This window comes from Lepisosteus oculatus, chromosome 5 (assembly GCF_040954835.1).
Source record: "Lepisosteus oculatus isolate fLepOcu1 chromosome 5, fLepOcu1.hap2, whole genome shotgun sequence".
NCBI classification, from domain to species: Eukaryota; Metazoa; Chordata; class Actinopteri; order Semionotiformes; family Lepisosteidae; genus Lepisosteus; species Lepisosteus oculatus.
The window spans coordinates 3,875,537-3,995,276 of NC_090700.1; the positions used below are offsets into that span (position 1 = coordinate 3,875,537).

The 119,740-nt window shown below is 47.7% G+C and overlaps 7 protein-coding genes and 1 long non-coding RNA gene across 24 annotated transcripts; 2 read left to right on the plus strand and 6 right to left on the minus strand.

The window, feature by feature from the left end:
- Window positions 1-2,658: 2,658 nt before the first annotated feature.
- b4galt4 (UDP-Gal:betaGlcNAc beta 1,4- galactosyltransferase, polypeptide 4) lies at window positions 2,659-12,872 on the minus strand. Of its 4 annotated transcripts, none has more exons than XM_015341743.2 (7): window positions 12,738-12,872; window positions 8,681-9,324; window positions 7,944-8,176; window positions 6,976-7,163; window positions 6,414-6,536; window positions 4,435-4,539; window positions 2,659-3,405 (listed from the first exon to the last, which is right to left on the minus strand). In XM_015341743.2, exons 2-7 carry the CDS (start codon window positions 8,994-8,996, stop codon window positions 3,264-3,266), a joined length of 1,107 nt encoding a protein of 368 aa, XP_015197229.1. In that variant the 5' UTR covers window positions 8,997-9,324; window positions 12,738-12,872; the 3' UTR covers window positions 2,659-3,263. The 4 variants fall into 4 exon arrangements, with proteins under 4 accessions (XP_015197229.1, XP_006628043.2, XP_015197228.1 ...); XM_006627980.3 differs by having other exon boundaries at window positions 12,641-12,872; XM_015341742.2 differs by lacking the exon at window positions 12,738-12,872 and adding an exon at window positions 12,468-12,630.
- Window positions 12,873-18,552: 5,680 nt separating this feature from the next.
- Window positions 18,553-22,196, minus strand: taf13 (TATA-box binding protein associated factor 13). Its single transcript, XM_006627734.3, has 4 exons — window positions 21,933-22,196; window positions 20,849-20,927; window positions 20,163-20,260; window positions 18,553-18,947 (listed from the first exon to the last, which is right to left on the minus strand). Exons 1-4 carry the CDS (start codon window positions 21,957-21,959, stop codon window positions 18,777-18,779), a joined length of 375 nt encoding a protein of 124 aa, XP_006627797.1. The 5' UTR covers window positions 21,960-22,196; the 3' UTR covers window positions 18,553-18,776.
- Window positions 22,197-23,663: 1,467 nt separating this feature from the next.
- casr (calcium-sensing receptor) lies at window positions 23,664-39,016 on the minus strand. Its single transcript, XM_006627981.3, has 7 exons — window positions 38,833-39,016; window positions 35,438-35,848; window positions 31,164-31,470; window positions 28,674-29,513; window positions 27,806-28,036; window positions 27,110-27,233; window positions 23,664-26,880 (listed from the first exon to the last, which is right to left on the minus strand). Exons 2-7 carry the CDS (start codon window positions 35,620-35,622, stop codon window positions 25,472-25,474), a joined length of 3,096 nt encoding a protein of 1,031 aa, XP_006628044.1. The 5' UTR covers window positions 35,623-35,848; window positions 38,833-39,016; the 3' UTR covers window positions 23,664-25,471.
- Window positions 39,017-41,760: 2,744 nt separating this feature from the next.
- On the minus strand, window positions 41,761-63,059 carry LOC102693406 (SID1 transmembrane family member 1). 2 transcript variants are annotated; one of them, XM_015341747.2, is made up of 26 exons: window positions 62,371-63,058; window positions 58,048-58,169; window positions 57,275-57,445; window positions 56,914-56,959; window positions 56,615-56,716; window positions 56,409-56,492; window positions 56,023-56,113; window positions 55,609-55,680; window positions 55,323-55,416; window positions 54,984-55,027; window positions 54,556-54,627; window positions 53,869-54,008; window positions 53,709-53,782; window positions 53,439-53,505; window positions 53,199-53,272; window positions 52,786-52,909; window positions 51,914-52,031; window positions 51,233-51,369; window positions 50,176-50,284; window positions 49,325-49,339; window positions 48,694-48,770; window positions 47,758-47,804; window positions 46,865-46,970; window positions 46,434-46,544; window positions 45,385-45,498; window positions 41,761-45,096 (listed from the first exon to the last, which is right to left on the minus strand). In XM_015341747.2, exons 1-26 carry the CDS (start codon window positions 62,599-62,601, stop codon window positions 45,034-45,036), a joined length of 2,505 nt encoding a protein of 834 aa, XP_015197233.2. In that variant the 5' UTR covers window positions 62,602-63,058; the 3' UTR covers window positions 41,761-45,033. The 2 variants fall into 2 exon arrangements, with proteins under 2 accessions (XP_015197233.2, XP_015197234.2); XM_015341748.2 differs by lacking the exon at window positions 49,325-49,339 and having other exon boundaries at window positions 62,371-63,059.
- Window positions 63,060-63,590: 531 nt separating this feature from the next.
- On the plus strand, window positions 63,591-74,437 carry spice1 (spindle and centriole associated protein 1). Of its 6 annotated transcripts, XM_069189857.1 has the most exons (19): window positions 63,591-63,608; window positions 63,908-63,953; window positions 64,411-64,557; window positions 65,090-65,137; window positions 65,868-66,002; window positions 66,663-66,765; window positions 67,377-67,498; window positions 68,135-68,247; window positions 68,596-68,774; window positions 69,034-69,171; window positions 69,528-69,796; window positions 70,017-70,148; window positions 70,520-70,667; window positions 71,044-71,202; window positions 71,581-72,050; window positions 72,382-72,574; window positions 73,105-73,195; window positions 73,647-73,734; window positions 74,093-74,437. In XM_069189857.1, the coding sequence occupies exons 3-19, from the start codon at window positions 64,453-64,455 to the stop codon at window positions 74,144-74,146; spliced, it is 2,547 nt and encodes an 848-aa protein (XP_069045958.1). In that variant the 5' UTR covers window positions 63,591-63,608; window positions 63,908-63,953; window positions 64,411-64,452; the 3' UTR covers window positions 74,147-74,437. The 6 variants fall into 6 exon arrangements, with proteins under 6 accessions (XP_069045958.1, XP_069045963.1, XP_069045961.1 ...); XM_069189862.1 differs by lacking the exon at window positions 63,591-63,608 and having other exon boundaries at window positions 63,873-63,953; window positions 68,620-68,774; XM_069189860.1 differs by lacking the exon at window positions 63,591-63,608 and having other exon boundaries at window positions 63,876-63,953; window positions 72,385-72,574.
- Window positions 71,389-84,038, minus strand: LOC102693602 (uncharacterized). Of its 4 annotated transcripts, none has more exons than XR_011189606.1 (11): window positions 82,588-82,920; window positions 81,583-81,670; window positions 80,008-80,304; window positions 79,251-79,274; window positions 78,800-79,051; window positions 78,411-78,464; window positions 77,720-77,806; window positions 77,308-77,373; window positions 76,982-77,218; window positions 74,744-76,604; window positions 71,389-72,598 (listed from the first exon to the last, which is right to left on the minus strand). XR_011189606.1 is itself a non-coding variant. In XM_069189864.1 (11 exons), the coding sequence occupies exons 2-11, from the start codon at window positions 81,605-81,607 to the stop codon at window positions 74,830-74,832; spliced, it is 2,298 nt and encodes a 765-aa protein (XP_069045965.1). In that variant the 5' UTR covers window positions 81,608-81,670; window positions 82,588-82,922; the 3' UTR covers window positions 74,518-74,829. The 4 variants fall into 4 exon arrangements, 3 of the variants coding, with proteins under 3 accessions (XP_069045965.1, XP_015197130.2, XP_069045964.1); XM_069189864.1 differs by lacking the exon at window positions 71,389-72,598 and having other exon boundaries at window positions 74,518-74,841; window positions 75,361-76,604; window positions 82,588-82,922; XM_015341644.2 differs by lacking the exons at window positions 71,389-72,598; window positions 82,588-82,920 and adding an exon at window positions 83,768-84,038 and having other exon boundaries at window positions 74,518-76,604.
- Window positions 83,778-102,863, plus strand: LOC102693802 (cilia- and flagella-associated protein 44). 5 transcript variants are annotated; one of them, XM_015341638.2, is made up of 36 exons: window positions 83,778-83,886; window positions 84,560-84,715; window positions 84,973-85,089; window positions 85,525-85,701; window positions 85,829-86,006; window positions 86,502-86,664; window positions 87,168-87,270; window positions 87,653-87,869; window positions 88,224-88,338; window positions 88,782-88,946; window positions 89,273-89,428; window positions 89,816-89,863; window positions 90,255-90,354; window positions 90,690-90,784; window positions 91,266-91,475; window positions 91,717-91,827; window positions 92,226-92,378; window positions 92,642-92,869; window positions 93,386-93,534; window positions 93,688-93,967; window positions 94,530-94,585; window positions 94,711-94,873; window positions 95,357-95,487; window positions 95,865-96,058; window positions 96,392-96,563; window positions 96,964-97,141; window positions 97,462-97,941; window positions 98,497-98,700; window positions 99,317-99,512; window positions 99,714-99,824; window positions 99,999-100,129; window positions 100,324-100,440; window positions 100,725-100,926; window positions 101,136-101,296; window positions 102,030-102,164; window positions 102,480-102,863. In XM_015341638.2, the coding sequence occupies exons 1-36, from the start codon at window positions 83,841-83,843 to the stop codon at window positions 102,756-102,758; spliced, it is 5,877 nt and encodes a 1,958-aa protein (XP_015197124.2). In that variant the 5' UTR covers window positions 83,778-83,840; the 3' UTR covers window positions 102,759-102,863. The 5 variants fall into 5 exon arrangements, with proteins under 5 accessions (XP_015197124.2, XP_006628047.3, XP_015197125.2 ...); XM_006627984.3 differs by having other exon boundaries at window positions 102,483-102,863; XM_015341639.2 differs by having other exon boundaries at window positions 85,525-85,659.
- On the minus strand, window positions 98,694-105,405 carry LOC138239171 (uncharacterized). The gene is made up of 3 exons (XR_011189607.1): window positions 104,919-105,405; window positions 98,880-99,011; window positions 98,694-98,779 (listed from the first exon to the last, which is right to left on the minus strand). It is a non-coding gene; the product is annotated as an uncharacterized lncRNA (long non-coding RNA).
- Window positions 105,406-119,740: the final 14,335 nt, after the last annotated feature.

Sequence of the window (119,740 nt, forward strand, 5' to 3'; positions counted from 1 at the left end):
CAATCCTGAAGGAGAATGTCTGGCCATCTGTTCGTGACCTCAAGCTGAAGCGCACTTGGGTTCTGCAGCAGGACAATGATCCAAAACACACCAGCAAGTCCACCTCTGAATGGCTTAAAAAAACAAAATGAAGACTTTGGAGTGGCCTAGTCAAAGTCCTGACCTGAATCCGATTGAGATGTTGTGGCATGACCTTAAAAAAGCGGTTAAGGCTCGAAAACCCTCCAATGTGGCTGAATTACAACAATTCTGCAAAGATGAGTGGGCCAAAATTCCTCCACAGCACTGTAAAAGACTCATTGCCAGTTATCGCAAATGCTTGATTGCAGTTGTAGCTGCTAAGGGTGGCCCAACCAGTTATTAGGTTTAGGGGGCAATCACTTTTTCACACAGGGCCATGTAGGTTTGTTTTTTTTGTTTCCCCTTAATAATAAAAACCTTCATTTAAAAACTATTTTGTGTTTACTTGTGTTATCTTTGTCTAATATTTCAATTTGTTTGATGATCTGAAACATTTCAGTGTGACAAACATGCAAAAAAATAAGAAATCACACAACTGTATACAGTATACTTTTGTATCCTAGCTGATATATTACTGTGCATCTTCGTCTCCTGAGAAAGAATAAAGCATTGTTAGTGTTTCTGGGTGCTTCCAAGTATTTCTGTGGACAATCAATGTACATGTGGTCAAGTGGCAGCAAACTGCACCCAGACACTGAGCTACCTTACACCTCAGACTCCCTGTTCCTGTTCCTGCAGTCACGTCCTGTCCAGTTCAGGTTTGCTATTTTCCAAAAGGCAGCACCAAGGCTTGAGACACCCCTTTCCTAAAGTGTTTGATTCTGCTGCAACGGTAAGACACTGGATTACAGGATTCTGTCTTGTGCTGAGAAGTGCAGGAACAGCACAAAGTCACTTCTGATCCTGGGAGCAACACTTACTAAACAAGGAATCTAGGGCAGCTGGAGAAAGTGGATTTCATTATTAAATCACCGCTGTCCTGTATTATTGCTTTTAATTCTGAACTAATATTAATGTCAAATGTATTTCTGACTTTACTGTTAGCACTGAAGGGCACAAATGTTAAACTCTATAGTAAAAGTGGAAGTAAAATGTGTATTTTTTTAGAAAGTTCTGTTATGCACATGCCTGAACAGATAAAAATCTCTAATAGAAATAATGCCTTTAAGAAAAATGTAGTTAATCATCTTAAAATGATAAGATCTAGTGAGAGAACAAACTTATCAGGCTATGAAAATCTGAAACTGGAAAAAAATGTTACTGCTCTTTTTCTCCTATAAAGTAATTCTGTGGTAATCAATATGTAAATACGCAAACTTGGTAATTTTCTTTTTAACATTCATGTGAACGTGGTTGTACACAGATAATATATATAAATGCTTTTTAAAGCCTAAAAAAAACGTAGACTTTTTTGCAGACTGTAGTTTCTTATTCTATTGTTATTGTCAAGTACCCATAAAGCCTTTTTTGCAGGACCTACCCCTACTCATTCTTGCACAGAAAACAGGAGACAGCAGCAGAAGAATGCGTTTTGTTTCAATGTATGCATTGCACTTTTTTTTTAGGATCTAAACTCACACCAGAAAAAAAGAAACCTCACCGCGAGTTCGAAAGCGCACATTTGTGGTTTAAAGTGGAATGTATACTTTGCAAGTCCCCAGGCTATAAATGCAGCTTAAAGATTAACAATTGAAGAGCCTTAAACCATCCCAACTATGCAGCGGCCCAGACCTGTAAGTAACGGAATGGCCATAGAAATACGAGAAGGCTGTTTTTTTTTTAATTAGTAGCTAATTTCTACTTGGTCCTCTTCCAGCTCGTCCTTGATTGGAGCCAGGCTATCTACCCGAGCGTGTTTCCCAAACCCCCGTGTTTGAATTTGGTGCTCGTGTCCCTTAGGGGCCAACCGGATGGGGAATCCCACTGAAGGGGGGCGGCACCAGCGCGTTATTAATTTATACTTCATGCCCCCCCCCACACCCACCTGGGCGACACCCTGCAGCCCCCACTGCACGGGGGGGAGAAACAGCTTCTCCAGCGGCACGAAAGGGGAAATTCAGACCGAACGACTCGGAATTCAGCATCAGTGCTCTGAAGGACAGCACCTGTTCCAGCACCCCCGGCCACTTCCCTGGGCTCTGGCTTGGAAACTGTGGCACCGAGGTGCAGCGCCACCTGCTGTCTCACCGCTTACACAGCAGCAGAGCTCCCCCGGCCCCCAGCGCCCACTAGAGCCAGGCCCAGCCTCGTTCTCTGCGCTCAGCTCTTGTGAGGGCAGCAGTGGCTCACCTGTGTTACTTCAAGTGAGGGACAGAAGGATAACGTTTTCTTCACTGCTGTCATTCATAACGCCGTGTTTCCTTGGTCTTTCTGTTTTCATTCCAGGGAGAAAGACATCTTGTGTAAGTTGCAAGAGCGTAAAATGTAAAATTATATATATACACACACATTTGTGGAATGCATCCGTTTGTCATTCTGAGCACCGTGCAAACGCCGTCTCGCATTTCTGTACGAGTGAAGGGCGGGGGGTGCCGTCAAAGGATTCATAGAGGGTTCTTCCGAAGAGCGAACTACCGTGTCTGTGAACAGCTACAGCCAGCCCGCTCAGGCCAGCAGTGAAACAGCCAGAGTCAGAAGAGCAAGAGACCATGGCTTTACTCGTCTTTGTGACAGACGCAGTCTGCCCCATCTTTACCCCACCGCTGCATCCAAACACCACCCACGGCATGAGATCTCTTCTGAACACTAAAACCGGAACGCCCACACATAAAACAAAAGTCACCCTCTTTGCACCCTGGAAAAAAAAACAAAACAAACTTCGACAACAGCGAAGCTCTGAAAAACCCAGATTTTCTAACCCCGGTTCAAGTAACAGTTTGCCTCCCACCCCCCCCTCCTCAAAAAAAGTACATTCTCGGAGCCTGTTACAGTGCACAAAATGAGCTATGCTACAACTACGGTAGCGTTGCGCGAAGCCGCGTGAATTAAAAAAGACAAATAAAAAATGAGATAAGGAAAAGAGTTCGAGATGCGTAGCTGAGCGGCCGGGCTCTCTTCCCAGTACACTCGCCTCTCACACCGCTCCTGCGGGCGGTCAGCAGTTCGCGGTGCCCGGGCTGCGCTCCGGGTTTGCAGCGGGAGAGACTCGGACCCCTGGCGCTCATGGTGATTGTAGTGTCTGGTGGGTCACAGCCCCTCCTGGTCCAGCAGGCACCTTCCGCTCCCCCCGCGGCAGGATGGCCTCAGGCGTGGGGGGGCGGGCGGCCGATGTCCACGGTGATGTTGACGTAGAGGGGCGCTCTCTCCACGGACAGCAGCTTGTACTCGCAGGAGCTCAGGCCGTCCAGCCTCCACATCCGCGGGGTCCGGCTGAGCAGCCGCATCCTGCGCACGACAGCACACGGGTCAGCCCGGCGTCAGCTAGCGGAGCCCCTTCCTCTGCCCGACCTACACAGCTCTGTACAGCTCTGAACCGCGCTGTACTCCTGTATTCACGACCTTCACAAGAAAAACGTGGGACTGCAGAACCTCAGTTAAAACTTGACTGGTTTTCTCTTTATCCTGCGTTCCCGTCCTTATACGTTTTTTTTAAGCGTCTCAGCTAGATTTACAGCATAAAGAGGATTACCTATTTCTCAGGACTATTTTATTCACACAGCACCTGGCTCGTTTAGGCAATGCATTGACAATGCCAGGAAAAGAGCTGCAGCGCCGCATCACTTTTTATATTACAGTGATGTAGTCGGGTCTGGCTTGATGATAGTTCTTCCTCATTCCACAAGAGGGAGCCCTACCACCACAAACAACAGGCATCAGCATGTCCACGATATCCACCAACAGATGACCAAAATCTCGATCTCCTTGGCTGGTTCCTGATTGAGACCTTGCTCAAGCGCACCCAGAGAACTGAGTCTTTCTAGCCTCGAAGCGAGAAGACCACAAGGAGACTTGATTCAAGTATCTGAAAGTGCTCAAAAGGCACTGAGGAATGCGACGTGGCATTTTCCTCAGAATAAGCAGTTAACAATGAAGCAGAAAGCCCACGGGAAACAGGAGGCACAACGACGTGAGAGCATTGATCCAGTCTCCATTCCAACAATTGCTACTAAACAGCACCTGTAATGCGCCTGAAATAAATATCTAATGTTGATTTGGAACTTCCTGGAAAGATCGCAGGACAATTCAAAGTAAGGAGCATTGTTCACAGTAAGCAAAATAATGGTTCCTTTAGCTGCAAACCAGACCCGTCTTTCCTGCCCTAAAGCACACACACCCATCTGTCCCCCCTCTGTCCTCTACAGCACACACACCCCTCTGTCCCCCCTGTGTCCTCTACAGCACACACACCCGTCTGTCCCCCCTCTGTCCTCTACAGCACACACACCTGTCCCCTGAGTCCATGTCCGTGCTCACCTGTCCTTGTTCACCTCGTTGCCACTGTCCCGGGTGTGGAAGATCATGGTGTAGCGAGCAATCTTGGGAGGTGGCCGGACAATCTTCATCTTGTGAAGCTCCACTCTGTGGGAAAGCGACATATCCGCACAGTAGAAACAGAACGACTAGTCCCTCGTGAGAGATGCGAACATTTCAATCAAGAGGAAAACGACACTGTCCTTCAGCAACAAGGCATTCAGTCCCTCCAGGCCCAGCTTTTGGGCAACGCATAAAAACAACAGACAGACTGAGTTCCATCATCCCGGGTTCGAGCCTAGACTATGTCCCTAGCCGACTGTGACTGGGATACCCCGAGCAGCACACAGAGGGCAGGATGGGATTAGCCGGCTCTCAGTGACACAGCGCCCCCTGTGGCCTCTGGGACACTGCAGGCGTGCAGTGCTATCCGTGCGGGGTGTCCCTGCAGGACAAGTTGACTGGCCTGATGGTGGCAGGTCCAGAGGAGCAGCTCGTTGCTCGTATCGTTTACCCTTTCCTGAACGGTTCAGACGCAATAACACAAAGAACGCCGACTCCTTCAGAGGTCCTCACGGAAGTAAAAATCTTTTTAAAAGGGGTTACTTCATGTACTAAAAATGTTATCTACCTGATCTCTCGTACATGTGGAAATACATTTATGAGTAAAACCAAGGGGTGACTCAATCAAATGGAATTTGACCTTACTAGTAGCTGCTGGTGTTGTTGGAGTAAAGTGTGAACTGGGTAGTGATGTTAATTATATATATTTATAAAGAGGGAAGAATCTGGGATTTTCCATTTTAGTAGTTTAATTCCCAACTGAATATAGAACACGGTATTATATTACACTATTCTGATTATTTGGTAACAATAAGGATTTTAAGGTTTAGAGAAACTTCCTCAAATTTACATATAACGCAGTAAAGAAAACAAATGAGCAATGATTATCATCAGTTTAATAGCTGTCTGTCACATCTTTTAAGTAGCGAGAGGATAGTTTATCTGTATGGATTTTTTAATTAATGTTTACATTACAATCAACATTCAATTATTCAGTGTCTCCTTTGATGTGCTGATATGTGCTTTCAAATATTTTTTTCTGTGCTGAAATATTGAGAGTTTAGTAAATTATAATTGAATTTGGTTTCCATGTCCTGATTTTTTCATCTATTCCACATTTATTTAAAAAAATTCCAATGGGAAATTAAGGAACAGAATATCTCTTTTGGGTTAGGACTCTCCTTCCTCAAAACAACCCTGGCCGAAATCTCACATCCCCTGAGGAACCTCCATTTTTTCCTCGGCTGTTAGGCTTTTTTCATGAAAGGGTGTAAAGTGCTAATTGACTCGAAACTGGGAGGAACTGGCACCACTGTGTACTGTATATAGCACAAGAACTGCTAACACAGGAAATGTTTAATTTGGAGGAGGGGATGGACATATGGCATCCATACGAAGAGCATACTATTGCAACAGCATCTATACTCTACTCCTGCACCCTGGGGTGAAGTATATACATGCAGCTGATACAAAGGGCAAGAGTCTTAAAGGAGGGGTGCGGACAATCAGTCATGTATTAACTTTTACAGCCTCTTCTTGTGTTAGTCTTCTGTTGCCAGATAAGGTGTGAATGTTTTATCATGAGTAGGCAGATATCCAGTTGCTACTGAGATTGTAAACCCTGCTATGACAAATCCAAATATTTCACAATTTTCCTTTGAGAGATAATTCAAGTTTCACAAACACTTCAGTACAGCATCTAAGTGACGCGGAGGTGAACATTTTTCTCGGCTCTCGTTCCCTTTAAAGACCCCGACGGTCTCTCAGTGAGGTGCGAGACCCCGTGTGGGGGGCTACTCGCCTTTTTACTCGCCGAGCAAGGGAACCGGGAGGAATTCGGGGCGACAGCCGGCAATGTACGGGAGCCGTTTCGAAGAAGCGTGCTCGGCGACGTCGGGGCGCAGGGCCGCAGTTCTCACCGAATGCGGAGGTCGTCGTCCTCGCCGCCCCAGCCCCAGTACGTGTTGGAAAAGCCGTTCACCGTGGAGAACTGCTGCTTCGTCAGGGCCGTCACCCCTCCGAAATAGCCCTTATAACGCAGCCTGCGAGGTTAGACAGAGAAGCCGTTGTCTTTCGGGTCGCTACTATTATGAATGTGACTTCTCAGAATCTCCCGATCGGAGCACGCAGGCATGAGGCGCCCCTGTCTGTCCAAGAAACCGCTGCATCTGACAAACCAGGTTCATAAGAAAAACGAGCCTGAAGGCCCTCTAGTCTCCTGAAATCTAGTGAAACCAGGACAAGCTGTGACGTGGCTCTGTTTGTTTATGAGAGAACATGTCAATCCTACATTCTGAGCCAGTATTACCATGTTAGCCCCCAGGCTAGCCTCCAAGGTTCGCTGTGCAAAATGGAGGGAACAGGACTTTCCCCAATGACATACACACCACCTCCAAGAAGACAGGAAAAACCCAGCAGGTGAAAGAATCACTGCCTCGCGGGCCCGGACAGGCCCACTCCAGCCTCCCACACCGCACTCACTTGTATCCAGTGGCGTTGCGGCCAACAACCAGGTGCTTGGGCTGGTCATCACACCTGTACAGGTTGTAGTCATTCTCCGGGACCAGGTCCACGTCGTGGAAGACGAAGCACTGCCAGTCGTAGTCCTTCAGGGCCTCCAGGTAGCCCACGTTCAGCAGCTTGGCCCGGTTGAACATCTCCCCGCCCGCCTGACCCAGGAGTCACAAACACAAACACGCGCTCAGACGGGAGGCACGCGGCGCTTCCACTGCAGCGGCCCTTCCTACGTCCTATCCCAGGAGGAGAGCATAGGGACGTCTTAACCCCTGCTGCCCTGTTCATAAACTGCCAACTACAAGACAAAAGAAAATGACTGAAACGGAGGAAAAGTGGCTTGAGATCTGTCTTAGCAAGATGAAAGAGACTACTTCAGACCTACATAAAAGGCCAGGACCGCAGGCAGGAGAAGCCATGACTCAGACTGATCAGCTGCACCAGCCCCAGGTGACGTGTGAGCTCTATGTCCAATTCCCATCCTAACCACGCAGTGGCAATCGGCTCACTGGTGGGGCTTGAGGAGGCTAGAGGGGTGCCTGCAGAGCAGTTTAAACAGAGTGACCATTTTAAGTGTTGTGTAGGGAACCGGTTCCACACTAATTCAAGGCGACACTTTGACACTCTGGAGTTCGGAAGGTTTTTACGGGAGTTACACGTAACGTAACGTTCTGAGAAGGATGCCCCCTAAACTGGCTTCATCACTCTGCTCTCCTCCCCACTGAGAGCTGGTGTGTGGGGAGAGTACTGGCGCGCTCTGGCTGCCGGAGCATCATCCAGGTGGGGCTGCACACTGGTGGTGGTGGAGGGGATCCCCGTGACCCGTAAAGCGCTTTGAGTGGAGTGTCCTGAATTATGATCCCCATTATTATTACCTAGCCGAAACCCTGAGCCGCACAGGGGGTGCACATGCAGGCGAATGGGGGGCGCAGTACCTGGTGGATGACATAGATGGCGTAGTGGAGCTGCTGCCGCTGCAGGAAGGGGTGCAGGTGGTGCAGCAGGTACAGCAGGTGCTTCTCGCGGTGCCGGTGGGGGATGAGGATGGCCACGCTCTGCCGCGCCACGCACGCCTCGGGCCGGTACTGCCCTGCCGCCACCTGCCCGTTCTCCCGCCGCACGGCGCCCAGCGTCAGCGAGGGCTGGAAGGACAGCGCCAGCGGGCCGCCTGCAAGCACACACCCGGATCGCGCTGACCTCGGCTCCGCCCGGCCAGGGGCCGTGCCACGAGCTCAGGGCTTGGGAAGAACAGGAGGGAGAGGAAGAGCGGAGTCTGGGCCCGCTCAGAGGGACTCGCCCTCCACCGTATTCTGACTGAGGAAGCGCCAGTACTTCTACAGCTTGACTCACACTTACAACAATGCCGGCAGACAGTCCGAGTCAACAACAACTCAGCAGAGAGGACCCCGCACAGCTGAGGAGAGCAGGCACGTGCACCCAGCCTCGATGGAGCCCCAAGAGGAATAACAACACAGCATGCAATGTGTCGGGCAGGCACACAGCGCAAGCTCAATGCCTCAGTCTCAGCTCACGTGACAACAGGGTGTCCTGTACACCCAGCACCGCCAATACAACACGCGGCACCCAGCAGACTGCACGGCCACTGCACTTCAGAGCACCAGCGGACAACCTCCCAGGCTGTGGACCCCGAAAGAACAGGACAAGCACTCACGGAGAAGCGGGGACTGCTGAGGGCAGGGCTGCAGGCGAGCCGGCGAGGGGGCGAGGGCGGAGGTCCCGGCTGGCCCCGGCCCAGGCTCCCCGGCGTCCCTCGCTGCCTCCTTGATGACCGTGTGCCCCTCCCCCCCCCCCATCCCCGCCGGCGGCCGCGCCAGCCGGGGCTCATCCTGGACGGGGTGGCTGGCACTGCTGAGAGTGCTGATCCAGGCCAGGAGCGCGACGCCGCCCACCAGCAGCACGAAGAACTTGACCTTCCGGGAGACGGAGCAGAACCGGGGGCAGGAGCCCATGATGGATGAGGAAACCATCTAAAGGAAGACCAGGAGCAGCGGGCCGGAGGGCAGGAGGCGCCCTCTTACAGCCCTGGCAATTAATGTTCCCGGCGCGACGTCCCACAAAAATGCTTCACACTCTCGAGGAAGGGGAGGAATCTGTTTTCTTTCGTTAACGAGTACAAGTGCTCCCATGAGCAGAAGGGATCTCCGAGAGGCTGAGAGTCGCAGAGGACAGGCCCTAGACACGTTTCACTCCAACACGTCCCAACAATGGTCATAGTATCCCAGGGCAAGGAACGCGTCACTCCTGGCTGGAGGTCTGGTCAAAGACCCACACAACTCATTCTTCATGACAGGTCCTCTGGAAGAAAAAAAACAGGAGAAGACCTTTAGCATCACCTGTATCACATACTTGCTCTGCTGCATTCCACTAAATATTACAGGTCACCTTGCAACCTCCACTCTCGCAGTCGGCATTTTATTTAGCGGAAATAAAATTCTGATTTTGTCATTTCACACTTCGATTCTTCCGGCTCTGTGTTTCCCCACCCTGGTTATGGGAGAGTCTGGTGTCTTCTGTGTTTTCACTCCAGCCAAGTCCTTAACTGCAGGCTAATCGACTTCGCTTTTCTGTTTGAAGCAATTTTTAAAAAAAAAATAGCTTCAGGCTCTTAAAAGGCCCAATAGGATCCGTAATTGGTATCAGCCCTGAGCCCGTTTCTGAGCGCTGGAACTGACTGAAATGCAACCAGTCAAACCTCTGCTGGAGAGGTTTAATACACTGTCGTACCCAGCTGTGTCTGCTCGTCTGAGTGCAAAAACAGTAGCAGGCAAGCTGAGGAAAGCCTGCGTACTGTTCTGTAGGGTGAACTGGCGAAAACCCTACCCTTAACGTGCAGTGATCCTGAAGCTCACAACTGAGCATGTTCACCAGTACCATCCTGCATGATCAATAAAACTCATCTAAAATCCCCGGAGAGTGAGAGTTCAGATGAAATGAAAACCATCCGACACTGGGTACCCCCAGGAACGATATTCTAAATGAACAATCAGCCATTATTTAAGCGGTCTCTCCTATCTCTTCCCGAGTGCCAACGCTCATCTGTGCATTCTGGTTAAATGCTCTCAGGCACAATGCCCAGAACGAGAGAGGAGCTGGGAAATGGGCTTGGTAAACTGAACAGGTACATTGTTAGCTTCTTCGGCTGTGGTTATTTTTCATAAACATGCTTTTCTCCTGCAGGTAATGTGGATGAACTGTATCTGCTTCTGCAAAAATTTGCATACGTTATCTCATTTCATTTGCAAACATAAAGCAAAAACAACCAGCATCAAAACAGTGACTCAGCTTCTAAAATGTTATTACTGAGGTGGCAGTCGGTGTTCTGTCTTTGGAAATTAAAACTGTGCAGTTATATATGAAGTATTGAACATGCTCAGTATAGTTGTTAATATGTGCCATAGTGTATGTTCTTAGAATTATTTATTAATTAGTCTTTAATTATTCATTAGTTAATAAGGATTAATTAATCCCCATTAATAAATTTTAAATAAAGATTTTAAAAAATGAGTTAAAAAAATGAGCAGTGGAATGGAACTACATTTTACTGTTAAGAATGAAGTGTGTTTAATATTTGTATTTTTACATGCTTTCTTCAGTTTGGGAAACTACCAATCATATAACCTCATATATCAGTAATGTTTAAAAGCAAATTATTTTAATTTGAAATTGCTAAAAGCAGGTTAATACAATTCTGATTTGTTCTCAGCTGCGATCAGTAAAATACTGTACGTACTACAAGGTCACAGCAGTTGACATTCATTTTCCCTAACAGGACTTGGCTAAATAAAGGAAGCACTAATAGGTTTATTGTATGCTGAAAAGAGAAAAAAGGAAACAATGTTTCTTTCTTCTTCTTGCCTAAATAAACTCTACTGTATGACTTACAAGAGTTCCCCGTCTATCAAAATAAAGGGTTAAAGTTACGTGCACAGTATAAGTTATACACATTATATGTATTACATAAATACACCTATAGCCGTCCCAGGATGAAAGCTGGAAACCCCTGCTGTATATGACCCTACCCTATATTTATAAATGCGACCATGCAGGAAAGTACATTTGCATCCATTTTATTAATCTTTCAAACTGTAGTACCTTCATTGTTGTTTTTCTTTAAATAAATCTGCAGCCAATGAAGGAAAGCATTTTGTGGGGTCCTAGGCAGCTCATCACACTACCTGTGATGCAGACCCCCTGGTCCGCCCCTGTACTAGCAGGCTCTCACGAGGACCGGGGTCACAAAGGCGCCTTTATCTGAGGGCGAGTGTGTGTCGTGGTAATGATCCAGCCTCTCCGCGAGGCAGAAGGCCAAGCAGTGAGATGAGAAGAAAGCCCTCAAATCAAAAGACCTCCCCCCCCCCCATCGTACAGTATGAACAAGCAGCCCTGACATTTGTAACTGAAAAGACAGAACCTGTGGCCACAGTTCTGTCCATCGTACCTGGACAAACGGTCACAAAGGGAGTCAACAACAGCCATCAAACACGCCTCTCACCATCAGGAAAGCAGTTCCTGTTTCTCCTCCACGAAAGTATCTCAATAACCTCCAAGACTTTGTCCTTCGGCCAAGGTGCAAGACAGCTGCACACCCATTTCGAAAATACCAGCGACCGACCTTTTCCAGATCCTGTCCTTCCCGCTTTCTTGCAGTGGTGTGGGAATTTGCATGTTCTGTGGGATATTTGTTTGAACAGTCAAGCCCAGTTCTCGTACCTGCACACCCAGGGCCCGATGTGTCTGTGCTGGCTCTGTGTATCATCCACAGTGTGCGTAAATGTACGCGTCTACCTGGGTGCCCTGTGTGGGGGTCAGCAGTGCTGCTTCCCAGGTTTTGGAACCTCTGGCTCGTCTGTGAGCTCTTCATCAGGCGTGACATTCAACAGGGCTTTAATCGCCTCACTGCCCACAAACTCAATGAGCTTGCGGTCCTGCCTGGACAACCGTCAAAGGCGCTCCAGCGTACCACGGACAGTCCGGGATGATTAATTATTCAAAGCGACACCAAAATCTTAATAAGTTACTATCGGAGTACTTGATTTGACTAAATGCAGCGAGCACTCATTTTATTTGGGCGATCGGTCTGCTATAGTGCGCACAATGCTTTGGTGCGTGTGCTCAAGAACTGCAGAGCATGCACGTTAACTGAACAACAAGTACAGTGCCTAAGTAAGACGACAGGAGGTAAGGCTTTCTGTCTTACACTGCTCGCTGAGCTCCAGACAAGCACACAGTCCTGACTACGTGGCTGATGTTTTTTCGTCCCTGAGTTCATAATTTGCAAACATCAAGCAATGGAGGCCGTATGCGTTACAGTCTCTATTCCAGGAACGTTTCGGTTGGACTTTTTTTCCTGGCAACAATGCAATGTGAACGCGAGCCTATAAAAGCTGCCACATGTTTACTAAAACAGCCCCGTCTCAGCGAGTTTCTTTAGAGCTCACCCCCAGCAGCAGACTTTCGGGAACCTTTGCTGACTTGAAGGTCGGATCCTCGCACCCTGGCATCGTTAAAACACCAGAGACATGACAGCTGCGTCGCACTACCTCGGCCGGAAAAGATAACGAGCTTCGCTTTTCTCCCCGACCCCCCAGACAGTTTGAGAAAGACGTCTCACCGTTACCGGGGCGGGGGAGGGAAACGTCGCCTTTCATTTCCTACGGAAGCCGGAGCGACAGCAGCGAAGGAGAAGCCGGCGCAGGTCGGAGCCTCACCTGACGGCGCCGCGCAGGTAACTTTCTCCCGGCTGCAGCTCCAGCCGCTGCAGCATCACCCTGGGCTGCCTGCGCGAGGAGCCCTTCCGCCCCCGCCGCCACGCGATTGGCCGCGCGCGCCTCCATCACTCCGGCGCCGCTTCCGGATCCCCCTGGACCCCCCCTGCAACACCCACCCCTCCGCCTGTGTCGGGGGGGGGGGTGCACACGCACACGCACACGCACTTGGATTTGAGCTCCTGGTATGGAAAAAAGCACCGTTTTAAACCCAGCGTCAGTGACACTTTCCGAGCGTGTGCTTGGGGGTGAAGGTAGCCCTCCTCTTCTCGACGTGGCACCGATGCGACGGATTAAGAACACAAACATTGTGTTTGCAAAGGAACAAGTAAGAGGTTTATTCCCTGCTGGGGGAAAAAAAAAAAGAAGAAGAAAGAGAACACAACGTTTCGGTTTGTGGAGCCTTCTTCGGGTGTGAACATTTTGTTTGGCTGTTCCAAAAATAAAAAAGAGGCCACTCATTCGGTGTCTGGATCTTGCGCTAATGCGCCACCTGGTGCTTCTTTCTGGTGGGAAAAATAAGTTCAATTTTTTTTTATTTTACGTCCGCTGGAAGTTAGTAAAACTTAAAGCAAGGAAAACATTTGGTACATGTAAAAAATACTAATTGATCGCATAATTTACTGCATTACCACTGGCAGTTAACTGTTTTTTTTTCCTCTCTTGAACCTGTTTCTGATCCTCTGGTTGTATTTGGATTTGGAAATTCTTTATACGTTTAATATATATTTTTTAAAAGTTAGTAAAATCTAAAAAGACTAAAATAATGTAAGAGGGGGGTCTTCAACACTTGCCACCGTTTAAAACAGCCAGTTCGTCGTAAGCGCAAAAGCTGTTTTTCAAAAGTGCTTAAAACCGGTGAGTTTTGTTCATTCCCCCTGAAGCCTTTTCAGAAACAAAGAAACAGGATACAGCTGTTTTATTGTGATATCCAGGTGCAGACGGCGGTATTGGTACACTGATAAGGACTGGATGAGTTCAGAGCCCGCCCTGGCAAGACTCCCCCCAGATCTGATCAAAATTTGCACAGACACTACTATTATTAGCGCCTATTATTAGTTATTATCATTAATTAATTGTCAATATATTTGTTAATCGTTCAACTAAAAGGTTTTATGAACCAGCTTTGCAGAATACATAAAAAATCAAATTAAGAAGAACACAAGGCACACAGTTTCCAAAACGGTAAAACGATGACGTATTTTCACATTGAAAATAGTAAAAAGGAGCATTTATAACAATAAATAATAATAAACAGGATCTTTGGTACTTCCCAATTCTAGCAAATCATAATTTACAAAGTACTGCACTGAAACCTTCGCAGAAGGAGATTACAGAAATAAGTATAAAATTAAGAAATAAAAAAACAAGTACACTCAATAACACAGGAGGTGAGATCAGTAAGGCGGAGCAGATGTGCAGATGGGGACGTTTTATTAAAAAGCTGCCTATAGTTGTGACCTCAGGTATGTTTTAATCAACTTGAGCTCTGAAAAACTCCTCTGCTCCTGCCGCTGTCACGGGGAGATTAGGATCCATTAGAATGATCCACAGCAGCAACCTGAAGACCAGCTATAGGGTTTTTTGGGGCATTTTGAACCTGCAGATTAAAATATGCTGTGTTAAGGGGGGGGCTTGGTTACACTTGAGAGAACTTGAAAGCTCTGAAGCATCGCAGTTTTTTTTATGCTGGTAGGGAGAAAGTTCCTGCTGCATCATCTCCTTAAGTCCTTGTTCGCGGTTGAGAAGGGTTTCCACCTCAGACGTCATGGTACCTGTTGCTGACTCACGTAACGAGTCACTGCTCCTGCTCCTGCTCACCTCAAGAGTCACGGGCATTAATTAATTAATCAATAATAATAATAATAATAACAACTAATAATTGCTTACACTTATATAGCGCTTTTCTGGACACTCCACTCAAAGCGCTTTACAGGTAATGGGGATCCCCTCCACCACCACCAGTGTGCAGCATCCACCTGGATGAATTCTTCGACCCAAGTAGAGAGACCTTTTTTTTTAAGCAGAACTGTCTATCCTTCCTCGGCAGCAGCAGCCCCTGAAATGGTAATGGTTCAAGCGCCGTGTCCCTGCGTGCTGCTGAGTGTCCGCTGTTAACCCACTAAATGACCACGGCCGTCTGATGACAACCCCGTCGAGTCAGTTCAAAGCGGCCTGGTGACTCTCCCGTGGGCAGCAGGCACAACGGGCCCCCGGGGGCTCTGCAGGTCGGGCTGCGGGGCTTCACCAGAACAGGCACTGCGGCAGGCAGCAGATCACCGGCCTGTCCGGGCTGGGGGGCTGCCGCAGGGGCTCCGGGTGGTCGGCGGCCATGTCGCCCCCCGCCGGCTGTCTTAACGAGCTGATGGACAGGAGGCAGGCGCCTGCCGGGGCCGATGCTACACTGCGACCTGCGGAACGGATCAAATCGTTATAAGGACAAATATCCGGATATACTTTTCACTATTATACTGGCACGTTATCACATGCATAAAATGAAATGGTCTGGGAGGTACCCTGTGTTTGAGCATTTTAAAATGGAAGTAAAGGGGTATTTGCAGACTATTTCGAAATGCAAAAATATGAAAGGGGTGCGGACATTATTTTTATTTAATTTGTTTCATCTTTTTTCATAACTTGAATTTTATGTAGTAGTATGTACCCCTGAGGATATTTTTGTTTTGAATTGTTATATGTACTCTTGTTTGTATTGTAATTTTTGCTCTTTTGTTAAGCATAAATAAAAAAAAAGGTTCTGGACACCACAGTCGTTCTTTAACGAATCCTCATGATTCACGTTCTAACAGAGCAGAGGCATCTGACCCACAGTATACACCGGCTTTGGGAGGGATAATGTTTTACATTTCAAGGTTATGGAAAGCTTTCTGGGGTTTAAGCCCACACTGAGAGGCTGAAGGAACCGAACCTCTCTGGCCCTGAACAGAAACGCGACAGGGGCACCTGATGCACAAGTACTCGAGATATTTCCGGTGGTGAAACACGAACCAGGCGATGTGACAGCAAACTAGGTGGACGTGCAGTTAAACCGCAGACAGGGTGGCACTCCTTCCCCGGTAGGGTAGTGGGCGTACAGAGCAAGCTACCCAGCCATGCTTATGAAAGCTCATACCCTTTCGAGAAACAGACGGATGGGATCCTGGGTTCAATGAGCTACTAACGACAACCAAACAGACTAGATGGTCTTCTGACATCACAGCCTTTTTTTTCGTCTTCCTCAATTTGTGAGCGATTGAATTGCGGCATTTAAACCTAAAGATCTGACTTCCACCCTCTTTTTAGCTTGAGAAAATAAAAGCTAATTAGTAAACCACACGTTACGCTTGACGGGCTAGTGGTGGAGATTCGCATCGGGGCTCGATATACTGGGGGCTCTCTGCAGGGCGCCTGCCCGCCTCTTTCGGGGAGAGCTGCCTGGGCAGCGGGCTGCCTTGCCTGTCGGTCCGGGCGGCTGCCGCAGCAGCTGGCTGAGCCGGGGGTAGCTGTCCTGCACTTCCCAGAGCAGGGTCCGAAACTCGCAGCAGCAGCGCTCGCCGCGGAACAGCACGGCGTCCAGCAGCTCGGTCACCCTCTCCACGGGGCAGGCCGTGCTCTTGATGTGCTGGTACTGCCAGCCCGTCAGCAGGTCCCGGGAGTGGCACACCTGCAGGATGTAGCTGGAGTCGCTCTGGAAGCAGTCGATCAGCTCACACTTCCGAGACCGGAGGAAGCAGCCAGCCGGGTTTTCCGACCTCATCCCGGTCCTTGTGGTTGGTTGGTTGGTTGGTTGGGTTTTTTTGCTCGTCCTTAAGGAAGACAGATTTGACGGGCATTGAGCACCTACTCTACTATGTCCACGCATGCATGATCGGAAAACTGAGCGCTGACAGGCAAGAGACTATCCCAGGACCACGTGGAATTATTTGGAATTTAAAATGTGTTGCTATACCATTGCACACGAACTTTGACACTAGTTAATTTTTTATAGCTCAGACCCTCTAGTAAATGCACGTCACCTTAGATAACTGCGGCTGTTGGCTAAGTCATTGCAGGACTTCATGCAATCCAAGTTTTAGTTGAATACAGGGCTACAGAATGAATCTTAATCCCTTTTTAAAGAGTTCATCACAAGGGGTGTATGCTTACAAGGTGATTTTGTTTTTCTTAACCTCAACAGAAATTCCCTTTTTTTAAAAAAACACCTACAAAATAAGAACGTCAGAATCAACCTGCATAATGTTTAGTCAACAGGTCTCCTCCGTGGGTGGTTCTTATGTCTGCTGCAGCTGTCAAGTCATGCGAAAGCAAGTGTGCTTTCATGTCTTTCCCAGCTACAGCAGAAATTCTAGTGTGCTTTATAAAGAACAGAAGAATTGACAGAGAAAATACTCGTCTCATTAACAGAAATCTGCCCCAATGATTTACTTTTCATTGAAAAAAGCCGTTTTAAACTTCACTGATTAGACCTTTTTTTTTCCTAGGTGGGCTTCAAGTTACATTAACAACTTCAAAAGATGAAAGTTTCACAATTGTCAGTCTTGGGGACAATGTGTGGCTGGAGTTTGGCACTGGCTCCTGGGTTAGAGAGAACAATCCTCTTTCTTGTTATTAAATCTGACCTACTAAGCCAAACAACAGACTGTCAGAGCCAGATTCCGGCAGATCAGGTCACTAATAAATGTGCAGCATTAAAAATACATCAAATGAGTATTGAAACCAATAGAACTTGTGTTTTTAATACCTCTCAGCATATTTTTTCCAGAAAACTGTATTTATGCTACATCATAAACCAATACTAAATCACAAAAAAATACTTTTGCTTTTACTGAAAAGGTCTGATTTTTTATTTTGACAACAATGTACATTTAATAATCTTGTTCAATCTTATAATCTATAATCTTATGGAATTATGTACAAAAAGTTAATACTGCAAACACATTCCCTACACATTCCATACCACTATTATTGTAGGAATTAAGTTTGCGCACACAACCCACAATCACAGCTACAATCACATTGTCCATTCGCAGTGGTATAGCTACAGCTGCACCTGAGACATTGAAACTTAATGACTTACCCTCGCTCACGATATGCCAAAAGAAATCTGTTGTACTTCAAATAATCTGGTTGCTCCTGGGACAAACAGTTTGTAAAGTTTGTTAAAGTAAGAGAGATGCAAATGCTTCTTCTGCATTTTAAGTAGTTGTAATTGAGAGGACAGGAAACACTCTCTTACATGTACTGCGGCATAAGGGGATTTCTTTCAAAAGCATGCTGTAATCTACCCAGTTTTCAAAGTGTTTACATTTTTTAAGAAAGGGTTTTTTTTGTTGTTAAAAAATCAGATTTAAAAAACAAACAGGCTATCGTGCTGTTTTCAATCCACTGCTTACGGATGCTCGCTAGGAAATTTCTGTGATGCTTGTCTCCGTCATGGCGGAATGTGTTTTTTTTTTTTGGTTAGAGTTCTGAACTCCGGATAAGGAAGTCAGAGGTTAAAATCCCAGGTGGGAGGGGTACCGTTGTAGCCTTGAGTAAGACTCTCCTGGTGCTCCAGTAAGATCTTGTAGAATAAATGGGAATTCTCCAAGCTTTCAGTGTAAGTAAGAACATGTTCAATTATTTTTCCATCACATACTAAGAAAGTGAGGAAATGAGACTAACATTATGAGTGACCTGCTGTAAGCTTAAGCACTGTACGAATTTGGCGAGTTCTGTTCCATTAATAAACCACGTGATAATTACTGTCGGTTGCCAAATGTAGGGAAAGTGCGAAGCAACTTTATTATCTACAGAAAAACAACATAAACATGGCTGTTGCAAAATATTTAACTTTTGAGAGAATTTAAATGTTACATTTCAGACATGTACACATTTCTACAACACACGGAACTTTCAATACAAATTCTAGTGTCAAGCACAAACAAAATCCATAAAATTTAACAGTTCAGTAAAAAATAGGCCCTAGAGATTTGGTTTTGGAAACTAAGATCCATAATTAGCCTCATCAAAGGCCTTTCGGGCTCTTTTCAACTCTTCATTCATAGTCAGCAGATCCTTGACCCTCGCAAACTTTCTAGGATCTTTCCTGATGAGAAACACAATATCTTCAACTTGAACTCGACCTTGTCGCCCAATAGACATGGCTTTGTGCGTCTGTGAATTGAATAAGGAAAAACAGAAACGTCCATAAGTCTTCCACAAGCCAAAACTCACACTGAACAACAAATAAGCAACATGATCTGTCTATTTTGAACAGAAACTTTCATGATCAACTAATTAAAACACAATGTTTCTGTTACTATTATCTACATCTGGGGTGGAGAACACACTTTAAAACACATTACATTAATTACCTGAACAAGTCTTGCTTGAACTAACTAGTTGCTTGATTAAAAAAAATCAATTTTTTTCTCATCTTGCTTGGAATTTTATTTATGAAATGCAATAGTTCAAAGACAACCTCCAACATGTACAAGAGCTGAAAACAGTCACACAGGTCAAATTAATTCTGTTATTAAGTCAATTAAGGAGTTCAATTGTGTAGCAGACATCTCAGCTGGATCAGAACTTAGCATGTGTGTGGTCCTCTAGGAGTAGGACTGGAAAACACCGAACTAAATTATTCAGAAGTGCACTATATAGCACATGCTGTGGAGTTTTAGTACTGCAGAGAACAGATGTCTTCCACATGAGTAATATGAAGAATTTATTTACCCTTACAGAGGCCCCTGCTACAAGTGCAGGTTCCTAAATAAAGCAACTTGTAGCAAGAAAGAGGAATTAATATACATGAGGAATAATGTAATTAGCTTGAGATACATTCCTAACACAATCAGTTCAGACATGTATTTACATAAAATGTACCTAAAACCCATAAAAACAACAAATCAAAACTGATGAGACAAATGTTATTATTCTTACCAGGGAAATGGAATTGATATGTTGGAAAGTGGAAGTGTGACACATTGCCTCTTGTGAATAGAACTAAACCTCACACCAACACTTTTTTTTTCCCCATCAATTCCAACAAATATATAAAGATACGATATGTACATTCGCAGTGCGTTCAGAGGGCCACATCGCAGCACACTGCAGCGCCTGCCAGCCAGCCTACATTGCTGGGTTTTGGTTCATTGAAAAAGTGCATAATCGTGCGAACAAAATGAATATAGCTCCTTAATTAACTGATGAAGTACAGCTGAAGCAATGAATATTGATGCATATTACGGTGACTAATAACAGGGACCCTCTGTACCTCCATTTGCTTCCCAGAGCTCGACTAAATGAATGTTCTCATCTGCAAAGCTCACCCTTCGAACTCAGGCTCACACTGCTAGGCAGAACAGAGCAGCTGTGCTCACAACGTACCATTTCTGTGATGAACTCTATCACAAGATCCTCCAGAATGTCCACAGACTCGGTGTAGGGGTTCTGATCGTCCCCGAATCCATACATCATGCATCGAACTGCGTGTGAGGGAGATAATACCACACAAAACTGCAATTGAGGCTACAATTGTTAATGAAATGGCACACATTATTATTATTATTATTATTACTACATGAAGACAAAAGCAAGAGAGAAGATGATAAGAAAAAACAAGAACCCCCCAAAAAATAACATCAAAGTCTTGAAGTATGTAACTATCAACAAGGTACAGCACCTTTGAAAACACATTACGACTGCTGACGACTGCAGCAGGAGGGGAATTCTGATATGAAAAAGTACACTGGTACTACTCTGCATTTCGCAGTTTTATGATAAAAAGCTGAGGAAATTTCTATAATTTTGTTAGTTGTTTTTTACGTAAAAAATAGCTGAGGTAAATACTTCACGAATATTCCCATTAAGCAGAGGCCCCCAAAAATATTCTGTTGAAGCTTTAGAATTGTCCTGTTGACTAAAGCTGACAGCAGTAAAACGAGCCCTGACTGCTTTTTGGCAGAAAAGAGAAGGATGAAGCTTTAAATCGGGACATGCGTGTCTCGCGTATAAAACAAACAAGCTCCTGTGCCACGAGGCGACGTCAGAGGGAAGCCAATGGAAAATCTCACGTTCTTTGGAGAAGAGCCTTTTCCTTCTCCCATGACCCCCCTCTGCCCCGCTGCCTCCTTCCTCGACATCCTCCTCGAACTGCAAGACAGAGCGGAGCACGGGACCAGTTCACTTCCAGGAGGAAAATCACATTTCACACTGGAATTCCTGTCACTCTTAGTAAAGCACGGACAGAGCTCATCTGAAACACACACACACCACTGTAACACCTAAACGTTCTATACTCTTCTGTGGCCACCCCAGGCTTCTGCAGAGCCCAACTCCAGCAGGTGTTAGAGAGTCACCGGTTTAGTAAGAACTTAGAACACCGGAGTTTTCTTCAGTTGAGCCAATACTGTACATTAAGTGGTTCAGGAATGAACCACTGGCATCCCCAAGAACTATGGGGTGCAGGTATTTGGATTTCAGGTGATCTCTGAACTACATCGTTTCATAAATCACCGGCGTTAAGAGGTCAACCAGCTGCTGCAGATCTGTAATAAAAGACGGTGGCCTGGAGGGTTGGTCGAAAACTCCCCTTTCTTAATAAAAATCAAGGGTAGCGCTGCTTTGGCCACATCACTGCCTTCTGACTAAACATTTAAACGGGACTTGCATTATAAATACTAATAGGCGACTCATAAACGTGCACGAAAATTAAGCTTTTTGGAACATGTACAGACAGACAAATCCTTTCTGCCATGAAGCTCGCTGGTGGACACAACTTGCAGTTTCTAATTTGAGCCCGCTGTCTTTACACAAGCAATTAATTTATGGATCTTGTTTTTAAATTGAGCTTCAACATTCAGTCCAACCTAAATACAACATTTTCTTTTGTATTAAACCAGTACTGTTCTAAAATGAGCACTGCAGGGAAACAAAACATGAAATTCCAAATGCCGGTGTCGATGTGCATGAATATTGTCATCACCCCAGGACCAAGTACAATGAAACAAGCCCGGGCGAACTTTCACCTATGTCTCCCCCCGTCACTGAAGTAAGAGAAAGGAAATGAGCACTAGGCTCTATGAGGCTGGAATGAATCGAAGACATCACAAAAGTATCACAGAGCGTGAAAAGGCGAGAAAAAAGATAAATACACACCGCGGGGTCATCGTCGTCGTCGGCCATCCTAGATCCTACTAAAGCCGCAATTGTAGCGAATTGGTGTGCAGGGAGACGCAGAAAAAAATCGGGATTTTACAGGCTAAGACTGAAGCTTGAAGAGTGTGTGTAGTCAACCGCCAAAAACTGTACCGGTACTTTACCAAGGGAACAAATTTCTGCAGCTGTCCAGGGAACTACTAAAAACAAGCGCTGGGCGCTAGCGACCATTCACTTCCTGGGTCCCAGGTCATGTGACCTTCCGGTCAGATTATACCATTACAAACCGGAGCGCTTACTGACATTACATTCTTTAACCGTCACCTATTGCCAGAACTTAAATAGGTATAAACACAATTGTAGTAAAATACTTTACAAAACAAACTCCTAATCCGTTTCTGAGACATCTTTTGCACCCACGCCGATGGTTTTATCTACGCCGGCGTGAGGCGAGTGGACGAGTCCTGGTTGCGCAGATTCCCGCAGCTCTACGCAGATACTGCGCAGATTGGAAGACAAAACTGTTCTAAATGCAAAGCAGGATCAGGAGTCTCTACCCACGACTTTCCGATTAGTGCAGTCTTTTGAGTCCATCTCACTGTAGAGATCTACGAATGACCGATTAGGGGAATCGCTTTAATTACAATAATTAAGTTGGTAGCTAGCTGCAGAGGTCAGTTTGATTGAACGAGGTGCCTATAATGTGGACTTTCTTTTCATGACTTAAAAAATGTTTTTTAAAAATCTTTTCTCTTTAGAAGGCCAGTATTAATCACATAACATTAAGCGAATTGCAGTCCACAAACACTGTACACTTTCTCTGCATGCGGATGATGGTACAAATGCCGTAAAATGTCACGCTGTATAAATGCATAACCTGGCCGGATTTGGCTGGAAAAATAAAAGGAATAATGCCGGATTAAATGTAATTCTGGGTGAGCATTGTCTATGACTGTTCCTACCTATGGTCGCTACAGTTAGGAGAAACAGTGGTTAAACTGCGTATTCTCCAAGCTAGCAATGGTTACAATAAAGTCAACCAGATAATCCGTTTGCCGCCCTGCTCGTACCATCCAACGTGAACCATCGTCATCGTGTTTATTCTGGAATCGCTGTTGGGAAATTCCACCCCCTCGGTCGGCAGGAAGAAATCAGCTTTGAAGTGCGTGTGCGTGTAGCCCTGGTCTCTTCTTGGCCTGTGCGGAATGGGCTCGGCAGCTCCCACGCTGTTGCTGGAGTTTCAGTCACACCCACCGAGCCCAGCAGGGGGCGCCCGGAGAGACGCGTGATTCCCCTCAAGGGCCGGAGCCGGCGGGCCTCTCTGCAGACTTCTGCTCGTCCAATTAGGCGGTCAATGAGACCCTTGGTGAGGTAACTGAGGGTCTGGGTGGGAGGAAAACCAGGTATCTCACGCATCCCCCCCCGAAAGCGGAGCACCGTGCGAAAAACAGATGTGGTGCTTTCAAGTACCAGTTTTTATGTTTGCTAAATGCCAACAGCTTGCCTGGACAGGCCCTGGCTACCCAGCGGCCCTGTGCTGGACACAGCTGCGAGATAATGGAGACAAAACGGACGAGTATCGACACAGACAGACATCAGTCCGGGAGAGTAGTAGCTCTATCTAAAATAAAGTTATGTGTAGCACAGGGTGGTGTTCTTTTCATGTAATTGTACTGCGAATAGAATTATTATCCAGAATAAGCTAAACCCCAAGAGAACATTTCTTTTAAAACAAAGTTGTTTAATCTTTCGTACAGGGGTTACATTTGACATCAAGCCCAAAGATTTATAGTTCACATGAAACAACAGGGCCCGCGTTGAATAAGTATTAACTGCTTTCATAATGACATGAAAATACATTTAGATCCATACAGACTATTCTAAAACGTCCCTAGCATTAACAGAAGCGCAATTTTTTCCTCAAGCAGTGAAGACTAATCTAGAACAGGAACACCTAACCCGAGAATGCACAGTACACTGCAGTGCTAGCCCCTATATATTCAATTACCCAACATTCCTGGAAAACTAAAATTATGCTTAGTGTCCCCAAAAACTTTATAGGAAAGAGATGAAAGATTCAAATGTTCTTGTAGATTCACTGACGTCACTGCATCCAAGAGAATGGTACAGGTTAAACGGGTCTGCTATTGAACAGTGTGCACAGTTTGTACTTACCGGATACATGCTAGCAGACACAGGACACCTTAGCGACCTCTCTTGGATAGCCCTGACAACAACCTGAGGACAGCAGTATCCCAGCCTTGGGCATGGTAAAGATCGTTAATGACCCAGCATTATTAATGTGCCGCTAATCTATTGCCTGGTGGGGGGGGCTATCATTGGACCTGAGACCTGTTTTTGTGTCTCTGCTGTTCCCACAGGGTCAGCCGGTGCTGTACAATATAATTCTGTAAAGCCCTCTGTGGTCAACTGTTGCAAAGGGCGCTACAGCGAATGAAGATTGATTGATTGGTGAATTGATGGGTTGATACAATGTTCGTTTTTGGAGTAATTTTGTCTGTGGTCTTTATCACGATTAAAACCAGGCACACAAATGTAAACTGCCTCAATTCGAAAAGTTTGCACTATTTCATCTGTTGTCTGTATACCATGCACTTGCAGAAAAGGAGAAAAGGACAATCCTTAACGGGTATTTTTATGTAGAAAATACTTGATAAATGTTATGAAAAAGTCCCTTCATACTTCACCCTCTGTCCTCTTTCAGTACCAATGACATTACAGTACCAAATAAAATTATAGTATGTGAGGGGCTTAATTGCTCAAAAAAGCTATTTTTGAACAATGTGTAGAACACTAGTAGAAGTGACTAATGCAAAGCAACTATCATTCTAAATTTCAGTGAATGAAAATAGATTTGAAAAACATGGATACTGATGTGCACTTTATTATAGCTAGTAATTTTTATTGTTAAATACCTTAATAACCTTAAATGCTAAATATACTTATTTATGGAGAGTATTGATTTATCATCTTAAAAAAGTGTTTTAAGCAGACCCTTGAAACCCCAGTTCAGAAAGGCTCACACAAATGACCTTCGAAAAGCACAACAGCAGTGTCGCATTAATTTAAGAATTTAAGATTCATTTGTTTTATATAAACACAAATAAGGAAAAATGTATTCTTGTAATTAGAGTGGTAACGTCTCTCTAAAACTGGGTTACCATTTCTGTGTAATCGTTTTGCATGTTTTTAATTGGGCCTTTCTCAGTAGATCTTAGTGCTTGTAGTATTTAGTACTTTTTCTCCTCAATAAAAAGCAGAGGCAGAGAGTTGCAGAACAATTGGAAGGGTCAGCTCGCAAACAGATATAGCAAAGGTCCGCGTCCCGGTAGGAGCAGGAGATAAACTCGGTCTGATGCTCACAGTGCTAGACATTCAGCTCCAGGTTACAAAAAGTGATTCTAATGTGAGCGCCGCAAAGGAGCTCCCCTCGGGCTCAGCCCAGGCGGCCTCAGCCTACTTCTGAGAGCACTGGGAAGGGGGGGGGGGGCGGGCGCGGAGGGCGTCGCGAGAGGATGTTAGGAGTTGCTGGAGTTCTCCGTGAACGCGTTGGCCCCAAAGCCGGCAGAGTTCGCGGAAGGGAAGGGCGCGGCGTCGTCAGCGGTGCTGCCCTCCTCCTGCTTCCTCCCGCCGGCGGCTTCCTGGGAGGGGTTGCTGCCGGCGGTCCTGAAGCTGGGGTCGCTCCGGGCTTCGCTGTTCTGCAGGGGCAGCAGGGCCTTGTGCCTCATCAGGCTGTCGCCGCTGTCCTTGCCCTCCAGGGAGCTCTTCCTCCGGCTGTACCTGACGGCCACGGAATTCTTCCGGGGCTCCTCGAAGCTGAGAGAGAGCATCACCTTGCCACCGCCGAAGCTCACCGTCTGCTTGCAAGCCCTCTGCGGCCCCGCTGCGGGGAGGTCCTGGTCCTCGTTGCTCTTGAAGCTGATGGAGGACGAGGGCGTGGACACCGAGGAGCCGCCGACGCTGTTGGACCTCTTGCGCGAGACGGCGCTGCGCCGCAGCGTCGCCCGGGCCGCCACCTTGAAGGCGTGGGCCGCGGTGCTGCAGCGCACCTCCTCGATCGTGTTCCTGGATGGCTTGAAGAGGATGATGTAGACCTTGTTGAAGAAGATGCAGGCCAGGAGCCCGAAGCTGGAGGCCAAGATGGCGATGACCTCCACGGCCGACACAAACTTGCCGTAGGTGCTGACGTAGGCGGGGATGAAGGAGATCCAGACGATGAAGAAGATAAGCATGCTGAAGGTGATGAACTTGGCCTCGTTGAAGTTCTCTGGCAGTTTGCGGGACTTGAAGGCAAAGAAGAAGCAGACGGCGGCCAGCAGGCAGGTGTACCCGATGAGGAACCCCAGTGCCATGAGGGAGCCCTCATTGCAGGTGATGAAAATGATCTCGTCCATGTCATGGTTGCTGTAGCTCTCGGGTGGTGCGTTGTAGAGCCAGACCACGCAGATCATGATCTGCACGAATGTGCACATGAAGACCAGGAGGAACTGCAGGTTCAGCCCCCACCACTTGCGATGAAGGCTGGTGGGGATCTTGGCTTCGAAGACCAGCAGCACCCGGTTGGTCTTGACCAGGATGCAGGAGATGCAGAGCACGAAGCTGATCCCGAAGGCCGGCTGGCGGAGCCGGCAGGTCCAGTCCTGGGGCTCCCCAATGAAGATCAGAGAGCTGGAGAAGCAGCAGATGAGTGAGAACAGCAGGAGGTAGGAGAGCTCCCTGTTGGTGGCCTTCACAATGGGAGTGTTGCGGAACTTCACAAAGACCCCCAGGACAAAGGAGGTCAGGAAAACCCCCAGCACCGCAAACAGGGTCAGCGCAATCCCAAAGGGTTCGGTCCACGAGAGAAACTCGATCTCCTTGAGAAGACAGGACGTATGGTTTTCATTGGACCACGAGTTGTTGGGGCACTTGGTGCACACACTCGCATCTGAAACACAAACAAACAGAAAGTGTATTTTCTTAATAAAAAAAAAAGCTTGCTTTGAAGGATATGTTGAATACAGAGTTTCTGAGGCTATCAAAACAATGAAAACGCTGATGCACTTGTAGCTGATGTTATTTAAATAGATTTTGCTTTGAGAACGAACACAGGCTTTTCACAATACATGGAGAGCTTGATATGCTTTATTGTCTTCCTTTCCGCGGCATCTCCTCACCTTTGTGATCGCTGAACTCCCCATCAGAGCACTGCTTACACTCAAAGCAACACGTCGGCTCGCCGTCGATGATCCCTTTTCGGGTTCCCGGCTCGCAGTCTTCACTGCAATTTGAAAATGGGACCTAAATCATGGAAGAAAACTGGAGAACATCAAAGCCTGAAAAGTAACACTCATCTTCCTCACACCCTTACACGTGAAGGAATCCTGGCGTGCAGAAAGGTAAAGAGAGGAATAAGGTCCACAGGTAGTCCTGTATCAGCTCAACATTCAAATACAGCTGCTAGTTAAATAGAATGGAAACAAGATAAGATCACTTTACTGGCCATATACAATTTCTTGTATTAGGAATTTGTCAAAGAGACAGTGCTTGCAATTTTTATCCTTGTCACAGATGTTTCAGCAATACAGAGATTTTTTAAATGACTGGTCTTCTACAGTAATTTAGATAAATCAGCCATTTCTAGATGCTTCAAGAAGAAGTATCGAGAAATGGCCTAATCCTCTATTCTCCAATCAGACAAGAATCCTCTCTGATACAATTCACTCAGAGAGCTCTTATATAACGAGCAGAACAACGCGGTAAAGCTCTGTGATATACGAATACGGGGCCAAAGCCTCTGAGGACACAATCTGACAGGGTGAGTCATTTCCCAGTTATCCAGACATTCAACAGAATGATTGAAGGGCACCTACGACTTTACTGTAGCCGTTCCACAGTATCTTGGACTTATCGATGAAGAGGCGAGAGCCTTTCTCAGCATGCATGTTGTAGTGGCCGATTTCCTCGAAGACCACAGAGCCGTCCTCCGGGGACCGGTGCCAGTTCACGATGGTGTAGTTACCCAGCAGGTCTCCGCTCTCATCGAAGTCCACCTGCTCCCCCATGCTGTTGGTGAAGTTTAAGTGTCTGAGCTGCTTCAGAACCTGTAAAGAATCAGATTGGTCCGGTCTTAGCCCTTAGCCCCTTTTCGCTTATTTGCAATGCATTTCCAGTCAAAATCAATGGAATAACATCAACTGAATATAATTCAAATCCAAATAACCACAATCTGAAAAGTGTGAAGTGTTTGAGTGAAATTACTCTTGTATTCTATGAGAGTGAAATGAAACAGGCTTGTTAACAGGGTTAGCGCTGTTTGCATATTTCTTCCTCGGCATATGTTGTTTTTTCAAATAAAGCCAATGTTCAGATAAACAAATAAAACAAGCTCAGAGCTCCTTCACCCCTCTTCTAAATTGTTTCAATACCCCTGAACAAGAGACGCAACAGAGAGGGACAGAGACACAGCAGGAGACCCCTGTGTGGGCCAGTCTGGTTCATGGGAAAATCTTAAGTTCTCAGCCTCGCGTTTCAGGCACTTGACTGCTGAGGAGGAGTATTGGATTTTTCACTAAGGTTCTAATTTTTCAAGAATCCTTAAGATTAAAGTCTTAATCTATTAAGTTATACCTCCCAGCTAAAGGCAATGCTTATAAAGGTGGCTTACAACATGCAAAACTGAGACCATGCCTTCAAAGCAGCCTGGACCAGATTTGACCCAGAGTGAACTCTATGTCTCACCTGCCACGCTTCCACTTTCTTGATGTCAGCACAAGAGCCATTGGTGAATAGCCCCTTCCCTGGAGTGCAGGTGAGAATGTCCTGGAGGGCATGGGCGATGGAGTAGACAGCAACATACACGTTGTAGGAGATGCGCAGGTGAGTGTAGTCCAGGTAGGGAGTCTCAACGCTGTTGATGTCCTCCTCCCCTGTACAAGGCGGTCTGATGTTTGCACTGCCATTTCCCCTCGAGGGGTTTCTGGGGCTGTCTTCCAGATAGCAGTTGAAGGTTTCTTGCCAGAACTCCCTGACAAACTCGTTATGGGCGGACTTCTTGGGCTGCACCTGCTGCAGGAAGTTCCTGAAGCCGGGGATCTGCCCGGCTCTGAGGGCAAAGCCGATGGTGCCCCCGACCACGTGGAAGAACTCGGGCTTTGCGATCAGGGAGGAGCTGGCCCAGGCCTCGCTGGCCAGCCAGATGCGATCGGTGATGTTCCTCTTCACAATCTCCTTGATAAGAGGCTCCATGTCTGGGCCGCTGGCGAAGACCGCAATGACCTTGGCTTTGGACTCCTGGATACGGTCCACGATTCCCTGGATGCGCTCCTCCTCGAAGTACTGAGAAATGAGCTCATTCAGGTGGATGCAGATGTCCCTGTCTTCCACCTCCTTCTCAAACTTCTCAATGCCAGGCCGGCCATAGTCATCGTCTGAGGCCACTGCTATCACCCAGTTCCACTGAAAGAAGTCAATGATATCGGCCATGGCGGTGGCCTGGTGCTCGTCTGTGGGAATGGTCCTCATGAAGGACTTGTACTGGTTCTTGTTGCTCAGCAGGCGACTGGAAGACGCGTAGCTAACCTTCAACAAGGCAGAAAACACTGCAAGGTAAGAGCCATGGGCGATTCGGACAGGTGGCATACTTTTTGTTCTGAGAGCTGTGGAGCTACAAAGCAGGTTAAAAAAAAATGATATCAAAGAAATTGAACGATATATTTTTTGTAGTAGTTCAGGTGGGCAGCTGCGTCAGCATGCGTAGGCTGCAAAGGAACAAGTAACAGGTTTATCCCATGCTGAAAAAAAGAAGAAAGTAAACACAACGTTGTGTGTTTTTTTTCTTTTTTTTTCTTTTTTTTTCAGCATGGAATAAACCTATTACTTGTTCCTATATATTATACACAACCTGGAAGTATTTGTACATTTTGCTATGCAGTATTATTTATACCGTACGAAACAAACTCTATGACATTAAACTGCAAATACTACAGGTTGGTTGCATACAATAGATTTCTGATAGACAGCTGCCCAAATTTATTTTTTACCCTGTAAATGCTCTCCCAGTGTGAAGACAGAAATGCACAGCGTCTCTCGTCACATGCGAGAGGAGACTTGCCGATAAATCAGAAGCTGGTTCTAGATGCACTAGAGTGGGCTAAGCTAGCAGCTTGCAGGCTGCTCTGGTTTTGCCTGGCTGCAGATGCCAGATCTGCTCCAGGAAAGACCTCAGTGCAAACACATAGGAACAGTTACGAACGAGAAGAGGCCATTTGGTCCAACAAGCCCATTTGGTAGAGAGTACTTAATGGATCCCAGGATTTCATCCAGTTATTTCTTGAAAGAAGCCAGGGCATCAACGACAGGGCCAGATACCTCCTTCCACACTCCCAGGAGTCACAAGAAGGCGGCTGCCTCTATGAGAGTTAACTCCTCTGGCCCCGAGGAAAAAAGACACAGCTGACTCACAAGATCTAAGTGTTCCATTTCTATATAGTTGTAAATCCATGAAGGATCAACATGCCTTCCATTCACTTATAACTTTAGGATACAGCTATTATCTCCCCACCTGCAGCTACATGTTCAAAACAAACAAGTGTAAAATACAAAATGAAATAGTATTCAAAAACGTGTGTGTTCACAAGAAAAGTAATGGCGCATTGCATTTATTAGAAGATTTCTAATGATGACTATCATATAAATGGATGGTAAAGCATATTTCATTATGCAGACCTACAGTATCTGTTAGTTGCTCTTTATTTTTCTGTATTAGAAGCCAGCTAATAGGATAAATGATTAAATTAACAGCATTTAGTGTAGTGTGCCTTCTTTAAAGGGGTCTGGAAAGCTAGCTCATAACTAATTCATTAAGTTGAACATCAACAACACAATAATAAATTGTCCAGAAAAACAACTACAGACTTGATTGTTACTTCCGTCATCTGTGTCCATCTTGTTTTCTTCAGGAGGGGGGAGTGAGGGATACATTCAGCAAGGAAGACGAGGCAGACGTGGTCTGCGGCTGACATGTCTCTGTTGGACAACTCCTCCTCAACCTCCTGCCCTTGCCACACTGCTACCTTTCTAGAGCTGTTGGCCAATAAAATAACGGCAAGTAACGTCCAGTCGGGCTTCGTTACATGCTCAGAGGGACCAATCTGCTAATGAGCACCGACATGATCACAAACCCACCAATGAGCAGCACTATTGCTGGGCGCAGCTACCCCCGCCACTCACCTGCGGGATGTAGAAGAGGCCCAGCAGGTTGGCCACAGCAGTTGACACCCCCGAGCCAGTGGCGCCCACCACCGCGATGGTGGAGGGGATGTGCTCCGAGCAGTTACAGAACTCATCCAGGTTGAGCGAGTCGATCTTGTTCTGCGCCACGAAGCTGAGGGTGGCCTCCAGGGCCTTGGACACGGTGTTGCAGGTGTCGAAGATGCGGTACCCCAGCGTGATGTTGGGCAGGAGAGTGCTGCTGTTGTTGATCTCCTCTATGGCGAAGATCATGGCCTGCAGCCAGCGAAACCCCCGGAAGTTATACCTGCGCAGGAACAGCCACAATGTGTTGCTCTGTGGGTGGGGCTCGGAGAGATAGGTATCTGGTGCTTAAGGTGGGGGGGGGCGGGGTGCTGAGGGGGTCAGTCAAGCTGGAGAGCTGGAGGAAGGGATGGGTGTTGCAAGATGTGCAAGACCCTGGGGGACAGACAGCAGCTACTATACATCTCACCTGGATTCTGTTTCCCACTTTCAAACCTGAACGACAGGCAGGACACAAGAAAGGACCTGACCCACCTTGCTCCATTGGGACAAGTCGCTAACCTGTACCAGAACCTCCCCCGTCCATCTCTGGTACAACCCCAGGGAGCTGGCCCTTTACAATACAATCCCTTTCCTCAGCTGTTGACTGCTGGAAGCACAAACGTCTGCCTCTAAACCTGGTCTTACCCTGCCTACTGCTTTCACATCAAGTTACTGATATGAGGCAATGCCATGAAAGGGTTTTCTCTTGTGTAAGGCAGATGAGGCAGGACTGGCCGACTGTTTTCCACTCGTGCCCTGCCTCTGTCTCTTGCATGGTGTACTGTAAACCGCTGCAACATCTGTTTTTCTATGGAACAGGAAATGTGCGTTTCCCACAGAGAGAAAACACCAGGAGTGAGCATGATATTGATATTCAGGTGGTGCCCGATGTTGAACCTGTTGCACTTTACAAAGATAGGGTGAGGCTGTGAGAGATTACAAGAGGAGATGGAGGGACATGTTTGTAAAAGCTTCAAGGGGAAAGTCAGAACATATTTGGTTATCTGGTTAGAAAAAGAGGGTGGTAACAGCACAGTGGTAACGGTTCAGCTCCTAACACTGGACAGAAACCTGACGAATAGGAATTCCAATGCAGTCAAACTGCCTGGACCCTCAGAGATTCAGACTACAGACCCGGACCATGCTAAACAAAAGTCTATACATGGATTCCTTATCTTACTGTTACAGATACCTTGTACGAAATACACGATCGCAAAACCACTTTGTGCTTTGTGACAGCAAAGCTGAAGAACAGAATGATCTTGTGAATTTAGGAGAGAGGCTGTTTCTGGAGGGCTGTCTATGAACTTACCACCCAGTAAGTGCATGAAACTGTTTTTTTTTTTTGTCAAGTTGAAAGCAACAGAATTGTAGTACTGTAGGTGGACTCTTGGGTGGCTGGGCTGAGCTGGGAAAGGTTTTTGCTCAAGTACAGGTTGAGCTCTATGGTTGCGGGTTCGAGCCTGGGTCATGTACACAAGTGGCCGGGCTGTGCTGGGGGTAGGATGAGATAAGCCAGCCAGGGCTGTCTCAGCCCTCAGCGATACAGCGCCCCCTGTGGCCAACCAGGCTCTTGCAGGGAGGTGGGACACACCTCTGCTCTGATTGGTGCAGGACCTCCAGTAGGGTGTGGCGAAGCCCATGATGCACTGAAAGATCAGCGGCTCTCTCTGTTCAACTACACTTCCTCACTCTCCCCTGTGTGCAGCCGCAGCGATTGTAATCGGGTGCCAGTACATGCATAACACACAACTGGCACCTCCAAATTCGGGGTGTGCCTGAAAACAAAAACTGGAAAACCTGCTAGACAACATTATCCAGAGATCTCCTCATTTGCTCATACCCTGACTGATCAGCGAATCTCCTGTAGTCACTTCCCAAGACTGAGGGCTCTGTTTTTCGGTGCTACTGTTATCAATACATAATAGATAGTAAATGTCCATCCCTGTGTTTCAGTCACGCATTTTCTGGCTAACAGAGCAAGGAGGAACACTACTCAGCAAACGGAGACATTGCTGCATACTGATGTTTGACACACAGGACACGAAGATCTGCAGGTGTTTCCTGGGAAGAGCCTCAAACAAAACCAGAACCCATGCACAAATTAGAAGAGGCTTTTTTAGATTTTTTTGTTTTCAAACAAGGAATTACTTTTGGCATCCGGAAATACACAAAATCGTACAATCCCGATTCTCTTGCTCTCCCTACCCAAAATAATTGCTTACATCAGAATCTCTGCAGTTGCAGGAAACAGTGACAATAACAAAAAAAATGAGATACTGAGCAGATCACTATGGAGATGCCTTTTTTTTCTCTGGTAAAATTTTATTGCAGATAGGCTTCTTCTGAAATCCCACAATAAAAGTATGATTCAGGGCTGCAGAGAAACAAGGAGCCAGTCTGCTAACCCTCATCCCCTGGGAACAAGACTGTAAGTTTAGACCCATCACTCACAGACTGTAGGACCACTCAATACTTCCTCCTCTCTCATCTCCGATGTTCTCAACTCATCTGCTTAACTGAATTACTCGCTCAGACTGATGATGATTTCAGATGCTCATATAAAATCTCACTTGGAAACCTCTGCGGTTTCTACTGCACCTCCTTACACTCACCATTTCCAACAAACTCTATCCGGACCATACCGCAGCGTGGAAAACACCTGGGATCTTCTGTCACCTTAGAGTGAGCTGCGCGGGGAGGTGTGAACAAGAGTTCAAAACGTGCTGCCAGTTGAAGGAGCTTTCTGAGTTTAGCATCATAAAAAGGAAGTGTAGGTTTATGAATGCAAGAAAACTGAACAGGCAGCTGAAAGTGCAGTTTCTGTCTCTTTGGGTTGTGCGGGTCTTTGAAGAAAGTGACCCTCAATACACTTAAAACCACGAGGGAAGAAAAAATACCTCACATTAGCAAAATTTTAATTCTAAAACATTCCATTACAAACCATTCCAGTGTCAAATAACACTCGAATACCCTAACGTCTCTAAATTATCTATAGTCTGTGTTTAACTTGTATCGTGTTTAAGCAGGACCTTAAATATATTTTTTATATATTTCTTAAATCTTCGATTTCACGAATGACTGTTTTGAAATCTGTGATGACTCATGCAGCCCAGTCATCCTGTGAGCTCTGATCAAAGGAGCAGATGGCCAAAAGCCCATCCTGAAGAAACTATAAAACAACGAGTGGTTTCTGAAACATCATCAGCACCACGATTGAAGACTGGACAGTTTAGAGTTACCTCAGCTTCTGCTTTTCACTGTTATTTCATCTGGTCTCACTGTTAATTTATCTAATTACTGGGGTGTGTTAGGATGGTACAGTATGCGTAGATGTGTTGGAAGGAAGCTGTTTGTTATTGGCTCTAAGATTGATATCTTTTAATTGTATGAGCTCACCAAACCAGATTTCGTGCAGCATGTTGCTGTGGCAATAAAGTATCGAATTGATTTCTCCATTGCTTAACTCTTCCCTTTCACGATCTCTGTGCTGATCCTGAATGAAGCCAGGCAGTTTCATCAGGGCTTAGGAAGAAAGCTTAGTGGCAGCGAGTTATCAGTCATGACCTTTTGACATTGCATTGATAATGGCCCGCCTCATTTCCAGTCGTTTTTGGAACTGAACTGGGACGAGAATAGAGTCCTGATCAGGGACAGTGTGTCTGCAACCTACATTTAACCACAGCTCATCTGTCCCCACCCCTGGATGGGACAATGGTCTATTGCAGAGATTAACCTCCAACCTGAGAAAGGCAGGTCCCCACTTAATTATTTTGCTAAAAAATGGAACAAATTTTGCTCTGAAGCATAACATTGACCGCTAATCCCATCCAGTGGTGCTGTTCTCCATTTGGCTTTTCCTAGTCTACAGCTGAATGATGATTTTCAGAAAGTTGTTTCATTAGCTGTCATACCAGTCCAGGAAAAGCAAAGAAAATGAACACATTAGTGGGACAACAGTGGGACTCAAACCCCCGACCTGTCGGTTCTGAGCCCAACATCATCCCCACTCTGCTGCGCCCCCAGCCGGCTAGGCCGCTGGAGAGGCAGGAACGGTTCTACCAATTCACTGCGCTTCAAAAGCACGAGGTAAAGACCATGCGGGTGCCGTCCCCGACCTTCCCGCCGCGCGGTTTCAGAGCTGGAGCGCACCGCGTGCACCGCGTGGGCAGGGGGACAGGCAGGCAGGGCAGACACCAGCGGCCTACCTCACGCACTCCGTGGACTCTGGCCTGGTGGCGAGGTCCTGATCCTTGGACGCGACGCCGAAGTGAATGGGGAAGAGCCCCCCCAGGATGATGTCTCCTTTCTTCTGCGCCCGCTGGTGGGGGCCGTAGGTGGAGATGACGCAGCTGGACCCCAGCAGGACCAGGTAGGACAGGTAGACTCTCATGGTCGGCGGCTCCGGCAGCTTCAGGCTTCTCGGGAAACTCAGAGGTTACTTGTCAGGGCTCGGGCTCCTGGGGCCCTTGTCCATACCACTCAGGCGGCCACACCAAAGACGGGTCACTCGAGGAGCGGCTGCCCATCTAGACTCGTCCCCGAAGGCCCACTCCACACCCCCGCTCCCGAACAGCACTGGCCAGGCGTCATGTTGGGACCGTCCTCATCACCGTTACCTACAGAGCAGGGGACACAATCACCGAGCGGCATCAATCGGTCTCGCACAGGAAATGACTGTCCCTGCGCTGCTCAGGGCCTTTGTCTCCAGGGCCCTTGTTAAAGTGGAGACACGTCAGAGGAGAGAACAATTACTTGCTTCATGATCAGAGTTCAGAGATTAATCCGGAAATGGTATTACTGATGTTCAGTGACCTTAATTTATACTGTATTATACTGAGATCCGCTCGCAATGTTGCTGCCTAGTGAAGTGTTTTTTTTCTACATGTTGTTCATCTTGCGGGTTTTTTTTTATCCTGTGTTATGTATATTTCTAAACATTTTTTATCACATTATGAAAAGGGACTCAGAAAATTCTCACACCTATTTACGGTATACACTGTGGAGAAGCGAGACACAATCAGGCAGCAGAGACTGAGCCCCACATGTCCCTGGAGTCCATACCAAGGGGTGGGCACCGGGCCCTGTTTTATCTGAACAGCGTCGAGAAGCCACGAGGCCTGCGAAAGCCGCTGGTGCAAGAGACGTGCCTGTCCCTTAGTGGAGCCCCACGAGGGGGCAGGGAGGGGGGCGGCGAAGGACAACGATCGGCGCTCCGAGAGGCAGTCACATCCCTGTAGCCTTATTCCACACCAGGCCTCTGCCAGCACCTGGGCGCTGGTGTGATTCGCGCCCTGCCACGTCTCATTGACCTGCAGAGAGGGACTAATTGCGTTGGAAAAATGCAGGGGCAGGAGTGTGCTAATGAACTAAGCCTTGCCACTTGTGATGCTGGAAAAAAGATTGAACACAGATTGTACAGAGGCTGATTACCGTTGCCGATTACCAATCGCACACCACATGTATGTGGCAAGAATGCGCAGAGCACAGCCAGACTGCTGCGGTCACTTCATCAATACATCCGTGGTGTTATTATAGAAGACGTCTTTCCAAAAGGGAAATTTGATCATGCAAAAACGGAGAATGTGTATTATTGATATGACACTCCTTTTGTCCTTCTCCTCTAGGTAGAACAGCAGCTTGATTTTTTAAACCAACACAGATTGTATATTCACCTGTTAATCATTTACACCTGAAACATTTATGAATTCGTTTTGAGCTCTCATTTTTCCGGTTTCTGAGTAGAAGAAACTACTGGATGTTTAGGTCATTGCAGAACATTTTAGCACCCTAATCCTGTCAGGGAACAGAGCATGCTTTGGCAGATACTTTACATGCTGACTTGTATGTTGCAAAGACAGCGGAAAACTCAGTTTACATCCGACGTATTCAATGTAGAGTTTAGAGAATATAAAAAAAACAAGCGATGTGAAGTGTTTTACATTATAAAATGAACGTTCTCAGTTGCTGTTGAATGCAGGGTGAAACCTACCGTGCACACACACGCTGTCTGGACAGTCCATGGTACACAGACACGGAGAAACAGCGCAGGACAGCTCTGGCGCAGGCAGTGTGTGTATTTTGTCATCTGTCTGAATCATGATCAAAGAAATGCTACAGAATAGGAAGAATGGACGTGCATACTTCCTTTAAACAACTTACACTTAGTATTTACAAATGTACAGTAGAGTCGGAAGAAGACTGAATAAATAATAATAATTCTTTACACTTATATAGCGCTGTTCTGGACTTGATCCAAGCCGTGTGTTTCATCTTGTTGATGGCTTGCAGAAACCGATGGCAGTATAAACTGCACTGTATTGCAAGAACTGCGCCAGCTGTCTCGTCTGGTCTTTCAGACTCTGGTGATTATACACATATCTATTCAAATATATCTTTGAAGGCAAATAGATAAACCCAGAGTCTCGATATAGGTTCATTTAATTGTCCCTATGCCTAATATTTATTGTTATTATAGCTCTGGAAAATGTATGTTCGACAAGATTAACAGATAACAGGAAAGTAGATAAGTAAAGTATTCCTATTTTTAAACGGAAATACATTTGCTTAAAAGCTCCATTTGAGGTTGTGCAAATAATTAAAGTAATAAGACGGCCGTCGCCACTGCTGGAACTGGAGAGCCCTAAACCATCAGTTTCTCAAGACTGGAACCCAACGTGTTGAAGGAAATATTTGAGAACTCCAAGATGACTTATTTTGACAAATCATTTCGAATTGATCAGAGTGAAATTGTTCCAAGGCTTTAGAAAGCGCTGGTTTAATTGCAGACCAGAGCCCCTGGTGTGTTGGGGCATATCGGGAGAGGACAGGAGCAGCCAGTGTTGAGACGGGGTGTGGGCACCGGTATACTGACAGCTGATCTGGTACCAAGCTGCGGACCAAAGTCGATGCGGTAGCAATACTTTCAGGTGCTGAAGCCCCGTCCACTACGTATTCACGAAACGGGAAAAGTCATTATACACCCCGAGTCTTACACTGTTTCCGACTAAAGACGTGAAACTCGCCAATGGCTCCACAGAGACGCAAAATATCGAAATACCCTTTAGAAAATGCGACTGTAGCTGCCAAATGCAAATTATTGAGCACTTTGTAAATAATTTCAGCGCTGTGAAAACAAAAACTGGCTGTTCATTCGACACAGAAAATATGAAGCATTATAGACTTAATTTTGAGGAAATCGATTTCAGGGTTATACTTCGTAGGTTTTGTTCATACTTTGTCTCGGACAGAGTGAGACAAAACTATATCTGGAGAACAAAATTTAAAACACACTACAGAAGTTTTTTTTTAAGTTCAAACAATTCGTTCATAAAAGTTTCCATTCTTGCCTTCAAGGTGCTGATTCATAATTGTAACCACTAGCTAAAAATCTCTGAAACTGTAGCAGTAATTAAACTCTCATTTTTCACACGACATACAAGCAATTCGGGCAAATAGCTTTAGTTCGGTCCTTCAGTAAAGACTCTTGAGAATTCCCTAGTTACCCTAGGCAACTACTTATAATAATATTTCAAGAATAATCAGGAAGTTTTAATAGGTTTTCGTGCGGTGAAAGTGGAATCCAAGTGAGAAATAACCTTACCTCAATAAAATGCTCCCAAATGACACGACACGAGTAATACTGGAGCCTTCTATGTTTATAGTGTTAGGATTGTGGCATCAATTTCGTTCACTTCCAGCATTAATTCTTCTCACGGTATCTTTCAGCAAAGGGCAGCTTAGCGGTAACCTCGGTTACACATTAACCGAAGACGATGCCCGAGCGCAGGCTGGCTCTTCAGCGCATTTCGGCGAAGTCCGCTCCGCAAGCCGAGCCAAGCCGACGCGGCGGGGCGGCCGGGGGGATGAGACGCGCTGTCTTCGCGGGCGCGGAAGGAGGGATCTTCCACCCGAGGCGCGCAGGAAAAAGGCGATCGCCTGCTGAGCTGGTCCTGGCGTGCTGTCCTGTGTCTTGTGGAAATTACAATCCATGTCTGAGTGCTGCCGTGAGGGGAGGGGGGTGGGGTGGGGGAGAGGGCTGCCCCCCTCCCTCCGCCCTGTGTGTTTAACACATTAAACTGGTGAGAACAGCCTGTTACTGGATCAGACGTTATTCCAGCACCTTGTAACAACAGCACACACGGCATTATACACACAGCCCCGGGGTGCACGGCTATTCCGCTGTGCGCTCACGGCCAGGGCTCAGTGGATCTCATAACTGCTCTGGAGCCACGCTAGTGAGGCCGAGCAGCCCACGATGTAACTTCAGCGGGGAGATCCAGTGCCCCCATCACAAAACCAAGCCGGCCACCTGAAGCACACACACGCATTCACTTCAAATGAGTCTTCTTGTCCTGCTCAGAGATGACAAATATTTATGTATCCCTCTTTCTTTTTTATTTCCCGAAAAGGACATAAAAGCTGGTTGTGTAATTAACTTACAACTTTTCAGCTCCCCCCGTGGAGTTTTACAGTGTGGTAAATAAGTAAAAAAAAAAACATTTCTTTCCTAAATACACAGGCTACCACAACAGGGGATTGGGTCCAGCTTTGCGTTACCCAAGTAACAGTATTTATTGCGACTTGCACTCCCCACTGCATTAGGTAATGATGAAACAGACAGGTGAGTATTTACTTTACCCATCATATTAGGGATAAAATCTCCGCTCGCTGCCAGAGATCGTCATGGCTACACGTGAATCTCCGGCCTCCTGCATCACACAGCCATTAGCCTCTGCTGATATCAGGGCAATGTACGAAGTGAGCCTGTCTTGGTTACATGACTTATGATATCAGTAGGTAATAATAATAATAATAATAATAATAATAATAATTGCTTACACTTATATAGCACTTTTCTGGAAACTCCACTTAAAGCGCTTTACAGGTAATGGGGATCCCCTCCACCACCAATGTGCAGCCCCACCTGGATGATGGGACGGCAGCCATAGTGCGCCAGAACACTCCCCACACACCAGCTCTCAGTGGGGAGGAGAGCAGAGTGATGAAGCCAATTCAGAGAGGGGGATTATAAGGAGGCCATGACTGGTAAGGGCCAATGGGAAATTTGGCCCGGACGCCGGGGTTACACCCCTACTCTTTTCGAGAAACGCCCTGGGATTTTTAATGACCACAGAGAGTCAGGACCTCGGTTTTACGTCTCATCCGAAAGACGGCGCCTGTTTACAGTATAGTGTCCCCGTCACAATACTGGGGCATTAGGACCCACATGGACCGCAGGGTGAGCACCCCCTGCTGTCCCCACTAACACCTCTTCCAGCAGCAATCTTAGTTTTTCCCAGGAGGTCTCCCATCCAGGTACTGACCAGGCTTACACCTGCTGAGCTTCAGTGGGCTGCCAGCTGTGAGTTGCATGGTGATATGGCTGCTGGCTTGATGACAGGAACTACAAAGCTCTCCAGATATAGGCTACACCAGTGGTTTCCAACCTGGTCCTAAAGGAGGATTGTCTCTCCCGATTTCTGTTCCAGCTGAGTTCTACATCTGCACTCCAGTGTTAATTAATTATCCACTTTGCATGTTTAGGTTTCAACTCCTTTGTATCATTGTATCAGACACGCCCATATCGAGAGTGACATTGTAACAGACACGCCCACATTGAGTGACATTGTATCAGACACGCCCATATTGAGAGTGCCACTCAGTCAGATCACTCCCACAAAGAGTGACACTGTATCAGACACACCCATATTGAGAGTGACACTGGGTCAGGTCACGCCCACACAAAGTGACACTGTAAAAGACACACTGGGAGTGACACTGCGCCAGACATGCCTATAATGAGACTTCTTTCCTTCTCCAGATGTCCAGGCTACACACCTGAATGAGGGTAGTTCAAAGGCCCAGGAACTGGGATAGGGTTATATCAATTATTGAAAGTAAATTTACAAATATACCCCAGGTAGAAAACTGAAATCCTTTAGCCTGTCATTAGGAAAACTGCTGGTGCAAAAAACAGAAGAGACAACGTTCCTCCAGGACCAGTGTTTGTCTACTCTACTGCTTCACCAATTAAAATCTGAAGAACCTAGTCTTAAGCATTATATATCAACCTATTTTTCTTCCTGTTTACCACCAAGCTCGCTTAAAGGATGACGTCAGCTGGTGAATCATTAAATTCAGGGCCTAATGACACGAGGGAATTCTGGACTGAGAGGGATAGAAGCTGAGTGATGAGCAGAATCTCCATCTCCGTCATGAAATCTGCAGACCTTGAGAGATCGTTTTGAGAATAAAATAAACTTGCACTCTGTGCAGCTCTTGACATTTCCTTGTTTCCCTCTGCTGATGTGAGGAGTGTTAAGATGTGCTTCCGGAATTAGCAGTTTGATCCTCAGTTCCCTCAGCCAGTGGTATCCCGTCCCTGGATTCCAATGGGCAGCAGTGAAGAGGTGGGGAAGATTTCACATGGCCTCATGGATGGGGATGATCCCCTTCTTGAACATTGAAGCACAGAGATAAAGGAAGGAAAAAGACGAATATGAAAAATGACTGACGTGGAACAAATAGATCAGGTATCGATACAATGATTTTTTTTTAATTTTGATTAAAACATGCCATTACAATTACAGATTTACAACACACAACCAAATAGTGAGTTTCACATAGATACTATATAGGAAAGAGTCAACCAAGGGAAGTTTATACTGTAGAAACATATAACAGGCACAGGTAGAAAATTAAGATGCCTCTTGATCACATTTTATCTAAAAAAAAAGGAACAAATGAACACATATAGTGATACATCACAAAATAAAAACATCTTGACTGGATACTTGGGAGAGAGGCCCAACAATCTATGTTTCTGCCATACAGTGCTATAATGATTTATTATATATGTATAAAAGACAAAGCCATTATTTCCCATATCAGTCCAGGAATCTTTTCGCTTAAAAAATCAATTTCAGTTTTAATCTGCTGCTTACAATGCAAGCACACTTAGTGTGCGAAACCTGACATAGTAAAAATTGTACTTTAATTCTTAAGAAGAAGCTGTGCAATACAGCATCACTAGGTAAAAACATGACAATTCTATGGAACTGAGCACATTTGCTGTTAAACCATAATTCAACCTCTTAAATAACACATTTGGAAAATCTTAACACGCTATTTTAATTTTTAAAAATACAAAGAACAACTAAAACACCAAGCTGTTATTACATTTCTCTTTTTCTATAAATTTCATTTCATTGACTGCACATTGCACATTTTATTTGATTGCTCTTCCTCTTTACAGAAGAAGAAAATGGTCTTGAATTTGATATCCAGCTAGAGATCTGATCTGTTCTTGGCTTCTGATTAAGTCACAGAAACATCAGTCATATTTCCCTCAGGCACAGTCAGGAAAAGTAAAGAAAGCTCAACATTTACAACAGCTTGGTCTGCGTTCCTACTTATGAAAAATCAATTCATTGTTGAAAATAAAAGCAATCTCAAATGACAACAACATTGACTGATCGGTTCGTCAACACTCGATGAAGCAACCCCATTGACAAGGAGACACTGAGAAAAGAGTAAGGATCTTCATTATTACAGAGAATGAGAAAGTAATTTGTTTTTCTCCATGAAGGAGAACAACAAAAACAGCAATCAATTTTGAAGCTGTATTCTTGACTAGAAATTGTACAAATGAAGACAAATAATATTACCATTCCTGCATACCTTCAATCACAAAGTGACTATGAGCTATACACTGTAGCACCAGAATAGCCCATCCCCAATGTACAACGTGCAAGGATGAATTCACTGAGTACGGGATTCAGGATTAAATACTCGTACTACATATGCAGATGTGCGCATTCAAAACGGTGCACTTCTGAAAGCAAAAGGCCTGGATCCATCAAACTGAAAATGAATGCAAAAACACTTAAAAGGTCTGGGTGCCCGCACAGCCTGCAGAGACAGAGAAGCAATTACTGCTTCATTGTATAAAACTTACTAGGAGATTAGACAAACCTTCTTTTCCTAAAATAACAAATCAGATCTACAGACCCGCCAGAATCAGAACAGCTTTCAGTCCTACTGGTGTAGGAGGGGAAGAAACTCCTTTATAAAACTCAGGATGAGAGTAAGCCTCTCAGGTAATTTTATGATGTTGCGGTTGTAAATGTCACCTTAATTGTTATTGCTTTGGCCCTGCTCATCAGTCATGACAATAAAACTCTCCGAATGTGAAAAGCAGACATGGGCACAGTTCTGCGTATTGTAGCCGTGCTTCACTCTGGATACTTTTCACAGTGAGGAAATTCAACAGCTGCAGTAAAAGAGGAAGACCGCTGCAGATGCAGATCTTGATATTTCCGAAACCAAAGAAATAACATTGAACATCAAACACCCGCAGATCTGTCACGACATGTTCGGCAGGTGGACATTTCACAGGGGAAGGAGTGAAATCTCACGAGTAGGGTGTGGGCTCAACACATAGTGAACACTTCTGGGTTTAATTTTGAAGAGTGGAGACTAGAAAATTAAGAGAATTCTCCTATGACGTTTGTTTGGCACAACTAGCTCATTGGCATGGCTGAGGAAAGACAGATACCAGCAATAACACACCTCCAGCTGAAGAGCAAGGGCCTACATACTGTCTGAAACAGTTTAGAACAGTTTAGAAAGCCAGGCCCTGGTAGGTCTTGGAAAATAAAAAGGCAACTCTCTCATATGTGCATGGCAGAGCTTCATACAGGTTGGCACCGTTCCGACGTTACCCCCAGAGAGCCACACTGATGGAAGGAATATGTTGCAAATTCGTTTAAAACCCAACACTAGTATATGGTTGACAGCAAACCAAGAAAGATACAAGAAATTGCAGCTCTTGTCTGTCTTAATAATAATCTGTATTATACATCACAAGGCATGCTAGCCACTGTGAGGTCATCACAGCAGGCTCACAGCAGAACACTCATTCTGGGCATAGTTTTGCAGAAAGCCTCTCTCCTCCACAGGGCATTTTAGCATCCTATGAATTCCCAGTAGAGCTCAGGAAATATTCTCAGTGTGGCACACAGCAGCAAGCAATTTTCACTGCAGGACTGTGTGATAAAGCACATCAACTTAACTCCTGTCCTCAGCCGATGTGCAGATCTTCATCTGGAGCAGAGCAGTGACTCAAGGCCATGGCCATCTGGGAAACTCAGAAAGGGCCGACAGGGACACATCCAGGCAGAACTGGTAGTGCTAATGCTTGTAAGAAGGTCCTCTGTTTGGTGAGTGAATTTTGTCGGTGTAGTAAAATTGACAGAATCCCAATTTTTGAAGAATAAATTCAAACCAGCCTGTGAGAAGGCCTGCGTCTGAACACACGTGTGACGAGTGCACGCTCTGCTCTGCCGCCGCAGGGATTCGGCCACAGTGGCTCGTGGGTCCAGAGCCACACGGTACCGCTCACCAGACGGAGACAAACTCTGCCGCGCCAGAAGACACGGTCAATTGGGGTAGCAGAGTTCTACTCAGTCTAGGTGTCGGGGGGGTGACGTTGCCTGTGTAGCACGCTCAGTGAAAACGAGCCCAGACACACGTGCGTCTGCTTGACAGCGACCAGGTACTCACAGGCCTGCAGCAGAGAAGGACAGCGTCTCGATCAGTTTAGGCAGCAAATCCGTTTATTTTCTGGGTGATGGTAAGAGATCGGTACCGGAGGATTCTTTACACCTCTGAGTTCCAGATGACGTTCCTCCTCGTCCTGCGGTTCTTGGCTCCTGTGCTGTAGCCCGGCAGCGTGCTGGCCCTGAGCAGACTCCAGATGTATCCTCAACCCTGGCCACCCTCTTCCCACCCTTCCTCTCGCCTAAAACACAGGGATCGTATCTCTCCTCACGTAGTCCAGGTCATCATCTAAGGTCAGGAGAACCTGAAACGGGGGAGTCAAGACACACAGAGGCAGCGCCGGTCAAAAACAAAAGCGTTTGCCTGAAAAAGACAACCGGAAACAGTAAGTATAAAACAATTTTACGTTAAGCTGGTGAGAGAACCTACACTGCTGTAAAGTGGGAGGTTGCTAAGCATGTGTCATGGGGATCTGCACCGCACACAGGGAGAGCGTCCCGCGTGTGTCACGTGTCACGTCATGCGATACGAGCGCAGCGGAGAGTTTGCTCTGGGAGGTGGTGGTGGGGGGGTAAAGAGGTCCCGCTCTCACCAGGAAGGAGAAGAACATGGCCGCCGCGGACAGGAAGTGCCAGATGTCGTGGTCGTCGAAGAAGTGCAGGAGCACGCAGGGACGGTTCTGCTCCCGCGACTGCGCTGGGGACTCCTGAGGGGTCAAACACAGCAGACACACCAGGGGCTCGAGGAGCTGCTCGCCACGATTCCCCCAAAGAGGAGGTTTGATTCTAATCGGCTACTGCCAACGCACATTAGTATTGTTTAAGGTCTCAGCCGAAGGGCAGAACCCCCTACAGAACAGTGTCCCCCGTCACCATACCGGGACACTGGCCCGGAGTTTGTGGTTCAAAGGTTAGGACGCCCCCTGCTGGTCCAGCAGCAGCATGTTTTCCTCCCATCCCAGTGCTGACCAGGCCCAGCCTGGATGAGTGTCTGAGAGCTGACCACACTCCTGATAAACTGTCAGCAAAATATATTAGCATCACAAAATGCGCTGCAAGTCATATACAGTCATATTCGTTAAAGGATAAGGTCACTTGATTAAAAAAAATAGTTTAATGTTTTAGTAAAATCGTCATTGTTTCTCAGAAAAGACCTCCAACTCTTATGGCCAGCTATTGTTTCCATTGGCCTTTAACCCAAGGTGTGCAGCTAGGCCTCAGATCCGCTCTTTCAATTGCATTCACATTGTTACTTACTGGAGAAGTGCTGGACAAACATTTTTCTATCAGCATTTATGTAGGTGGCAATATTTTGAAGATAACACAATTACTGTTTTGTGGAAGCATAATGTTCACAAGGAAGAGTGAGGCTGGCACACAGTTCTACAGTGTGAAACATTCAGCCAATACTAGCAGGGCTATGCAGAAGACATGACCAGATAAGAAAGGTTACATACTGAAGGAGGCTCTTCTGCCTAGTTAATTAATGTCATTGCATGCAGACTGCCTCTTTATAGATCGTATGGAATCTGCTTCAGGACCTGGACTAGCTGGCTTTCTCCCATGAACCCTGGTGTAACAGAGGGCTTCCTGCACAACTGCACAAGGCCGTCAGATGTGTGGCTCAGCTGCAGCTGCTCACCTCCCAGCTGGTCAGGTTCTGAAGGAAGAAGTAAAGGGCCGCCACCCACATCACTGCCGTGGCAACGATGCAGAACAGTGGGATGGGCCTCAGGCTCTCCGAGCTCCGGAGCTGTCAATCAGAAGTGCACAGGAAGTCAGGTGAGGGCGGGAGACACCGGAACCTTCCGGAACAAGAACGGCTTTCTCCGAGCGACAGGGAAAAAGAAAAATTCGCTTACAGCACTTTTAACACAGTGAACTTTTATAGCACATGGAAAACCAATCCGAAGATTTGGGTATTTTGGTGCCAAACAACAGGTCCCTGTGAGGAGGCTGTCACATCGGTGGGCACGCAGGGTTACGTTACCTCAAAGGCAGGTCCGTGACTTGAAACATTCTTCCACATCAGAGCACCCAACCCTCCCCCCAATACCTCCCCGGAGCTCTCACCTTCATGATGATGTAGAAGGTCAGGTACAGCAACAGGTTGCAGATGAAAATACCGAGGAGGTAAGAAGCAAAATCCTTGGGCTTTAATATCAGCCCAACAACAGCACTGCAACAGAGCAGAGAGCCTGAACTGAACCGAGCTGAACAAACAAACCCCACTGCAGTGCATCATCCCTGGCCTGACTTCAATGGGAAAGTCAGTTAAAATCACAACTGGCATGTCACTGAAACACAGAACACGCCCTTGTATCATTAAAGACTGAGGCGAACAGGCTCCTTTCACAATGTTCGTTATCTGGTATGTTTCCTGGTATGCGATAAACAGGACAAAACCTAAAAAGATGAGTTAAGAAGACTTAAAGCGAACTAAAATATGATTCAGAAACAAATATAATCATTCTTTACATCAACGACATTTACAGTGTGTCACGATGTTTCTTAGCGTGTCCTGAATCCATTAATCCATCATGCTGTGTGCTCTGAAAGACAGCATGCAGGAATTTCTTTGGCGATTTCTTATTTCTTACATGCTTCTTTAGGATGAAAACATTACAAACAAAACGACGTATCAAAACCCTCGTTGTTCCACAACTCTGGCCTTCCAGGAGTCACCATCCTTAAACATCATTGAGAAGTCATTACATTAATCTTTTCAAGCACTATAGTAGAACAGTAAATGTGTCCTTCAAGCCCTAAATCGGCTCAAAGGACAAACGGTGACTGTCTTTGCCTTTGGGCTGCATGCCCTCTTCCGTTCCAACGATTCACAGAAGTGAGAAGCAAACTACCGTACAAATAAACGCTTTCAAACTGAGGAGATTTAAAGTTGACAGTGCACAGATCTGTGATGTTATTTTTTGATTGATCACATACTGTAGTTTAGCTCTACTTACAAAGACCAATTGACGAGATTGCCCAGGATCAGGAGAACCATCCTGTCCTGCAGCAGTGGAAAGAGACATGTTAGAAGCACGCTACATCACAGCAAGCTGGCTCGCTTCTACTTTTCTTGCATTTATGCTGAGGTTTTGCAACTATAAACAACGGAAGAAGAACGTAGACAATCTTCATCTGACAGAATTGACCACAACTAATTGCTTTGCATAAAAAAAACATTTTAGTGCTGACCTAATGGCAGCTTAAAAAAAGGAATTATTTGGATTCATCCAAGTTGGAATGTTTTTTTAAATAATTTGTGCTCTACTGTTTATCCATGATTCCCCCATGTGTTGCTGGAAACCCCTGGTCAGTGTCTATCCTGGAATCCCAGGGCTCCTGGTGGAGATACTCGCATGAGCACACTGTGACACCTTGCCAGTGTGTATTTTGTGTATTTTGTAGCTGAACAGAAACCACAGCACCCGAGAACCCCCCCCCCAAAGGCAGCACGCAAGCTCCACACAGAAGGTGCTGGGATCGAGGTGCTGACTGCGCCATCTCTTTGCTATTTATGTTTTTGCAAGAGGTTTTCGGTGTGCTCAAGTGTGTCTGAGGCCTATTCCTTACAGCCCGAGCACAAGCTGCGGTCCGGTTTCTGCAGCCACACATGAGCTGTATTTTATACACTTGCATTTCCCCGGTCTCGTGCATTTGACATAGCAAAGCATGCCTCCAATCCACACAAATCCAACACAACAGGAATATGTGTTTTCCTGCTTGTTTTTTATTCCATTTCAAAGGTCAGTAGGACAGGTTTGCAAATATTGATCTGGACTCCTATTCCACCTGATACTTCACTTGTGAGCTGGCAACAGAGTCTCCTACTGAACAGGACTGAATAAAGATAATTCTATAATTATTTACAATGGAGAAATAGCAGAGTGCCTTACCATGTACATCGGTCTGTTACACTGCTGAATGCAATCGTTGTACAGGACCATCCCAATGCGCCTGAAGGTCCCAATATCTGCGGGATGAAATGAACAGCACTTTACCTCTGTCTCTTCTGACTCCTAGCCCTTACACAGGCTGAAACAAAATGCAATCAGTCAAACTACTGCCACCAAACTACACTGCACTTCATTCAGTAAGAAATGAGATGTCTGCATTGTAGATGAATGCCAGCTGCTCACAAATTGATCCGGGATTTTATTTTACTCCTTTATTGAGAAAGGCACCAATCAGAGGGCCAGAAATACATTAGTTTATAATGTCCCTGATCTGATCAGAAGTCAGATATTAAAATGTCACGCAAATAAGGGCAAAACTGCTGTCTTGTGGATTCTAACTTCAACATTATCCAACCAGATAGATTGGTTGCAAATCAGAGAGGGTCATGTGGTCTTCCTCATGTTCTGAACCTTTGAGTGAGACATTCCTTCCTTTGAAATCAGTAGGCAACTTCTGCATGACACATGGGTTTTCTATCCCTAAAGGAAATTGCACTGGGTTGAGATAAGCACCTGGAGCACAAGACAAAATGAAATGAACTAACACTAACGTGCTGAGTGCAAACAATACCTGCATTCGAAACATCTTCAGCAAGGGAAAGAAAGAGATACAGCATAATGTCAGAAGGCAAGTAACAGTCCCCTAATAATCAAACTGTAAATTAATTAAAGACCAGATGATGTAACTAGAAATAAATTCAATCCATACACACACAGAAGCCACAGACAGACCCGTGTGCAGTTCACATTTCCACATCCTGTTGTAATGCAGCCATTAGGTTCATGGAGCTGCACACTCCCTGGACCTGATAGTTTACAGCTAACTCAATCTGAACAGAGAACATGGCATCTGGCTTTTGCACAGGCTACGTGTTTCTGGTGTCACTAATCAGAAACACAGCCACCACCATGTCCCCCCCCCCAGAAAGTTATTGCATTAATAAAGGAAATGGAACATGTGGTTTTAGTGCTCATAAGATTTTGTATCTTCAGCAATCTATTGCAGTGTGAGTACAGAGGTATGGAAATCTACTGCTCGACATTTCCTCCAAGTACAGATTCCTCATGCACCACCGGAAACAAGAGTACGGTTAGATTTCTGGCTACCCCATCTCGGAGTGGTGCTAGATTTAGAGCTGAGGTTTAATGTTAGGATTGAGGGACTGAGGATTGAGGATTCATGTCAGGCCGAGAGCGTGGTTGGTGTGCAGGTTTGGGATTAGGGTTGGAGCACGGGGAGTTGAGTTAAGGGCTCGGAGGTCTAGTTTTGGGTTTTGGGGGTGTACCCCAGGAACCGAAGCTTAACGGTGTTTGAATACCAAGGTTTTAGGATGTGGATTTGGGTCAGGTGGGGTAAGAACTGTGACCTCAGGGCTGGGGCACAATCCAGAGGCAGGAGCCGGCCATCGGAGTGGCACGTACCGATCTTGAACCTGCCCATGTAGTAAATCTGAGTGCTGAGGGCCAGCGACGCCGAGACGTGAATGACGGAGAAGAGGATCCAGAACCACTCGGCGTTCTTCCCGAAGATCTGGAACAAAGCAGCGGGTCAGCTGGAGCGGGAGAGCGCTGGCCCTGCGTGGGATCTGTCCTCACGGAAGAGCAGGACAGAATATTCCAGTGCATGTTCCTAACACTGCCTGCAGAGCAACATCTGGACACATCTGGTCCTTTCTACATTCATCCAGCCCACTAATATGGCATAATAGCTGGAAATAGTGCAGGGCACAGTAACAATGAAAGGGTGTGCTCTGTTTATTTATGTGATTACACTACACTGCTGTGCAAAACGCTTAGATAGTTTGTGTTTTTCTATTCCTTTCACCCAAGGATTTTCCTTATTTATGCAGAAACAACTCTATGCTCATCTACTAAAATTTTAGCCTTTATTCATTTTAACTCGATTGAAGCTAAGAGAGAAATAAAAATGACAATGTGTCATTTAGATTTGATCCACAGCTACGTCAACACTTCTTGATGTCTGCATATATTGCATATAGTTTGCCCCGAGATGAATAACTTCAAGTGAATTAAACAGGACTACATCACAAGCTTGGATTCTTCTCACCAAAACTCAGCTGTATAAATAACATTCAAAGTTTCTAAACAGCAGAAAACACGAGTACAGGCTTCGGGTAAATTGTTGATGCTCATAACATAAACATATTGTAACTACCGACTGCATCTAAGACATGCATATACTGTACAGTGTACATACCTAGCAAACATTAAATGCATTTTAGATTAATATATAAAATCTGTTTTTGTTGTTAATGCCCATCCACATAGTTGGGTCTTAATCCATTACTTTCCTTCAGATTCGTTGTTCACATTGCAATAGGGAGGATTTTTTCAATTGGACCTTCTTTGACATTAGTAAGTAATGCACTGAGATGTCAAGGACAAAGTGTCCAGCCTGCCCGTAAACGAGCTGCGTTTTGCTCTTGAAGAAACTGCGGGAGAAGGAGCTGGCTCTTACCACGCCCAGCACGGCCAGGAAGATGACCATGGCGAAGGTGGCATAGGCGAAGTAGGCGCTGGCGTTGACGTCGGGGTGACGGGTCTGATAGAGCTTCAGCATGCACAGCCCCGCCAGCATGTACATGAACGAGGTGTCTGGGGAGGTGTCAGCGTGCGAGTTAGTGGCACTAACAGCACAATACAAATCATCTGTGTAGGGGAGTGTAATCCATCACTGCCACAAGTTACTGGTGTAAAGAACTACTTCTTAAAATAAGAAGAAGAATTTGGGGAAAACAAATTTGAAAAAAGGTCATTAGTCATCCATGCAAAGTAACATCACATCTTTAAATGGCAATTTCCGACATCATCTTATTCATTTGCAATCGTAATCCCTTAGTCAGGTAACCTGTACCTGCAATGGATTACTTTCTCCGACTCTGGAAGTAATAGCCCTAATACAGTCCTAGTGTAATAACAGTAGTCAGAGTAGCGGCGTTAGGAATGTTAGTAGAAGCCCGAAAGGTATCTGAGACACTGTAGCAACATCATTAACAGCAGCTGAAGGTATCAGTCTGGTAGCAGCTGGAATAGCACCTGCAGTAGCCATGGCAATGGCAGTAGCAGAGGAGGAGTCCAGCAGCAGCAGAAGAAGGGATGTACTGTAGGTAGAAAAGAAGCCCTTCTGCTTGTTCCTTACCGAACTGGAAGTTGGAGTAGTTGGGGCAGACGTGGTAGCAGGAGCTCAGCACCCCCTCCATCATCAGCGCAATGGCCATGGCGTAGAAGAGGCCAAAGTGCTTGGGGATGCCGTACTCCTGTCAGGAAGAGAAACCCGGAGAATCTGTTCCCAGCAATTCCGTGGTGGAACTGTGCCAGCGGTTACAGACCAAAATCCACCGGGCTGCATGGGCTGCCTGCGCTCAGACTCAAACTCTGGCAGGGGCATGTCAAGTGTACAGATATAATAATGTAATAATGTTTCTTTATTAGCCCTATACAATTTCTTGCATTAGGAATTCGTCTTTTCGCATACCCCAGCTTTTCTCCATGGAGACACAGACACACAGACAGGGAGAAGCTTGGGGTCAGAGCACAGGGTCTGCCATTGTACAGCGCCCCTGGAGCAGTTGGGGTTAAGGGCCTTGCTCAGGGGCCCAACGAAGTAGGATTCCTCTGCCGGCTGTGGGGTTTAAACCAGCAACCTCCCAGCCCCAGGCGCAGATCCTGAGCCACAGAGCCACCTCTCCGCCCATATAGAAACTACAGGAGTCTCTGCCATTATCTGCTTAGCTCAAAGCCAAGAGGGTCCCTGATGAGGCCAAGCTACCAGACTCTCTTTGAAGTGCAAGGTGTGGGTTTGCATGCATGTTACACCCATGTTAATATAACAGGGCTACATGTGTCATGTTGTCCACCGTAACCTGCATTTTCCTGACTTGCTACACTCCCTGGCTTGTTGTTGGCTGACCCCAGTTGGACCGCAGGCGAAAGGGAAGCGGGACAGTGGCTTTGCAAGCGGGAAGGGAGCAGTCTCTCAAGCTTCTGATCGAGTTTCAAAGGCGCACTCACCAAGGCATACACATCGCGGGACTCCAGCGCCCTCTGGTGGAGGATGTCTCTGCGCAGCACGATCAGCAGGAACAAGAATCCCAGGAGCACGTATCCCACGTTGCTCAAGATGTTATTGAAGGCACTGAAACAAGTATGAGCAGTGGGCAAATCGCACGCTTTGCCGCATTGTATAACTTTATGTCCCTAGCATAAAAATAACTACACCTGTATATCCCTGCGTTTAAAAACACACATTCAGGAAACTCTGATGTTTATTTTCGTATTAATTCCAGTTCCGTTAGTTAAGCCTAAATGTAGGCGGCAGTGCCATCTAGCGGAGCTTAATGAGAAAGGATTCGCCAGGTCCCGCCGTGCGTCTTCCGAGTTTCTCTCCCACGGGCCGGAAGCACGACAAACTGCTGGGTCCTCACCTTAACACCCCCAGAGGATGGGCACACAGGAAATTGTAGTAACAGATGTCTTGGTTCCCCGTGACATTCACCACCTATTGCATACACACAAAAAACACCCATTTAAGAAAAGAACGACCAGTGCAGCGCAACAGCACGAGCAAGCGACCCGGCGGGGTGACTTCTGAGTGGCCGCGGCTGGACACTGCAGCGGGTAACGGCACAGGGGCGGCCGCCGGTCGGACTGCGGCAAGGTCTCACCGTCTGATAGGTGATGACCAGCTGGACGACCGGCAGGGCGTAGAACACCGCGATGGTCGAGATGTTCCTGGAGAGAAAGAGGCAGGGAGGGGGAGGCTGAGAGCCGAGACCTGACTTACCAGCGCTGTGTGACACATCGGCCTAGGAAAGATGCTACTCAATTTAATACGCTAACTGTAAGAACCTCATCAGGGACTAATGTCCAGTTTACTTAAGGCTCTCATTACAATATCCCATCTCCGACATGTACCCAGCTTAAAACGTTCTCACCAGAAATAGATCTTGTACTTTTTGCTGACTGTTTTGCTGTCTTTCCGGGACAGGTCCGACACGTACAGGAAGGCCTGAAACGGGAGACAGAGGCCAGCTGAGTTCTGGGGACGGGCACGGCCTGCGGCGCGGCTGAGGGGACAGGGGCGTCGGCGCTGACCCTGCTCCTGTGCAAGGCGCTCTCCCGCTCCAGGTCCCGCAGGGCGTGCACGGCCCCGTCCTCGTCCTCGGAGCTGTCGGGGCCGGAGCGGCAGTGCAGCCCCTCCCTGGGCGCGGGGCTGGGCGCGGGGCTGGACTCGTCTGCGGGGAGAAGGCAGCTCACAGCACCTCGGCCTCCGACCCTGCTGCCACGGACCAATGAGAGCTCACGGGACCAGTATTGTCTCCATGCGGGTATGACGCGTGCCCACGCCGCTCCACCCCACCGGTTCGTCCCCCAACACCTGGGCGCGAACCCGGGTGTCCCGCATAACGCAACAGGGAACCAGCCGAGTGAGCTAAAGGAGACCCCCCCCAGCCCAGGCGGCTGAGGTCCCTGCTCCGCGCAGGGAGGGCGATGACGTCACCCTGCCCAAACTAGCTCCGCTACACAGGTGTTGCCGACCAGCAGGATATCGAGTGGATGAACAGTACAGGGGAAAGGTCTGCTGGGAGAAGAGGCCATGACAGCCATGCGACTAACTCTAGAAGCTCTAACAACAGCCCTGATTACTGTATTCCAGCCCCCGAGCATCAACTCTTCTAGCTGGCCTCGATGCCCCTGGGGGGAGTTAGAAATGTTGCTCAGAAGCAGCTGCGTGATGCTCTTTGCCAGTGATGCGTGCTCAGCAGGAGGAGGGGAGCTCACCTATGGCGCCATAGGTCCCTCCCTCTGGGGTGCCACTGGCGATGGGGTGCGAGGATGCCACCGAGCCCTCCCCTACAGGAGAGGGAGAGAGAACGAGGGAGACAGGGCGAGATCAACACCCAGAGCGACAGAGGCAGATCCAAGCATCTGTGAGCAGTGAAAGCTTTTCAGGTCATGGTCTTCTTTAACTTGCCATCGTCTAGCAGCTGAGGATGTATGCTTTTTTATCAAACTCTTTTCCAAAGCTGCAGAGCAAAGCCAGTCTAATGATTTGGCCGTTTCCTCTTCCCGAAGTACACATGGAACAGGAAACACACTTCCTCCTAGAGAGAGCGCCACCTCGCACGCCTCAAGTGTGCAGACGGCAGTAACCACAGCCATGGTTCCCCGATCTACAAGCCAAATCCGAGTCCAGAGCTACCACTCACCGTCATCTTCGTCGGGGCTATACACACCTTCCTTTCTCTGAATCCTTGAAAAGCGATCAGAAGGAGAGAAAAATCATTCAAACAGACGACTGCATCTGAATCTGAGCATGCAATGAGAGCAAATCACACGTCCTACTTTGTCATTAATATTACTTTATCATTTATTACTTCAATAGTACTGTAGCACCACTGTTATTTGAACATAGTTTAGAACGGGATCTGTCCATGTGCTCTTCTTGATCACAATTCATATTCATTATAGCGCTGCAGCAGACCTGTTCTGTAGCACTGGGGGTGCTCCTATTTTGTCCCGTTCAGGAAAGGAGGGAAAAGACGTACCTCATGTAATGGACAAAGGCCACGATCAGGGCACTCGCGTAGAACAGCAGGAAGATGAGCAAGGAGAAGAGGATGGCATGGATGTACACCCTCTCTGACGGGGGGGGGCGGAGTGCAGAGCGTGGAGAGAGAGGGAGAGGGGGGGTCACTCATGTCCACTCGGGGGGCTTGTTCTCACGACAAGCAAACGCAGCGCACTGCACGGTTTCGTTCACGTGTGTTTGATGACACTGTCTGCCGCGAGGAAGCTGCAGGAGGAAACAGCGGGTCTGCGGTGCGCACTCACTGGTGGCAGACGGGACGATGGTGACGCCGAGCCCCTTGACCCTCTCCTCCTGCCAGGTGTGGTTCCCTTTGCCTGGCAAGAAAGAGCGAGACGATGAGTCCGCCGCCCCCCAGAGGCACGGACAGCCGCGGCCGTGTCTGATCACTTCGTGCACAGTCACACTCCCAACCTCCTCAGTGCCCACCAGCTCAGTTAATGGAGGCACGCGTGCTTCGTAGAAAATGGGCAGGAGAAATAACTCAACCCGCTGCAGGGTTCGTCTTTCCTTGTTACTTCAAAAACCCGCAGGGCTGAGAGGAACTTAAAATTCTCCCTGGCTAAACAGCTGGAAGCAGCAATCATGGCTGCAACTGGCTGCTCCTGGCCGCAGGGAGAGCCGAGACCATGGAGTCAGAAGGACAGAGCAGAGCTCACCTTTTGTGGAGGGGAAAGTTCCTCCGCAGGCGTAGTCTTCAGGCTTAATGACAAACACAACGTAGAACTTCCCTCCGGGGAAATCCTTCCTCTGCCGGAAAAAAAAAACACGGAGTGAAAGGGACAGGTAGAGGCAGGACGGAGACGGCGGCCCGTCTCGAACCTGCCGTAGGTCACGCGACCCCGCTGCAGCGCAGGGCTCACCCTAGGGAGCTGCACAGTCACGCACGAAGGCCATGCGGGCCCCGGTCTCACAGTCCAGCTCTACCACTGGGGCTCCAGTGACGCAGGACCAGTGCTTGCTCTAACAGGCACCCCCCGGACGAGGAGGCAGCGACCCGGCCGGAACCTGAGGCCCGGGCCTTTTCTGCTCATGGACCTTTTACCTGCACGGTGATGGCAGCTTTCAGGGACATGGACTGGTAAACCCCAATGAACTCCACATTGTAATCCAGGTCATACACCGGGCACTGGAACAGAAAAGATGGCAGTCAGGCGGGGCAGCGTGCACTCTCGTCGGGTAGCTCCTGACATTCCTGTCGCCCCGTCCCTGGTGCAGTGATGGCGGGGGGGGGAGCCACCTCTCACTCACCACTATGTCCTGTACAGACACCACAGCACAGGGGTCCGCCCGGCGAGACACCACCTCGATCGCAACGGAGTCCACCCCCTCCGGGAACTCGTACAGAAAGTACTGCGCAGGGAAACAAGGGAAAGGACCGGCTTGGTAACACTGATGTGTCCTTTTACACAGGACGGTTCGGAGCATACGACATTACCAACAGGACACGTGAAAGAAGATCACTCTTTAAATGACAATTAGAGGAGTGCCAGGCAAATCTATAGCCTCTCATACTCACAGACTCCTGTGACCAAAGCCCCAGCACTTACCATGGGCTGGGAAGGTGTTGCACTGAATTTAAACTCCACTCCAGTCCTATGGGACAAAAGGGCAGAATACAATGATTGCTTATAATGTTGTCTAACAATACAAGTTAGAAAAAAGTATGCTATTATGTCTGAACCTGATGTGTTTTGCTGCATCCAATCTCATGAATAATTGTACTCCATGTGACCCAGGACCCCTCATTCCAGAACCATACTCAGTCTCACGATGATGACCGTAAAAATCAATTCCCCTTCCATCAAGGGACTGCACAGTCTCAGGCATTTAGATCATGCAGTGTGTGAGTACCACCCGCTCAGAGCAGTCTGACGTTAACTCTGAGATGAGAGGGGGGCATGTTCTTACTCCAGCCTGAAGTGGCTGACTCGCTGCACCAGCAGCTCGTAGCGGATGTTGAACGGAGCCATGGTTGCCACGTCGATGAACAGGAACTGCTCTGATGTCACTTCCTCCGACTGGGGCTCCAAGGGACACAGTGTGCGGCTCACTTCCTGATAGGTGTACATTCTCTGATAACTACAAAAAAGAAATCATTTAGCAAGGCACATTTTTTATTTTAACCTAATTTATTAGGGATGCTGGTCTTATTCAGATGACTGGTTCTACAACTTCAATATTTCCGTAACTGTAACCGTAAATCTTAAAGCAGGCTGCTAGAAAGCTGGTCTACACTTTGTGCCTCAAGGCGTTTGGCATTATTCTCTAGGGACTCTTTGTTTGTTTACTTTGACTTTTATTCGCCATTTAAACCTTATCCCAGTTGCACTGGATCTGGCACTGAAGCAGAGGTGCTACAGCGAGGCCAGATCATTGATCAAACGAGGAAGGTGTCCAGTACCCAGGGAGAAAACCCACAAATGCACAGGACCATGCAGGCTCCAGACAGAAGGCACCCCAGTCCAGAATCTAGAGCTCTGAGGCAGCAGTGCCCTCAGACAGGCCACCACAAATGGCTTTACTGAATCATTTGCTATTACTAATGATAATATTGTTGCCTGTGGTTGGAAAAGAACCCTCTGACGTATTTTATCAACGCTCATGGAAAGGGAAGGCAGGACACGCTTTCCCCCGATCATGGTGATGGAAGGCCTTTCCCAGCGGGGGGCGCTGCTCCTTACAGGCCTCTCAGCACCAGTGGGACCTGCCAGGACAGCACCGCCTTCTGCTGCCGCACGACGAAGATCACGGGGTAGCGCGGGTCATCGGAGCCGGCGCTGACGTACACCCGCACGGCGTCCACCTGCAGGGGGCGACAGAGGGGCGTGAGCCAGGCCAGGGAAAGGGGGTACTGTATGTAATTACCCTGCTACCTCAGGAACAGCCCACAGACCATAGGGGTTCCTACATGCAGCTGACACATCAAGAGCGCAGGGAGAAGACGGCAGTGATTGAGGCTCAGAGCCTCGGCACCACAGCCATGTGCCTTATAGAAGAGTCTGTCCCACCTGTGAGCTGAGCAGGGCACTCTGATCTCCACCAGGCCTGCCACTGCCCTGCCTGCCAGCTCCATCATGCCCAGCACTGTCCCATTCGATGGAGGCCCACAATGGAGTCGCTGCACAGCTGGGGGAGTACTGGGAGTGGCACCCCAGTAAAATATACCCCCTTTTCCACGTTCCCCTGCCATTCCTCATGCAGCAGGATTTCAACTTCCAGGGCTTCTGCTGGAGCTCTGCGGGCCCTGCCGTGTCCTCTTGAGCGGTTCTCAGGAAGCAGGTCTCAGAACTGCCACTCAGTCTCCTGGTGCGCTTTGAAAATAGTTCAGAGCCAATCCGTTGCTTTGCTTTACTCGAGCCTTACAGTACACAACTGTCAGGGAATCCTAGTCAGCAACTCAGTTTTAATGAATTTTTAAAAAGAATTCGTCTCTTCTGTTTCAACCTGTCCTCCACTTTCATCGTTCCCCTCATTAGCTAGATCTCAGAAAATGAATGCCGATTAGCCAACATAATTATAAGCAATTATCCTTCACCCCAACCACGAATTGCAGACATTAACACTAGAATGACTCCAGGCATCCATGGCAACGGTTCAATAACACAGAATTATGTCATAGTAACCCCTCAAGGCAACCCAGCTGAAAAGTCTTCCTCTAGCTGCTAGAAATAAGATAAGAGCACTTCATTGGCCATATACAATTTCTTGCATTAGGAATTTCTCTTTTCACAGAGCACTGCACTGCCCCACAAATACACTAGGTACTGTGTAGCAGAAAGCTTCAGATATCTAATCTAGTGCCTTCTGCCAGAGTCAAGCATAGAAAAAAATAGAAAGAGGAGAGAAACAAGATATGAGTCTGAAAAGAGGCAAAGATCAGAGATTTGGAAAGTCACAATCAAGAACACCATGAGCACTGCCTGAGCCAGATGGACATGTGTGGGTTGGCTCCCTGATAAACCTCACATGTTCTCAACCTCCTCAGCACATGGTTTTAGCTTTTGTGCACGCCTTTCAGTGACATAGTAAGCATCCCATGAATCATACAGGAGAGATACAGCACTGTGCCACTTTTTAGTTTTTTGTTTCTAGTTTTCTCTTCACAGTCTTGATCAAGCAGCTGGGCTGAGCACCACAGCCTGCCTGCAGTAACATATTGACTGGACAAACAGATCCCCTGTTAGCCTGAGTCTTAACTAAACACTGGTGTCTGAGAACATCAATAGCGATAAGCAGGCAAGATAAAAAAGCAGCTTATTCAGCAAGCCTGATCACTGGAAAGTGCTAAAAAGATTTAAGCGACATGAGTCAAGCCTCCTGAGGGAATGGGGCTGAATCAACGAGGAGTCGTGGTCACACATGCCCAGAGCTCTTGTGTGTGTACGGTACGTGAAGCACAGAGCCTGCTCGTGTGTCTATACCCAGGAGAAGATCCACATAGTCTATAATTATATAGGAAGCCATGGTTTATTCCACAAAACGCTTGCAATATTTACTAGCCCCACAGCTTATTCTGGTGGTTACCATGAGCTACAGTAAGTCTGCACCATGGTCTAATGGACTGAACCATGACATCTACCAGTGTAAATCATAATCGGCAAGGGATAAGATCACTTTATGGGCCATATACAATTTGAGACACAGAGACAGGAAGAGAAGCTTGGGGTCAGAGTGCAGGGTCAGCCATTTATACGGCGCCCCTGGAGCAGCTGGGGTGAAGGGCCTTGCTCAGGGGCCCAATGGAGTTGGATTCCCCTGACGGCAGCGGGATGCAAACTGGCAACCTTCCAGCCACAGGCACAGATCCTGAGCCACAGAGCCACCACTCCGCACGAAACTTCCAGTAGATGTTAAATCTCTCCCTGGGTCCTCTGGCTCCCCAGTGCACAGCGGTCAGCGTGAGTACACACCACTGCGGCTCTGGACAGCGTGCTTGTGTTTGGGTAGTGGGCGCAACAGCTAGGGTACGTGTCTTTGAGCTACAGACACAGAGAACCGAACTGCAGCTCTGTTCCGCCGAGACGGGCCCAGCGATCCGATGAGCAGCGTAATCCCTTCTGCAGCCTTCGCGGACCCCGGCAGCTGCTTCCCCACCTGTTAGAGAGCGAAGGGCCGAACTGCAGCCTGGCTGGATAGTGATGACTGCGCCAGTAACGCTCAGGTTCACATTCCCAGCTAAGTCATAGCTCCTCGCTTAAATCCTTGCTACTAGGTGTGGTCGCTTGCTACGAAAGAACAAATTAAGACCAAAAGCGTGCACCACTCTCTACACAGCAGCAACAGTTTTAGTTGTGTGAAAATAATACCATTACCCCACACACATCATTATTTATAAAATAATCTAAAGAAAATATAACAATCAGTACTAAAAATTCATAAGTTGCTATTGTTTTTTAATATTGTGCTGTATTCTGTTATGTGTATTCTGTGAGAAATCAACGTCCAGTTACCTGGCAGTGATTAATTCACAAAGCTTTACTGAAGAATTTACACTGGGATAAATCATCAGTAGTCTGTACTGCAGTGGCACTCTATATTGTAAACATAATGAGACATTCAAATACCCCAGCTTAATTAGAATATTGTACAAATGATTCTGTTTACAACACAACGCAATTACCATTTGAAAGCACTCAAACCAGCTCCTGCAGAAATTGATTAAAGTGGTGAGGACACGGGGGGCCAGGCGGGAGCTCATCAAAGGTCAAACGTCAAAGGTCAGAGAGAGAAAATAGGCTGATCTCCTTAGCAACGTATAATTTCACTATTCGTGGTCAGCAAGCATTCATCGGGAAAGGTCTGATTGGGATTCAAGCTATGAGCCTGTTTGAGCACCGTCAGCGTGACAGCGTGCGCTAGCCGCAAAGGAACAGGTCGAGGCTAATACACTCTGAGAAGCAGAAAAAAGAAACGCAACATTTCGGCTGTTAAACCTTCTTCAGCTTTGCTGAAACAGCCGTTCCAGACTAATATCTCGCTTAATTAATGTTTCACATTCATATTTACATATCACGGCCTTAAACGTGTTACACACTGTATATTCGCCATCTGGGCAGTCACGAATGTCTGCTTTATTCAAATATCTCTGTGCCTAGAGATTTTATTTAACTGACAGTAACACTGCTTGTGTCTTATGTGTTGGGCTCACGGGAGAGGAATGATGTTTCCAGCCGCACGGGATGATACGAGGAGCAGACAGGTGCTTAAAACACAAATCACTACCAATTACATCGCGAGAGAACGTCGTTGAGGAATTGTAGAGGAACCCTGCACCTAGACAGCGCAGCCAGGTGTGGTAGGAGCCGGTAAAACAGAGCCTCGGCCCAACAGGTTTGGTGCGTCACCCTTAAATCATCAACTTTCTCAACACACAGAACACGTCCAGTTTCCTGCTGAGGCAGACGATCGGCGCAATTAAGCGTTTTAAAGAGACTAAGCAACGAGAACACCCCTTACTCGGCCTGAGGAACAGAGAGCCTGTCTCTCGATCATGTTCTATGTGTTTGTAAATGTCTGTAATTCATCGGCCATGCAGAAAAAAGCCGTTAGTATTGATCTGAATACCACGGCGCTCTAGTTCTAGAGCCCCACAGTTAGTCACTTCTGACTTCATCGGATCAATTCATTTACTCAGTCGATTTCAAAGCGACCTGTAAGAGCCGCTGGATGGCTCGCTGTACTGTGTAGATGACTGACTTTCAATCGCCTTGAAGACGGATCGCATTCCGTTAACGAGCACCCTTAATGGAAACTGCTACATCCCGGTTATCCTCCCCCTGATGTTTATTGGATTTTCTTTGATTGCTCTTAAAGCAAAGTTATTTCTAATAGCAAATCTGGGGGGTGCAATATTTAGTTCGCTAAGCCCAGCAAAGATGCACCTTATCAAGCCACACGCAAAAAACAAAACAAAACACGCACTTGAATTCTGTACCTAAAAGCAGCTGCGTGGCATTAGGATAAGGATAGATGTGAAGCAGATAACAGGAGGAACCCGTTCTCACCTCGCCGGGCTTTGTGCTGTAGTTAAAGGTATAAATCTCCTCCACTTCCCGGTTCACAAAGCCGGAGTAGATCCGATTGAATTCGGCTCCTTTAGCCGCGGGTGCGACCGGGTTGTTGTGATTCTCCAGCCCCCCGATGCTCCGGCAGAGCGCAGCGAGGACGAGCAGCGACGCACACGAAGAGAGAGGCGGGTGCCGTCCTCTCGGTACCCCTCGCCGCCTTCCCGTCATGATGGGCGAGCTGCCCCGGTCCGATTCGGCTCCGGCTCCGGCTCCGGGTCCGGGTCCAGATGGGCTGCCGAGCAGCGAAGGAGGGTGAAGCCAGAAGACGAGGAGAAGAAGGAGCCGCCGTCACGCCCCCCACGCAACCCCTGCGTGTCGAGTCCGCGTCTGTGATAACAGCGCCGAGTGGAGACGAACTGGAGGCGATTGCGGTTTCTCTCCAGCGCTGCCCACTACATGCGCGCAGGCTTCCAGTGTCATCTAATAAAACATTGATACCTCCTAGACTGGTGCTACAGAGGCAGGCGGCCAGGGGGGGATGCTCTCTGCGCCCTTCCCTGGAGGATTCTCATTTCCAGCCAGCCTCATTAAAGACGTGTAAACACATTTTGAATGGTGGTGTTTTTTTTTGTCTTGATTTATTTTATTTTATTTTTTTTGGCCCGTCCGTCGCCTCAGCAGTTTCATTCCTGGTCGCGGCCCGGGTGAAGAGTGGTGCTCGCAAATACAGTGACCGTGGGGTGCTTTAATCTGCGCAGACCAGGGATAACACCTCCTTTCTCCATCCACACCTTCTTTCTAACATTGCAGAAACAGGCGTGGGGCGGTTGTAGGGCGCTTGTTTTGAATGTTTCTCGAGCTGTTCGCGATGTAAACTACACATTCGCAAGGCCTATTTCTGAATCGAAGACTTCTCCGATACATAGAATCGCCAGGGGCGAATGTAAAGAGGACAGACAGTTTATCATCTGAACTGGGCCTCCAAGATGTAATCAATTCATCAGTAAACAAATACAGTTTTTTTTTTACTTTATTCAGATAGACCTATAATTGAAATGACATTTTTGATTATTTGAATTGATTTTGAACAGATTTCGGGAGTGGAAAGAACAGTTCAGGTGGGTAGGCGGCAAAGGAACAAGTAATAGGTTTATTCCATGCTGGGGAAAAAAAGAAGAAAGAAAACACAACGTTTCGGCTGTGGAGCCTTCTTCGGGTGTGAAAAAGACAAGGCAGTAGGCAAAGTGCCCATCTTCTAATTCAGCAGTGCGAAACATCACTGTGAAAATGATTTTCACAAAGTTATGAATAGAAGAAAATATCGAAAACACTGTGGCAGCCCAAACTCTTTCTCTGGGGATTTGAACTGTTTTTACTGAGAAAAAAAAACATGTTAATAACAACAGGCAATCAATCATTACTGCCGATGCTGTCGAAGTAGCAGTTAAAACTTCATTTCCCATAATGCAAAACCACGAAAGCATCGGTCGCCTTGGTAACACGGCGGAAGTGAACCCATTTTTTTAACCTACAGGCGCGTATTGGAGGCTGAGACGGCGGCAGTACAGAAGTACGTTAAGGTAAGGTGGGTGTTTAACCGTTTACGAGGAAAGCCGACTCAATCAAATAAGGCTAATTATTTTAATAATAATGAATAAGCATGAATTATTCAGTTATAAATTGCACCTTTCCTGTAGTGTTTTACGGTGTATTTGAATGAGCTCATTGGATAAATAAGTTTGTGTTGCGTGACAATGTAATTGATTCCCTTCTCTACGGTATATATTTACTCTTAATTAGTTGGTGTCTAAAGTGCTAAATTCGCAAAAGTAACGGTCCCGTGATTGCTAAGCGTGTGGAGACGGGGGTTAACGTTTCATTTCCTCCGTCAAAAGCGCATTTCGGCTGTCATGGGAAAGACGGGACTCGCGAAATAATAGCGCTTCCTTCGGGTAAAAAACAAATAAATCAGAAGTGATTGAAAGCGCTTCTGAAAAAGGGCACCTCTGACTCTTGTGCCCTGGTCGTCTGCCGCAGCCCCAGGACGCGTCCGCCCGGACCTGCGCTGCGTGTTGACGGATGTCGTTCGTCCGAGGCAGCCGGTCCTGCCCGCCGGCCGGCCGGCCAGGGAGGAAGGCGACGCGGGTCAGAAAGAAGAAAGCGGCAGGCCAGCAGGACTGGGTGGTGAGTCTCGCCCCTGCCTTCCCCGGACAGCTACAGTCCGCAGGCGTCTCTCCGGCACCGCACCGGCAGCTGCAGGGCAGCTCTTCCTCCCCTGCCGGCGTCCCCCTGCGGATGGCAGGCGTCGGGGTTTTTCCGTGGTTGTGTGCAGGGGAGGTGCACTTGTTATAGCACATTGAATCGAGTGATTTCTATTGGAGAAGTCATGTGAGCTCCATGGGATAGCTGCTAGTGAGACACGCTGGACCCGTGGTGGCATTTTACTCCCAGCTGGTCAGCAGTCTTTCAGCGCTTTTCAGTGTTTGTGGCCTCCATGCTGTGGACAGTGTGGACGATTTCGGCTGCGGTCAGCTGGGTTTCCAACCCCTGTACACCTCCGGGTGTTGAGGGACTGATGCCTGATGCTCAGCAGCCGGTTGGCTCGACGTTTTCCTCTTGAATAATGAAGCGGCGATCAAAATATCGTCGGGCACTGCGTTTGTCCTGCCTTGTTTGCAGATTGATCGATTCATTCAGTATTTTTTTTCCCGTTTAGAGCACCATTCAGGATCTCAGTGTCCATCGAGCAACTCCAGAGGAGCTGGTAAGTGGGACTGAGTGCCACCGTGCGCTTGGGGGAGAAGAGGAAGCGTTCTCAAAACAAGCCTCTGATGCGCTGTAAATCCTGGTAGTTGGGAGAAAAGTGCGGTTGTGAAACTTGGCGAGGCCTGCTGCTCTGTAATAGTCTCCTGTTTCCGTCTCCTTCTGGCTCAGATTAAATCAGTCTCTTCACCAATCCGAAACGCAAAATTGGCCATTTTTTGATGGCTCTCTGCCCCCTGTCGAGAGTTTACACAGGACAGGAGGCTATTTGGTTTTACTAGATCAGATAAGATCACTTTATTGGCCATATACAATTTATTGCATTAGGAATTCGTCTTTTCGCTGACCCCAGCTTCTCTCCCTGTCTGTGTGTCTCATGGAGAGCAAGCTCTCAGAGGGTCAGAGCGCAGGGTCAGCCATTTATACAGCGCCCCTGGAGCAGTTGGGGTTAAGGGCCTTGTTCAGGGGCCCAACGGAGTAGGATTCCTCTGCCGGCTGCGAGGTTTAAACCAGCAACCTCCCAGCCCCAGGCGCAGATCCTGAGCCACAGAGCCACCGCTCGGCCAAGCTAGGGCGTTTGGCTGCTCAAAGCGAATTGACCTGGTTCAAGCCCCCCCCCCCTCGAACAGGGGAAAGCGCTGGAGGAGCCGGGGTTGGGGGTCGCTGTCTGCAGGGCCGGGGCGGGGAGGGTGGAAGCCTTTCTGTGACCCCAGCCCCTGTGCTGCACGCAGAGCCGGCGCCACGAGCTGCACCGCTCGAAGAACAGGGCCGCAGCGCAGTGGGAGCTCAGGGAGAGGGCGCTGAGGGGGCGGCGCCCAGCCAGCCCCGACCCCCTGGAGAGAGCCAGGCTGGCCATCATGAGGGAGGTGAGTTCGCACTGTACCGGCAGGAGCAAGACAGACCTTTCTCTTCTGCCAGCGTCGCACTGCGGATGGCAGGCGTCAGTGGTTTTTGTTGTGCGTAGGAAATGTGTGCTTGTTATGGCAGATTGAACTGAGTCATTTCTATTGAGGAAATTCCGTGAGCTTATTATAACTGCTGATAATACACACTAGACCCATGTGATTATAGTATCCTAATGACTGCAGTAAAATAATTGCAGCCTTCCAGCAAGCAATAGGTGCAAGGCAGGGTACACCCTGGACACGACCATCGCAGACACAAGCAAACAAACATACACCAGGGCCAATTTTCCCAGAAGTCTGTAACCTCCCTGTATGCTAGCCACTGTGACACCAGGGTGCCCATAATTTTACTTTTTCATTGAGTTAAATAAACCCCCTTATCTGTACAGGAGAACAAAACCCCTAAGATGAAAAGTTAAGCTGTTGACATGTCTTGAGGGAGAGTTATAAAAACATTCAGTAGCAGTTAACAGAATGCCACCTGTCAGCAATGTTTTTTTTCTGCGGGAGCCCAGATGTAAAGACTTTAGGAGATGGACAGTAACTGGGGGGGGGGGGGATTACTTTCTTTGCCTGTATTGTTAAGCAGGATTTGAGTGCAGCCCCTGTGTCTGTGCGCAGGTGCTGTCGGAGCAGTATCGGATGCAGGATGTGCTGGAAAGGTCGGACAGAGCCTTGGCTGTCGTGAAGGATTTGTTTGGTGATGCGCCACGCAGGCAAACAGGTGCTGCTGCTGCTGCTCTCTCGCTCATTCTCTCTGCCATCTTCACGCCCCTCTTTATCCAACACTGGGGTGCTAAACCCCGTCACTTCCTGTGACCGTGTGCCTCACTCCGTGGACCTGCCAGCGTGTGTGCAGGTCAAGCTCAGATGAGTGGAGCTCGTTGCCGATGATTTTGCATTTCATAGAAATTATATGCACCCTTCAAAATACAAAATGGCACAAAGGATTTGGCAGCAGGAGCATGTTAAGTGTTTCAAGTGAGCTTAATCGTTTTTTAGTTATACAATTCTCACTGTTTCTTGTCCATATATATACAATACCATTGCTTTAAATAAAGGAGAGGACGCCAAATGGTGGGTTCTGCTATAGATTAATTCATTTCAGTTGTGAACTGAAAGAACAGGCCATGTGGCATTTGCACGATCCTCGTTCAGACTCTTCTGAACGCCGAATGGAGGACTGATACATGGTGCTCCTTCACAATGTTACTCCACCCGTTGTTAAAAGCCACATTTTTTTTGTTTTGATCTGCCATCAAGCGCCGTGGCATACTGTTGGCAAGGGCAGTCACTCAGGTGAACACGGCAGATATGACTCTGCGTTGTCCCCAGGTTTCCCCAATGTGACTGTGGCCCCTGACTGTGACCCAGACTCCTCAGTAATGCCTGTGCTGCAGAGGCCTGACCCGCCCACACAGCTGTCTATCCTCAGCCAGTCAATCATGGACCCGCAGGTATGGCCACCTCTTACCCCCTGTGTCTCTCCGGCCTGAACAGGCACAGGATCTACCCTGGACTCGGCAGCAATTTTTTTTTAAATGCCACGATACAATAGGCCTATTCAGAATTCAGAGGCCAGGTAATGTTCATCCACACATGAGCATTGCTGCCGGGAGTGAATCAGTGGAAAGGAGTCCCTTGTTGGTTGTAGAGCTGGATTGAAAGAGTAGGAGGGTTTTATTTAAAAAGGCAGATGCTAATGTCTCATTATTAAGGGTTCAAAGCCCTGTCTCCACGAAATCAGGTTTGGCTTTAAAGACACCAAAATATAATTAACGTGCAGTGTTTGCCTTTTAGGCTTTCCATGTTTTATTATGCTATAATTAGTTTTTTAACTGCCTCTTTATATGCAAAAGCACCGCAGAGACAGAACAAATTCAAAGGTTTATTTGTACCCTATATGCTCCAATTTTTAAAAAAAGTAAGTACTGTATTTCTTATCCTTGTTCTGTGGGCAGAAGCCATCCTTTGAAAGTGATTCACCTAAAGATGCTCAAGTTATAATCCACAGACCAGGCTGGCAAGGGTGATTAGGGATTGCAGCCTGTTGTGTGAGTAACAAAGTAATGCCCTTGCTGTCCATGTCCCAGGCTCTGAACGAGGTGTGTGATGAGAGCCCGAGTCCGAGAGAGTCTGAGTGCAGCGAGGAGGAGGGAGATCCATCCGAATCCGTCACCTTCAACTCCAACATTGACATCAGCAGGTAAAAGCCATCGGCCCTCTGTGAAGGAATACCACCTGTGGCAGCAGGTGCTTCTGTGCTGAGCACATGGGCCCTCTGTGAAGGAATACCACCCGTGGCATCAGGTACTTCTGTGCTGAGCACATGGGCCCTCTGTGAAGGAATACCACCTGTGGCAGCAGGTACTTCTGTGCTGAGCACATCGGCCCTCTGTGAGGAATATGGGGATTGTTTGATTCGCACTTTCTCAAAAGTCTTCTTTTGTGTTCTTGTTTTTGTTTTTCCATGAGAAAACAGAATGAAAAAAGAAAATATTAAAATGTCTGCTGAGGGTCATGCTCTGAGTGTATAGCTTTGCTAACCCTTTAGCTGCCCTCTGCCCTATGGTCCCAGATACAGCCGTTATCTCCAGGAGAAAGAGACGATCGGTCAGCAGGGGAGGCCTGGCGATCAGCAGCACAGCCTTTCACATGCGCCTTTGGCTGCTGGTGCACCCAGGAGCCCTCACACTCCCCTTCCCACAGCGGTGCCCTCCGGGGAGCGGGCAGGTAGGTGTGCCCAATAAATTGCTGCTCTTTCAGCTCGGGACATCACGTCAAAAACGGGGTTAAGTGTCAGTACTGTGTCAGTGCAGAAACAAAAGACTAGAGTGTAACGGGAAGTCCAAGGGTTGCCTTTCCCTTAGCTTCACTTTTACTGATTTTAAAACCGCCTCCCGTCAGTGTAATGTCGTGAAGTGGCAGCTGCTCTTGACCAGCTGTTGGGTGCTGGTGCTGGAGTAAGCTCCTGTGCTGTGTGTTGGAGCAGCTCTCAACGCCACGGCTGCGGTCCAGAGAGTGCGGCCCAGACGACAGGCGGCGGCACCGAGCCCAGCCTCCCCGCGGCACTCCCCCGCCCTCGTCACGCACGTCCTCAACCCCCACCCCCGACCCCGCAGCAGGGCAGGTAAGCAAGAGGGGCTGGCTCAGCTCCCCCCCTGTGGGTTCAGTGGAACGAGCGTAAGCTTTGTGTGTCGTACGGTGTATCTGGACAATGCGGGATTCAGGGCTTGACCTTTAGGATGCGCAGTTCCCTTACTGTTTATGTTAAAATCTGTGTTTAATAAAATGATAATAAAGGGACTTTATTACAATGTAATAACATGTAATGTAAAAAATGTGTATGTAAAATGTCATCGGTAATGTGTTTTTCATTTTGGGCAGATGAGTAAATAAAGAGCAGAGTAACTGTATATCCGTGGTATGTGCTCATTTTCATTTCGAGTGCCCTTCCTAACGGGACTTTGGTTGTACAATGTGTAGGTAAGAAGAGCAAACCCCTGGGCTCCAGTCGGAGGCGCTGTGAGGAGCCCCCAGGTCTGGACAGTTCGGCAGTTGCCGCTCTGAGCAGCAACCAGTCCAGCCTCGAGCTGCTGCAAAGCATGCTGGGTGAGGTGGAGCAGGAGCTGGAGTCCTTGGACCACCAGGATCCCCACAGTAGCGTGGCCCCACCTCACAGAGCCCCGGGACTGACTGGTTTTTCCGTGTCCTTGGTCTCCACGCTGCGTAGGCTGGCCCAACACCTCAGACAGGTACCGAGCCTTTCCGATTACAGCACTGGGCTGGGAGTCTTGACGGCGGCTGTGTGAAACGTAGCTGCTTGGGTGCCAACAAACGGAGAGATCGGATATTATTGTTGTTGATTGTTGGATGATGGTCCATCCACAAAGCGGGAGTTCGTTTAGTTGTTACGAGCGTATCAAGTGCGGTTTTTGAGAGGCATGAGGTGACCGTGCTGTGTGCCCTGGCTAGAGTGACCGTGCCCTGCAGGGGGAGATGGCACAGAGGAGGAGGCTGGAGGGCGAGACGCGAGAGCAGCGCAGTCTGATCGACGCCCTGACAGCGGAGGCTCTGGCCCTGAGAGAGGAGAACTCAGCCATGCAGGTACAGCGCCGGCTCGCTACATCCTCAAAGACCGGGGGCAGAACTCTTCTGCCCAGGTTTACTTTTTATTGTGTTACGTTTCCTGACCATTAACAGTTTCTTTTATTTGATCTTAGTAGGGTTGCTCTGGATTCAGCATCAACACAGATTTTACAGTGTTTACAATTTTTTTTTACAATGTTTCTTAGAGAAAACAAACATGAATAACCTTTGTCCTTGAGCTTCATTTTCATCCAGCGTTTTTTTTTTTCTAACGCTAAACCTCAGGTGTGGTGACCTCATGTCACTTAGCATGTTATGTTTAGCAAGCCTAAACTGGCGTAATTAAATGGATTCCAGGCCCAATGGACGGTGTCTATTACTTTCTTCAGGTGAAGCTGCAGCAGCACATTGCAGCAACAGAGCAGCAGCTGAGCTCCGTGAGAGAGGGGCTGAGAGCACTGGGAGTGAAGACAGACTCTGAAGAGCCACAGTCCATACTGGCAGCTGACACTGCTGCCATTGGCACACAAAGCACAGGTACTTCAGTGTAGTACCCCAGCAGATTGATCTTGACTTACAGAACAGCTGCCCACACAGATCTTCTTTAAGTCACACAGTAGTTATATTTTTCATTAACCAAGTGGTGTAGTTAAGTGTTAGTAGTGTTTCGAGTTAATAATTGTACTGTGCACAAAATATACTTTAGGTCATTGTCATGGTTTTGTTGAAGCCAGCTTTGACAGTGTTGATTGTTTTCTCTGTTTGAGCCAAATGTGAGGAGCTGTTTCATTTGATCGCTGTCAAATACAGTAGTTAGCCCTTCATTTTGCCCTCGCCGTGTACGGCCACACCTGTAACGTGCTGCGGTCTTGGTCCTTGTGCGTGTTTGTTTGTGCTGGCGGTCCCGTGTCAGACGGAGGGATGCCAGTACCGAGCGCGATCCTTCCCGGGAACGCGGGTCCGGAGCAGGGGCCCTCCGGCACGGTCCTCCCACCACGCCTCTTTCACCCCGCCGTGCTTTTGTCACCCCCCCGCCAGAGAGACAGCCTGCCCGCCCGCACGGCACCGTCAGGTGAGGAGGGAGAGGCCGGGAAGCTCCCGCCTGTCTGAAACATGTAGATAATGGGGTCTTCCTAGCTTTTGTGATTCACTCACCAATATTACAAGTTCCGTTTATCTGGACATGTGATGCTTAGCATTCATTGGTCTCCTGCTTGGGGAGTTAATTCTGTTTGGCTTCAAAAACATACTGATTAAATTATTATACATATCCCTTGTTTTATTCTGGGTTGTACTTAACAGTTGCTGCGTTCTAATGTAGACATCTGACAAAGTGTGGGATAGATTCCTTACAAAGCTTTGGAATAAAACACTGCTTTGATTTGTTAAAGGATTTTTTCCCCATTTGATCACTAATAACATAATTCAAATCTGCTTCATGTGTTTCCAGTCGTAAGAAATGTCTTCGCAGAAAATCGGGATCCGCCCCTCAACGGACAGGGCAGTGGCATGGGGCAGTCGGGACCAGACAGACAGGTGGTGCCCTCTATGGAGGAGGTTACTTCCCAGCGACCCCGGGACGAGCTGGAGGAGCTCAGCGTGGCATCCTCCTTCGCCAGCCTGCCCAGCTCCAGCCTTTTCCCCAGGACTGGGCTCCACAGCGGAGCCATCCCAGAGAGTCCCAGACCCGAGCAGGCTCCCGCCGGGAAAGCAGAACTCTCCCAACTTCCGAGTTCTGCGCAGAAGCAGGAGTCCTTGCTGGGCCACATCACGGAGCTCAGCAGACAGAATTCTCTCATCCGGGCGCAGCTGGGGCAGTTCAGATCCCAGGCAGCTGAGGCCGCTGTGCCCCAGGAGAACAAAAACACAGCCTCAGCACCTGCCAGGAAGGCATGTGTGGCCGAGGAGCATGGAGGACAGGTTAGACGCCCTGACAGGAACACTTCCTCAATAAGTGCACTCTCATGGATACTTAGTCCTGAGTCTACTATGTAATATTCTCAACTTTTGAATGTTTTTAATTGCCCCTTGGCTACAGACCTAGTTCTACAAGACAGCTGAACTTTAAATTCAGAAAAATGTCAGTAGTCGCATGCTTCACCAGTGGAGAATTATTTGGTCCCGATTGAATTGACTTCCGTCATCCTGACAGGAGTGATGTGTTTTTTTTGCTTTCAACCCAGCCACCCCCTGCCGTTCAAACTGCACTTGTTTAATTTTCCTCGTTGTGTTTCGGCCTCGGTCCCGGCAGCAGACGGCGCCCCCCTCCCTGTCCGTGTCCAGCGTGGAGCAGCGGATCGCGGAGCTGAACCGTCAGAGCGCGGAGGCGCGCGGCAGGCTGCTGGAGCTCATCGAGCAGCAGAGGCGGGTGTCCTCTGGCGGCGGCGTCTCCCCCAGCATCTCTCCCATCCCCTCGCCCCCCCTGGCCAGACTGGGTGCTGCCGGTAAGGAAGGGACCTCTGCGTTGTCTGGGGAAAAAAAAAGCCTTTCACTTCAGTTTTCTGTAGCAAAATGCTTTTAGGTGCATTTTATGTTGATTTGACCATATTTTACTGTTCAGTTTATTTAGCCTTGTCCTTATAGGATACTACCTGTGTAGTCCTTTCACAATGTCCATATTTAAAGAATACGGTCACCGTAACAGCTTGGAGAAAAGCTTTAAAGAGTCATCATCTATCAAAATTGTAAATCATAGTACATTCATATCAGGACAAACTTGTTGACATGTCCGTATTTTTGGTGGGTAGCTGCGTCAGCATGCGTAGGCTGCAAAGGAACAAGTAATAGGTTTATTCCATGCTGAAAAAAAGAAGAAAGAGAACACAACGTTTCGGCCGTGGAGCCTTCTTCAGGCTGTGTCACACCTGAAGAAGGCTCCACGGCCGAAACGTTGTGTTCTCTTTCTTCTTTTTTTCAGCATGGAATAAACCTATAACTTGTTCCTTTGTCTGTATTTTTGCTCATTTATGTGGAGGGAGGACTGTAGAGGTGTCTATCCCACTGCCTGAAATTGACTCTTCTGCTGGAACACCACCTTCATCTGTGGATAGGAGCTACAGTAGGAGGTGAGGAGTTTTAATACCTTCAGGAAACCAACGTTTTGTTTCAATGATTCCTATGGCCCTCATGTAAAAGTTTTTACTCTCCTCTCCTAATCTAATAGACATTCCAGAGGGAATTTTAGCGATTTTCTTACATGGTGGTGTAAATCAAAATGTTTTAAATATTGATCATAATAGAATACATATGCAGTATTATAGTCATAATAGTATAACAGTGCCTTGCAAGGGTATTCAGACCTCTGTACCATTTTCACATTTTGTTGCTCTAATACAGATAGTTATGACACTTTGAGGTAGCAGTTCATACTTGTATACACCAGCCACTCCCCATTCAAATCAGAAACATGCAAACAATGTTAGAGGTAAGCCAGTAATATGAACAAAAATGGAAAAGTCACAACTGCGCAAGTCTTAAGATCTTGCATGATTGTCGGGTCTCATCTGGTGTTGCCAGGTCAGCAGGCTCTGGCAGTAGGAGCACTTCTCCCCTGAGCACCTGTACGGCAGAGGGAAGGCCCGCACCCATCCGGCGCAGGTCCAAGGTACGACAGCTTACAACTTTCCAACTACTCTGGCTATAACCATGCTATACCTTATTTAAATTGGATGAAGAGGTAATATCGCACTGCCTAATGCAACAGGGGTGCTCTCTTTCTAAGTGAAAGCATTACCTCTGAAGGGTTTATTGCTCATCTCCTTTGTAAAGCTGTGTTTTGAACTGTAATGTAAGCCAACAGTTAGCGGTATTGTCCTTTTGTAGCAGTTAAGAGATTGAGGGGTGTATTACAGATGGAGAAGTAACAGGCGCATATTAAATGTCACAAAGTCCTTTTTTAGTTTCCTTCGCATCACAAAGTCCTAATATTTTCAAGGCATTTTTGTCTCTTTTGTCTCTGGCAGGTGGAGAAGGTGAAAGATGAAGGGTGGTTTGCGTTATACACTCACACTAAGTGACTCTGCTTGTTGCTGATGGACGAGAGAAACTTAGATGAAAGATTTACATTTCTTTACCCGCTTATTTTAAGCAGGCTGAGCTAAAAATGTAATAGTAAGTGCTTTTCACTGTTCTGAGAACAAAAAGAGCAGAATGCACATCAAGGTTACATTGCATGTTGTGTCCATGCTTTTAAAGACCTTTTTTCTTTTAAATTTACTTTTTTATATGTACTTTTAAAGTTTTAGGAATTTTAAATTATAATGCAATTTTACCCAACTCAAATAAATCAAGATGAATCAATTTTAAAATCGGTCGGCTAGGTGTTCTTGGGCTAGGTGATATTATTTCCACGTTGATGAGGTTTCCAGACAGTGAGGTGAAACAATAATAAAATTAAAAGATTTTATTGCTAACAGCTGAAGGCATCCAGGAATTACTACAGCTTCATATCAGTCATCCAGATCCAGGAGGTACAGACATTCATAGACAACATATGAGGTATTGCTGTACTAAGCACCAAAAAAACACCACTCCATACATAGTCGGTTTAAGAAAAAGATATACTGATTAAATGTTTTGGATTTGGCACCATTTTGATAAATTCATACACTTACTTCACCACAGATGTCCTGTTGATCAGCCTAGTTGCCCACAAATGATCATTGGCATGCAGCATCTGTCATGTCCCTTCAACATAATCTCAGTCTCTATGCTACACAAAAAGATAAGTGTAATCATGATAACTGAGAATTTGCTGCAGCTCTAAGTGGTAAGTTTCTTTTCATGCTCCGTTTCAAATACTTTTTGAAATACATGCTTCATCAACTCCTAATCTCAAGGAAGAACAGACCCCTATTATGCAAGGTGCCACTTTCACATTTTTTTACAAAAAATAATAGGATTGTCAAACAGTAGGAAAACCTCAAATGTGCTGAAAACCGCCGGTAGTCTAAACCACTAGCCTCTCCCAAAACTGGGTAAGGAGCCCATTCATGTAAGGTCATTAATATCTGCAACAAGCCACTTACTCATAGTGTTCAGTAACCATTTCTAAGGCACGTGGATAAGAGTCCATAAAAACAGACACTGTGCTACCCTAAAAGATAGCTTCCCCATATTGATATGAAGAACCCCGCTTCTGACAAATGGCTGACCCATCCAAAATTCACAGAACGGTGCAGCCGTTTTTCTCGGTGGCCGCGATCTGCCCGTTTTTAAAAGTGAACTTGACCTCGCACTGCCGCCCGGACGACTTGATGAGGAAGCAGCAGCTGCCTTCCTGCAGCAGCGCGGAGTACCGCTGAGCGAGGGCATGCAGCCCGGCCTTCGGTCCCTCTGGGCTGCGCAGCCTGAGCCACGCTTTCCCCGGCTCGGCCAGCAGCACCACGCCGGCTCCCTCCCTTTCCAGCTCTGGTGTTGCCTCATCGGGCAGGCCAGATATTAGGAAAGAGCGCGGCTCGCTGCGTCGGAAATGCTCTTGCCCTCTGTATCCGCGGCAGTGCAGGCGCACGAGGAAGGAGGCCGGCTCGGACGTCGAGAACTGGAAAACCTCCTCCACGCCGTTGTCGATGGCGATGGGGCCCAGCACGCTGCGGATGCCCCCGAGCTCCGCCCAGCCGCCCGCCATCCGCACGTCCTCGAAGACAAACTGGAACGAGTGCCTGTCGCTGCTCCGCAGGTACTCCTCCAGGACGCGGAGTGTGTGCCAGTGCAGGGTCACCAGGGACGGCACACCCAGGACCAGGGGGTTGAACTCGACCACGGAGAGCAGCCGGAAATGAAGTCCACCGTCGAAGGCGTCCGGCGCGAGCTCGGGAGTGGAGAGTGCCGACCGGATTTCCTGGATGATATCCGATAGCGGGGCCTGCGCGAGGTCGGCGCCTTGCCCCCGCTTAGCCACCCGGGCCAGGAGCTGGGCGATCTTGAGGCAGATCTCCTTGTACTGCGCGGCGACCACGGTCCCATCCCCCAAGACAGCTGGGTCTTCCCTCGCCGGCAGGGCCCGCTGCTGCAGCACCTTGTAGATGACCCTGGGGGCCAGGCCCTTGAAGCGGGTGACCCTGTGCAGGCCGCGCGGCCTGCAGCGGTAAACCTCTCCCTCCAAGCGGGCCGAGAACTCCGCGCTGTCCAGCCGGGGGTGCAGGTCCCTCAGCAGCTGCGCCAGGACGCACAGGCTCTGCCGGAGGCTGGCGGGGGTCTGCTCGGCCCAGCACTCCTCCAGCTCCTGCACCAGCTCCGGCTCCGCCAGCCCATCCCTCTTGAGTCGCTCCACGGCGCCCAGCGGCCCGGACCAGGGCACGGCGGGCGGGTCCTCCTCCACCACGGCCAGGCAGTCCCAGGCAAGGAAGCTGAAAAGGTGCCAGCACTTCTGGATTTGCTCCTCCTGCTGCTGCTGCTGCTGCCCCCTCTCGAGATGGGCTGCGGCCTCCTGCAGCATCTCCAGCAGCAGCCGGCCCCTCTCCGACAGCCCCAGTCCTGCCAGCAGAGAGGAAAACCCAGCTCCCGTCAGGATAAAGTCTCATAACTCACCACACCTGCAAACGCGGTTATAGTCCCACCGAACAGCCCCAGAGCTCGGGACAGGTTTGGGGATAATGTTGGCACTGGAGTCGGGGTTAAGGTTACAGTGGAACAGAGCGAGACCCAAATGCTGGGTTTCATGTTTGTTAAGCAGACATGATTTTCTTAGAGCAACATCCACAGTATTTTATGCTGCTGCGACAGGACTGCTCGAGGCAACTTTGTGGCGCTGGATGGTAATTAATAGCACCACCCCCCCCCCCGATCTTTACAGGTTAACGAGCTATGTGTACCATGAGAAGAAGGAAGGTGAATTAAAGATGTGGGCGTACTGTTAGTGTCGCAGGCTGCGGCCTTGGCCAGCAGCCGGCTGGGGTCCTGGGTCTTCTCCATGAAGCAGTGCACTACGGCAGCCAGCTGGTGCAGGTCTCCGGTGCTGTCCAGCTCCAGCAGGCACTCCCTGGCCGCCTTGCGCGGCAGCCCCAGGGCCACGCCCAGCTCGCAGACGTTCAGGGTCATCCCCGCGTCCAGCTGCAGGCCCAGCTGCCCCATCACTTGGCTGATGACGTCTGTCCGGGGAAAGAAGGATGCAAGGCGTTCGGGAGCAGCAGAGAAAGCACGGCCGAGGCGCTCCTGACGAACCACGGATCGGACCAACCTTTCTCCGCAGCGGGCAGATCGATCTCCTTTCCGTACTCGGTCCTGAGGGTCAGGTTTTGGAGCACTGCCACAACACAGACACCAGTTAGTGAACGGCGGCAGGGCCCGTGCATTCCCTAGTCACCTGCGGGCATCCCGGAAATTCACCGGGAAGATACTGCCGCTCGTCCGGGCGGTAACCTTTTTAAATTATCCGATCTGAGACGGGCAAAGGCATCAGTTCTTATTTACTGTGTTTGTAACGACAGTCCGCCTCCTGCCCCCGTATCACCCCTCCCTCCTTCCAGGCCCGTCCTGTGCCCGACCCACTCCAGGTCTGCTCAGGAGTTCAGAGGTGAAATGGGTTAAAGGGAAAGCTGGCTGTCAGAAACTGGCACAATGTGTGGGGAAAAATCTTCCGGCATACTTACTGTCTTCAACAGGGCTCGTTTCTTCTACAGCTAAGGCACAGCTGGTTGTTGCCAATATCGGCGGATGTGCATCAGACATGGTGCTCACTACAACACAGAACGCTCACCATCACAGAAGCAGTGCCTGACCTCTTCGGCTAAAGAGACTGGAGAACTTCTCCGTCATCCCCAGAGAGTCAACCGTTTCAAAGGATATTCTAATCATAAACCTCTAGTGGAGGTGTCATTGAAAAGCAGGCTTCATCACTCTATATTGAAAGAAGTTAATTGATCCTTTAGGCAGTGGAGAGTAGTGGGTAAAGCTCTGGACTCGTAACTGATGGACAGTGGGTTTAAATCCCTGCTGTAGACCCTGCTATCGTACAAGTACCTGTGAGTGACACGGTAACACAGGGTACCTTGAGTGTGGTACTTGACCCCAGCTGCTCCAGTTGAGGCAGCTCTATAAACAGGAACTAGTACTGTTGGGAGTAGGTCCTGTGATGGACTGGGGTAACATCCAGGGGGGAGTAATATAGTCTCCTGATCAATTCATGCCTAGAAACCTGAATACATTCTGGCCTGATGTGTGTGGCTCAAATGGAATTGCCTACCATTTGATCCTGAATGATCCTCCCGTCTCTAGAAACAGAGGTAGGGGGACAATGCATATTGACACCAACATGATTGCATTGGAGTATGGCTTCTGTACCTGGCTGGATTGCATTGACACCACCCTCCCAGGACTTCACTGAAGACGTGCAATCTGGAAATTCAGGAAAATAAAGAGAAACAAAGACGTTCTTTAAAAATCACACACAATCCAGGGACAAAACACGCTATAGGAGACAAAAGCCTCCTGGTAAAGTCAGTGCAGTTACCATGTTCACTACAGTATCTGAACACCTCAGGAACATAGTTGATCACTGTGCTGGAAAAGGAAAAAAATAATACTTTTCTTTCCAAATGTTCTTGTGGCTTCAGCATCATCCCCACTGTTACAGAACCACCAGCGTGCCGAAGCACGGGAATTGGTCTTTACTATAACAGTCCGCCTGTGAGCATCCGGAGTCCAGAGAAGGGGGCATGGGGGCCGCTCACCGTCGATGTCCCCGGCCAGGAAGCCGTCCTCGCGGCGCAGAGCCTGGTAGAAGCTGCGGCAGGCGGCCTCCCCGCGGGCCAGGCAGAGGGCCACCAGCTTCTGGGTCTGCAGGAAGGGGGCGGCTGCAGCCTGCACCTGCTCCAGCTCGAACAGCGAGAGCACGCCCTCGGAGTAGAGCCGCACGGACAGGGGGGTGACCAGGGGGCCCAGCCGGTGACACAGCTCGCTGACTTGGCCCTGCAGCTTCTGCTCTGATGGGGAGAGACGCAGACAGAGGCATGGCACTCCAGCAGCCCGCAAGGCACCGAGAGCTTTCGCCCTTAACGACCAGCTCGGGTCCTACTCCGCGGGCTACGACTAATCTGGTACTCACTCCACAGAGAACACTTACTGAGCACGTGCAACTGCGCAGAAATGAGCAGTGCTGTCAGGGTCCGGGGAACAACATACCTGTTGGGCCTCGCTTGATATCGGCTGTGAAAAGAAGGAAAGATGCTGTCAGTGTAGGGTTAGACTGCCTTCCCCACAGCTACTTTACTGCTGTCAACCACCAATATCTGTCTAATTATTGTAAATGAAATCCCTAAAACTTCCACTACAATTCAAGAGCAAGACGTCTCATCTTGTCAGAAAGACCAAGGCACTCGGATTCGATAGACAGATAATACTTTATTAATCCCGTAGGGAAATTGAGGATTGTTACTCGAGATTACTAATTCAATAAGCAATATGTAAAAAACTTTTTTTTCTTGCTGCGAAATGCAGCCAGGCCAATTGCAGGACTGGAAGAAGTCGCAGCGCAGTCCAGTGCAAGTTGGAGACAAGTTTAATGCGAGACAGAAATGGCCATTTCTGGGGAACACTGGGAGAAGACGCACAGTGTCCCGAGTTCCAGCAGTGGACAGTGAGTTTTACAGTCCGGGTGCAGCCATAGTCACCCTATGTTATTACCACACATGGGTGTCTCCGAGTGACCACTGCCTGTGTATTGAAACCACAGAACAAACCCCCACGCATGGCACAGTGTCTATTCCTGACCACGTGCCCTCCCCCCCTCGGTTATTTCTGAAATGTCTCCTGCAGCAGGTGTCCGTTTACAATGCACTCAGGCCGGGGCGGAAGGCACACGCGTACGAGCGCAGGCGGAGGTTACGCCGCGCTGCGCCACGCCCCGGCCCTGCTGAAAACGTGTCGCGCGGAGGCCTACCGGGCTCGGTGTTCAGCCAGTCCCGGAGCCGGGGGTACTGGTGCCGGCACTTCCTCAAGCACTCCAGGAAGTGGCGGGTCTTCTCCTCGTCCAGCTGGCAGTGCACCACCTCCAGCAGCTTGCGCGCCCTGTTCCTGGCCGTGCTCTCGGCCTGCACGTCGCTGTAGTTGTCGTCCGTGATGACGTGGGCCGCCAGCAGGTGGTCCAGCAGCGGCGCGATGTTGTACAGCGCCGCCACGAGCAGGTCCCGGGAGTTCTGGATGTGCGTCTTCAGGGGCTCGCTGGCTCCGTACCCGTCTGCCAGCACAAGCACAAGTCAGCGCCACCTGCTGGCGGCTCTCGGGAATGCGCCAAAGTAAAACACACTGGAGACAGAAAAACATGAATCTATAGAATCCTCAATGTGCTTTCGTAGTCTGTTGTACGAAGGGACAAAACTTCTCTCTTAAAAGGTTTCTTCGGTGAAGCAAAGCAATTGAATTTTCAACCTCGGCAGCCAGTCTCTGGTGTCTACCAATCAATCAATCAATCAATCAATCATTATTTCTGATGATGCTTTCAATGGTGTCCGCATGCTGCTGAAAGAACATGCACTGCACACTGCTTACTGGAAGGGGAGGTAAAAAAAATTCAGCTTTATCTGAAGAAGAAAGAAGAAAGAGAACACAACGTTGTGTTCTCTTTCTTCTTTTTTTCCAGCATGTAATAAACCTATTACTTGTTCCTTTGCAGCCTACGCATGCTGACGCAGCTGCCCACCTGAACTAATACGTCCTGTATTCATGTCCCAGGTGCGCTGCAGAGCAGAACATGAGAAACCTCAATGAAAGGAACTGACAACCTGCTCAAAGACAACCAAAGTTGTTGTAGTGGTTGAGACCCATACCCTGATTAAATTAACTGTCAGCTCCCTGTTGACCTCTTCACCGTCTGGTCAGTTCACAGGCACAGAGATTCCACAGGGATAAAGAAATACTGTTTATACACTTGCCAGGGGGCTGTGGGTAGTAACACAGATTCCAAGGCTCCTGATGGACACACGCAGCTAGAAACAGAGTAACCATCACACCCGAGAGAGAGCTGCTTAGACCTTTTGGCTTGCGTGCCTGCTAGCTGGCAGCTAATTGATCATCTCATCTAGTCGTTAACTGAAAGGAACCAGGGTTTCGGCCTTGGCGACTGCGACTCGACTGGGTGGCTCGACTCCCTCAGACCTGTTCCAGTGCCCGCTGGCTCTTCTTCTCCCCAACAGTCCAAGCTCGATATGTTTTGAAAAAGAGCCCCAATTTTACTGTATTCAGTGCACGGTATTAGCCGGTTAAACGAGAATCAATTCCTCGTTTACAACAGCCTGAAGATTTCTATATTTATCATTAACAGTCGTGTTTTAAATGAAGGGGCCTGCCGAAGGGGATAAAAGGCACAGTGGCAGATTCGAACCCTCAACCACCCTGTCTGCAGCCATAGGCACCGGTCCATGCTGCTGTCCCACCGCACCGAGCGTGGACACAGGCCTGGGTGGACCGACTGTGTGTACCGTAAGTGATGACGCTAGAAGCGGCGGCTCATCTGTACCTTCCAGGTCGGACGAGGACGCCATCACTTTCCCGAGAGATTCAGGCTGCCGTCTCCGCTAGCTGCTGAGGGACCTCACCTGGGGCTCCTGCAGAAACAGCTGTGTCTCAGACTGAACGGCTCACCGGAGACGCAAACAGACACATTGGAAAGAAAGCACGTCTTACTAATGTTTTTTTTTTTTGGTCAAGGGAGACTGACATGTTCTCATATAGGAAAGACATGACGGGAGCAAAATATTATCATATTTTGTCCATTTTCTAATCACTTCTTCCAAATCAGGGTCACGGGGCAGTCAGTGTCTATCTCCGGCAAGCAACAGGCACAAGGCAGGGTACAGCCTGGACAGGACGCCAGTCCCTCACAGGGCACACACGCGGACAACTGCCCGCTCACACCTAGGGCCAATTTTCCCAGAAGCCAATGAACCCTCCAGTCAGTTTTTGGACTCTCGGAGGAAATCCAGGCAAACACAGAGGGAACATTCAAACTCCACAGGTCTGGATTCGAGCCCAGAGGCCCAGCGTGTCACCCAATCGTCATCGTCATCATCAAGCAAACTAATGGCACGGCCACCGTGACTTACTGAGAGCAGGCTGCTTTACTGAGCTCTCAGTCCCTCACTGCAATCACTGCATGACGTCATTACCCCTCCCCCCTGCACGGGCTGTAGGAGATCGATCTGCGCTACAACAACTCGACACCATTCAACAATATCGCATAGTGCCTGGAGCTATTTACTCTGGCTCCCGGGGAACAGCTACTCTACAAAATCTACAGTACAGGAGACGACGCTGAGCGCATATTTATTTTTTAAAAATCTGTTTTTAAAACAGTTTTCTAGTTGATATTAACTTTATGAACACATCAAATAGGTTTAGGAAAGAATTCAGAACTCATATCGACTGGCTATTTTGCTGTACGCGATTTGTAAGTCGGCTCTTTCAGTTTGACAATAAGAAGACGCACACGATACACACACTGCAGTCCATAACAAATACTCACATAATACTTGCAGATGGTGTCCAGTACTACCTCATAAGTCATAACTAACAATTTCTGAAAACATAAAGACCGAAGCGTCGGCTTTGTCTTTCGCCCCCTTAATGGCCTGGTTAACTTGCTACACGGAGGGACATTTCACCAGTTCGGCAGTGCGGGTCTGCTCGAAAGTGCTTTTGAAAAGCCCCACGGTGTGAGGGAGACTTCCTGATCACAGCACGGGCCGGGCTGACGTCACAAAGGGCGGGGGTGACTTCCCCCGCGGGCCCCGAGACGGCGCGCTCGCTTTCCGCGCGGTACAGGCGTGGCAGGGGGAACCCCCCTTCCCGTGCCCCTTGTGAAACACCCCGTCTTCCTGCTGGCCGAGCAGGCACGTTTTCCAAGACGTGGGAGAGCTGGTGCTGGGGCTGCTGTCCTTGTCATGGGCTCCGGCGAAGGGGCACAACTGACCTGTGGCTCAGGAAGGTGCACTTCTGTTTTGTGCGCGGAAGCGCGTCGCCCCGTATGATCGAGTATAATCATAATAATAATAACTTTATTTTATATAGCGCCTTTAAAGGTGCCTTCTCAAAGCGCTGTACAGAATGACAACAACAATAAACAAAAATAATACACAAAACACAATTACAATATACAGAGGAGACCGTGGATGTTGGTAATCAGAAAAGTAGAAGCAGAGGGGTAAATAATGGAACCAGTTAAGTAAAGGCCCTTCTGCCTGCCCTGGAGCTGCTGGGGTGCAGGGCCTTGCCAAGGGGCCCAGCGGAGTGGGATTCCTCACGAAAAGTGGACTGACATCAGATCATGGAGCTTAGTCCCCTTTGTTATTTTATAACAGGGGAAATGTAAAATACACCGATGTCAACCCTCAACAATTACGAAAAGTCATTAAGACGGAACTAGATCGTTTTTGTTGGTGGTATTCGCATTCAGTTCATTTTTTTAATACATGCATTCGAGCGAACCTGTCACAGATAGTGGTTTTTTTTTAAGGTTATTCTCTTCTCAAATCGCCGCAGCAGTTAATTATTAATATTACAGATACACCCATTCAGTAAGTCGCGCCATGAGAGCTCGGTCGGTTGTGTTACTTGGGCAAGATAACCTTTCAGTCTGTAGTGTTTGTAACAGCCGACATGCCCGGGTGTCTCCAGTACAGCATTTCGGGAAAGACGCAACTGACCTGCACTGTACCTCTCTACTCCACTCCTCTGCGCATGCGTGAGGAGGTTGCTAGGTAACCACTGTAAACGAACATGGAGTCCCGGGGGCAAACAGAGAGCGAAGTCGCCGCTGAGGAGGGTAAAATGAGAATAAAAAAAATGTTTCCTAGAAGTTAATTGAAGGTGATATCATTTTGTTTCCAGTCTACGGGACGCGAGGAAAGAACATAGTAAAGATCGGAGTTTCTCTTTCACGCGTTGAGCGGACAAGATCGGTAGCCTATCCGGGGGAAATTATTTGAAATGTGAATTTCAGGCATCGACCAGAACAGCTCCTAAAGCTGACTGTTATATTTTCTCTTGTGGTTCATTTGTGATCGATATGATCACGGGTTTTTATTCATTTGTTGCCCGTAACAAATTGTTGTGCGTTAATTGCCAGGGGTGACGTGCCGTCATCAGTGTACGCCACAGCTTGCATTGAACTACGTTTATTGCATCTATTTGTGAGTAGTTCCGTATTGAGTCGCAGTTGATACGGCCCTGCGGGTGTTCCTTTGCTCTTCACACCGACTGCTTATTCTTGTTGCCTGTAAGTAAAACCCTGGGGTCCGCTGGAGTAGAGAAAGACTGCGTTCGCATCCTCTAGGGACCTGATGGCGAGACAGACCCGACTTGAGCAAAACGGCACAGAGTCCAAAGCTGTTGCCGTCCCGGAATATCAGAACGGAGGAGCTGTGATAAAAAATGGACCCATCCAGGCCAAGACGAGTGCGAAACAGTAATCTGGCCTTCCCTGTGCTGATTTGCAGGGGACGGGAGGGAGAAGGAGGCAGTGGACATGGAGAGCTCCAGGGAGGAGGGCGCTCAGGGTGAAACCCCTGACCACGAGCTCACTGACCCCCGGCTGCCCTCTGGGCGCCAGGAGGACACAGGCCCCGGGGAGCAGCCTGAGAGAGGGGCAGAAGGTACGCTGGGCCACCCCTCCCCATCTCTCGGCAGTGATATTGATCAGCTCGCTCCTTCTGGTGGTGCGGAAGGTGTCCTATTCGGCACCTGTGCGCGTTGCCGGAGGGACGCAGAGGATGACCTTCTCAGGCCTGTGCAGAGAGGAAAGTGATACTGCTTGCAGGGATGTGCTTGTCCTGCTATTGACCTGGCTGTCGCTGATCTCACGGGGGGCTAGCAAAGAGTAACTGTTCTTTCCGTTTCCGCTGTGTCGAAGGAGAGGAGGAAGAGGCTGCCGGTGAAAAGGACCAGGAGACTCCAGAAGCCAGGGACGGAGTCCCCCCAGTGGCAGGAGGAGAGCCTGCAGGGCCAGACACTCCAGAGGCGCCGCCAGGTGAGTGTCCCTTTCTACCTGTAGGCAGCGCCGAACAGTAAGAACTAAGCATCACGGCCAGCGAAAACTGGAAGACTTTCTTTCCTTGATGTCCATATCAAAGACAACTCACGATGGCACTTCACATTATGGATTTACAGGTAATGGTAAAGGAAAATGCAATATTGGTTGGCCACAAAATCTGACATGTAGCCTTTTTGTAATTCAGATGCAAGAGATTTGTCTCAATTTCAATTTGGCTTCCAGGACACCGAAGAAGAACATTTTACCAGTTTACAATGAGCTAAAATCATCAGTGAATTCACTCACAAATGTAAAGGTCTAGCTCGGCCATTTTCAAGTGCTTATTACCTTTTACAGTATAATCAGACTGCAGTGCTGAGATTTGAGCTCTAGACTGTAGCAAGTTGAAATCAGTCTTGTATTCTGATGTAGAGGAGACCGAAACAGAAAGCCAGGAGCCGGTAGAAAGCAGTAAGACCACAGACGGTGAAGAGGCAGTGAAGGAGCCCCATGTGAATGTCCGCTCTGCAGAGGGAGAAGCTGAAGCCCACACACAGCCTGCTGAGGGTCTGTCTTCACCACTCATCTACTTCGTATCTGCACGAAGGCGTTAGTTCAGATAGGATCGAAATCCACATGGCAAATACAGAGTTTTAGTAAATTCCGTCAGCTTTCCGTTTTACAGCTCTCTGAGAGCTAATTCCCTTTTGTTTTATTTCTGTTTCCCCGTCTCTAGAAGGTGGTGAGCCCCAGGAGACGAGTGTAAATGCTCATAAAGAGGAGGAAGAGGGAGAGGACAGCTGCACAGCAGTGAAGAAGATCCCTCGAGACTTTTACTACGAGTACGAGGAGCTCTGTTCTAAACCTTTTGTGTCCCCAGACTCTGGCATTCCTACTAACCTGCTTCAACTGCTGTATCCTTGTGTCTCAAACAACTAGATTAGACTAAAAAAAAACAACCTTTTGTTGTTCTGTTGTTGAACAAGCTGCATTTGTGTCCACTTTAAGCCAGGACTGCAAATGTTGCCTTCTCATTCCTTGGTTTTGAAACTGAAAGTTGTTCTGCAAAACCTTTAGAACTTCAAAGTTTAAACTTAAACTGTGGTGTAATAGTACCTCTCACAAAAAAAAACAACAGAACTTAAGAAAATGTACACTTACCGATTACACATTCAACCAGAGCAAAACAAGCAAACGCAAACAGCAAAGCACTATTGTTTATTCCCTCATAATTCAGTTTTGAGCAAATTCTCATTTACAAATATGGCCCACAGACCCATTTATAAGGCAGGGCATTTACTAAAACAATTCAAGTAAAGTACCAACAGCAGTATCCCACCAGACATCTCACAGGTGACTTTGAAAGACTTTGAAAGCCAGGCAGTTTAGTCTTTGACAGCCTTGTTCAGACACTCTTTTGGCTATGACTGCACCAAGAGGGCAAATCTGCAGCTTCTCGATGAGAACACCCTCGCCTTTGTGGCTGGGAACCTGGTGATCCTCCTGGATTGGACAACTAAGGAGCAGCGTTACTTGAGGAGCTGTAGTGGAGGAGGAATTGGCACAATAATGGTACAGTACCTCGCACAGAATCAGCAGACCGGTTGTACAGTACATCGCACAGAATCAGCACAGTAGTTGCACAGTACATTACAGACTGAGCAGAGTCATGGTACAGTACATTATCAGGAATCACAAAGGGGTTGTAGAGTACAGCATCAGTGGATGGAGTACCATCATAATGCAGTGATAGAGTGTTACAATAAATTGTTTCATTAGTAAAGAGGGAAGCTTTGTTAGAAAATACATTGTTCGTCAGTGGCAATGCATTTTACATATGTCAGGTCTCTCTTTCAATTTGCCGCCTGCATGCTGTGCTGTAATGTTCTTGCTATGACATTATCCACTGGACAAGCGCAACATACAGTAAATTCAGTTACTGTTAACAGAAGATGCCTTCTGTGTCTGAGATATTGTGACCTTCCAACAGAAAATGTGCTAAACGTTGTTTAGAAACAATGAAAGTGTTAAGTTCAGTTCATTCAAGTTCATTTTGAATGTCTTTCTTTCTCTAGGTACACCCAAGTAAAAACTATTTTGCTGTAGCAGACAAGGGCACCCAGCCAGATATCATTATCTATGAATATCCCTCGCTGCGACCTTACAGAAAACTAAGAGGTTTGTATGTATAAAAGCCAAATGGAGAAGCCAGCAACCAAATTTTAGATGAGAAGAAGGAATAACAACAGACAACAGTCTATATTGTCATGAGTAGTGAGAATTCACATTCTAAAGTAGATGAAGAAAAACAAATCGCACATGTAATGTTCAAAATAAGTAGTTCAAGTAGGTAGCTGTGTCACCTGCGTCACCCAGGCTCCACAGCCAAAACGTTGTGTTTTTTCTCTTTTCAGCACGGAATAAACCTTTACTTGTTCCTTTGCATGTTAAAAATAAGTTTGTTTCAGGTGAAAGAATACGTGTTAGCTCAGTTTGTTTTTATTTTGTGTTTTGGAGCGCCTCTGAAGAAATACTGGTATGCTTATCTCCCACACTGTAGGAGGCACAGAGGAGGCCTACAGCTGTGTAGATTTTAACAGCACGGGCAGTCTCCTGGCCAGCGTGGGCAGCAGCCCTGACTACATGCTGACCCTGTGGGACTGGCAGGAGGAGCAGGTCGTGCTGCGCTCCAAGGCTTTCTCCCAGGACATCTACAGAGTCACGTTCTCTCCGGACAACCCTGGCCAGCTCACCAGCTCCGGCTCCGGGCACATCAAGTCAGTGCAGATCTCGGGGCTGTAACGAAGAGGAACTAATCTGAGTTACTCCAAACTGTAACAGGAAACGTGTCAGCAATGGTTTCTGATGTTAGTGAGTTAGCATGGACAGGGCTGAACTTGGTGAACAAAGTTCACGCAGCTCTGACACACATTTTTGTGATTTCTGCCAGACTGAACCACAAAAAGTCTTGGTGTAACCCTTCAAAACAGGATTTCTGTGTAAATCATGCGACGAAAAGACACTGTGCTTCTGCTACTTGATTCTGCCTTGTTTTCTTATTGTTATTTTTTGAAGCCTTTGTGTTGTTGGTAAGTTATTTGTGTAACACAGGATTTTTTGCTCAATTGCAGGTTTTGGAAGATGGCCAGCACCTTCACTGGGCTGAAGCTGCAGGGCATGCTGGGAAGGTTTGGAAAAACAGCATTGACTGACATTGACGGCTACGTGGAGCTACCTGATGGCAAGGTTTGTTAATAATTGCTTCTACTTCTTTCCCTTGAAGAACTTGAAAAAAGCAGAAAATACTGATTTCTGAGGCAAACCCAGGGGCATTTGCTGTAAGTTGACTTCTTAACCTCATATGCTTTAAGTGTCATTTGATTTTGGTTCTCTCACATAAGAGGACTTGAAAGATTTGGAGTGAAGTGGAGGGTAGGAGTGGAAGGAACAGGTAAAAGTAACTAATTATTCCACTTCGTGTGTCCTAAACTAGCTGTTTAAAAATGGAGTGATCGCAACAATTTAGCAACTGTATCCAGAGGAACTAACCTGTTCTAATGATCCCGAATGACAAGGATTTTATGAACAGGGGCTTCAGATGTTAGTCAATGATGTGCACATACTGTATCTGAATGCTGCCCTCTATGTGGGTCCAGCATTCAGTTACCACTCTGTTCCCGCTGTGCCAGGTGGTGTCGGGCTCAGAGTGGGGAAACATGCTGCTCTGGGACGGCGGGCTGATTAAGGTGGAGATCTGCCGGAAAGGGGGGCGGCCGTGCCACTTGGGACCCATCCAGCAGTTCGTCCTGGACGAGGGGGAGCTCCTCACGGTCGGGACTGATGGGGCCATCAGGGTGAGGCACAGCTCACTTCGCCCTCTGCTCCTCTTTCTACAGAACAGTTACGGGTGTCATTGCCAGTGCTGAGCAACGGATGAATGGATGAAGCAGTAGACGTGTTTTTTGAGCAGATGCTAGTAAACGTGGGTCAGCTTACCCACTCCATGTGTCACACCGAACAATGTCTTAACAATACGTCACTTTCTAACAGAATGCCATGTCGTGGCTAAAGGTGAAGTGTTCTCGGTTCTTTAATTGTTTCTTGAAATAGTTTGTGAGAATCCCAAGTGTTTCTAGGCTTGTTGTCACGTTCCGTGACACGTGTCCTGTGGTTGGCTCAGGTGTGGGACTTTGAGGGTGTCGACTCTGCAGACTCCGTGGACGACAGCGGGCTGTTTGAGATTGAGCCCATGAATGAGATCGTGATTGGGAAAAGAGTGAGCCTGTACTCCATGGTGAGGGGCTCGGGCCCAGACTCCTTCATCTGGTTTGCACAGGTAGGGTCTGTGCTTCTGGTAAGATTACAACTGGCAGTGGGGGTCTGCATAGGCGCCTTGAGTTTATGTTATTCTTTTTGTAACTTAAATTTTTATGTTCCTTGTAGCCTATACAGTGCTTATGAACATTCACTACCTTTTTTAGTGTTAGTGCAATATGAACATTCTTATTTCTTGTCTGTTGTTTGACATAAAAATCTAAATTTAAGCAACCAAGTCATGATTTAGTGACTAAAAGAATATGCAGTAATAATAAGTGTTAACATCTCATATTCTGATGTCTGTTAGCATTGAAGAAGTTGGTAAAGCTTGTGATGTACTTTGAAGTAAAATCGCTGCTTTTACATTATTAATTAGCATCATCATGTCTACTGTTTTTTCTTACAGGATGCACAGGGGGCTATCTGGAAACTCGACCTGTCATTTTCAAACATTGTAAGTTTTCATAATCGTACATTTTTGAATAAAAAGACTAATCCAACATTTGAAGGATGACATGGTTATGAGTCCTGCCAGTGGTGGCTCATGAGAAGAAGGGGGGTCTGAGCTAATTTAAGGGAATTTCCAATCATTCTCCCTTTTAGACACATCTTAGCAAAGCAGAAAACTATCGGAACAGCTCCGGAACTGTTAACTCACGTTAGTTTCAAGGTAACATTCCCGGCCTATGCATGGACAGGCTTTTGGCAGATGAAGACCTGTGGTAGGTTTGAAGTACGCACGTGTCTTGTAATGGTCGACATCGTGGTCTGTTGGTGACAGTTGTTCACGTCTCTCAGGAATAGGGGCTCAACTGTTGTTTTAAACTGTTGTGATCTGGTTTCAGACACAGGACCCAGAGTGCCTGTTCTCCTTCCACTCGGGAATTATCCAGGGGATGGATGTCTCGGCTACCTCTCACCTGATGGCCACGACCGCACTGGACCGTGAGAATCACTTATTACTTTGATGGTAGACAAGTCTGTCGTTTAGCCACAGAATGTTGATTTGTCACCGTTATACAATCTGTGCTGGAAATAGACCTGGGAACTGTAGAAGCTGTATCTCAAATTACAATCACATAGCCTTTATTTTTTAAAGTTTGTCAAAGTGTGCCAAAATGCCAAACCTTGTAATAAGCCTAAATATTAACCCTTCATGGCATACCTAGAAAAAGGTTTAAGCTTTCACTTTCGGTTCTGAGCAATTTCAATATCATGAGAGTCATGTGCAGTGAAGTCTAGACATTGTTGCAGTGGCTATTTTCTCTTCTGATCTCAAGGGTCTGTGCGCATTTTTGACTTCCTTGCTAAGAAGGAGCTGACCACTGGCCACTTTAGACAAGGAGGAACCACCCTGACCTGGGCGCCTCGCATGGTAAGGTGTCTGTGTCTGCCGCTTTGACGGAGTCTCTGATATCGTTAAGTCACTGTGATTCTTTGGGGACCAGTGTGTGACTGCTGTTACGGCGTGGAAGAAGGACCCTAATCAGAATCCTCTGAACTCGAAGTACCAGCAGGAGATTATCCGAAAATGTGGCTCGGGAGGTCAGGCCAGGGTCAAAAACCAGTACATCCACAATAACCAAGTTGAGATCCAGAAGATGAAGTCAGAGAAATAGCCAGGGGTCAGAGCCAAAAACTTCTAGTGAAACAGGGAACAATGCAGCTCTAGCTGGGTAAAACCCAATACTGAGCAAGGAGTGGCGTGTCAGGTTGGTTAAAGCAGGCAGGTGGAAGAAGGTGTGTCTGATGAGTTCATGTGAACTGCACTGGAATGTGAAGGAGTTGATTAAGGCCGGTGAGTTCTCCGGGGGCGTGACGTCACAACTGCCTCGTCCTTCTTGCTTTTCCTCCAGGTGAACCCCAAGGGCGGCCTGATGACGGTGGGCTTCCAGGACGGAGTGGTGCGACTCCTGGAGGTTTACAATCCTCTGGGCCTGTCGGCCGTGGCGGGGATCTCCCGCTCCGGCGCCGCGGAGATCCGTCTCAAGCAGGCCTTCAAGCCTCACACCGGCCCGGTCACCGCCATCGCGTACGAGAGGAACGGAGAGATCCTGGCCACTGGGGTAGGCAGGCCGCACCCAGCTCCCAAAAGATGGGACACTTACGCCGGCAAAAAGAGTAAAAGATACCTGCCGACAGCGGACGTTTTAGTTCATGCGTTGATCTTGTTCACTAGAAGATCATTTGTTAGTTTTGGGTATTTAAAAATAAAACTCCAGTTACCCTTCAATGCAAGGAGCTTTGTAACGCTGAGCGTATCTGACAGTGGCATTTCTAAGTGTCTGTGTTTGTGTTTCTGTTCAGAGCCTGGACAAGACTGTGTTTTTCTTCACTGTTGGGGAGCGATATGAGCCCATTGGCTTTGTTAACGTGCTGGGTCCTGTGCGGGGCCTGGACTGGTCTCCTTCATCACACGTGCGTCCCTCCTCTTCCTTCCCTCTTCTTCTGCCTCACAACCAGTCCGATCAGTGAAGATCGACTGGTCGCCCTTGTGGGTCAGTAGGGTGTTGGAGATGACTCGCCGCTTAAAGCAGCAGATGTTTGCACATCTATTTTACCTTATTGGATAGTACATTTTAGTGCTTTTTTAAAAAAATATATCTTTTTGAACAGTATTTAAAAAAAAAGAATACTGTAAAAAGAAACAGATGTCTTTCATGGATGCACCATGAGAGGATTTCCCCTTCACTAAGAACAGGGAGCATGCTGGTCCGTTCTGCTGATGGACCAAATGGTTGCCATTCCCTTAGATTGTTTCATGAAGGCAAGGGTGGGTCTTACACCTGCGGTTCAAAGCCCTCTTCTGTGCCCAGGAGAGGAGCACCCTGCTGGTCCTGTGTGAGAATGGCCATGTGGTGGAGGTCCCAGCCCCCGACCCCGAGCTGCCGAGCTCCGGCACCACCTACCAGATCCGCAGCCTGCCCGCCCGGCACTTCCACTTCCGCAGCATCAAGTCTCGCATCAGGGTACGAGGACAGCCTCTGGGGCCCTACCTCCGCCGCCTCCTTGTCTCTCCGTGCTTTCTGAACATTGATTTAAAACTGGCATCCGGCAGCGTGGCAGAGATGTCGCAACAGGATGTGGTCTGCGCTGCGGCTGGCGGATGTGTTTATCGCCCTGGATTGCGGCAGGGTTCCTGAGGGAGGAGGGCGTAGACAGCGGGAGGCGAGTGGTTTCCCGTGTCTGACGGCCCCCCTCCGGGCGGCTGCCTGTCCCTCCCGCCCTGCAGAGAGACGCGGAGGTGGCGCGCCGGCGGGAGGAGAGGGGGCGGAGGCGGGAGGAGAGGGAGGAGAGGCTGAGGCGGAAGAAGGAGCTCGGCCAGGAGCTGACGGAGGAGGACCTGCAGGAGCAGGCCGAGCCCGAGGAGGATGAGCTGCCCCCCCTGCACATCCCGGACCCCCCCAGCCCCCTGCTTTGTGGCCTCTACTCCCAGCCTGGAGCCTTCTGGCTCTCCATGGTACTGCTCTGTTCCCGGGAGCCTCAGGAGAGCACACCTCTTATTCCCAGAAGTGGCCCATCCCCTTAGGACCATCGCCACGTTTATCTTCATCAAAAACTCTTATTGTCGCAATTCCCCCTCCCAAAATCATATGAGTTAAACTCTGTAAAGGACTGTTCAGCTTGCATCCCAAAGAAAACAACAGCTGCAGTCACGCATACAGTATTTTACCAAGCAGAGCATACTCTCTGTTATTACACCCAATTCTTTAATGCATGGCTTTTCACATATTGAATATTAAACAGAATTTACGTCAGCAGACTCTGTTACGGTGAGCTTGAGTGCTGTGTCCTGTCTTGTACAGTACACCCCTGAATGTCTCTTTTGTAGGACAGATTGGGAAGTAGCATTCGACTAAGACATGTTAATATTGTTAATAATACACAGTCTGCTCACTGATACTTTTGAATTTCTGTTGCTAATGAAATTCTCATCCGTTCAGCTCTTGATTCCTTTCTCTCTTTCTCTGTGCAGGGTGGGTACGACTCCGGATTTCTCTATCACTGCAAGTTCTCTGAGCAGCAGGACGCTGAGCAGGACCCACTGGAGAGACGGGATGAGCCTTTCAGTTTCCTCCCAGTTCAGGACACAGACCGCGATCCCATCAGGACCATGAGCTTCAGGTGAGTACGGGGCGTCGTGTCACTGCTGAGTTGTTTTCCCGTGACTTTGTCTTGCCGGAGGAATGACAATCCTGTGCAGCGCAGCGTGCTGTGGTGAGGCTATGCCAAATGACTGTATCCTGTCCCGTTCTGTTCTTACCTGTTGTACTGCAGCTCCAACAGGCAGCTGTTGCTCTGTGGGATGCAGAGCGGCCAGGTGAGGGTGTACCCCCTGCAGCCCGACAGCCCTGTCCTCACCTCCATGCAAGGGTTCTGGGCACTGAGCGTCCATGACAACCAGTACGGGGCGCTGCGACGGGTGCGCTGCAGCCACGACGACCAGTTTGTCCTCACTGCTGGGGAGGACGGCAATATCTTTGTGTTCAGCCTGCTGCCTCAGGAGGACCTCCACAGAGCACTGGAAAAGAAAAGAGCCAAGGTCCCTTCTCCCCGGGTGAGGACTGGTAATACTAGGGCAGAAGCACAAAGCAGGACATTTTACTGTGAGCTTCAGCCATTGATTACAATACAGTACCATTTGGTTTATAATACTGTACATGGGCGGAGCGGTGGCTCTGTGGCTCAGGATCTGCGCCTGTGACTGGAAGGTTGCTGGTTCAAATCCAACACCCAGCAGAGGAATCCTACTCCGTTGGGCCCCTGAGCAAGGCCCTTAACCCTAACTGCTCCAGGGGCGCCGTACAATGGCTGACCCTGTGCTCTGACCCCCAGCTTCTCTCCCTGTCTGTGTGTCTGTGTCTCCATGGAGAAAAGCTGGGGTATGCGAAAAGACGAATTCCTAATGCAAGAAATTGTATAGGGCTAATAAAGAAACTTTAAAACATATTGTTTCCAAGAGGCAACTCGTAGTTTTACTGCACAGAAAGAAAATAAATCAGCTCAACTGTTTGCTGTGTTTTCTATCTCAGAATAAAAGCCTTGAAGTGCTGTGTTCTTTTGTATGTTATGGTACAATTTCATGTTTTCATGCTTTTATTTGTTTTGAACAATAATAGGAAGGTCTAGAAAAGGAAAAGGTTGCAGAGGACATTGAAGATCCAAATGCGTACAGGTATGTAAATAGAAACATCAGCATTAAACAATAAAACATCAAGAAGGCACCGAACAAACAACATTTGAAAAAGTCAGTGTCAGGAGGACATCTTTTGCCCAGGTTTTTACCTTTGTGTGATTTAGCATTGAGACAGCGAAGCAGAAAACGGAGATGGACCGGATGAGGAGGGAGGCAGAGGAGAGGAGGGCTGGGAGGAGGAGGAAGCTGAGTGAGCTGGAGAGGGAGTTCAGGCAGCTCCTGCTGCAGAACCAGGGCCTGCCTGAACACGTGCGACTGGACAGGGCGGTAAGGGTGGCACCTGCTGTCTCTGCCGCCGTGCTCTTCAATATCGGACATTACTGCACATGTTAACGTCTTGAAAGGTTTATGTGACTATTGTGAACAAAAGGCTTTTTATACTGCTGGGTGTCTTATGAACATTAACACTTAGCAAGCCTTGAACGCTGAAATGTTATTAATTTTACTGAAAATCTCCACACATAGTCGACGTTCCACCCTGTTAGTATGTGAATAACCTGAAATGTACACAGATCACTGCCGGTACACTGCTGCAGGTGTTATTCCTGCCTAAATGAAAGCTGCAGAATGCAGTGGGTTAGGACCGTAGTACAAACGACTATGATTGACCGTGTCCCTGCAAGGTTTGTACTGCACCTCAGTTTTCATGTGATTAAAGATGTTGAAAAAAAGAGTCACAGGACAAGTGGATGTAAAACAAGGCTGCTTCCGTCACTGTGCAAAACCCAAGTGTTCTCCTGTCTTCCCCAGGAGTTTGAGCTGGACCCACGGATCAGAGAGGAAACGGAGAGGCTGACGGCTCAGAGGATCCGTGCGGTTCGCAAAGAACTGGCCTGGGAGGAGGAGAAGCACAGGATTGGGTTGCAGAAGCTGCAGGAACGGTACTGTTCAGCCCCGTGGGCTCAATATATCATTACTGGACAGGAATGCAACTGGAATACTCAAAAGCAGCCCTTTCTTCCTTCACTATACAGAACCCCATATTCACAAACCCCGGTTTAGAAGATATCTTATTGTTCCAGGACAAGGCTTAATTTAATTTAATTGAATTTTTATGGAATTTTTCCAAATCTGTCTATAAAACAGTGGCAGAGTAATGTTTTCGTTATAGGCACCCTGGAACTGAATGAGCTCCGTGAAGCGTGTCCACTTACTGAGCAAACCCATCAGCAATCTCCCCTTCGCAGGTCTTTTCCTTAGGTACAGACATTAGCTCTAAGGAAAAAGTAAAATGCTTTCCTCACTGGGCTATGTGCAGGTTCTGGGACTCTCTGGAGTCGGACACGGTCATCGTGAGGGCTTTCGGAAGCGATTACAGGGTGTCCACCTACCGCCTCCTGGCGCTGTCCAGGAAGTACCGCCAGCTGAAGCAGAAGAGCAAGCGGGCGAGCCAGGCAGGGCAGGAGCGGAGACGCAGCCGGGCGGAGCACGGCCGGGACAGCAGCTACAGCGGTGAGCCTAGCCCCGTCTGTAATATCTGTGTGGGATTGAACATAGCTTTAAAGGGATCAACTTTGATCATATTTGCAATTCGTTACTTATTGAGGCCTGGTTTTTCTTCTGTGTTTGCTTTCAGGTATGTTACTCTTCTCTAATGTCAAGTTCTTGTACTGCCCTCTGGTGCCAGACGCCGTCTGTCATGCTCGTGTCGCGGCTTCGCGGAGGTTCCCCAGGTGCTTTGTACAGAAGAGTCACGGGAAGAAGCCGCGCAGAGAGATGCAAGTATCTGTCAGGCTCGTTGTCCTCGTGCTCCCGGTGCCAACGGGTGGGTTTTGCTTTCCCCAGAGGAGGAGAGGGACGGTGGCCCTGGCCACGACGCCATGCTTCAGAGACGTGGCACACATGCAGCAGGCACCAGGTTGGCGGGTCGTCAGGCAGAGAAGCTTCAGAAAGCAATGGAGAAGGCCGAGAGAGCCCGGGCCAAGATCGAGAAGAGGAAGAAAGAGTGGGAGGAACTGTAAGACTTCCGTTATTGGCTTTGTTTCAACTACGGGGCCAGGACAAGCAAGGGCACAGAATCTTTCTGGGAGTACTGAAAATATGAATGTAAAAAAACCTTCAATAATTCACATAATAGACTGTTCAAGACTGTAAAGGGTGGGTCTGCAGAGGAGAGTTTTTATTCATTTGTGAGTGTGGTGCTGATGTAATCTGTAAATTCAGCAGTCTGATTGGATTGTTAACGAGGCCTTCCTGTCTGCTAGCTGAGCTCCTAGGTTTAGTTCAATGGCTATGTAACCCAGCTAGTGGTACCAGACCTGTATAGAAATGGATTTTGAAGATCTGGTTGTTCAGACACACCCAAAATTTAGAGGTCGTCCAATATTACAGCTCCTAAACCACATGTCTGTTTTCAGTTATGCCTCAAAGCCAGATGAGAACTTCGAGGACCCCAGAGATGTGGAAGCCATTAAAATTGCCCAGGACAACATGGGGGATTTCAAGCTGAAGACGGCAAAGGACTTCACTGTGCCTGAGCACTTGAGAATGAATGCAGAAAAGAAGAGAGTCCAGCTGGTCAACCTGGAAGAGAAGGTGTTCATTTTGAAACCAGATCATCATTCTGATTCCATTACTCTACAATCTGAATTCATTGCATTTTTCGTTTAACAGCTCAGTGGGTAGTACGATAAAACCTTTTAAGGTTTTAACGAATCTTATCATAATAAATGATTGCGTAAGTACAATCTGTATTGTGAAAAAAAAAATAGCTTGGTTTGACTGACTCCTTAAATAGTATGTAAAATAAGTAAATAACAGATTGAAAGAAAATCTTGGTGGAAAGCTGTTCAAAAATAATGGTAATCTGATATAATTTTCTGACTTCTTTACTATATTTCTTTTCACGTGCGTAGATGCATGACCTCAAAACAGACATGAATGAGAAGATCATGAGCCTCCGGAACTCCAAAGTGGAGTCCATCCGGCAGATCTGGGACTGTGTGCAGCAGCTGCGGACGGTGCAGAGCCGCCTGGATCCTGCCAAGCGGCGCCCTGTGCCCAGCGTGCCCACGCTGCTGCCCGAAGAAATGCCCGAGCGGAAGATGCGCTACACCAGGGACACTCTGCTGAGGTACAAGCAGCTGAGGGCCAAGCGCGCCCGCACTGCAGACCTGGAGGCGGGAGAAGACGAGTCTGGGTTTCTGGGCCTTGCGTTGGCAGGACGGGAGCAGGAGGAGATGCTGGCCTGCGAGAGCCCCAACAGGGAGGGCACCCCGTGTTCCAGCGAGAGCCAGACTGAGCAGTACGACGCCGTCCTCACAGACCTGGAGGAGGAAATGCAGCAGGCCGAGGAAATTAGACACCTCTACCTGCAAGACAGCCTGCTGCAGAGGGTGAGAGCTGCTGTTGGTCTGAATCGATAATCAAGAAAGCAGCTTACGGGCTCTCTAGGATGGACTGTGTTATGGGGAAGCACTGGTAAACTTTTCTGGCAATTGATGACCAGCCCCACATTGAAAGACACAGTTCTTCTTTCAGTTGAATGGGGTGTAGGGAGGCAGGAGGTCACAGCGCAGTTCACTACTGTTTTGAAGTGTTACGATTGACGGCCATATGGAGAACAAAGTTGAGAGGTCAATGTATCTTTACTGACCCAGCTCTGAAACACAAACACTTCAGAGTACATTTTATAAACCAGATAAACCCAGAACAAGCTTTTTATAGTACCATAAATGTTTATCACAAGGACACATACAGCATAGACTATAAATGAGCACAGGATAAGAATATATTTAGCCCCCCACATAACATAAAGGAGCTAATGTCCATCTGAATTCTACAGGTTCATGCCCCATTTTGAGTCATACATGTTGATTTACATTGTTTCCCTGCTATCTGAACGAAGCTTTAGCCTTTCTGATTTGTCTTCCCTCTGCTCCGGGTGAGAGATTGAGGACCTGACGAAGAATTTCGATGCCGAGCTGTTCCTGCTGAGGCATCAGAAGCTGCAGCTGGACATCCAGATGAAGCTGGTGGACCTGCAGCACGTCACGCTGTTCCAGGAGCTGCTGCTGCTCAAGGAGTTTGAGAAGAGAGAGAACATCCTGCAGGAGCGAGTCAACACGCGCATCGGGGAGGAACTGGAGCTGCAGGTGGGCAGTCTTCAGTACGGGCCATCCCAGTCAGACCTATGGCACAGCCATCTCCTTCATCGTGGGCACTGTTCACGAACTGGTAAAACAAGTTGTATAAATCTGGTAGTGTCAAAATCCACCAATTGAACAGATTGGAATAGTAGATATTGCCTTAAGCAATTGCATAGAAAGCCTACCTGAAGGTTGGGCCCCGACTGGCTCTGTTGGTAGAGCATGAGACTCATAATCTCAGGCTAGTGGGTTCGTGTCCCACGCTGGGCGCCAGGTCCTCCATGCTGGAGGCTGGGCACAAGGCTAACAGCCCTGTCCTGTAAAAAAACAATGTTGAAAGAAACAGCAACAGGATGTTTCTGCCCCTACAGTACATGCCAGAAGGCAAAACAGGCAAACATCCACATCCATTCCTGAAGGTTACCGTGTACATAAATTGTATTTTAACCTAATATTTAGTCATTTTGCAAGGCAATAATTTGTCTCCTATCTCAGCTAAAACAATTGGGACCCAGCCTCTTTGAACAAAGGAGAAGTGATATCAGTTTCACGTTCTGGAAGAGCACTGTGAGTGTTCCTCACGAGCGTTCCTCTGACACCTGGCTGTGTTTGGTGGGTGCAGTGCAAGTACGAGGAGTGCCAGCAGCAGCTGGAAGCCAAGAAGCGGGACATCTCCAAGCTGCAGGAGAAGGAGAGAGCCATTGCTGCCACTTTCCAGGCCTCCCTGGGCGAGAACAACAAGTTCGCAGACTTTCTCACCAAGGTCTTCAAGAAGAAAATCAAGCGAGTGAAGAAGAAAGAGAGGCAAGGGGATGAAGGTTGGTGTTAGCGTGAGGATTTGTGTTACAGGGAGGACATATCTGCTTACAGGACGGCACGGTTTTTGACAACTGACTATCAGTTTTCTTTCTGTAGTATTCGACAGTACCTTACTGACTTCAAGCCATGGAAATGTGACAAGTTAGGTTACAAAACAAATGCAAACATTAATACAGTTCGGATGTCATGATTTCCGTCAGAGGAGGAAGTGGAGAGTGAGGAGGAGTCCGATGAAGAGTCTGACTGGGGCAGCGATGAAGAAGACTCTGGGTCAGAGACTGGCCCTCTAGATGACAGTGTGTGCCCACCCAGTGAGTAATCCAGGCCACTGCCTCATATCCATTGAAATTCACTTAGTCTTCATGATATTACTTACCAGTGTACTCCAGTTTACACCCACTCCTAAGTACATTTTCCTTGCTTTGTGATTCTGTTTCTCGTACTATTGTTTAACGGCTGACATGCTCTGTGCCGATTGTGTGCAGACTGCAACCCAGAGCTGTTTGACAGCACCATTGAGCTGCGAGAGAAGCGACTGGACATTGAGGAGGCCCTGATGGAGGAAAAGAAGATTGCAGAAAGCCTGAAAAAGGAATGCGACTCCTTGGTTAAGAAGGCAAGTCTTAACTCCGATGAGGCTGCTTGGGCACTGTTTTCATGGACATACTCCAGAAAATGTCACAACCATTTAACTTCTTCTGATCCATTTGAGACTCAGACGTAGGATGGTGTTGCACTCTGGCTTTGCTGGTTTATTTGCTTTGCTTGCACGGCTCTGGTTTTTAATGACAATTGCCATTTTCCTCTCAGGAGAAAATCGTCAGCGCAAGCCTAAAGACAGCAGAGGGCGAGCTGGAGCTGTTTCAGCGGGAGAAGCAACAGAAGCTTAATGAGTTAGATGTGGTGGTGCCTCTGAGACTCCATCAGGTGGGTCTGTGCAGATGGGGTCCTGCTTAGAGTGAGATACAGTAAACCACTTTATCTCCTGCTACACTCATTACTCCACTTATTACAATTAGGTACTTTAGAATTGGATTTACTGCAGATTATCTGTTTGCACATTGCAACGAGTATCTATATAATTAAACAAAAGGACCTATGAAGGTTTTTTCTTCCATTTGAAGGAGTCCTGAGTGACTATGCCCATGTCCCCACAGTCTCACTGACCTGACTGCTGTCTCTCCCTCTCCTTCTCTCCTGTGCCCATGAAGATTGAGTATGTCAATAATGGCACAGTGCCCAGCAGGCTGTCCCAGGCCCTGATATTCAACATGGCAGCGCTGGTGGGGTTGCAGCAGAGGATCTGCGAGCTGCAACTGGAGAAGAGCCAGCAGAGGGAGCTGTATCGCCAGGCGCGGCAGGAGCACGTGCAGCTCATCCACGACAAGAGAGACATGGCGGCCAAGATACAGGGTTCGTATCTCCATAAGTTCGTGATCACCGAAAGCTGGTCAGCTACTGAAATAAACCCGATGAATGTTTTTATTTATTTAGGTTTCACAGAAACATGCATAAAAATAGTCAGAAAATGCAAGTTACTAGATTCCTCAGCCCGGCCGTTGATGTATTTTTTTAATAGTCGACAGGAAGGATTCCAATAATGACACGCTGTCTCTTCACAGTGCTCGAGGAAAAGTGTCAGCAGCTGATGATGATGAAGTTTGGCAAAGAGGTAGACCTGGAGGCCCTGCAGACCCTGTCAATCAACAGGAACCTGGAGGAACTAAAGCAGGAGAGCCAGACCAAGGAGGCTGACAATGGCCGTGAGCTCCAGCTCTGGGAGGTAACGCGAGGAACAGCTTCACAAATCTCGTTAATGGCCAGAGAAAGATGTGCAAAGGTCCGAGGTCATGTGACTAAGGCTTCACTATAGTAAACGGTCTGTTTCACCAGACTGGAATTGTCTGAGTTGCCTAAGTCCAGGGCGGTCACAGGTTCAAGGCCAGGATACACGAGGCCATGGTTAAGGTTGAGGCTAGGAGTCTCCAGCGTCAAGACTGTGTTCTGTATGCCATTGTGAACCGTGGTCATGGAGAGCCTCATCAGTGAGTCTTAAAGATAAGCCAGTAGTGATGACAATTTTCTAAAAGCGAGAGTTTCACTAAATTCATTATGAATATATTAAAAAAAACATTTCAGTTTATGTGCTACCATAATGATAATAATAGTCATCATCATCAGCAGCATTTGTAATCTATACTGTATAGTCCTTTTAGTTATACACCATCTCAAGGCATTTTAAACGTAAACAAAAAAGGCAGATAAACACAAAATAGTGCAATAAAGTAAACAGAATGAAAGGCTAAAAGTGCTGACTTGACTTGCCGGCTGTGACAGACCCCTCGACGATCTGGCCTTGGGGACTGAAGACCAGAACTAAGGAACTAGTCCAGTAATGGGGGAACTCTTTGTACTAAATTGCTATAATGGAATGGTTTTGAGTGCCCTGACCCTCCCGCTAGTGTCACTCCTTTCGGGATGAATGACCGTGCCTGTGTGACTGTGTGCGACCCCAGGCTAAGGTGCAGGAGGCCAAGGAAGTCCTGACAGAAGTCACCCGCCAGAACACCCAGAGACTCCTGCAGGTGAACCAGCTGCTGACGGAGAGGAAGGACCTGGAGGAGCGGCTGAACGCCCGCCAGAGAAAGATGGTACGCTCTGCATGCCTGGAGTCTTTGGCCTCTCTCTTTCTCAGGCAGAGTAAAAGTCTGGCGAAGAGCTTGAGCGAACACACTGTGCCAGGTTGTCTCAAGAGCCCCAGGTAGTACAGTTTCACAACAGTAAGAAGGCACACGCCCAAGACGTGCATCTGGCAGCTCGCCTGGCGTCCAGTGCCCGGGGTTGAAGCTGACGTGCCGGGGCGGGGCGCCCGTTTTGCTCACTTGGCGCTGCTGGTCTCGATGCCTCAAAGCCCCCTCTGTCCAGCGAGAAAGCTAAGAGCGCCCGTGTCGCCCGTGTTGTCCCAGCAGGGCGGGCAGTTCCAGGGCCGCCGGCGGGCGGAGGAGGACGAGAGGCAGCGGCTCATCCAGCTGGTGGAGACGCAGGCGCGGGAGGCCGAGGCCCTGAGAGAGGAGATCGGCGTCCTGTCCAGGAAGGGCGGCCACATCCTCCCCCCGGCCCAGCCCCCCCAGCCCCCCAGGGCTCTGAGCGAGAGTCTCAGCCAGCTGTCCCGCAGAGGGGGCATCGGCCATCGCAGCACCCACAGTCGCCCGTCTGTCCCTGCTAGCGGGCAGGGCCTGGGGTAGCCCTCACCTCCACCCCTCGAGCCCCAATCGCCGATTCAGCCCTTTGTCATTGCACACGGGTCTCTTAATCAACACAATACATTTGAAAATAGCTGGTTTCTGGGATTGTTTGTTTGCATCTTAGATTTATTTTGTCTCTGTGATCCACAAAACCTTATTCTGTGAGGGGAAGTGCAGCGCGTGATCCCAGTTTAGAGTCCTTTTCTCTTTAGAGGCGGTTTTGGCAGCCTGTATGCAGCACAACCACAAGGTGGTGCTGTTTCCTGTTTTTCTTCCACGTGAACAGTGTCCTGTTTGGATTTGGTGAGGGGCAGGTGAGGTGGGGGGAGTAAAATGCCACAGGTCACTGACTGAGGTCATTGAGCCAACACTGAGTTGTCTCTGTCCACAGACACTTATTGTGTACGAAAAGAGGATGTGATTCTACTCTTTGAGATAATCCCACTGTAACTGAGTTGTTTCCTTGACATTTCATTATTATTGTTCATCTTTGGTTCTTATTTGACGTTTTTTTTCTGGGATTTGGGGGTCATCAAACTTGTCAGAAGCTAAGCAAGGCGGGGGCAGTGATAGGACAGGAGACCTATAAGGAAGACCAGGTTGTTTCAGTAAGTGGTGCTCTTTCTGTGGACCAGAATTTCCAAACCCACACCTCACTACAGTGACTGGGGACACTGTGCTGTAGGAGGTCCTCACATAAGATATTTCTTGGTGATTAAAATCCTTTGGCAGTATTCACAGGGGACAGAAGGGGTACACATTCTAGTCTCCCTACAATTCGCCCTTCATTCAACTGATGGAGCAATTTCCCACACTTCCAACTGATTGGTTGTTGGTGCAGAATGACTGCAGCATGCCCACCAGGTGGCGCAGCACTGCAGTGGCTGGTGAAACGTGTGCCCTCCTGTATGTAAAAGTGCTTTGGGATCCTTCAGGATGAAAATGTTTCCACAGAAGCTTCACTTCCCAAGTGCTATGTCCTTAAGGATGAAGGTGTCCACAAAAAGACTGTCCACTGATAAATCCTGTATCGTAGTGGACTCAATTTCCTCCGTGTTGTAAAGACACTAATCACATGTTCGGAACCGTTGGTGTGTCCTGGGCCAAAACAGACCTGCGTGCTCAAGCTGTTCTGCGTCCCCCTCACTGACAAGATGCTGTACCATCCCCCAAACTCTAAGACTCAACCAAAAATCTAACATATGTAAAACCGACTGATTAACTATCTACCTAGTGAGTGTTTTATCTCTTTAAATTAAGCCCTTTTTGTTTTTTTTTAACTCTCAATGTAGACCTGGGATTTGAGTCTCAGACACCACATGAGCGATTGCAAACAGTGAGAGGAGCCAATCAGCCCATTTAGCTCCATCATTGAATTGAATTGATCATCCAGCTGTTTCTCGAAAGAAGCCAGGGTATCGGCTTCAACCGCACGGCTGGGTAGCTTGTTCCCCTCTCCCACCACCCTCTGCATAAAGAAGCGAACCATCAGCAACTGGAACATCAGCGGAGCGCAAGCTGTCGGGAGCTGTAGGTCTGGAGGGCGGAACGGGAGGGAGGGACACTGAGGAGAAAGGAGGGGGGCCTGGTGGCGCTGGGGGTGCTTCAGTTTTTTGGGGGGCACAATGGCCAGTAAGAATATCAAAAGGAGTAAATATTACACATAATAACTGTGTGCTCTTGTAAAGAGGCTCGGAATAGCTGAGGTAAATGCTGGGCGAGGGGTCGTCTCAGAGACTATTAATTATACGGCTGGGCTCTTTGTGCTGCCCTAGGTACAGCTGATGAGGGCCTGAATGGGGATTTAACGTGATCCAGTGATTCTGAAAGGGCCCCGAGCTCACTCAACAGCCAAAGCAGCGAGACCTGAATGGGACTGGGCCACTGGCAAAAAACAGGATAATAATGAGAACGAGGAATGGGGCTATTGCTCTCTCCATTCCTCCGACATTTCCCATGTGGTCCTCTTTATCTTCCTCATTCAGGAGTCAATAGAGCCTGCCTTTCTCTTTCCTTCTGCTCCTCACCCCCACCTCAGCCCCAGCCCCTCCCGGGACAAAAATTTTTGCCTGACAAAAATGGGCATTAAAAAGGACTTGGAGGAGCAGCCACACACTGGAGTGTTTGCTTAACTCTCATTTAAATATGCTTCTACTTCACCTTAATGAGGGTCCCGCGCGGCTGGGAGGGGGCAGCTCTCTTGAAGCGGCTCTCGTCCCGTGACAGAGGGCTGGCCGGTCACTGTGGATCTCCCACCGGCTGCAAGGGGAAGAGACGAAAAAACTGCACTTGCTCCTGGCCTAGCCCGCTGCGGCGCTTCCAAAACACCAAGCCGGGCGATCCTAACGTTGCCTTGTTTTCTGCTCCGTCTTCTGATGTCGGATACCCTTTTCTTGCTTTAGTTTCTCCTCCATGTTCTAAAGTGACTTATATTTTGTTTTGTGCGTGTCCCGGATACTGGTTGTGTATCCCCTGTGGCGGGAGGCAGGAGATTCCAGCTCTTTCTCTGTCTGAGGGCGGTGTGAATGCAGCTCATATCAATGACCTTTTATTCACAGAATCCTTTCCTTCCTGCGTCTTTTGCACACAAGTGCATTAGTATATGGGTACTGTAAGTTTATATTGCTTTATCAGGATTAAAATACAAAAGGTTTCCCATTTGTTTTGACTTTAAAAAAAGAGTAACCCTGTCATTCTTACAGTGAAGATAAAAAAGGTTGTGATTCATTAAGCCCTTCCTATTGCAGGGCAAACACAAAGTAACTTTTTTCCACTCTTCAAGGCTTAGGAAAATAGCTGTCAGGTGCTGGTATCTTTTTTTTATTATTTATCTTAGCAATACTTCACATCATAGGCCAGAACATTGTCTGTGCATTCCATCTCCTTATCACCAGGGAGTGACAGATAATTAAATGTTAGATTTTTAAAGAAGAAAAAAATCCCCTTTTAATCTGCATCCAACGCCAGAAACCCTCTTGTTTTAAAACTCTGTCCAAAAAAACACGGTTCATCCCGGAGTGCCTGGGGGGGTTGGCACAGACTGAGGAGCAGCCCTGCCACTCTGACATGTCTGTACTCACAGTGGCTGAACGCCTTGCGCTCACTGAAGACGGAGCGAGGCTCCCCCGTTCTGTCTTAAAACAAAGAGGAACATGAACCGGTTGAAGATGAACCTCAGGAATGTGGGCCCCGGTTTGGAGAAGCCTGGCGTCCACGGGGGCCGAGTGTGTGGAGGAATCCTGCCCGCATCGACGGCACGTCTCCCGTCGAAAAGGGAAGACTCGGGGATTTGTCAGGATTTAGATTTTGTGATTTCAAAAGAGCCCTCATCAAAAACGAAAACGTGTCACCCCGTCCTCCCCTGTCTTCTCTCTCTCTCTCGCTTTCGGTGTCCCGTCTTGTATAAAATAAAGCAAAAGGGACAAAGGTGAAAGTGTGGGGATATAGCCCGAGGCTCAGGGTGTGCGTGCCGGCAGGCTCGGTAGAGGGCGCTATTCCCCGAGTGCAGGAGCCAGAACTGGAGCCTGCGCTCCTGATGGGACAGGCAGTGAGGAGGAGGGCGTGCGTTTTGACCTGAAGTGCTTTTTTTTTTTTTGTGAACGCCTGCGTGAGAAGTCAACGTGTATTGCTGCTGCTGGCGTTATCTTTAAATCGAGAAGCCACAGACAAAAGCTTTCGTCCTTTTTCTTTTTGGTTTTATGAACTATGGCCTCAAGAAGCCAATGTGTTGTCCATTACCAAAAAAAAAAAGCAAAAATCTCGAGAATCGGCAAGCGTAGTGAGGGGACAGTACAGAGCATAAACGCTTTGCAAGATTCCTCACCCTTAGTCACAATAGGCTAATTGAGGAGGCATTATTGTGGAGTTTATATTAATGTTCCTGTTACGCGTCAGTTTTCTTTTTGTTTCTGATATGTGCCTACCAACGAAAACATCCGTGATTGTATTGTCATGTAAAAAAAACGTCTTTGTTAACAGTATTACTTAATATGCCACCAATACTTTTTCAACACCAAGTCTGCCCAGACTATGATCACGGTGGTATACAGTGGAGTCGAGCACAGTAAAGGCGCTATAAACACGAGATAATGTACAGAACTGAATGGTACAGTACTGGGATAAGTACTGAAAAGCTACAGTAAATGCAGAGTTCTAGCACAGTCAAGCCCTGAAAAAAACAAACAAACAAGAAATGTTGTGGTAAACTGTAATGAGTGGAAGATAAGAGATTCTGACTGGGATGATTAAACACAAAGGCATCAGACTCTACTCTTAAATTTGCGTATCAAATTCACTGTTAATGTAGGGCTCGGACACGCACTGATAGACATGTAGCAGTAAGTGTGAGAAGACTTGTGGAATTGATATGGCTGTGGTTAGAAAGCACAAAAAATAAACAATAAAACTGATGTTTTTCTAAGCCCCTTCCAGCCTCCCTTCTGTGTGTACTGTACGTGTCGCTCTTCTGCCACCGCTGGGAACCTGGTGAGGTGCTCAGATTGCAGCCCTGTTGCCCAGCAACGCAAACACGGAGCTCTGAGCCCCAGAATTTCACACCCATCTCATTTGTTTTTGCTTCCCGCTAATTGCGCCGAGGGTGGCTTGTTTCTCTTTTGTCTTATGAGGGTTGGGGCGATTGGACAGCCCACGAAAGGCTAGCCAGGCCTGGCTCTCTCCAAGTGCGCTGGGGGTTGAAGGGTGCAGAGCAGCTCCGTCTGGGTGCCCAGAGGTGCGTTTTGTAAAAGGCCTCATTGACATCATCTGCTGGAGTTTACCAGGTTTATTTCCGGCTCCTGCACCTATTGTGCCGTGCGTTAACTGTAACTCTTCTGCCTGGTTTCTGGGGTGGCTCCTTGTCACTTCACCCCCTGCGCCATTTAGGAGCCCCTCGTTATCTGCCCCGAGACGCTCTGGAGTACGTTGGCGCTGTTGGTTACCAGCAGGGCAGTACGGCCCAGGAGAGGAGCCTAAAGGGAACGAGAAATCACCCTTCACGCTCCTCTGAGAGCGAAAGTGGAAGTGTTATTTTGTCTGGTTTAAACCATCTTCTGATTGTCTCAGATTTTGTAGATGATTGAAACTGGCGACACACCACCACCACTTCTGACCCTCCTCAATCTCCAGTTGGTTCTTGCGGAGGGCAGCTTTCTCAAGGGGGTCTGTTTTTTTTTAAACAAGCCCAGCCCCTCATCTAGAAACAACCGTTCTAGCTTCAGTTTGGAAAAGAAATGAACCTTGCAGGAGAAACGAAATTTATAGCGTGTCTTCAGCAAACTCGTAAAACTGCCTGCCTTCTAATAGGCCCCATTGTTCTGCACTTTCTTTCATTTTCAGCCAATTAAAAAAATATCAAAAGCAAGTTGATCAGCCTGCACACCTGCAGACTCACTCGGAATGGATTATGGCTGAAGGTCAAAAAGTCATGGAATCCACTTCCTCACGCCGAGACACAGCCCGGAGCACAGCGGAGTGCAAACAGTCTCCCACATGTTCCCAGCACTCACGAGCAACACACGTACAGTACGTCTGGATCTTCTGCGCTGGGTTATCAATGTACCGTGTTTGTGGGGCGAAAGCCAGTGTTGCAGACACCTTGTCCATGAAGGTCTGCTTTATCTGGGAACGTGGCCACTGTGGCATTGTTGCAGTAGCTGCTGTGGCCTTAGTATAAGTAAAGGTCCGTGCAACATGCTTAGTGTGTATTTTTAATTGAGGGAGGGAGATCTGCACCTAAGCTGCGATGGATAGAAGTCCGTGCAAGAAGAGGGCTGAGCAGTCTGAAGGATTGTGATTTTAGAGCCCCCTTAATTTCCGTCCGAGTTTCAGGCTCGTGTGCATGTCTGTCTGTCTGTACTTTTAATATCAAACTGTCATCATTAGCTAAATTTAGTCATTTGGGAGCGGAGGTTGAGGCTGACCAGCCGTCTGCTGTGGAAAATAAATCAATTTTATTTTCAATGTTCTGCTCCCAGACAATCACCCAGTACGTTTTGTTTGATTTGAGGAATAAATGAGACTGGGCGGACTTCACTTGCCTTTTATTTCTGGCTCAGGTCAAAGAACCTGGAGCAGAAATTAGTTGGAGGCTGTACCTGTCCTTCACTGATGGAGAACAGAGGGAGAAGTCATTCCTCATGGCTGCTGGTTACCTCTCCTTCTTTTATGTGCTCCATGGGGTGGGACCTGTTGCTCTAATGTAGTTAAAGTGTGATTTGTCCAGACTACTGCTTTCGCAGTTCCTCTCTGGTCTCTGACATAGCTGGTCTCTGTAATACAGCTGTGGGTGGGTCTTGTACCAATTTACAAATGTGGATTCAAGTAAAATATGGTTCTGAAGCAAAGCTGAGACACTACACTCAATAGCCCCTACGCTATACCTCATTAAATGAGATCCGCACTCCTGTAGGATTGAAATAAAGTATTATACTGGTGCAATAATGGTCGACAAATGAGTTACCAACTTGGAGCTGCAATGCTATCCCATTAATAACATTAAACTGTGTAAGCCTTGGAAAATATTCGCAGTCATTTCCAATTAGTCTCGGTCTGGGTTTTAAAGGGTCCAATGGTTAAGCCTTAGTTCCCTTTCGGAGGGATGTAATTATGAGAGTGCTTTTAGGGCTGGAACAATGTTTTCTCTCAGTGAGGAGCCCTCTGAGAGCGATGCTCAGAGGAGTTTCATTAGGTCGGCTTCCTGCGATTAAGTGCTTGCATGACTAACCCAAAGGGGAAAACAAATGTGGGGCTTGTCGTGGGTTGAAGTCTGCCTTTCTTGTGCATAATGAAATGGCTTGATTCTCCTCCAGAAAAAAACCCTTGTTCTTGTGCGTTAAGTTAATTCTGCATCCATCAGCTCAACAAAACACACTCGCGCTGTAATGCCTGTGGAAGGAAATCCGAACCGTGCAGTACCTCTGAAAAACACCCCCCCCCAAAAAAAAAACTATGAGTTCTATTAATACGTCAAGAAACTCTGTCTAATGCGACCGCAAAATTGGGAATAGTTGATTCACAGGTGGAAAAGACACAAGAAATGGGTAAAGTGGTTCAGGTAGGTAGCTGCGTCAGCATGCGTCGGCTGCAAAGGAACAAGTAATAGGTTTATTCCCTGCTGAAAAGAGAAGAAATAAAACACTATATTTCATCTGTGGAGCCTTCTTCAGGTGTAGGTAAACTTGGTACAAACTGATTTCAGTTTAAGTGTCAACTTTAGCGTGTGAGGTTGGTCCCGGGACGGAAAGCATCTCCTTCCAGGCAGCTCAGCGATCCAGAGGCACACTGCACAGATACCCCACTGGGCCACACGGCCAGCCCCTCGCGGCAGGAGCTTTCAGCACTCCTGGGAGTCCAGTGGACTGATGTCACGATAACAGTTGACCCCATAATAGAGAATGCCACAATAATAGTCAAACCCTGAGATTTCTGTTTCAAGCCAGCTACCCACTGAAAGGTCTCCAGGGCCTGAGGGAAGGTTGCAGCACAGCTAAGACATGATCTCCACACCTGGCTCTCTCGCGGCAGAAAGAAACATTTAGCCCAGGTATCCCTCCCAGCTGCAGCAGGCAAGGTGCAGAGCAGAGATGGAGCAGCCTAAGGGGAGACACTGGGCTGCAGAGGGAGGCCAGGGGATTCCCCTGGGAAAATTGACATAAAAGTCTGATGTTAAGCCTTTCTTCTACAACAATGCTGCACGGAATGTAACCCATGCTATCGTTTATGCTCATGCTAAAGAGTCCTGGTTTTCCGTTGCTCAACCTAAATACGCAGCACCTGGTTGTTCTGTAGGGGACGTGTTTTTACGTCATACGGACATAAAACTGAAAACAGCATTTTAGCTTGAAAAAAAAAGAAAAAGAAAAAAACCTGTTGAACCTTCGTGCTGAAGGCCCCAAAAAAAGCAAGTCCCAAACTCACGGGGGAAAGGAACTGCTGTGTCTGTGTAGGAATTTAAGTTGATGAATCGTTATTGTCTGGTTTAATTGCTTTGTCCCAGCTTTCTGTTTCCTGACAGTGCGGGTATTCATGCCTCTTGATCTGAATTTCAGATAGGGAGCAGAGTCCAGGCGGTTTCAGAGTATGAAAATATTATTCCAAGTGTTTATTATTATATGTTTTTGCAGGGGTTAGACAGAGGGGGTACCATGTGCATCGCGGGGGTGGTGTGGGGTCTGCGGGGTGTTTCCTTTCGTCCCTCACTTCCACTCCACTCTCACACAGCTCCATCAGCTCCTCTGTTCCCACAGCGGGGCAGGCTGGGTAATAAGTGTCTTGTGGGCTTGCACTGCGAAAGCCCCCTTATTCCTGCTGATTAGTTACGGAAGGCCACAGGGATTTATTCGTGACAGCTCAGCCAAAGGCAGGAAAAATGGCCCTTTCTTGGAGGTGGGAGGGGGGGCTTTTCAAAGCGAGTGGTGCTTTTCTTCCCCAGAAATACCTTTCTCAGCAGGGCAGCGCAGGCACCACCCACCCGCCCTCCACACTCACAATGGAGAGAGAATGAGAAGCACTTTTTAAAGAAGTCTGATGCACAGCGTAAAGCCCACCTTCCACATCTGAGCCATCACAATCCTCTCGCCTGCGGCTTTCAGCTTTCACAATGCTTCAGTGCTTCAGGCAGTCACCAAGCTGGAGTTAATAAAACTCTATTATTATTATTATTATTATTATTATTATTATTATTATTATTATTATTATTATTATTGTTGTTGTTGTTGTTGTTGTTGTTGTTGTTGTTGTTTGACTTAAAATGTGGCACAAGGATTTAAAAAACAAATTAAAATGGAGAGTACCACACTGTGCTAGATTAACAGCATTTGTACACAGGTCCCCTATCACCCATTACAGATAACAGCACCCTAGCCTTCTCCTAGCACAGCATCTCAATGTAGTAATTCAACATACTGTATATATTCGAAATGAGAAAGGCTGTTGCATGAATGGAAGGTATTGATCATGCAAAAAAAGCAACCTGGAGTTCTAGTTTAAATTCTCTCAGATCATATTCAAGGAGTTTTATTTGCAAAGAGCTCTGCGTTCTTCATGTTTTACAGGTCTCATGAGCAGCTCCTGGCCAAGCTGCTGATTTCTTGCTAAGCATCATACATTGCCAGAGAGATTCCTGTAAGTAGATGCATGTTGCTCCACAGATTCTCTTATAAAACCTATTATTCTGCTGTGGCACCGGTCTTTGGCCCCCTTCCCTTTGTAGCACATGAGCATTGAATCTGCTGGCCAACCATAACAACATTCCAACACAGGCAAGTAGCCACTAGCTTCGACAGCAAGCAGATAGCCCAGACTCTCCATGACTGTGACTCCTCCGGAGCAACTTCCACGCTAGTCTGTGACAGTGTTGTTACTGCATGTCTGAAGAAATCACTGCCTGTTCCTGTATTTGGCAAGAGCCTAGACCGCTTTTATTGCATCTAATCAGCACCTGTCAAAAAGAGTCTTTGTCATAAGTGAACAGGCCTTTGATTAAATGCTAATGCTTGCTTTTGTTTTTCTCAAGCTCTAATAATTTATGAAGTGTGTTAAGTTGTCAAGCATGTTTTTGTTTTCTTAAAAGTTCATGGTTAAATGAAAACACTATTCCAGATAACCACACCGGTCTCACGTTGTGAACCAAAAGCAAACTGTTCACTGGGATTCTGTTTATATTGTCATCATCAGATCCTGTCATGCCGACACCATCCAAAGTCACTGATGTCTCTGGATAGGGGAATATTTCGCTTGCACATGGACAAATAAGTCAAGGCACGATAAGCCACACTCTGGATGGATGTTTTAAATAGTGATCATCTCTGGTTTCTTTATCTGACACCTCTGGCTGCGAAGCAAACATTTCATTTAGTCCAGATGGAGGGAGTGCTAGAGAGGAAAGTCTCGCTGAAGGTCTGTCATTATTTCACAGTCTGCACCAGCGCAAATGGACTTTGCTCCACATGAGCTAGTGGACAGTCTTCTCTTACTGCCTCCTCATCGGAGAGACTGAAACAGAAAGTCCTGCTTTTCAGGGGGAGGCAACTGAACAGAACAGGCCCCTGTCCTAAAAGATCGATTGAACTGCCCGAAGCCATAATAAAACAAACCAGCTCTCTGCTGCTGCCAAAGAAACTGCCCTGGAGGACTTGAGAGATATGATGTTGATCTCGGTAAGCAAAACAAAAACCTAGCGATGTTATTTTTGATTATTGTTCGTGAAAGGGGTCAGGGAGCTGGAGAATGGAAGAGTGCGCTGAAAAGAAGACAAGCGGAGCAGAGTTCCTCGCCGAGGGCAGGGTACCGCATGTTTGCGATTGTATGTGCAAGTGTAACGCACAAACGAAAACGTCCCTCCATGAAAAAAAGCAAAGCACTGCGACTTGAAGATTTCTGTCTGCTGCAGGGCCCTTTGAAAAGTTCTGGCACTTATAGCTGGAATAGACAACCTACTTAATGTACTTGATTTCGCCTTTTCAAAGAACCTTTGAGTCCCTGAAGAAAAGCCTGCTTTGCAAACTCCCTCTTGGTGTGTTTTTATAAAGAAGGCTGAATAGGGCAAGACATCACAACGAGCCATGAGAACATTGCCCCAAGTATGAGCGCCCCCCTTAAAGCACATATAATCAATTAATGGCTGTTTCAATTCATAAATCAATTTTATATGGTCATCAGTCAGAGCTGAATGGAAATACCTCTCCCAGTAGGTTATTCTGAATTAATTGCCTCCTGCCACCACATTACAAATGAAGTAAAGTTTTCTCACAAAAAAAGAAAAAAGCTTCAGCCCCAGCAGGGGGGATCACCGGTTTCCTAAATGGGCCCTCCTGAACACCATGCAATTTCAAAATAAAAAAAAAGAAACAAATAAAGGGCAGAGATTAAAATGAAAAAAAAAAGAAACGTTTGGTGCGCTCAGGGCTGGATCTTCTGCGGGGGCTGTGGCTGTCCTGTAGTCTCCAGGCAGGAATTCAGATTCAGCTCTGTCACTGACTGCAGTCCAGGGCCTCACTCTCCTCCTGTGGAAACACTCCAGAGAGTGTGAGAGAGCAGAGAGCACTCCTGGCCTTCAGGAGAGTGTGAGAGAGCAGAGAGCACTCCTGGCCTTCAGGAGAGTGTGAGAGAGCAGAGAGCACTCCTGGCCTTCAGGAGAGTGTGAGAGAGCAGAGAGCACTCCTGGCCTTCTGGAGAGTGTGACAGTACAGAGCACTCCTGGCCTTCTGGAGAGTGTGACAGTACAGAGTACTCCTGTCCTTCAGGAGAGTGTGACAATACAGAGAGCACAAGAAATGTTTTAAAGAAGTTTCAAAGTACATATTATTATAGTATTATTCATGTGAGCATTGTGTCATTAAACTCTGGTGTGGAGACAGCAGGCCTATCTCCAGCTGTGCCACTGGCCAGTACCTCTGTATTGAGATTTACTCCACTTTGTACTAGAGGAAATGTTTTTTTCTGTGAAGCAGGAGAAATATTGTGTTCTGGTTCTCTTGCATACCTATTCCATCCCTTCACAAATTTTCTAAACTTCTTTATCCATGTGTCTGTGCCTATGTCTGCATGTGTCTGCATGTGTCTTCTGTGTCTGCATGTGTCTTCATGTGTCTGCATGTGTCTTAAGTGTCTTTGTGTGTCTGCATGTGTCTTAAGTGTCTTTGTGTGTCTGCATGTGTCAGTGTGTGTGTCAGTGCGTGTGTCAGTGTGTGTGTGTCAGTGTGTGTGTGTCAGTGCATGTGTCTGCATGTGTCAGTGCATGTGTCAGTGTGTGTGTGTCAGTGCATGTGTCTGCATGTGTCAGTGTGTGTGTGTCAGTGTGTGTGTGCCAGTGCATGTGTCAGTGTGTGTGTGTCAGTGTGTGTGTCTGCATGTGTCCGTGTGTGTGTGCACACCTGAAGAAGGCTCCACGGCCGAAACGTTGTGTTCTCTTTCTTCTTTTTTTCAGCATGGAATAAACCTATTACTTGTTCGTGTGTCAGTGTGTGTGTCTGCATGTGTCAGTGTGTGTGTTTCAGTGCATGTGTCAGGTTGTGTGTGTCAGTGCATGTGTCTGCATGTGTCAGTGTGTGTGTGTCAGTGCATGTGTCAGTGTGTGTGTCTGCATGTGTCAGTGTGTGTGTCAGTGCATGTGTCAGTGTGTGTGTCAGTGCATGTGTCTGCATGTGTCAGTGTGTGTGTGTCAGTGCATGTGTCAGTGTGTGTGTCTGCATGTGTCAGTGTGTGTGTCAGTGCATGTGTCAGTGTGTGTGTCAGTGCATGTGTCTGCATGTGTCAGTGCGTCTGGGGATGTATAATGACAACAATACCCCAGTGTGTTCACTACCATGGCCGCAGAGCTGCCTTGGTCCTCTGTCAGTCCGTGTGGCAGCAAGGCTGTGGTTGCTCTTCTGCGGGGTCACGCAGGGTTAATGGGAGAGAAAGCTGCACTGCACTCTCAAAACTATTATCTTAATAACAAAACAGCCAGCTCAGGGTCACATATGAGCACCATTAAACACTTCCGGAAAGGGAAAAAGATTACCTTCGAAATATCCCTACAAACCCGCCTGGCTGTGAGGGGCTGTACTGCCGGAGGGGGCAGTCCCTTGGGGGTCGGGGGGCAGCTAACCTCTCAGGCAGTCATAGTGTGGTGCGGCTCGTTAGGAACACAGCCGCCAGCCTGGGCAAGGCTTTCCAAGAGCTTTGTTCTGAGATGTGGAGTATTTACAGAAGTAAAATCACAACATGTGTGTTTTTCCCACACTACTTCCCTGAAGAACGCCAGTGAAAATCACTTCTGTGCTTCAATCCACTGTACAGCAATTTTTTTCTGTCTTGACATTTGTGCTATACAGTATATGCTTGTCATCCTGTTACCTTGTTAATTAATACTTTTCTGTTTCTGAAACGGAAGGACTTCCGTGTCTTTTTGACTGAATTGATTAAACTGGAGCCAACCCGTCCCCCCCACTAAAAAAAAGGAACATTTTCACGCACAGAGTCTAATTTGCGATTAGAGTAATTATTAATATTTGAAAATGTATTTAGCGTATTTTTAAATACACGGTGACATCTGATCTGAGGCCGGTTCTTGTCACTCAGCTCGGCGGTGTGACTGCAGGCTTGACCAGGGTAGGGAGGCAATGTGGAGGTCTGCATCAGGGGTTCTGCTGCAAGAACTCCAACAACCAGAGACAGATCATTCTTCTCTGCCTTCATCTCCGTCTTTCTGATCTGATTCCAGAAGGATGATCCAAATCGGCTGCAGCTGAATCCCGAGAAAGATCTCAGACATTCCGATTCCACTCTCAGCTCTGTGTGCAGATTCCCTTTAATCTCCTTCCCAGCCTCCCAACATCTGCCGTTCATCTCAGAGTGAGCAAGCCCTCCCCGTTCTGCATACATGCCTGAGTTATTAGTTCCTGTGGCTGTTTCCATGTTTCATACAGATGTCTTTAATTGATATCATTATTAGGGAGTAATCATTTTCAATGCTTTGTCGTAAAAAAAGATTCTTTGTGAAAGCTACAAGGGAACGCTCCAAGAGCTGCAGGGTTCTGCTTGCTATCAAAGCTGGAGGTACCTATTCCAGATGTGATCTCTCTCTGTGTTGTAATGAACATCTGAAACGCTCACAGCTGAGCAAAACTTCTAAAAGTTGTCCTGTTTCTACATGATTTTTTCCTAATAAAGAAAACAAATTGAAGGGCATTGGCAATCAACAATTCTCCTATTTTCTGAGTAAATTGGAACAGTGATAAAAAAGACATGGTAATTACAACCTATATCTCCTGTAGATACACAACTGTCCTTGAGAGAATCCTTCAAACATTCCTGTGACTCCTTGACAGTTTGTGTTTACTTTTTATGATTAATTGTTAGGTTTTTCTCATTGCGTGAAAACTCTGCTGATTGCTGTTGCAATGAAAACCGTGGTCATCAATGGAGAGTCTCAAGCAGAGTCTTGCCAATCCTGCAAGGAACTTGCAATTATTCCACACTTCCAGTCAGCCAGGAATGATATGTTGCTACAGTGAACATGAAACAAACAGAAAGCTTTAATTCCACACATTTCACCAGGTCTGAAACAGCACGTTCAATCAAGGCCAAGACAGTGAGATTTCTGCACACTTTCCCAATGCTAAGCAAGAGCATCAACTCTCAAAACATCTTTTTTTTTAATACAGTGTCTCAAGCCTTTCATTTCTGGAGACATGGTAAAACACGATCCTTTTCACACTCGTTCACAGTGGTACAAGCCAGCAGCACAGTGACGAATCCCTCACTGGACTTGTTTTAGCAGCAGCAAATGTTTGCCGTTTGTGACTATAGATCTAAATTTAAAAAGGCACAACCCTGAGCCCTGGGAGGCCCAGGAGACCCGTGTACAAAGTCAGAAGGCGCAGAACAGAATAGTGATCATGGCAGCATTGAGTCCTAAGCTAGAAGTGTCTGTTTTTTTGCACTCTGAAAGACAGCAATAGTAGTATTGCACTGTCTGCAGCCTCTGTAAAATGTATTTCTTACTGGCATTTATAGTCATTCCAACCAGAACTAGCCCCGTGCACCTGAGCCAGTAAAATTGCCTATGATGTGTGACAGTGGAGAAGGCTGCCCGAACAGCCCTTTCTTTAATTTGGCCCCGCAGAGGCACGGAAAACTCATTTCTTCATTACGAGCCACCCTGAAATTCTCTTAAATTTATAGCCCACTCTGAAGAAATGGGAGATTTTTTTTTATGATTCTCACACCGCTGCCAAAGTGATAAAACACCATCTGGAATTCAGACATGCCATTCAAACAATACCCCAAACAGATGCTGCCAAAAAACCAGCCGCACTCTAATTAGAGTTGCATTTTTTTTTAATTGAAACGTTTTAGTAAGTTAGTAAGTTGTTGCAAGTAACCATTCTTGTTTGCTTAAGGTTTATGACTTGCATTAAAAAAGCAGAGGCCAGGGACCTGAGTGTTCAAAGCCCCAGAATAATTCTTTCCAGAGTGTCTTCTCAATTAGTAAAGGGGCCTGGGATCCTGAGGTCACTCTCAGCTCAGAAGTGGCTAATGGCTTTTACAGGTTCCTTCAAAGCCCAGCTCGGGTTTCATGGTGAACAGCAGGGGCTTAAAGCAAGCCACTGTCTGTGTCATCCCCAGTGCTAGAGTTTGCTGTTGCGTTTGCTCCACAGTAAAAGCACAGAGTAAACACAATAAGACGTCGTAAAAAAAAAATACAGACCTGTGGCAAAGTGTAACACGAGCTATGTGAAACCATGGAGAAATTAGCCAAGTAAAAATGCATGATCAATAATTACAGGAAAACCGCAAAATGTCCTTGGGTAAAATCATTCAAGAATTAATTTCCACACCCAGGGGTGTGCATCTCACTGCTTTCCCTTCTCTCCCACCTGATTGGCACCTATTGTGTCTCTTCCAACCCCCCCCCCAACCAGCCAACTCCTACCCACGGCGGGATGCAGCGCACCGAGGATCTAAAGGAATCGCAGGCCTCCACGGGGCTGGCCGGCTGGAGAGCCACGCCTTCGGCGCGTGTGGCTGTTTCGGCATGGCTGCCAGCTCACTCAGGGACTCAGCACCGTGAATTAAAGGGCATCAATCACACAAAGTGCTATAAGTACAGCCAGTGACACACTGTCCTGCTCTGAAGGCCCCCAGGCAGGGTGCTGATTGCTGACTGCACCCTCTCCCCACCCTCACTCCCGTCACAGCTCAGCCACGGCCTGTGTGTAAACCAATTGGAATACTTCCTCCTGGGCCTGAAAAAGACCTATATATAAATTTAATGAAGGCTTGTGCGGTTTGGTAATAGAGGGTTTGGGTGTTCAGCTTCGGTAAGGTGGCGGCTGCTGCTGCCGTGCTGCTGCTGCAGGGGGATTGAAAATAGGGGCCTGCTTCTGACGTGAGCGCGGGCAGGAGGCCCCTCGGGGTGAGGTGACGTGAGTGTGGGCTCCGTCCGTGTGCCCGTCGCCCTCCCCAGCTGCACTGACCGCTGCCGGTGAAAGCAACTGGGCTCTGATTCGGCTCCCCAAACGGCCAATTACAAGGATCTGGCCAGTACTTATGAGGGCATAAAAACTCCTTAGCATAAGGACACAGTAAAAGGTAGTGCTCATCCTACACAATAATCAGTAGGGCGCTACTGTATATCTTAAGCTATATGTAGGCACTACAACCATCAGCTGTTGTGTAAGCATGGCTGGGTCTCCACTTAAAAGGTTTGGCTCTTATCCTCCAGATTGTTGAAGCAGAGCTTTGCAGAATTATCAGTTTGCTTGTCAATGACTAGTCAAACATCATCTTAGCACCAGGCTCCGCATGATTATTGTTGAAAGCTGTGAAAGTTGTTGCAGCCTGAAGCTGCTTGCATTTAGCCAGTGTTGTGATGTAAAACCAGTTGATTCAAACCGTCCTCAGCGGTTGACATTGTCCATTGTTCTCGCGCTGTGTGTTTTCTTTAGGCTGTTCCAGTCCCAGAATCAAGAAAAGCCACAAAAATTTTGCAGCTGTTTTTTCCCCTTCTTTTCCCCTCTTCATCTTTTTGCTGAACCACCCCCCCCCCCCCGTCTCCCCACCCCTCCCCAACCAAAGTTTTTTCTTGTTGTCACAAAAAAAAAAGTTTTTAATGAAGTCTGGAAAATGAGAAAAATAACTCCATGAAGGATTGTGTTTCGTTTCAAACTCGTGAGGCTTTTAACCAGGACCATGTGCTGATTGCTGGCAGAGGGCGAAACCTGACTCACAGAAAAATAAGACTCAAATTACCCTGCCGTGAAATACGGCCCAGCGAGGAGAAGCTGGCTCGGGACAAGACGGGAAAGGAACCCAGAAAGAAAAGCAGATCTGCGGTAGGTAAATAGGGTCAAACAAAGCCAGCCACTGGAGCGCCTTTCTTCTCTCGCTAGGTTCTTTTTCCCCCCTTTTTTTTATAAATCTTTGGGTCTGCCTAATAATGAGTCCTATCGTTTTGTTCTAATTAGTGCTTTGGGGATTTTTCTGTGAGCCTCCCCTGC

Excerpts from the sequence above, each read along its gene's own strand:
- b4galt4 (XM_015341743.2), bottom strand. The coding sequence starts at position 8,996 with ATGGTTTCCTCATCCATCATGGGCTCCTGCCCCCGGTTCTGCTCCGTC. Across the intron at positions 8,177-8,680 it reads TCAGCAGTCCCCGCTTCTCC|GCGGCCCGCTGGCGCTGTCC; the intron begins GTGAGTGCTTGT and ends GTGTGCTTGCAG. Across the intron at positions 7,164-7,943 it reads CCATCTATGTCATCCACCAG|GCGGGCGGGGAGATGTTCAA; the intron begins GTACTGCGCCCC and ends CTCCTGGGTCAG.
- taf13 (XM_006627734.3), bottom strand. The coding sequence starts at position 21,959 with ATGGCCGACGACGACGATGACCCCGCG. Across the intron at positions 20,928-21,932 it reads ACGACGACGATGACCCCGCG|TTCGAGGAGGATGTCGAGGA; the intron begins GTGTGTATTTAT and ends TCTGTCTTGCAG. Across the intron at positions 18,948-20,162 it reads TAGAGTTCATCACAGAAATG|ACGCACAAAGCCATGTCTAT; the intron begins GTACGTTGTGAG and ends TTCAATTCACAG.
- casr (XM_006627981.3), bottom strand. The coding sequence starts at position 35,622 with ATGAGAGTCTACCTGTCCTACCTGGTCCTGCTGGGGTCCAGCTGCGTC. Across the intron at positions 28,037-28,673 it reads AGAAAGTGGAAGCGTGGCAG|GTTCTGAAGCAGCTCAGACA; the intron begins GTGAGACATAGA and ends GATTCTTTACAG. Across the intron at positions 27,234-27,805 it reads GGAACGGCTACAGTAAAGTC|GTCCCATTTTCAAATTGCAG; the intron begins GTAGGTGCCCTT and ends TCCATGATTTAG.
- LOC102693406 (XM_015341747.2), bottom strand. The coding sequence starts at position 62,601 with ATGACGGGAAGGCGGCGAGGGGTACCGAGAGGACGGCACCCGCCTCTC. Across the intron at positions 52,910-53,198 it reads CATCCTCTGGGGGTGTTAAG|TGCCTTCAATAACATCTTGA; the intron begins GTGAGGACCCAG and ends TACTTGTTTCAG. Across the intron at positions 52,032-52,785 it reads CCCGCGATGTGTATGCCTTG|GAGTACGGCATCCCCAAGCA; the intron begins GTGAGTGCGCCT and ends TCTTCCTGACAG.
- spice1 (XM_069189857.1), top strand. The coding sequence starts at position 64,453 with ATGTCGTTCGTCCGAGGCAGCCGGTCCTGCCCGCCGGCCGGCCGGCCA. Across the intron at positions 69,797-70,016 it reads TGGCCCAACACCTCAGACAG|AGTGACCGTGCCCTGCAGGG; the intron begins GTACCGAGCCTT and ends TGCCCTGGCTAG. Across the intron at positions 73,735-74,092 it reads CCATCCGGCGCAGGTCCAAG|GTGGAGAAGGTGAAAGATGA; the intron begins GTACGACAGCTT and ends TGTCTCTGGCAG.
- LOC102693602 (XM_015341644.2), bottom strand. The coding sequence starts at position 81,607 with ATGGCGTCCTCGTCCGACCTGGAAG. Across the intron at positions 79,275-80,007 it reads CTGGCTGAACACCGAGCCCG|CCGATATCAAGCGAGGCCCA; the intron begins GTAGGCCTCCGC and ends TTCTTTTCACAG. Across the intron at positions 78,465-78,799 it reads CCTGGCCGGGGACATCGACG|ATTGCACGTCTTCAGTGAAG; the intron begins GTGAGCGGCCCC and ends CTGAATTTCCAG.
- LOC102693802 (XM_015341638.2), top strand. The coding sequence starts at position 83,841 with ATGGAGTCCCGGGGGCAAACAGAGAGCGAAGTCGCCGCTGAGGAGG. Across the intron at positions 90,785-91,265 it reads TGACCTGGGCGCCTCGCATG|GTGAACCCCAAGGGCGGCCT; the intron begins GTAAGGTGTCTG and ends CTTTTCCTCCAG. Across the intron at positions 96,059-96,391 it reads CCGGGACAGCAGCTACAGCG|AGGAGGAGAGGGACGGTGGC; the intron begins GTGAGCCTAGCC and ends TGCTTTCCCCAG.